This window comes from Cydia amplana, chromosome 10 (assembly GCF_948474715.1).
Source record: "Cydia amplana chromosome 10, ilCydAmpl1.1, whole genome shotgun sequence".
NCBI lineage: Eukaryota > Metazoa > Arthropoda > Insecta > Lepidoptera > Tortricidae > Cydia > Cydia amplana.
In genome coordinates, this window is record NC_086078.1 from 10,150,014 (window position 1) to 10,294,192 (window position 144,179).

Here is a 144,179-nt window from a genome sequence, read left to right on the forward strand (position 1 = left end):
TAAGCTTTTTAGCCCTGAACTTTCGGTAGGTATTTCTACAGGAAAGAGGTAGATTTTAAGTGCAAAACAAGTTCATAGTAACTGTGTTGTATGTACATCCTTTTCTTTAAGCAATATGCAATAAAAGAGCAATGCTGGTAAAATAACTTTTTCACACCTGCTATTCAGAAAAGAGCTTTTTCTTCCCTGCTAGGAGGGATCAAAGTGGCACTTTTCCTCCCTGCTAGGAGGGATCAAAGTAACATTTTTCTGTTCTCTCTTCTGTTCTTAACACTATTTTTAAAAAATTTTGCACATTATTTTTTTAGCTTAAATAATCTGTTTAAGCATCAGATTGTGTCAACACTAAGATTTTTTTATTTTCCTCGTAGTTGATGTGAAAAGCAGTATGTGTCACACGTTATCAAAATTATTTCGTCTTGGGCGTTAACACTTGAATCCGCTCAGGATTCAATGTACACCCTTGACGGAAATATATCATTTTGATGCCTTATTGTAACACGAACTACTATTATATCAGGTAATATTAAACATATAACTACCATAGAATTTAAGTTATAACCATAACGTTTATATTTTAGGTACGAACAATTTTCAAGGATAAAAGTCCAAGTTTTCAAGGGTAATAATGCTGTAATAATTTTCTTGGAAGCCGCTTCAATCTGCCAAGAATGTTTCATTCGCGCATCTGAAAGTAAGCGTAAAGTACGAACCTGCCAGTCATTCTGCGTACTTTTCCATTACGCATCACTATTCTGGAAACAATAGTGCCGCCCTCGAGTTTCTTGTTTTTTGTCTACACGTTCCCCGCGATTTCTGTGAAAATATCAGCAGGCTAACGATAAGAATTGAATGGCTTCAATTATCAAGTAAGTTAATATGGGGCATTATCACTGAAAAGGGACCTTATTGTCGATGGCGCTTACGCCGCACAGCGTCGCGCGGCATTGTTGTATTTATATCGGCGCATCGTTAATAATGGCGTAAGCGCCATCGGCAATAAGGTCCCTTTTCATAGATAACGTCACATATATTGTGTCTTAAAAAAAACTTTAAAGTTTAGTGTATTGGAAATCAAAACAAGTTATTTTTAAGTCGATGAACAAATGTTGGTTAGTTTGAGAAGTACAGCCAACAGTTTAATTGAATTCTCCTGTTACAGGGCCCACCTGGGGCCCATTTCTCGAACGCTATTAGTTTAATATTATTGTGTGTTGTCATGACAATCCATCCGATTTGTCACTTCATGGACAAATAATATTAGTCTAATACCGTTCGAGAAATGCCCCCCTCCCCCCAACCTTGTGAACTTTTAAAAAATATATCATGGTCTAATATTATCACATCAATAAATAAGTTTCGAGAAATAGTAGGGGCAGTAGGGCCCTGATAAAAACCCACGTCATCTTTAAGCCGACAGGTAAAACATTGCATAAAGCAACTGCCGTATTCGAACTTCATGATATGCACAAGAGACGATACGTACTAGATCCATTCTAGATACGTTATAGTTTCGATTTCAACTAGTTCTCTTTTGCAGCTCAATTCGGGCAACCAATGTCACTTTTACGTTAGATAGAGTTAGATATCTATTAGATGTGAATTGGATCTCTATCTCTATCTGGAAGTCATATCTTGTGGAAATCGTTCAAGTGTATCTCCAGAATCGCGGAAATGTCATATTTGACAGGTTAGATCTTAATAATCGTTATCGTATCTTGGTGATATCTAACAGATATCTAATAGATGTCTATTTCAAAATCAGAATCGGGCCCCAAGTTTCGTGACTTATTTTTGCCGCAATCCTGACCTATTGTAGCCTAGTGTATCACAAAGAGGCGTCGTTCGACACGTTCCCGTTATGTCAGCGTCGAAACTTGTTGAGGCACGTTATTGCGGGCAGGCTTACAGGCTAGCCGGCGACGCTTCACTTCTCAAGAGTTTCGTCCTTTGTTAAAAGCTGAATTATTTTCAGAAATATGCTAGACATTGCTAGTATGTTTCGCAACAAATTATTTTGTTAAATATATTGTGTATATTTAAGTTTACAAAATAAATAAGTATAGTACTTATGAAAATTTGTATTCAAATGAAGAACTGCTTGTAGGATGTCTTCTTAAATAATGTTTAATGATTATGACTAGGCTTTACTCCCTTAGCTCGTATTTTATAATTCGCCACTCGTTGCGAATTTCTATTTTTCGCACTTGTATCATAAATAACTATTAAGATCTAAAAGTACTAATACTTATTAGTTTTAAACTATTATACCTATGACGGTTGAATAATATTCGGTGTTTGCGAGTTAAAAACATATTCTGACCTTGAAGATTCACAGCTCGGTAACTCGGTAACATATCCCTCCCTTTTTTTCCATTGGCATTATTACATGGCCATTCATCCGCACTTAGTACCGTCAGCAGCAAAAGTTGCTAAGCGGGCGAGGTGTTCAAAATAACCTTGACACGCTCTTATTCTTTTAACAATAAAGTCGTGTCGAGATAATTTTGAACACCTGGCCCGCTTAGCAACTTCTGCTGCTGACTGTACTCAGACTGCTCAACAATCTCTATTATGAGAAAAATGTTTGAGCTTTTAAAGAGCAATACATCCTATTAACGTGATAACGTGTTATGGACTAAGAAACACTTGTCTTCGTCACGTCTCAAGGCTTGGCACATCCAATTTGCCGTGAGATCCATGACAATAGCACCTCGAAGCATGAGCTCAGCGTCTAATGCCACATGATTTGTCCAGACAATATTAAATCTTATTACGATGGCAAAGAATCTACGCTGAACCCGAGTCTCACAGTGCAATGTAAAAGCAAAATTAATTTGGCCCATGTTCTTGATAGATGACCCTTAATGGTACGACCACAGAACATAGAGGTTAGAACGGCTATCGCGCGCAGTTAGTATCGGAACCGGTGTCGCCGCTCGTTCCTCTCCACATTTCCACATTTCTCGCGCAACGGTAGTAAAAACTTGTGTGCCTGGTGAATAGATACGCCTCCTTTAGACAGATTTGATGTCTGGCTTCTTAATCTGAACGTTATTGTGGCGCAAAAGGCATGTTTATGTTTTTCGGTCAGCGCGGGCGAGTACTAGCATGCGAGCGTTTGCTCATAACCGGCGGCGACACGTACCCTGCCCGCATCGCCATTCTACTTGTTCTGTGGGTACGACGTCGATTATTTCAGTCTGATTAGATTTTTGTACATTTGACGAGTAAATTTAGGGACGCTTAAATAGAGATACGAGTACCAGCCGTTTTTGCTTTATTAACAAAAAATACGACATGACTAGCACATTCCATATCGCTACTTTCCTGGGCGCGGTTCATGAGGTGAGCCTATCAGATACGTCATCTTACCTACATTAATTAAAATTGTATTCATTAACTTAAATAAGTAATCCAGGAACATCCATTAGATACCTCCAGCACAGAAAAAATAATAGTACTAAGTACAGAAGACTCACTCTCTAACAAAACGCGTCTGTTACGATCAGCACAGATATGGCCGCTAGGTGGGGACAGCGCCACGCGCGGCTTATTATGGCTTTCCCCAAAATTGGGGCCGAACGGATGTACTTTTAGCTACCTGTAGCAAAGCGACGAAATCGCGGAGTGAGACACGCCTGCCTCCAGGTGATTAATTATGCTATGAATGACTTCGTTTGGGACTTATTTAATTTGCTTGACCCCTGCCTACTAAAGTTGGGTTGGGATTTAGGATTTTGGTAGCATAAGTACTTGTATTACCGTTATCCTCGTAAGTCCCCGTGTACTTGTACAAGTACAAATTAAATTCGAGTTTTGAACTCATATACTTATGTAGAAATATAAGAAAGTTCAAAATTCAAAAGCGCCAAAATTGCCCTGGGTCTTACGAGGCTATTTGTATAGTAAGCGGCCGTGGATTCTATGATTGTGAGATGTGAAGATGAGAGAGTTGGTACTAAAATTGTTAAACGCAGTTTTTAAAGCAGTTTTGTAAACTATTTAACAATTTTGTCACTTCTGGCTTACGTTGGTACCTACTAACATCCTCATGGTGTAAAAAGCTCGCCACTAAACCTCTATTTCTAATTAATTCGACTCCACGACCACAACTAGTGACGTTACGTGTACGAATTCCGAAACTTGTATTTTACTCGAGGTGAAATCGGAAGCTACTTACTTTGGAATTACTATGCTGTAGGTACCCAAAATACGGGTAAATAATTATGTATTACCGTAAGCGATTTGCTGCCGAAGTGTAGAGACGTTTGCTAGTTCCCTGTTACCTTTTTTATACTACACAATATAAAACTTAATTCTGAAGATTTAACTGGAAAACTTAGATTTGATTTATAAAACTAGTTAGCTGCTCTTCTTCGAGAGAACGTAATGAGACTTTTAGCTGTTAGCTGTATTTCTTTTCTTGTTGCCACGCTATTCAAAAATTAGTCAGCATAGCTTTAAGGTTAAATTCTAAACATAATATTGAATATAACACTTTAATTTTTCGCGTTTTGTAAACATTAAAACTTTAACGGGTAGCTCGGTAGCTGCAATTTCTTTGTTTACCCCGAATATTTTTATAAACAAATTTCGGGTAGTTCAGTGTTGTTTTATTTATATCTCTATTGACATTTGCTGGGAAATCGTCTTCCCGTGACCAGTGACCACAGCTGTCAACTCAGCTCAAACTTCGGAATTTAGTCTAAAAAGAATCAAACTATATAATGTAATTTAATATGTGTAACATTGAAAAAAAAAATCTCTGGTAAAATAAGTTACAATATCAGTTAGAATCAAAATATGATAGTAATACACTATCTATAGGTATTTATTTTTATGTTTTTATTTCAATGATACCGAGAACAGAACATCACTAACTCTGGTACAAAGTGACTAAGTATGCGAGTTGTAATCGTACATACGGGCGCAGCTGTGGGGAAGCGAGTTACGATGACTCCGCAAAACGCCGCGCATCTCCAACTTTATCTGCAAGCCATGTTCCTCGAGTGAAACTTCCCGCATATCGATGTTTGCGGACTTTTTGTAGGTTGAGCCCCAACTTTACCTGCGTACAGATTTTAGGGGTAATTAGCAGAGATCGGCGGGGGTGAGCTATTTACCTTATAATTTGACATGTCTTACGTCATATTATAAGGAAAATAGCTCTCCCCCGCCGATCTCTGGTAATTAGGTTGGTAAATTTACTATACCCGGCTAACGGCCCAATTCGAACAATGCTTAAAAGATGTCACAGTAATACGATACCGATCCGTCAGTGTCAAAGGTGTGGTTTTTGGCTGAAAAAATATTACTTTTGACACTGACAGATCGGTAACGTATATCGCTGTGAAATATATCTTACTAGCGACCCGCCCCGGCTTCGCTCGGGTTAAAAAATTATACATAAACCTACCTCTTGAATCACTCTATCTATTTAAAAAAACCGCATCAAAATCCGTTGCGTAGTTTTAAAGATCTAAGCATACAGACAGACAGAGGGAAGCGACTTTGTTTTATACTATGTAGTGATGATAAATAAAAAACTGAAAAACAATAAGTACACTCTTTTTTTTGGGCAGTCGTGTAAAAAGAGCAAAAAGTTTATGCACACCTCCTGGGATGGAGAAAACTAGGATTACACGCATTTAGGACTAAATGAAGATAATAATACTATTACAACAATTTCCAGCTTAATTCTTCGAAAAAAATCTAATTTCATTGGTCTAGTCTACAAATTGTTAAAATAGAATCGGTCTCCTACACTCAGGCGAACTTAGTTCTCTAAATGGCATCTGTGCTCTGTTTTCGGACGTTTCCAGGTGGAAAATCAAAGTAAATATATTAATTTGGAGATAAATAGGTACTTATAGGTAAACAAATTACTTAATTTTCAACATGGAACTTGTTGAACCGCTTTTAGGCTCATAATCCGAAATATGAAGCACGCATGCTTTTTAGGGTTCCGTACCCAAAGGGTAAAAACGGGACCCTATTACTAAGACTCCGCTGTCCGTCCGTCCGTTTGTAACCAGGCTGTATCTCACGAACCGTGATAGCTAGACAGTTGAAATTTTCACAGATTATGTATTTCTGTTGCCGCTATAACAACAAATACTAAAAATAGAATAAAATAAAGATTTAAGTGGGGCTCCCATACAACAAACGTGATTTTTGACCGAAGGTAAGCAACGTCGGGCGGGGTCAGTACTTGGATGGGTGACCGTTTTTTTGCTTGTTTTTTTTTTGCTTGTTTTGCTCTATTTTTTGTTGATGGTGCGGAACCCTCCGTGCGCGAGTCCGACTGGCACTTGGCCGGTTTTTTCATTATAATTATCACACTTGTGTGTATGTAAATTCGATCGAGTTGTAACTAATTGCTAATACATAATAATATGTATGGAAACGGACAGACTTTATAAATTGGTCGAGTAGCTTTTACAACAAGGACTGGAGGGCGGAAAAAAATTACCGTGTCATGTCATGAATGATTAAAATCCTAACGTTTACAAAATCGTACAAAATCAATATACATGGTAAACAGTAAATTGGTTTTAAGCCATCGCTGAGCTTCTTAACTCGAGTATTTCAGCTTAAGCCACCATTGAAAAGGGTACTTAAAGCCAACCGTAATCCACGATGACAATAGTACCCATAAAGTGGTGAAGGGTTCTGATAACTAAATCAAATTTCCTCGACGGAGTCCTGAATAACATATCGTGGCCGCATACATTTATGTAAATGACGGTAAGATGGTGGCGAGTAATAGAACTATAACAGTTTGTCTTATATAACTTTATTCCTCGGCCACTTGAGCTTATTCGTTGTTGCGAGAATAATCAATTTCCCGAGCAAAATACTGTCCTGGGTATTATCGCCTATGGCTATCCATTACTCATATCCGCCTACCTTAACCGCAAAAAAATAATTTAGGAAAAGACTGCAATTAGTTATCGAAGGAATAGAATAAAATTAATGTAACATTGTTATCGGTTTTTCGGTAATGTATTTATTCATCAAGATTTCGTCAAGTACAAAGTATTTTACATCTAACATGTCTGCATCCCAAATGTTTATTCATCAAGATTTCGTCAAGTACAAAGTATTTTACATCTAACATGTCTGCATCCCAAATGTTTTGAAAGCTTTTTTTTAATTAATCGAGAAACAACTTTTCAAAACTTACATAATATTTACTTGCCTAACAGGTTTTCTCTTATATAAAAGGAAAATTTCAACACAAAAATGAGGGTTATTTTCTTTACCTGTCATGCAGTCATGGGTCATCTTGCAATCGTAATATGTCTTCGTCAAGCAAACTGTCACTTTTATAAAGAGATGTTGCTCACGCAGCTGGAATAAACATACAAAGCCATCCGGGACCTTTCGGCAGAAAATGTGGAAAGGTTATTTAAATTATTTTAGAAGTATTAAGCAATTTAATAATGTCAATTTAATAAAACCGCAATTTAATATGAACGCAAAAATATTTACGTGTAAAATATGAGACCAGTGCCCTGTTTATCAAAAGCTTGTAACTTATAATACAAGTGGAAGTCCCTTTCTGAGAAAGGCTGTCAAAAAGGGACTTCCACTGGTATTACAAGTTACAAGCTTTTGATAAATAGGGCACTGGATAAATTTTGAAACTTACAAAAAATGCTTATGTTACTATGGGCCTACTTTTCACGCTTGTCAGGTATGAACGAAACTGCCCCTGCATTGCTGACAAGGAAACTAATGGGCCCGATTCGGATTGAACTAGATATCTAATAGACATCACCAATATACGACAACGATATTTTTAAGATCTAGCTTGTCAAATTTGACATTTCCGCGATTCTGGAGATACTCTTGAACTATTTTCACAATGTCTAAAACGTCTCGTTATGTATTTTTAGATCTTGAAACGATTTTGAAACGATAATTTAACGTAAAAGTGACATTCGGCGCGATTCGGGAAATGAATTAGTGATTCACTAGATATGAAATAGTAAAGATATGTGACGTTCCACGGCAAAAGGTACCTTATCCACTCACATGATTCCGATTTTAACAAAAGGTGCCCTGAACTGCTCTGCCATTTCGCAGATACGACGGCACAGTGTCATGATATTTTCAAAAATCGATAACTTTACTTCTGCTAAAGCATTTGCAACGATTATTTTGGTTTTTTAATGATAAAGAAACAAAGAATTTATTTTACTACTATAACATTGTGCTGTTATAATAAAAATAATTATTAAAAATTCACAAAGTTGACCCAATGAAATAATGTCCGCGTTATAGTAGAAAACTATTTTTAATTAAAAATCTAAATCGATAACGTATCTTTTTTTTGTATTCAATTTAAAGAAGATTTAATAAGCTTTTAATTGGTACTAAACATCTTGATAGCTCACCTATGAAATTGCCGAGTAAAAAAGAAACTTTCGAATTGCTCAATCTGCTGTGAAACTATATATTATGTTCATGATTTTTTTGTGGCTAATTTAGACACTGAAGTACTAAAATATAGTAAAAAACAGTTTAAGACACTAATAATCTTGAAATAAAATGCATAACTTATGCAATTATAACGATGATAGTAGCTATATAACTTAAAATAACAAAAGAGTATCTACGTACCTACTAAATTTTGGTGTTTTTATAATTGCCGATCACCAACAACCGAACTAACTTATAACTACACTAACACGTTTAATACATCCACCATAACACACACTTCACAACATATTAAGCACAATAAACCAATAATAACTATTAACACATAAAATTATACTGATTACAAACGTAAATAAGCCGGTAAACTGACTTCTTCCATCTCAAAAATAAAGATGGCTACCCATTTAGGGTGGAGACACAACAGCGCGCGGTGCAGATGTTCAACAGAAATAGGAACTTTAAAATTGTAATACCTAATTAATTATTTATTTAATCGTATAATTATTTAGTTTATTCAATGTAAATAGCAAAGAAATATTAGTAAATACAAATTATAAGTAAGAGTAAAAAAAATCCCAAAACGCGTATGCAACGCGTCTAGTACACCACATGCCTTACGATATGCAGAAATGCTTTAAGCAACCACAGTTGCCGGGTTTGTACTTACAATTTACCGTCACATGTTTTGATCGCTAATCCTGTGTAATACACAGTGATTTAATACATTCTATGGTTTATTAATGTAACTTAATAATCGAACTATTTAATGTCTATTGGTTGCTCAAGATATATTTAGTAATCTTAGAAATGTAGGGCATTCAAATAAGAAACACGTCAAGAATCTACAGAACTATTGTTTTGAAGTGATATTATTTGGTCATCAATATTAAGTAGGTCTAAAATATAGTTTTAAACTAATAGACCAATAAACGCGGAGTAGTTTAATATACATTACTAATAGAAATATCTAAATTTGAATACTTGAGGCATTTTAAAACACGCAGCAACTTTTTACACATCGCACTTCCTGAACAACTTGCAAAGTAAAATAGATAAGAAATACTGTGGTTGTGTCTATATGGTTGAAACATTTTTTAAATATTGTCACGTTGGTAGTCTGTGTTTTAAAAATTGTTTATACCGTATCTGTGCAGCCCTTCACAGATAATAAATAAAAAACCGCATACACTCCTTTTGCAACTCGAGTTGCGACGATCATTTTAGAGGTGCGCAATCTTGAAACTCTAGTTGCTGGAATCATGTGAGTGGTTATGGCGGTTGGGGCTTACGCTATTATTAACGCCGCTCCAATATTCAGCCGGGGCAATGGTACCTTTTCCGTGGAACGTCGTATATCTTTACTACTTCATATCTAGTGAATATATTATTCATTTTCCGAATCGCGCCGATTGGTTGCCCGAATTGAGCTGCAAAAGATATCTAGTTGAAATCTAAACTAGTTGGTATCTAGTACATATCGTATCGTTCTCTTCTCTAGAACGGATCTTGTTTTCCGAATACCGCGGTATTTGGCGTCTTTTGATCTCCTGGTAGCCACTAACCGAAAGGGTCACAGGGTTTTCGCTTGAGGTAAAATTCTGAAATAAATCGTGATCTGTTAGATCTTCAATGGAGATACTATCTTCACGTAACGTTCTTTGAATGATGTTGTATAAGGGTGAATCCTAAAGCCGACAGCTTCTATGACACTTTCTATGAGTTGACTTTCGTAGAGTAGGTAATAATAATAACTTACAGTTTTAATTAGGTAGGTAAGTACATGTTAATTAAATTACGTTCCTTAATTACTCTCAGCCTTAAATAATACCATCACTAATTTATAAACTTATTCACTAGAATTGTTGATAATTTTATAATAGGTTTGTGTAGTAGTGTAGGTCCCATACAATTGCGTCCTAAAATATTCTTTAATTAAATTTAAAAAATCAGATTTCTTTGGTTTTCTTTGTTCAAATTAAATCTGTTCGTGACTAGGTACCTATATGTATAAACCCATAAAAAACATAAATAGGACACAAAATTTAATGTACGGTGACTGATGTGTGTTCTTAAACGGTTAGGTAGGTGACTATGCTACTAAAATATGTCAGACCTATTATCTACATCTATTACGCATAATGTTTTTGAATTGCTTAAAATGTGGGAATTGTCCCACGATGTAGGTTGCACCTATTAATGTATAAACCTATGTCCTATTTTTGTATTATCTGCCTATGTCTGTTTTTTTCCCCAATAAAGAAAATAAAATAAAATAAAATGACTTGTAATATAATTTTCTATTCAATATTGCGACTGAATGCCCAGTAAGTAGGTGAAGGTATAAAAATAATACTCGTATCCTTCGCGGAGGCCGTTCCCCTATCATAAAATAAAGTTCGGCACCTACTATACCCCACGTACGACCTATTTATCACCTACCTACCTCCCACGTAAAAGGCAAAGAGAGACAGCCGCTAGAAACGGAGAATAGATTTTTTATAGTGAATGCTCAGTGAGGAAAGTTCAGCACTTTCTAGGTCTTACTCTTAGTTCTAAAAGTTTAAAGTCTAGACATGAAACTGAGATGTGAAACAAAAGGACCCCTGTTGGGGTCAACAGGGGTCCTTTTGTTTCACATTACGTTTTAAGTCATAATGTATTGTTTGTCATATTATCGTTATTCATAAAACTGAAACCGTTAACTTTTCAGGATTTTCGTCAGGTTATCCTATATAGATGGGTTAGGTTAGGTTAGGTTTGTTTTATGGCAAACCTGAAAAGTGACGCGTTTCTGAACCAAATGAATTATGACTAATATGACTAATGAAAATGTGGGCAATAAAACTATTTGGAAAATAATAGAGACCCATCTCGACAACATACAATAGGTACTCGTAGGATATTAGGCAAATAATTCATGCTTGCAAATTGAGAAAACTTTTAGAAAGCTTTTCAATTGTTCCGTATGAGTTACTTATATGTAATGAGTACCTATAAAGAACCTAACGTAAGACGAAAAATAAATAAAGATAATATAATTTTATTAGCAGATATTCTGCTCTGAACAAGAATTAACGAAGAATTTATCTTTTCCAACTTTTAGACGCAATGTTAATATCATAACTCGAGAAACGTTTTCAAATTATTTTAGGTAAACAAAGTTAAGCCTTTTAAGACTTGACAAGTGACATGTGGCCATAAAAATCGCTGCGGGAATACCTTAACGCGAGTTCAATTTAAATTTAAAAGCAATATTAAATTCTAACATATGTATGTACCTATTTGAGTTAGGTTTTGCCACATGTTATATAAAAGTCGGCGCAATTCGGGAAATGATTTAGAGATTCACTAGACATGAAATAGAAAAGATATGTGATGTTCCACGGCAAAAGGTACCATTGCCCTGGCTGAATATTGGAGCTGCGTTAATAATAGCGTAAGCGCCAGTCGCCATAAGGTACCTTTTGCCGTGGAACGTCACATATCTTTACTATTTCATATCTAGTGAATCTCTAATTATTTTCCCGAATCGGGCCGAGTGACGTGATTATCAGTGGCGGAACGTCAAACTTTACTATTAGGCAAACTGGAGCTAGTTCAATTTATTAAGCTTATTAGAGTAAGTACGTACTTACTTACCTATAGCATAAGCAGCGCTCCTTCATTCGTACCAATACGCAATCATTACGAGCGAGAAGTGTTGTGCCTGTGCGTGAAACCAATTGGTAAAGTTTTAATAAGTAGTACTCTTGTACTGTCGTTTGGCGTCTTGACATCTAATCTAATAACTTACTCCTTGTTGAATTTCCGGGGTAAAGCTTGTTCTGGAAATACGAAAAACGTCTTAAGTGCACCATAAATTAATTAATATTGATGATGATGATGCTGATGATCATTTCGGCCATGGCGACCACTTCGACTCCTAATTTACTAATATGTATTACCAAAACTATGAAACTTTAATATGTTTGAAGCTCAATAAAACAAATTTAAAACATTTACCATCTTTATTTACAACGACTAATTTTATTTACAATAATCCGATCCGTATCTCTATAATCTTCCCTGTACAAATTTTCATTATCTAACTATGTATTCTGTGTAAAATAAATCGTGAAAAACAAGGTGTGATTTTAATTGATAATAGACCATAATGCGCTTAAATTAAGGATTATATTGATGAGCCCTGTGAAGTGGACGATCGCGGAAGAACGGGGGGCGCGTTCGTCAGACATGACGCTGGACGCGACGACGACGCGACGACCGCCGGCCGGTTCGCGGCTGTCTTCCCCGGCAATGCTGCTGACCTCGGGCAGTACACATTTGGGAGGCTGTACCTGGAACAAGATTATTACAATAATTATGTTTTTAAGACAGCAGTAGCAGTTGTTAACCAAAGACACAACAGTAACAGAACACAACCTAGATGCTAAACAGGATCCCCACTCAGCATAATGCCACGGCAAGCCATGACGCTAATAAACTAAATTATATCCAGATATTTAATATGAACTACCCTAAAGTATTGGTATTAGATTTAAATTATAAGCTGCCATAACTTTACCGAACAAACTTAACCAACAAATTTCCTTCCGGATCTCGAGAGTGTCATTAAGTCGATAAACTCAATCGGAAACGCCAATACTCTAGATGCGAATATTAATTATTTACCTACCCAAACTTCCCCTGGTGGCGTACCGTTCGTTTAATAAAAAATAAGGTTCTTAACTGTTCCGGGAACAAAGTTACGGAGGTGGAAATATAGGCTCGAAGGGGCAGGGATCGGAACCGGTTTTTTGCAAAAACTTAGAAATAACCATATTTTTCGAATTATTTTATACTCGAAATGTAGGACACAGTTGTGGTATTAGGTTACGACTTCGTATTATTAGATTGCTCAATTACAAATGAAGTAATTAGCAAAGAACGAAAAAATACCGTTTCCGTTCCCATACAAAAAATACCGGTATCCGATCCCTGCGAAGGGGTTCGTATTTTTACACAACATTGACTTACGGCTTGTTTCTTCAAAATTTGCCGGACACGCCTATTAACAATTATTATTCTGAGCCCACTGTGTACCACTGGTGGGCAAAAAGAAGGGGGAGGTTCTTTTTTTCACTCAATATAAAAAAAAATCTATAAATATTTGAATAAATGGCAATGACACTGCTCCGAAATAACTAAAGATGATGAATTTAAAATCCATTTTCTTTGTGTCGATAAAATACAATTCTGTCAATAATTCTGTAAATAAAAAGGGGGGATGGGGGGAAAGTGTTATTGAAATCTTCGCTAAGTGTGGCGTGATAAAACTGTCCCAATTAACCGATGACCTACACAGCTAACCGAGGCTTGTTTACGCAATAGAAAATGCAGAAAGCATTATTGATGAGGAAAGTTAATTAAATTAATTGTCTTTCGAAACCCAACTATCGGAAGGTTTAATAAAAACTCTTTACACTATCCTGCCCCTTTAACAGATTACATGTTTAATAATATACTTACCTACTTAAAGTTTTAAAATAGCATTGAATTTGCCTCGTTAGCAAAGCTAGCCTAAATTAATAATATTCATAAAGTTTTCTTGGACCTGTTTTAATATGATGGATAAACTATTAGCTGTTAAATATATTATTTAGACATCTCTGTGAACAGTAAAATTATGAATTAATTTTATTCTATGACTATTTTTATTTTGTGTTGTATGATATGAATATTAAGGTTTTATGGCACAAAAAGGAATATTCACAAAGTAAATAAGTGACAATATTGTATTAGGCAAACTTAGCCAGCACAGGTGGTCTCGTGGGAATCTGCAACCATACTCTTGTATTCGACACTCATGTATGTACGTATGTGTGTTTATATACTCATTGTATTCTTATACATGCCTCATGGAAGAACTTAAACCGACAAGGAAGTCACGTAAACAACTTTGTGAAAGCTAAACTGCGCGGGGCTTGCTTAATATTAATAGAAAGAGGAAAGCGATATTAAATGGCGGAAGAATTGGACGTAAAACGTGTTCGGTGAAGAGGGATAAAGAGAGGTTTAACTGATAAAAATCAACCTCGGTATTCGGGCTTCGTATTTTGTTTTCAGGCGTAATAAAATACGTTTTTATATTTTAATGTGGAGCAACAAAATCGAAATGTATAAAATATCCTCCGTATTAAACTTTGTTAACGGAACGCTTTTTATGAAAATTTCTGGCCCAAGTGAAAATATTGTGTACCTATTTTACTTTACATCATTCATTCTTTCATCAACGAAAGATACTGCACTAAAGGCAATATAATAGACATGGTTTCAAAAAGTAAAAAAGCTCGGTCATTGAGGCAATCGCTAAGTTCTACGACTAAAATTAATAGTAAATAAGTACCTTATTTAATTGTACAACGGGACTTAATCGCGTATTTAAGTTTTAAGATTTACCTCCGACGTGTCGAGGACGGCGTTGTCCCCGTGGTCTTGGAAAAGACTGGCTAAAGTTGAAATCAACATCTACCCTAAGTACCTTATTCTATTACAAATACCTGTGGCTGAGTAAAGTTAGTCTTTTCCTGACATCTCCGCGACTGGTGCGCGAGGCACGCCGCGTAGGCGATCGCGTGGGGGATGTAGCTCTGCTCCACCACGCCCGCGAATAACACCGTTGCCATGGGCCCTGCAGACAAGCACACATCAAATAGAAATAGTAGTCATTCTAGGACCGGTGTGTTCATACCGTTATTTGGTACCTAAAACTCAGCGCAGCACCGTTAGTTACAAAATAAATCAGTTATACCTAAATATAATATAAATAAATGAATGATAAAATAAATAAATATTATGTGACATTATAAGAAAGGCTTTAATAATAATAATAATGTGACATTATTACACAAATTGACTAAGTCCTACAGTCAGTTCAATAAGGCTTGTGTTGTGGGTTACGATTACGATATATATTATAATATATAAATATATAAAAATACTTAAATGCATGGAAAACACCCATGACTCAGGAACATATATTATGTTCGTGCTCATCACACAAATAGATGGCCTTACCAGGATTTGAACCCGCGACCATCGGCTTCATAGGCAGGGTCACTACCCACTTACCCACTGGGCCAGACAGGTCGTCAAATTATAAATTATGAAAATATTTTTTTTGATATAAATATTCATAGTGAATGTGATTTTATTCAGGCATAGATAATTTTGCGAGTTTTTCTGGCTTTGTCAATTTTTATTATTTGTACGAGTATGTACATTTAAATGAGCCATTTTTGTGAGTATTGGCAGAAAATAAGTATAATTTAGTTATTACACACACATTATTTACAAAAGAAAATATTGTCTGCAGCAACATACAAAATATATGAAAAGATTTCCATTAATCTACTAAAATACACTACTAGGAATTCCATGAATATTAGGGTTGAAAATAGCAACAGTATCCCTGCAGGTTCATGTTACGTAAACCACAAGCATTTACTCGCCAGCAACATCACAGACATCACAGTCGTTTACGCGACCCTCGATATTTTTGCCGCTAAGTACTCACAATTCTTCGCAAATAGTTATGAAAGAGCAACCTCATCACATAAAGGAAGCCACTTACACAACTCCAATCTAACTTACATAAACGAAACTGATTAAATTAAATATATAAACGTAGGCCGGTAAAATAAAATTTCCGAGCCTACTCGTACAATTTTATTTACCCACTCATTGTTAAACTTTACAATGTTTCCTAAGTAAACCTCAAACTTTTAATGGGCCTCCATCTCCGCATTGCGTGTACCCCAAACCTTCTCGCATATTACCTTTCAAAGAACAGGATATTGCCATTATAAAGCCTGATCGCGTTCAAGCTTACATTAATTTGTTATTAACGACGTAGTAAAATTAACATAAGATAATTATGTTCCTTAGTACTGTATTTTTACATATAAAAAAACAAGTTAAGTCATAACCGATGAGTATCTTAAAAAGTATGTATGTATATGTATTTACAAATATTGTTTCATATTTTCCAATCGCTTTTAAGTGTATAAAACAAAACATAGTGTGTGCCCTAGTTTCCTCTTTGGGTTGGCAGGTTTAATGGCAGCTTCTTTAAAAAAAACTAGTAATGCTCGGGATTAGGTTGCCACAACAGATCCCGGGGTCATTTCGGATGTAACTGAGAAAACGCTAGATGAGTAGTAAGGTATCGTTATACATAGTATGTATAAACAAATGTAGGTAGGTATAAACAACAAACACGTATATGAAAAATACAGTACCTAAATGTTCATCTTCACTTTACTTCGGCCGACATGTACCCAACCGTATTTTTAACAACGTTTCACAGAAAAAACCTTTTTAATTACGTTGGTAAGTAATCTCGTTATAAAAATATCCTTGGCCTCGCTGAACTTGATAACACGTGTAAATAAAAAATTGACTTTTCTGTTTATTTACCTTATTCCAGAAATAGAGATCATTTTAATTTCGTGCCTCAATATTATTTATTAGCTTTTATTTTCACAATGATATTAAGCCAATGAGACTCTTGGATAGGGGAGGGGAGCCTAAAACGGTACCCCGCCTAAATCTGGTAGGCGCCGTTTTATTGAGAAATTAATTACGAATGTCTGAAAATGAATTTTTGTAAGTCCCGATCGAGCATCAGACTAATGATCTTATGATATGTATGACGTAACTATATGTAAAATAAAGAAATTGATGAGCTTGTTAACACTACGAAATAAAAGTGTCATCGGATAATTCGTAATCTAGTACATCTACCATAATAGCATACCGGTACGAGTACTATTTTACTCCGAATGATAGAAGTTTGAGCGTTGTTCTTCACGTTTTTGAAGTAAAAACTTCTTTAGCGGCGCTGGGCACTTTTTGAGGTGGGGAAAAAATGATAAACTCGAGACAGCGTAAGGCGATCACGTGACCGTAAGGTTCAGATGGCCACTCATTTAGATGGCATTTAAATCAATAAAGAAAAACTCAATGACATAATTCTTGATGAAATCGCTAATAAAAGTGAACTGTAGTACTGGTGAATATAACTCAAATATCATGTCCAAATATATTTAGATGCGAGGTCTGCAAGGTAACTTTATAATTTCTATTCAAATTTTAAACAATTAACGCTACAAAATTGAATTTCGAATTTTAAACAAGCTCACTGACCAGCAATTTCGGAACTAAATTTTTTCAATAGAAAAAAGGATGGGTCAATTATACATTGTGCTGCAGACATTTTGGACTAGTCATTGAGTTTTCACTTCTATCGGCACTCCCGGAGTGCAACCCGTTGTTTTTTTTATTTTATTATCGAATAGCGACCCGCCCCGGCTTCGCACGGGTTAACAAATTATACATAAACCTTCCTCTTGAATCACTCTATCTATTAAAAAAACAACATCAAAATCCGTTGCGTTGTTTTAAAGATCTAAGCATACAGACAGACAGACAGCGGGAAGTGACTTTGTTTTATACTATGTAGTGATAAACTCAAAAACGTGCTGTAGTGCAAAGCAGGTAGGGCAAAATGAGTAAAAAATAAAATTATATAAGTACCTACTTATTTAATTTATTCAATCTTATGGAATAATGAACAAAATTTCTTATAATTAAGTAATATAATAAAAAGCCGCACAAGTGCGAATCAGACTATTTAAGTAATTGAGACGACGTTCTGCTTTTTGGTGAGTTATCTTGGAATTTATCTGTGAAAATCGTTCTTTCTTTCTTTCTGTTGGCCCAGCCAACCTGTATAGGGCTACAGACACAAGGCAAACTATTGGGTGGACCAATTATTTCTTGTTGTTTTTCTGTCCGGTCAGCCAAGAGACAATAGTAGCATAGTTTGTTAGAAGAAATTGTACACCACCTTCCTCTGACGCGCTTGGTAAACAACCCTCAATGGAAAGGGTTTATAGGTATCACAAAAAAGTGTGTTTGGTGAATTTAAATGCCTAAAAATCAGGTTTTAAAGAGTTACCCAGGAGAACGTAACCATGGCAACGAGGGACAAAAAAAAGTTGATTCACCCTGTTACATCTTACGTACCTAAGGCATAAACAGGCACGTCTTCTCCTCCATGGGTGGCCCATTGTCGCGGCGCAGCGGCAGCGTGCACTGAGTCCGGTGACGTGACAGTTCCGTTGGCCGGAATGGCCCGAGGTTCCGCGTGGCCCGGTCCCGTGCCATACAGCAACGTTGTGTAGCGTAGGCCGTCGATATCGGATACCATGGTATCCGCACCTGTGCCCATTAATATTATGTTTTATGGCTCCTCTACACGATGGGCCAGCGCCGGCCACTCCAAGGGACGCATTTATGCGTTAGAGGGAGCAAGTGATATTGCTATCTCATTCTACGGCATGGCTGCGTCCCTTGGAGTGGCCGGCGTTGGCCCATCGTGTAGAGGAGCCAATAGGTACATAGCGGTCAACATGTTTTCTTTCATCACGCTTGCTCGTAAAAGATCTTATTTCATGCAGGTGTACTGAAGGACAAAGGTCTAAATTGTTCCCGCGTGAGTTATGGATTCTGAAAAAATTTTAATTATGTCACTAAATTATACGAACCAAGTAGTTTTAAATGGGTTTTACATTGAAAATACTGACGTTTATAATTTTTTTTGTGTATGTTTAAAACTATTTATTTTGATTAATTTAATAGCCGTTTCAATTTTTTTTACACAATTTTCAATTATGGCTGAATCCGGATGGGTCTGTGCCTTCAACCTGCCAAAACAATCGAATATGGCGAACGAATGTTTGAAATTACACCGTATTTAAAAATTATTTCGCTTAAAATTTAGTTTTTTCTTCGCAAGTGTGATGAAAAACATTGTGCGTAACTACGGGGGTAAAAATATTGTTACTCGAGTCTTTAATTCACTCCAGCCTGCGGCTGTCGTGAATATATATAGACTCTCGTACAATATTTCACTTCCCCCACGTTGCACAATGTACTATTGTTTTACGAGGGGGGCAAGGGGGGGGGTTTAACTTGTGGCATCTGGGTCACTGTCAACGTTGTGCCACAAGATTCTAACAGATGGCGTTACGTTATTATTTCCTACATGGCGCTTACAGAGTTCCAAATGTCAGTTACTATTTGGACTTTAAATTGGATTATGGTCATAATTTTTTCATGTAATATGACGTCACATGCAATTGAGCATGGCGTTATAGCCATACCAGCGGACAATCAAGACGATGCAAACCACACCTCACTGAAGTTATGGATATGGAGTAACGGATGAACATACATATACATACATATACATACATACAAGTCAAAATCATAAACCCTCTTTTGCTTTACCGTAAATAATCAGGTACAGAAAATGTTAGAAATTTTGCTATTACTGAATGATAAATGCCACTTGTTTTTTTAAAGAATACAAGTCATAAAACCTTCCAAATCATAAAACACTGCCTTCTTTCATTTTTAAGTTTTAATCCTTGTTTAACTTCTTCAGCTTTTCCTTCAGTCAAACGTAAAAAAGTTTTAAATTATGCACTGGTAAAAACTTTTCCGGTAAATTGATTTGGAACATCATAATTTTTCACTGTTTCCTTCAGCGTGCTTTCTGCTCTGTCACTGTCACTGTAATTGATACAGTTTCATTTTATCGTGAAATTCTAATGGCGTTTTTCTCAATTAGCTATTAATCGTTTGTCTTAGTCAGTCATTTTGACTTACGTATTTTTTGTAAGAAAGGGATAAAACACAAATTGACTAATTGTGGCTTCTAAAAAATTACGAATAAAAGGGTTAAGGTAAAGTCTGATTTTTTTTGCATGGAAAATGTATGGTGTAATACTTTATACGTAATTTTAAAAATAACAGACTATAGAACTTCAAATTCCAGCTTAGTGTTTAAGTTAGACCAAGCTCTAGCAGATGTTTCATTTGTAACTAATTTAAATTTAAACTATTGTACTCTCAAAGTTGGATTAAACTAGTTTGGCCTACAATTTAGGTGGAACGAAAAGTCTCCAGAGATGAGCCCTATCCGACTGATGTTTATTTAATTTGACGTAATCAAAACTGGAACTGAAGGGATACGTAATATTGTACAGACAGTTTGTATTTATGTCTTTAGTCCGTTAACTATAAAGATAAATTTCCAAGTGACATTGCCCATTATTTTATTACATTAATTCCTTGGTTTTACTTAAGATTGAAAGTGGCGTCTATTGGCACGGTGTCCATCACTGGTACATTTATGTTACACAATTTTATTGGGAATCTAACTAGTCCATGTGAGGTAGCTCTCGTTAAGCTTGAAAAGGAATGGGAATTCCGATTATGACGTGCGATTTTCAGCTACAAAAGACTGGTTGTTAATAATACTGCTCCACCACAAAAAAAACCGCTGTTGGAAGACCGATTAAGACGCGAGGATAAAGTATACAATTTAATGAATTTTCCAATGTTACGGTTTTTTGCGTTGTTCCCGGGCATTCTTCAATAAAGTATAACTGGGAATCTAGATTCATATATATTTTTAATGACTATGATGTTTTATTTCTCGTCTTAATCAAATGTAAGCCTTAATATTTTTTTCACTTTAGAACGCCAGGAATTTCAAAATTCACCGGCATTATCTATATACGGCTGCCCACACCCGGAATATGACACAGCAATTTTGCTTTGCATTTTCGCTGTTGGCACTTTTTACCGCATGAACGGTGCGTGTAATTAAAAAAAAGCTTACCCAAAACGGGATGGCCGCGAGGTGTGGCCTGGCCACCAAAGGTCATCACGTGTCCGTGATCTGCCGTGACCACGATGAGAGTCTCGGCTGGGTTGACTCGCTCCAGTGCTGCCAACAATGCCGTTTCCAACTCCAACGTCTCGTCCAACGCTCTGTATGGATTGTTGTAATGGTGTGCGTGATCTATCCGCCCACCTAGTAATGGAAATGACACATTAAGGAAGTAGTACTTCGAGAAAACTATAAAACCGGAGGCCTGGATCTATATTTAAACTTAGTCATGTATTAAATTAAAAACCACATCAGTTTTAAGTATATCGCATCTACTCGCCATGTTTACCCCCATTTCCCGCTGCCCACTCCGAAACAAAGTTTTAATAATTTTCATAACGGCTAGAAATTTTAATTAGATCGTCAGAACAAGGCTCAAAATTCAAATCAAAGAATCTCCTAGAGATAAAATTCTACTTAAAATAATAAAACTGCTCTCGGAGAAACATTGTTCTTATTTATATAACTAGTTAATAGCGGATTTAAACGTAACTTTTAAAAATACATCTTTGAAATTTCTACTGCAGGGAACGTGAACTCACTAAACTTCATTAATTGTATCAGTAAGTTTTTCTCGTTATTGTAGTTTCAATAATTGTTACCAGTGTTCGAAATTGTAGCTACGAGTACGCTAGCGATTTCGGACAATCTGAAGTAGAAAAATACTTAATATAGGTATTTATATTCGGACCTGACACATGACATAGCTACATTTTAAACTAGCGAAGTTGAAAAGCAGTTCTGCAGAAAATGTTTCCTTTTTAAAGTGATCAAAAAGTTGCTAACGAATAACGATATTAATTGCTGCCTTGTAAAAATTGATTCCACTCACGCTGTATGATAGATATTTGGAAAAAACAGAACTCGGATGATCTCATTCATCACCATAAATAAAACATTTTGACAAATTGAGAGAGTGAGAGAGTGGCTGATACCTAATGATTAATGCTTATCCACAGAAATAAATGAAAATCATATTTGATGGCTGAGTGAATTTAACTTTTTATTAATATTATCGTTGCGTACTTGTATTTTACGTGCATTAAGGCGGGATTCCACCAGTGTATGACGCTGCGCGACACAAGCATATTTAGTACAAAAATGCTTGTGCCGCACAGTGCCGCACACTGGTGGAATCCCGCCTTTACGTGTCAAAATGTTTCAAGTTACATTGTGTAAACGTCAGTTTTGTCGCCTACAGAGGCCTCTGTTTATTTACAAATTACAAGTGGACTTATTATTTTATACAAGTATGGAGCAGCACACACGGAAAACAGGCGGAGCCGCAATGCGCGAACTATTGTAATGTTTAAAAACCGCGCGAACATTTCTCTCGCATCAAACCGAGCGGATTGCTGCTGCAAAATGCTTTGAGCGATTAAAATATGTTGCGCGATTTTCCTGCAGAGTCAATCAATTCAAAGTTCTGCTTTGTTACCAAGAATTCGCCGCAGAGAATAATCACTTTCTGTCGTTTGCCAGTATTTGTTCCTTAGATAGGTATACTGACGTCACGTTACTTGTTTGAGTTGAAATTTTCCACCTTTACTGCAATTTCTTTTAAAATGTATTAAACAATAAACTTGACGCGCTCATTTATCCCACGTGCATGTATATTTTTATACAATCTGTAAGCTAAGTAAAAATACCCAGCACACGTGGCTATCAATATTTTGTAGCATACAAAATTAAATCCAAATGTAAGAGTTTAGCAATTTCTAAACGAACGAACTTTCATAACTTTCGAATGAACGGCTTCTAGAGTTTCTAGACGTCTAGAATATTAAGTAGGTAGGTATTTATGTTGAGCTTTGTGGCAAAGCTCTTGATTTTTTACGTACATATTTTACTTACACTTTTACAACTTCTATTTCAAATAGAATGATTAGACTTATTTTCAATCAAATAAAACGAATATAAAAAATATGGGACGCTAGTAAAATTTCTTATTCAAATATTCAAATTTCGTCAAATCGAATTCAGAGCAAATACTATTAAAATGTAATAAGCATATCGAATTTTGCTGGTATACCTCTATTTTATATTATAATTAAAAGTAGGTCTGAAGTGTTCTCACACATATCCATACATACAAATATAAAATTCCATTGTTATGCTAATTCCCTTTCTACAGTCGCTTTCAGTAACTCCAACTGAATTCCAGAAATAGATTTAATTTTCACATCACTTGGCAGTAATCCTTTCAATATTTCCAATAACGTACCCTCAATAAGCAAGAAGAATCCCTTGTCGTTCTTCAGCAATATAGATAGGGCCGCGCGGGTCATATCGGAGAGGGACGGGTCGTCAGCCTTCACTCCGGACCCGTCGGCAGAGCCCTCCTCCGCGTCCGTCACAGCGCCTCGTTCCGCGTTGAATTCCATGTGAGAATATTCAAATAAACCTGCAAAGAATGCAGCTTTAGCACAGGGAAAATTAAAAGGCGAATTTCCTGAGGGAAAGTGTGCGCTCTAAGTAATTTGTTCCACTAAAACGCGTTTAGGTATATAAACTAATATAAAGTAAACAACCCCGCGTGTGTGGTAAGTGAGCTTAAGACGAAACAGGAGCTGAGATTTAAATATTTTAGGTAAATATACCCGTCTCGCTAACGGAAGCGGCTCCTAAAACTAGTGCGATAAGGACAAGGCGAAAAATCCTGCGTAAAAATCTCAAAAATTGAGGTTTCGTACTCGACTGTTTCCTCCTCCAAAACTTAACCAATCGTAACCAAATTTGGAAATCTAAATGATTATGAAATTACCTATGTCGGACCGTTTTGCTTTTTTAGCTAATTGATATCAGTTTTGAATACCACGCCTCTCATTGCGGCATAGTCAATTAGGCCATTTTGGCCATTTTTGAAGGGCTATAGCGCCTTAAAAAACCAAAATATCAAAAAAATCAAAACGGTCCGACACAGATATTAACAAGATTAATCTGTGTTGAAAAAATCATTGCTCTAGCTTGAAAACCCACGGAGGAAACAGTCGAGTACGTTTGTATGGAGAAATGACCACTCCCGTTGGCTCTTAAATGACTCACGCTAGACCGGGCCGTGGGGGTTACCACCAAGCCCACTAGTTACCACCAAGTTGTCACCAGTGGTAACTACTGGGAATTTTTTTCCCACCTTTTACCACTGGTAACTACTGGGAATTTTTATTCCCAGTAGTTACCACCAAAATTTTGTTAGAGTTAAATACTAATAAAAACAGTATAAAAATAGTATAGTATAAATAAAGAGTGATTTAATATATAATTATAAGTCGATTAAAGTTTTAGTAAACTGCCTTAAAAGTGACCTAACCTATTGAAACAGTTTAACCAGTACTAGTACAAAAACTATAGTCACCGCTGACTGGCATCGCGTCTTCGTGCTGCAGAAACGAGCTGTAAGAATAATAGCCAACGCTCCTCCCGGCTCACCAGCTCGACAACTATTTATATCATTACGAATAATGACATTACCATCGCAGTACATTTTCAACATCGCGAAGTTCGTAAGAACCAACATGGACGCATTTCCCCTCAGGGCGGGTAACCTAAGAAGTTTAAGGTACAGGAACAGAGGTATACTTGAAACATCCAGATTCAGACTAACCAAATCTACCAAAACGACGTATGCTATAGGCCCAAAAATCTATAATGCTATTCCTGTAGAAATAGCCAGTATTTCAAATGACAATTCATTTTATAATAAGTTAAAAAAATGGCTAATCGACAATGCCTTTTACGACATTAATGAAATATTGTAAAACACATTAAAATAGAATAATTTTCATGAGTAATTTTATTACATACGTAATTCGCGTACATAATATACAATAATTAATTTTATTGAACTCATTTGTGTATAATTTTCATATCATTATTTTGATGTAATATTGCTTAGTTATTATTTCACCGATTGTATATTTGACGTGTAATGTATGTGTACATTATTAATAATAAATATGAATATGAATATGAATATAATATATGTAAGGAAAAATTTAATTATCCATTTAGATTATTTTTCAAGTGATTGTATTAGGTAATTCAAAATCACTCTATATTTATACTATACTATTTATACTGTTTTTATTAGTAACTCTTAACAAAATTTTGGTGGTAACTACTGGGAATAAAAATTCCCAGTAGTTACCAGTGGTAAAAGGTGGGAAAAAAATTCCCAGTAGTTACCACTGGTAACAACTTGGTGGTAACTAGTGTGAATAACCCGGCCGTGGCCGGGCTGAGGCGTCCAACATGTCATTTTCTATGACGGCTGATCGGTGATCACGTGGTGCTTTCTATAGAAATGAAGCTCCGAAAGCTCCGGCCTGGTCAAGCGTGAGTCATCCTTAAGGCTCACCTAGACGTAATTTAGACGGAAATGAGCAGATATCAGATTTTAGAGGGCATAGGTATCTAGGCTGCGTCATTGTGGACTTCGCCCGCCGGACAAATAATTGAGATCTATACGGGTGCCACGTGCTAATGCTAAAAAAAACGAACTATAGTTCGCTTGGGATGTAATTAATTAAAGTTCAGGATTTGACTTGGCTAGATTTTCTACCAACAAATAAAATTTTAGAAAAGTAATATAGGCAAATATAATTGTAAATAAGTGTACGTAAAAACTATCTTAGTCAAATCCTGAACTTTAATTAATCGAACGAAATTAAATTTGAGTAAGCGAACTAGAACTTGGCACCCGTATAGATCTCTTTTTCCGGCGAAGTCAACAACGACGCATACTGTTCTTAATACTGAACGGCTCTCATTTCACATTCATGTTTTTGGAGGGATCTAGGTTACCCTTCTCTGTAGGTTGTAAGCTTGACTACGCTCGACATGCTTACTTCATGTAAGCTTTTGAAAATGGAACGATGTTTTTAGTTTATTTTAGTACCACATGCAACCATCGTCCGCGCTCATTTTATGTCAGTCACAAGTGTCACAACGATCGGACAATGGAGTTTTTGACAACGCTGGGAAATGTGAAACGCAGTATGACGTTATCAAGATTGCAAAAGTTTTCATGTTTTTTTTTTCAAACTACGAGTAAACAAATACGTAGAGTTTACAAACGGTTACCCCCGAATTTAGAATATTAAACAAATTAGGGACTTTTATTTTATCTCTCTGTACTGGGTTTCTTTTCCGCACCGATTGTCAGTTTCTGTTTGACCCAATAGTTGACTGGTAGAAAATTTATTAGTTATTTTATTTTAATATTATTCAATTTTGTTACACAGCATTACAGTAGGTACTTTGGAACATAATAATTTCTTCATAATATGTGACGTGAAAAGCGGTAGGTATGTGTGAAATTGTAGTAAAATTATTTCCACCTTGGGCGTTAACACTTGGATCTCTCACTACGCTCACGATTCTATTTTAGAATCCCTCACTGCGCTCGGAATTCAATTGTAGAACCATTTGCTTCGTTCAGGATTAAATGTACACCCTCGCCGTAAATATGTCATTTTGCTCCCTTGTGACACAATTATCCATAATGCAACATAAATAAAGTCGACTGAAACATGACATTTAAATACGGGAAACCTTTATTTGCATTGAATATTCAGTTGATAGGTACCTATTAAAATCTCAACCAAAGCGAACACTGTTTTGCTTCAATTAAATTTCTATTAAGTTAGGATAACTGTTTGTTTAACTACTGCGTTTGCATTGCTACCGGAATGTTTATTGTTTTTGTTGATTTATTATTAAAAATATAATTTCTACTAGTAATATTCAATCTCATTTCTAACAGAGCTAACGGTCTTTATGTACCCACGCCACGTCGCCACTTGGCGTACAGTTGTGATATCTGAATATTGCTGTCTGAAAATATTATTTCTGCTAGGGGTTTCTTAGATTTCAATTGGATAAGTTTCATGATTGGAACGTAAAAATAACCGATAATAAAATTAAAATAAACTTAAAACTAGAAACCAGTAAAGTTCACATCTCTTACATCTTCTAAAAACGCGGCGAAGCTCGTGAAAACTAGAGCATCGGCAACAACCGTCCGTTTTAGTGGACAACACTAGTTCGAACTAGGTACTTAAGTATTTCTTTTTTGTTTATTTTTGGCACATTTGACTTTACAAACTACAACTAGGGAAAGATCCAATTATTTAAGTATGTAATATTTTTTTTAAATAGTCACACTTAGAATTTAACCAAAAATGTCAGAAAGGCGAGTTACATTTTTTGCAAGATATTCTACCTAAACAATGAAAGCACTTGCGCCGATTACCGATTTCAACATTAATTTAACTTACGAGCCCACCCATCTAACGAAAAAAACAACAACGGGTTGCACTCCGGGAGTGCTGGCAGAAGTGAAAACTCAATCACTATTGCAAAATGTCTGCAGCACTATGCACAATTGAGGTTAACGCCATCTAGCGTTATTTAGTCGCATTACTTGAAACCCCTAAGGACATCACTGTTAGTACTCGAGTTATATTAATACCAGTTAGAGCGAAACTCACTAGATGTCATTTAAATCAATAAAGAAAAACTCAATGACATTGAAGTAACAGTTTTTCGATCAGGTCACGTGTCCGTCTTACGTCTTACGGTCGCGTGACACCTCTCGCGAGTTTAACATTTTTTCCCCATCACATGAAGTGCACAGCGCCGCTAAAGAAGTTTTCACTTCAAAAACATGAAACAAAATCGTGAATATAATATTTAAAACTTTCGCGTTTTGAACACATAGGTAGGACATCAGTTAGCCGCGACCATGACCAGTGAAACCTGTGTCGAAACGTCGGTAAATAAAGGTATGTGAATAAATTTCGCGTTAGACCCGTCTATAAATGTGAGTTAAAATCGTGAATCCCTATAAACCCCTGTGTAGATAAAAAAAACTCAAACATGACGAAACAGATACGTTATTATACTTTGATTGCCGCAAGTTTCAACCTCGAATAAAGCCGGGGAAAGGGTTAGGTTTCTTTCACATTTTGAGTCCAACCTTTAAAGGCAAAGGGTAAAGTGAATTAATGAAAGTAATATAATGTAACGGTTCACAAACATGGTGTACGCAACGTTGTGTTTCTTTCCCATTAATGTTTGGTTAGGCCGCTTGAAACCAATTAAAATATGAATCCAGTTTATTATTTAAGCACACAAAAGGAAGCAAATAGATAAAGGGTAACTTTGGACACGGTCGGCTATCGCAAGCGATGTTTAGGTACAGTCACTATACCACATACATTTATGAACATTTGAGTCTACATCCACTTAGCAATATACAGTATATGGGCATTAGTTGCTTGAAAATAAATGATTGATTGAATATATACCTCTTAGCAATAATATATCTAAAACATTAGGTAAAAAAGTATAATTGTAGGTATACGAAGCGACGTCATTAAAACTGTTTTCACATGACACATTAAATACTTACTAAGGACAAAAACTAGGAAAATGATTTCTATGTTTAATATTTCTGTGTAACGTGTTTCGCTTTCAGGAGAGACTTAATAAGCTTAAGGATTTTCTAGGTAAGTACCTTAGATAAAACCACACATATGAAGGATAATAAGCGTAAACTACATCACAGTAGGTAGATTCGTAAGTCCAAAGCTCAAACTGGCAACTGAAAATGTACCTCTAGCCTCGAGTAGGGTTGTCCAAAAATATAAAGTTATGAATATTCCTTTTCCACAAGGTTCTTTATTATCCAAGATACACAGAAATTTGCCACACCAAAATATAAAGCAATAAAATTAAACATCATTTAGAGATCGCTATAAATGAATTGTTTCATTTAAAGCGACTGCCACACAAAATGTATGATTATAACCTAACCTATCAATAACTCTAATTTGGAGAAGTTGTAATGACTCTTAATACGTTTTTTTCCATTAGTTATAAGTATGACGTAAGTATGATGTAATATAATGACGTATATAATGTAGATTTTATGAATAAATAATTGAATTGAATTGAATATGTAAAAATATTCTGGTCTAAATTTTTACTCTTGGCTTAGTTTGTATTGTTTTGTTTGTATGAGATAATTGCAAAACAAAATCATAGCGACCACTAGTTACATCATTAGCAAATGAGTTCTTTGTCACATAGATAAAGGGAGCCTTGTGCAGCCAACATTTATCAGGTCTACTTTTTTTTTCTCCATACCACAGATCATTATAATACTAGTATCCATACAAAGTTGCACCACCCTAACCTCGAGGTCCGTAATACTGTGTAATCTGAGAGTGCACTTTATACTGGTTCGTGTGACCGGTCAACTCGATTTTGCTTGGATTACTCGTGGTGTTGAGCTGGCTTAATAATTGTGAGGCTTCACCCGGTCCTGTAAGAAGCTTATAATATGTTATAGTTGTTAAGTTAATCCGACCTTTTTGTTAAGGAACAGAACAGTATCTACCTACTTAACACAGTAGCTTTTTGGAGCGGCTTAGCGAAGAAAAGTGTCTGGTAATAAGTGGAATAAGAAATCCAACGATACCATCTAGCCTAGATCAGTTAAGAAGAGATTTTAATAATTCCATTTGATAGAAATGCTGATGTTAAAAGCTTCTAAAAACTTTTTTGCTATTTTTTTTGCTCCCATCTCTAGTAAAAATTAATATACATCTTATTATATAGAAATAGTTTCTATCACGTCAATACGCACAGAAGAAAATGATGACCGCCTTTGGTGTGGAGAAAATGTCGTCCCCATTCCTTTAAACGGAGGTTGTAGGTAACAAGAATGTTACTTCCTTTCAATAAAATAATGTCTTTCTATTCTTAATAAAATCCTAAAATATCAAATCTTTTGCTCTTAAGTAATAATATAATAGAATATTGTTATTACCGTTAGTCCATTACTCGAGACCGCAAAAACAATATTTTGCTGATCATTTATCTTTATTATCGCCTGTCAACGTCGTATCGATCCTGTTAAGGGTTTTAATAAATCATCGTTCTACTTACTATATATCCACTGTTTCTTATCGAATGAAGGAAAAAGTTACTGAACTTAATAGGTAATATGTGTTAAAAGTATATCTATGTACCTACGTAATAATAGCTTTTTGTTTTAGGGTTCGGCCTTATATTTACTTAAAAATATTGGTTTACAGACATAACAATATTAAGTCGCACCATAGAGAAAAAAATACATAGAGTGCTCACTCCATACATCAGTTTTAGTACCAAAAAGACTATTAGCATCTAGCATCGAGTAGCGGAACTATCAGTACTGCTACTTGACAATAGATGTAACACCGACCGGAAAGTCTTATGCTGTTGAGATAAGACTTTCCGGTCGGTGCTACATCTATTGTCAAGTAGCAGTACTGATAGTTCCGCTACTCGATGCTAGATGTAGACACTGAAATTAATAGTCTGAACTGATGTATGGAGTGAGCACTCTTGTCTTACTATATTTCTCTATGGTCGCACCTAGGTACACACAAGGCAACGGCATATCGCCTTATGCCAGATATACATCCGGTTATTTACATAATTGCAACATGAAGATTTGTGCAGCGTCATAATAGGGTATTTGACATTTTTTTATGAATCGTATCAGTCGATCAGGTTTGTTTTGAGGATCAAATGTATGTATGGGACCCATTGTCTTAATCGTAAAGCGATACAAAAGTCACAAATGATGGCCAAAGTATGGCACCCGCACGTTACTGACGAAACGCTTCATAGAAAATGGCAATTACATCGTGACGTCATCATGTAACGTTAGAAGCCGTTTCAATGTAATGGAAAACAAGGAAATTGCGATTTTGTCAGTGAAATATTGCGTTTATGTATATGGTTGCTATACAATATTTTTTAAATAAAATGTAAGGAATCGAATGGTATCATTATTATTTCCTTCTAGGAAGTAAAAAAAAAAAATTATTGAAACTTTAAGGCTTTGTATTTTTTTATTATTCCCATATATTTTTTAAATTTCCAATGTATTGTGATAAATTGCTCGTTTTCTCTCTATTTAACTAGATTCAGTTATAAAATTCAACATGTGTCAAATACACTATTGTTGATCAATTGGCTAGCAAATCTGAGTAGCTAATTTATTAGATTCCAAGTGTACCTTACTGTCTTAATTATTTTTATGTATTGTTAACAGTGACAGTGCGTGACACATAGGTAATTGACAACGCTCGACTCACCCTATGGCTTTTTCCGCATACTGTTTGTCCAGTTTACTCAACAACTTTAGGTACCTATTAAGCTTAGAATAAATTTAAAAGTGGAAAAAATACTGTCTTGGGTGAGACTTGAACTCACGGCCTCTGGATCTTCGGAAATTTATTCTAAGCTTAATAGCATCGTTCGCAGACATTTCTGCTTGTTAAAAAATAAAATTTACTTAATGTGAAATAATAAATGTACTTACCTAATAGATAATCTACGGATCTTGGATCGAGTTTCGCTAGTTGGTCCCTAGAGTGTATGTACTGGGCTCGCAACCGTCTTCGTTTCTTCTCCCTGGCCCAGTCTTCTGCCAGGTTCCTCCCGTCCAGTCTGCGACCCTCTCGACTCGGGTGTTCGGGATCCGGGGTTATGGTTGGCAGGAAATGTCTTCTTCCCCCTCCCATTATTACCTGTGATAAATACTGATTTAATATTTTATAAACTAATTGATTAAGATTACAAATTAAATAAATAAATAAATATTATAGGTCATTATTACACAAATTTACTAAGCCCCACGGTAAGCTCAAGAAAGCTTGTATTCGATATTAAACTTTGACAAAAACGTGAGACATATTATATTTTAAACTGTTTATACGACAACGACACGATCGCGTGGACATAGTGAGTGCAGTGTGCTGGACGTCAGTCGATACAGCCGCCCTACCAAACCTTCACGTGACAGCTCCGGATGCGGAGTGCACCGCGCCCCCCGCCCCCGCCCTTTCAGCGCGCGCGCAACGAGGCGGGCGGCGCGATCAGTGCACGAGTTGCAGTCGCCGCGAGCACTCGAGCCTGAGGATGGACCCCCGAACGGCCCGAAACATGTCGCCAATAGCGACTAAAAATTCAAGTGAGTGAAACCGTTGTCGTATAAACAGTTTAAAGCTTGTATCGTCGAATTAAAATTTAAAAAGACAAACCGCTTCATGCCGTTCCTGGTGCAAAGGTGTCCATGGTGCTCGCAGCATTGCCACGAAGGATCATCACGGACAGGCTTTGCACGAGGAACGACTCGGAAAATTTATTGTGATAAATGTAAATTATCTTACGAAAATGCAGATTTAGAGAGCTCTACCTCTTCTAGATCAGCTTCTTATAGCTCGTATATTTATGATAACACTGCGGTAAATGCGGCTTAGTACGAAGTTTGTAGTGCATGAAATTGGGTATCGATATTTGTTCCGAAGTCTCGGACATTTGGAAATTTACTCCAGTAGACGAGTTATTTCCTTGAGACGGGTTGGTATGTAGTTAAAATGATCCCCAGATATTTGTCAATCTAACGCAGATTTTTGAAAATTCACACACTGTCTAATAACCTTTACACTACAAGCTGAGTAAAGATCGTCATACATAAAAATACTTATTATAGACAACTACTACATGTATGTATATACATGTAGCGCAATATAGCATGCGTGTGTACCATTTCGTTTCTGAGAATGCGAAAATTTATCAGATTTCAAACAAAATTACCGGAATCAAAGACCCATCTATCACATGGCAAGCATATTTCACGTGTATTATACACATGTTTACCCTTTCACGTACCACCTAAGAAAAAAACAAAAAGCGTATATGTAGGTACTACGTGTTTCTAAACTCTCGTTAAAATAATATATTCCTTTGTAGTGACAAATAAGATTCACTACTACTCCAGTCCCAGGCGATTGCGAAATATTTGGCAGTGCCGTTTTATTAGGAATCTGTGTTGAAAGTAACAAAAGAGACAACTTAGGATCTCTATATAGTTACATTGTTACGAATATGAGGACATGGTATGTAAATTCCGTGAGTGCTCTAAGGGTAAATGTGGGGTTTGTTATTTTTATTGCAAATTGACTTTTATCTTTGTTTTATTACGTACTTATGTTTTGCGATTTGACTAAGCCTTAAACTTTTTATTTTTTCAGATAATGTAATATTATGCGCGTCTTGAAATAGATTATGCGAATAAAATATATTAAAACAAACTTCAGATGTTTTTTTACTAAATAAACAGCGCGCATATTTTTGACCTTAGAGTTGCAAACGTTTATAGGCAACGGTAGCCGCTTACCATTAGGTGAGATGTTTTTTGTTTGGTTGGGGTTTTGTATGATATAGGAGGCAAACGAGCAGACAAATCGCCTGACAGTAAGCAATTACTACCGCCCATGGACACCCGCAACAACAGAGGGGTCCCCAATGCTTAATAGAATTTCTATATTTAGATGTAAACTTCAAAACAACAAGCACAACACAATACATTTACAGCGAGACTTAGACGGCAAAGTAGCATCACAGTACACATACTTTATTTATCCTTGATTTACAAGCTTTAAGACGTTTGTTTTCGAGCAACACGCTACACGCCACAGAGACAACATACCTAGTATACAGCTGCTGTCACTATTACCTACTTGTACTATGTAAAGTCGACGGCTAAGTTTTGTTTACGTTTTACAAAGGCCGCCTCATTACAAAGGAGTTGGTGTAAATAAGCATATCTTTGATGTTGACAGTACTATGTAGAAAAAAATTCATCATGTAGGTACAATATATGTTAAATCTAAACTATTTATTTTTAGCTTTTTGGCTCGACTATAATGGGAGGCCGCAAGTTTGTGCCGTTCCATACGAGTAAACGAGCATGCTGCACATGTTGTACTCTAATAGATTAGTGTAAACAGGCACCAGAGGCGCCCATCTACATGAGCGTGAGGTTTTCGACTATATTATAACGTTAGGGTACCTACTGAACGCCCCAGAGCAAGCATATGCACCCGGCTTCACAAATGAAAAGTGAATGAAGTTGTCAGCGGTGTCATCGAGTTTTAAGTTTTTATTTGCGGCCAACTCTCTGACAATCACGTGAAGAGGTGGCTTCTTCAAGTGAAATAACGACAGTATCGCAATGTGAATATCTATTGCTTATAAAACTTTGTTTTAAATTATTTTTTTTCCTAAACAGACAATCTTAAATCATCGGGACCACTTGGTGGTAACTTTGAATACCTACTCCAAGGTATCTCTATTTTGATTTATTGCTCCTGTTAAAGGAAGCATCCTGTATATGATGCCTATGTCTCGGGCTAGGCATGTCGTATAATACAGATGGAACTTCACTTACAGGTAAGTTGGTTTAATCTTGTAATTATATAGCCATTTTCGAACTTTAAGATAAAATTAAAGATAGGTAGGTATAGAAACGAAAATTTTCAAACAAAAACGTCACTTTTGACACTTGTTTGACACTGACATATCCGATCTTTTCTATATCTTTTGATGTATCTTAAGGGTAACATTCCATTTCCATTCCGCAGCTGCACTACTGTTCATTTTACTATGGAAATTGACAGTAACAGCGACGCGTTCAGTGCCAGTAGTGCAGCTGTGATCAGAAATGGAATGTTACCCTTAAAGTTCTGGCTGTTAACCTATTCTACGCCGTGTCAAACACAAGAGCTGTCACTCAGACGCCACAATCATTGAAGTGTCAAAACTGAAGTTGAACTTTATGTATATGCACGTAGGTCGATGTTGCGCTGTGGTCTGTGACCGATTAATCGGTCTTTGGCGTTGAACCTACGGTGCGGATATATCGGTCATTGGCGTCCAAAAGGTTAATCCACTTACATTGATGTTTCTCCCCGGCTCATTCTCCACCAGCTGCATTGCTATGTCCTTGCAGTCCTTCCTCACGGTAGGGGGAACTCGACTGTCGTCCTCCCAATATCTGGACGGCGCGTGCGCGTACAACGCTGCCGGCGTTGCGTGAGTGATGCGCGCCGTCGTTACTATGCCGCTTGATTTTCCTGTGACACAAGCGTTTAAAGATTTATGTTACTAATTGATACCGACTTGGTACCAGTGAGTTTTTCGGAACTTATGTACTATAATATTTACTAGTCGCTTTTTGATAAAGGAAAACATCGTGAGGAACCCAGACTAATCCCAATAAGGCCTAGATTACCCTCTGGGTTGCAAGATCCGATGGCAGTCGCTTTCGTAAAAACTATTGCCTACGCCAATTCCTGGGATTAGTTGCTGTTAGATCTGCGCAGGGGGTGCTACGGGAGGGTGCACGACCATCAAACAAGCGAGCTAGTTTAACACTGGTTTATTCTAATGCATTACAGAACAGGTTAATACAAACACAGCGGCGCGCACTCACACATGCATAGTATACATATCTAACATCCCTCCACCTTATAGCTAGGAATATACCTAGGTACTATTACAATGACCTTAACCTAAAACTAGTAAATCACTCGGTATCGTAATTATTAGTGTCCTGCACTTGCGGGGGGGTGGCGAACTGAGGGCTTATCGCATATCTTCGTCTAGCGACGTAGTCAGCAGTTGGCGTTGATGGACCTCCGGCCTGAGCCGGGTCTGGGTCTACTGGTCTGGCAGTTACATCCAGTTCCTCTCCCTCTTCTGGCTGTGATGGTGGCTGCTCGCCAGCAGCAGGCGTCGCAGCGCAGCTAAGGCTCGTAGTCGCGGGCGCGGCAGTAGCGGCCTGCGCGTTGGCTTCCGACGACGATGACGACGGTATGTCCGGCACGACGTCGGGATCCCACTGCGAGATGTCGCTTTGTATGGGGGACGGATGCGCCCTCAATTGATCGATGTGTCTGGTTACCTCGCAGTCCAGTTCTGGTACATAAATTTGGTACATAACTTTTCCAATCTGTTTTTTTACGATACCTTCGATCCAAGTGATTTTCTTATTATTATTTGTGTATTTAGTTAGCCACACGTTATCATTAATTTTAAAATTCGGTCTCTGAACTCCTCTATAATATTTAGCCTGTAAGGACTGACGTTGTTCCACATTTTCAATGAGGTCTGTGGACGAAGGAGACGGTGCGTACGGATTTATCAAATCTAGTCGCGATCGTAACTCTCGGCCGTATACTAACTCGGCGGGTGATTTACCTGTGGTACTGTTTTTAGAGTTCCTGTAGTCAAATAAAAATTTACATATTTTTCCCTGTAAAAATTTATTATTCTGACTGCTTAATATAATTCCCTTAAGGCCCTTTTTTACTATTTTGACAAAAGATTCCGCTTGGCCGTTACTCGATGGATGGTAAACGGGTGAGAACACATGTTTTATACCGTTAACATCGCAAAACAATTTAAAGTCGTAAGAAGTAAAAGAAGTGCCATTGTCGCTCACTAAGGTGTGAGGTACGCCAAATCGTGACATAAAATCACATAGCCGCTCAATAACCGCTTTTGACCCGTATGACGAACACATATTGTAACATTCAACCCATTTGCTATACGCGTCAACAACAATTAGGTAAACTTGATTATTGAACGGCCCCAAGAAATCAATGTGAAGTCGATAAAATGGGTGCGGCGGGACCGGCCAGCTGGCTAGCGGTGCGTGCGGCGGCGCTCCGCGCAGCTCAGCGCACACGGCGCACGCGCCCGCCAGCCGCTCCAGAGCGGCGTCTACGCCAGGGAACCATAATCGCTTACGCGCCTCGGCTTTCATTTTCACTATACCGAAGTGAGAGCTGTGTAATTCCTTACAAATACCATCCCTTAATGACGAAGGAATGACAACCTTGTGCCCTCGCATTAGACATCCATTTTCGTACGATAACTGTGATCGACAATAATAATATGGTTTTATTTCTGTATCATTAGTCTTCCTAGGCCACCCATTCATAACATAATGCTTGACCGTGCTAAGTACCTTATCGCGACCGGTTTCGCGCTGTAGGTCGGCCAACGTCACGGGCAAGCTACCCTCAACAACAAAATTGACGTAAGCGGTTCTTACCTCACATTCCTCAGCCTCGGCCTGCCCCGCCTCCCCTGCTTCCCCCGCCCCTGCCGCCGTCCGCGACGGGAGGCACGCTCGCGATAGAAAATCAGCACTATTTTGTTTACTACTTACATACTCAATAGTATAATTATAAGCTGATAAAAATATCGCATAGCGTTGGAGTCTGTTAGCGGATATTTCGGGGATGCCTTTATGCGGACCGAATATTGAGAGTAGTGGCTTGTGGTCCGTTCGTAACACAAATGGAATGGACCGACCATACAAGTACTGGTGGAACCGCCTAATTCCAAAAATAATGGCAGTGGCTTCCTTCTGAATTTGCGCATACTTTTTTTCTGCTGACGTAAGCGTTCGGGAAGCGTAAGATATGGGTCTTTCCACTCCGTCGGGACCCAATTGTGAAAGAATGGACCCCAAGCCCACTGGTGACGCGTCTACTGTCAAAATTAAAGTAGCATTAGGGTCAAAATGGGCTAAAGTACTATCAGAGGCAAGAATCGTTTTTACCTTATTAAACGCGTTATCGTGGATAGAAGTCCAGTCCCATTTTGTATTTTTTTTTAATAAATCGTACAATGGGCTTAAAATTGAAGATGCCGACGGTACAAAATTGCGGTAACAATTGGCTAGACCTAAGAAAGATTGTAGCTGAGCTACGTTTAAGGGTTTAGGCGCCTCTAAAATAGCCTTAACCTTATCCGGTGACTTCCTTACCCCGTGTTTATCTATGACGTGACCTAGATAAGCAACTTCGTCCTTGAAGAATTCGCACTTGCTCATTTGTACAGTTAACTGTGCGTCTTCTAAACGCTGCAACACCGCGGTTAACCTTTCTTTATGTTGAGTTTCATTTGTGCCCGTAATTAAAATATCATCTAATAAAAAAATGATTCCATCTATTCCTGCAAGTACACACTCCATAGCGCGCTGGAATATAGCAGGTGCACACGCTAACCCAAAAACTAACCTGGTATATTTAAATAACCCCCGGTGTGTGTTAATACATGTCAGATGTTGCGATTTTTCCCCAAGGACGAATTGATTGTACGCCATAGATAAGTCTATCTTACTAAATTGGACGCCTCCGTGTAATTTAGATAACAAATCGTTAACCGAAGGCAAAGGATATTGATCTATTAATAACTGTTTATTAATAGTGACGGAGTAGTCGGCACATAACCTTATGCTACCGTCTTTCTTCAAAGCTGGTACTATCGGTGATGCATAGTCTGAGTGTTGAACGGGTTCTAAAATACCTAACCCAATTAACCTATCTAACTCTTTATCTATCTTTTCCTTTAAAGCATAAGGCACCTGTCTAGCTTTGAAGAAGATGGGCTTTGCGCCTGGTTTTAGGTGCAAATCGACGGTATACTTATTAAATTTCCCTAAATTTCCCGAGAAGACCTGTGGAAATTTTGAAGACAGTTCTTTAATAATGTCTTGGTCACGTAGGTGCGCGGGCGGCGCGGTTACGGCGCTCACGGCGTGCACGGCGCGGTTCGCCCGCGCCAGCTCCAAGTCAAATGCGCGAATAAAATTCCTGCCAAGTATCGGAGGGCCCCCTTTCCTAACCACATATATGGATATCAAATGGGTTTCACCGTTATACGAAATAGGCACAGTAATGACACCTGTCGTTATAATATCATGACCAGAGTAATTAAATAATTTTTTGCTTGTGTTCGACAATGGCAATTCTTTAAAATGAGAATTATAAAAACTTTCTGTAATAACGCTTACTGCTGCCCCACTATCTATTTCGAACTCCAAAAACAGATCACCGACTTGTACCCGCTCCGTCATGGGCTTGCCCTTTACGCACCGAATGTTATAAAATTGCTTACCGTCGTCTCCTTCGTCCTCAAATCCTTCCTCCACGAATTTCACTGCGTCCTTGAACGTGCACATCTTACGTAAATGCCCTTTCCTATTACATTTTTTGCACTTATAGTTTTTGTAGCCGCATTGATTAGTCTTATGATTGGTAAACCCGCACACATTGCATTTCTCTTTTTTGGAGATGTTGAACACGGAGTCCGGGCCCGCTGCCGCCACGTCAGCGCCGGCGCCCGTTGCGCTCGCCCCCGGAGCCTGCGCGGCGGTGGCGCGGCGCGCGCACCGTACGCTCTCTGCCAAGTCGATAGCCTTGGCCAGGGTCAGATCCAGTTGATTCTGGGCGAACAGCTTATCCTTCTCGCGTCCCGCCGCCATGCCCATGATAAATTTATCCAGCAAGGCTTCTTCCAAATTCTTAAACCCACAATGTGCCGCCAATCCTCTAATCCTGGCTGCCCACTGAGTGTGACTTTCACCTGGCCGTTGCGTTGCCGAATAGAAGGTAGATTTCTCCGCGAACCCGAGTCGTTTTGGAGTGAAATGGTCGTCGAGGATTTTGATTATTTTTGCATACTCCAATTCTTCCACCTTACTTGGCAATGCCAGGTCACTAGCTAACTTAAACGACGATTCGCTTAATGCACTTAATAAGATTGCTCTTCGCTTGACCGCGGACTTATCGGTTTGCTCATTTATGTCGTTGGCAATAAACCATTGACTTAGCCGAGATTTGTAGCTGATCCAGTCCTGCGAAGTGTGGTCAAAGGTCGAAAGAACGCCAAACGTTGCTCCCGTGGCCATAATTATTTTTCAAACGCGAGTCCGAACGTCGCCACGTGTTAGATCTGCGCAGGGGGTGCTACGGGAGGGTGCACGACCATCAAACAAGCGAGCTAGTTTAACACTGGTTTATTCTAATGCATTACAGAACAGGTTAATACAAACACAGCGGCGCGCACTCACACATGCATAGTATACATATCTAACAGTTGCCAACCCCAGAAACCCCAAGCTGCAAGCAGAAAATGATGATGTACTTGATACCGATAGCACAAGTCCCATAAATCTTATTAGGTTTTAGGCTTAACCATAGTATACCGCCTATAAAAACCTAATATTGGTCATTTTGTTCGCGACGCAACTCACCAAACTGTGAGGTGCGGGAGGGGTACTCACGGCGTTGCGATTGGTCGTTTCAAATATGGCGCGATGTCACGTGTCAGCGTAGGGATGGGACACGTTCATTACGGACAGTGGTACAGTGGTACAGTAATTTATTGTGGTAAAATTGTTATCATATACGTAGTTTAGGTACTTAAAGTAAACTTATTTAAGAATATTATTGACTAATAATATTTTAGCAATGTAAAAATGTAGGTAAAACCTAAAAATTTTACTTAACATAATGGCATTTATATTTAAAGTTGTTCCCGCATCTTGCATTTTAAACTTTAGATCTTTATATTATTTCCACTTAAAATCGCGATCTCTTTCAATCCTAATACGAGCAAAATTTGTCACCGAAAGTTCATACAATTTACTTTCCGTTTTGTTACGGTCATTATAGAGTGTTCTATTAAAAACATAATGAAATAGGCCAAAGAAATTGGGTGCATTGTTTTTTTCTCAGTAAAAATGGAAATGGTTTGTTATTCTGAGTAGTGTCGCGGGTTCGAAACCCGGCTCGTACCAATGAGTTTTTTGGAACTTAGGTACGAAATATCATTAGATATTTACTAGTCACTTTTCGGTAAAGGAAACATCGTGAGGAAACCGGACTAATCCCAATAAGGTCTAGTGTACCCTCTGGGTTGGAAGGTCAGATAGCAGAAGCTTTCGTAAAAACTAGAGCCTACGCCAATTCTCGGGACTAGTTGCCAAGCGGACCCTAGGTACCCATGAGCCGTGGCAAAAGCCGAAACAACGCGGGGAAGATGATGACGTATGTCTATCACAAACCAAAACCGAGTTCCCTCGCACTTCTTTGAAGTTCATCATCGGGTCCATCTCGTGACATGAGACCTAACTTCTCTCCTAGAGGATTCTAAAAAAACCCACACAACATATGCCTATCACAAACCAACACCGAGTTCCCTCGCACTTCATTGAAGTTCATCATCAGGCCCATCTCGTGACATGAGACCTAACTGCTCCCCTAGAGGATTCTAAAAAATCCACACAAAATATGCCTATAACAACCCAACACCGAGTTCCCTCGCACTTCTTTGAAGTTCATCATCAGGCCCATCTCGTGACATGAGACCTAGCTGCTCCCCTAGAGGATTCTAAAACACCCACATAACATATACCTATCACAAACCAACACCGAGTTCCCTCGCACTTCTTTGAAGTTCATCATCAGGCCCATCTCGTGACATGAGACCTAACTGCTCCCCTAGAGGATTCTAAAAAACCCACACAACATATGCCTATCACAAACCAACACCTAGTTCCCTCGCACTTCTTTGAAGTTCATCATGAGGCCCATCTGGTGACATGAGACCTAACTGCGCACCTACGCGATTCTAAAAAAACTCACCCATTTCTTATTTTAAAACTAGAACTCTATAATGATTATACTACTAGCAAAAAACGAAAATACGTATACCTACTTAATATTTAAGATAAACTACCATTATATTAAAACTACAGATTAATTACATTATTATATTCAATTAAAAGTAAAAGAGAATCACAGTTTTGTTTTATATTTCTTAAAATGGTACAATACGGTACGAACGAAGGCACGAAGTTCGCGCAACTGACGAAACCATCATCGTCGCATCCCTAGTCGTAATGTGAAAGGGATAGCACATTGCATTTTCAAGTTGACGAAAAGGGACGGACATACTTCGCCCTGAGCTTATTGACCACTATAAAATGAACCCCGCGGACAAGAAACAATTTTCAACGAAATAATGAATTTGACTTTCCCGTCGAAGGTAATTCCATCTGTTTTGTAAGTAGAAGTCTAAGATGACTTGCCACACCATATTACGCTGCAATATCCCATGATTTCCTCAAGAATTCAATAGTTTACGATTTATTTTCTTAGACACGTGCACACTGCTAACAGGTCGTAAGCTTGGTCGCTACTGATCGGAGCGGCGCGCGTGCGATATTATATTTGACCTATGCACCATACGGGTGATGACCGCGAGTCGCGATGAAGCTCTGTCTATAGGGGTTGGTCTGTGGGCTTAACAAAACTGGTAGCCGGCCCAATTTGGGACGATTAACTGAATGCATTCGGAATTTGAACTATTGAGAGACTAACTGCGAGTATCTATGGCCTGAGCGCTCGATGCCGACGGACTGCGGCTAGTACTCTTCGAAAACGCTCCAAATCTTAAAAGATTTTTCAACGACGACACTTGCGCCGAAATATATTAAATTTTCCAAATATGTACATCCATCACTTGACATCAATTCTGCTGACATTGTAAGCATCTTGCCAAAATTTTAAGACATGATTTTCAGACATAGAGTTAGACCAAGATAAGTCTGCAACGATTTTGATAGCACATGCAGTGCAAGAGTTATTTTAAACGTCAAACTGCTATGAAATTATAAATAACACTTGCACCGCGTGTGCTATCAAAATCGTTACAGACTTATCATGGTCTAAGTTTACCTACTTATTTAAATTTTCAAAACATGACTGATTGGCATAGCTTTTAAGCAATAAGTCTACTAAACTTGGGCTCATTATATTATAAGCATATCAGTAGACGCAGTGTTTCGACATTCTCATAAAGTTAGGAACATAAAATATTCTATTTTGTAGTTTTAATCACATAATCAGGCATATGTACTTGATACCGCGTAAAGCTATAGAGTATGGTAACCTAAAGCTATTGCTTTAGGAAACCTTATATTCAAGGAAATTTAGAATAACCGTCATCTAGTTTTACAGAAACCTCACAACTGCTAATCCGATATCAAAACAGATGATGTTTCAAGCCAAATGACTTACAAGGAAATACCTCTAGTAGGTAGGTACGATACCTACTCGCAGTTGAGTAATGAACTTGCTATTATTATTATAGGTCTACCACTTATCTCAAGCGGCTGGAAAAGAAAATGCGTAGATTTTTTATAGTAGATGGTAGCTTAGGTTTGGGACTTACTAAGTTAAGTCTTTCCCTGCCGCGCCGGGCACAGTGACCGATGTTAGTATGAAAGCGCGACGTTCAATGTGTTAATTTATATATTACATTTTTACATACTTATTTAACATAAATACAAATCAACTTCATATAGCCAAGCCTTTAACCAGTCCGTACATGACCTGACCACTAAAATATCTTATCAACCGCCTCAGTTAAATAGTAGCCCTATAGCTAAGATAATGTTATTATTTAACCATTTGAATAACAACGTGGAAACTATGTTTACATAAACGATATTTGGATCATTAGGATCTTCCAAGCTTTTAAATGAGTAGGTAGGTTTGTTTCGTTTAGGCACTTCACATTATTAATTTATTACATTATACACGTTTATATTCAACCTTCTTACCACCATGTACTACATTATTATATCTTCATAACTTCTACCTTTAACATCAGCGTCTCGGAAAACTTATTTCTTATAATCTGCATAATATAAAATTGATTTTCCAACGTCTGTGTTAACTCAGACGTGAAGCGCTTAAGGGTGGAATCACATCTGTCAGCATCGAGCCGCATTTTGTATATGAGAAATCGCTCGTTAGTATGAAGATGCGTACGCATCGGAAAGCTGAAAGCATGCATACGCATCTTCATACTAACGAGCGATTTCTCATATATATAAAATGCGGCTCGATGCTGACAGATGTGATTCCACCCTAAAAGTGATTCGAAATGTTATGTAGGTACCTAAATCAATAACTCACAAAACTTTTTCAAATCATGAGCTGAGGCATGTCATTTTAATTAAAACTTAAATACAGTTTCTATTTGGTAAATAAGAATGAATTAATTATACTAGTACAATACAGAGTGTTGCCTGTAACACGAGCAAATAATTAAAACATATTTTTATACTCCTCAAACTATAAAACTTCTGTTAAACAACTTTTAAAAATTATGAATCCTTTAGACTTCCTCTTTTTCATACAAAATAAATATTGCCTTCAATGTACGCTGACATCAGTGTGTTTGACGTTGTTTGTCACGCTTTAAACGTAACAAAATTTGCAATACATTGCGTCTTAGAATAAACTTTAAAGTCTAATAAAAATCAAAACATAAGTTATTTTTAAAAGTTGCTGAACAAATTTTGGTCAGTTTGAGGAGTACAGCCTACAGTTTAATTTATTGCTCCTGTTACAGGAAACATCCTGTATACATATATTCATAAAGTAATATTAATCATTTTGTAATAAGAACAAAAGCGCCTAATGTCTAAGGAAGTATTGACACACACAAAGGAAGTATTGATACAAATAATCTGCCAGCTCTTATGAATACCGTTACGCAAACAATTCTCCAGTCCGGCCAATTTATCTTAATGTACCAACATGGTATAAATTACGTAGCATTGACAGGCTGTAAATCAATTAGCTTTGCCTTACATGCCAGGTCTAGGCATAGACGTGCTTTGCTTCCAAATACAAATGAATTGACAAATGACTTTGATTAAATAAAAGTGAAAGTACAGCCAGCCATATTCGAACTTTAAGATACGTCAACTATTAGGTATAGAAACGATATGGATCGGATATGTCAGTGTCAAACAAGTGTCAAAATAAGTGACGTTTCTTCAAACAAAAACTTCACTTTTGACACTTGTTTGACACTGACATATCCGATCCATATCATTTAGATATATAATAGTTGACGTATCTTAAAGTTCGAGTATGGCTAGTAGTTAGAATTACAAGAAAGCAATAGCTTAGCAATTTGTCTGAAACCTATGTATATATTTATTTTAGACATTTTGACCTATTATTTAAAGATAACTATGTAGAGGAGATAATGGTCTTGACATATATTCATAATCACTAACTAGCCCACAGTCTATCAATTCAACCAACCCTTTGGAATATATATTTAGCGAAAAACTGTCATTTTATATATTCAAAGCCGCGCACCGATTAATTATAATCTGATCAGCTTTATGCGTTAAGAATTAATCAGCCAGATGCGCTAGAGGGCATTATCATGGCACAGGTCATGGCAGAGGAGCAATTGTGGAAACTGCATACAAAACAAGGGTTTAGGTTCGTTCCGCGTCTTCACTATGCTTACAAAGGCGTAGCGCAAGCTTAAACGCGCTACTATTAAATGCTAGACACCAGCGTATCGCACCATACGTTCACTCCACATAGATGGGCATCACAAACTTTAGACTTACCAGCGTCATGAGCCCAGTCGATCAGCGAGGTGACCTTTGAGTTGATCGCGGAGGCACAGCTGTTGAACCTTCCACCAGCATCTAGGCCCAAGGTCTCGTACCGTGCCTTCACTCCACATAGAAGAGCCGTGGCGCAAGCAGAAGACTCTCCAGTTTGAGCATCCACGTTGTATGTCTGTTCAGAACGATAAACTTCATAAATTCACTGCCAGCGCGAGCTACGCGCTACGAGCGTAGCCGATAACACGCGTTTTCCACTTTCTGAAGAGCTTCGCCTATTAGCGAGTGGCTGGCAGTGAATGTGTAAATAAACGATACCAAAACATTACCGTAAAACGAGGTGACTTTGATTTCGATAATATTTTTTGATGCGGGTTTTTTTGTACTAGGTTGATATTTTTATGAACTTATAGTTATTTAACTAATAAAACGAATAGTTTGAATAAATAAGGAATATGTAAAATTTCTGGCCGTCTTTAAAACTTCCAAAGTAATCCCTTTTTTTAATGACCCCATTTTACGGTTGGTACTTCTAATTATGAATGAATGATTGAACAATGTTTTATTGAATACTTTTGATTACAAATTATTTAACAAGGACATATTTTGTTGTCACCTATTTTCAAGTACCTAAATCACTTGTGGTTAGGTAATCAAAACTGAATAATCAAATCCTAACAACTAAAAGGTAGTTCGTAGAACATAAGTTGTGTCAAAGATTCAACCTCGCAAAGTCATTTAACATCGTAATTGATTTCAGAGTTATATAAGTACTTCAGATCTAGCCAATAACTATAAAAACAAGTTTGTCGATAAAAGTGTTATTGAATCATAAACCCATTGCCGATATTGCTGGGAGGGTTAGGCTGTACCGAGGCGACCAGCATCGAAAATATTAAAAAGAGATGCCCCGAATAGTGGTTTTGGCCGAATACCGAATACCGAATATTCGGCCCCTCTCTCGGCCGAATACCGAATATTCGGCGACCGAATATTCGGCATGACATGCGAACATTTTGAGTCACAATTATTATGAAAACTGATCGCTAACAAAGCTCAACGTTAGATGACTTTAGCTAAGATATATTTTTGTTGAACAGAATTAATGAATAGAGTCACACAAAACAGACTCATGATAAAAATAAAATGTTTTTAATCAACAAATGCTCAAAAATAGGTCTTCGTATTTGAGCGTTTTCCAAAAAAAGTGTACATTTCATTCATGTCTTCAAAATATTGACTTCTTGGGCTCATTTTACTCAGAATCATTTGTACATTCACGCTTCATACATAAAAAAATGTGTCCAAAGATTTCCTTTCCAGATCGTCACATTCTTGTATGAATTTTTTTTTGTTTTGTATGAACGTGGAAATGTATAGTATGGAAAAAAAAATTTCATACAAAATTTTGGGACACATTTTTTCATGTATGAGGCGTGAATGTACAAATGATTCTGAGTAAAATGAGCCCAAGAAGTCAATATTTTGAAGACATGAATGAAATGTACACTTTTTTTGGAAAACGCTCATTTAACAACTTTCCAAGAACACATTCTAAATATACCTACATAGTTTTTGGTTATTTTTATTGTGCAATTTTTCTTTTTAAGTAGGTGCAACAGATATTCGGTATTCGGCCGAATAGTAGGCAACATTCGGCCGAATACCGAATATTCGGCAAAGTGGCCGAATAGGCCGAATACCGAATAGTTGCCGAATATTCGTGGCATCTCTATATTAAATGTTTACTTTTTGTCATCTGGAAATTGTCGGTTGAAGATACCTACTAAATGTTTTATCTACACACTAAACCCACTCAGACGCGTTCAAAAACCGCAAATTATGACCGAGCCAGCGGAGCTTTGATCTCTACTACGTCTTCTATTTTCACTCTGGTGACTTTGTATTGAAAGTAAGGTACGAAAGTTTTACGAAAATGGTTTCAGAAATGCGACCTGTAAGGGGTCATCCATTAATTACGTCACACGTTTAGGGGGAGGGAGGGGGTCAAGAAAATGTGACATGTTGTGGGGGAGGGGGGAGTCACAAACATTGTGATGTCACTTTAACTTCATCAGTAACCGAAAATTAATTTATATTTTTTTATTCGCTGTACAGTTAAATAATGAGATTTTGGATGTAACTTTCGTTGTGTTATAAAATTACTAATATTTATATATCAAAAATATTTTTTTAATTAAAAAAATAATGCCGAGTTAATATTGTCGATTTCGTTGAAAACAAAATGGCCTAAAATGTGACGTCACACCAGGGGGGGAGGGGTTTGCAAAATGTGACCAAGTGTGACAAGGAGGGGGGGAGGGGTAAAAAAACCTAGAAATTCGTGTGACGTAATTAATGGATGATCCCTAAAAGAGACGCTTTGCTGTCAATAAAAACGAGTTATATTATAATAATATAATATTGTGTGATAAATACATAATTATAGTGACAGGCAAACCTTGGCTAAAGCGACAGCTGGGAATGTGTCCCAGGCTAAGTCGGTATCCTCCCCGGTCTGGCCTCTCCGCTGGCCGCGCAGGATTCTGGCCGCGGTGGCCGTCGTCAGGCTCATGCCATCGCCGACCACCAGGATCACGTTCCTGTCACAAGTTATACGGTTAAAAATAAAATTGTTTTTTGTTCCTTTTTAGGGTTCCGTAGCCAAATGGCAAAAAACGGAACCCTTATAGATTCGTCATGTCTGTCTGTCTGTCCGTCTGTCTGTCCGTCTGTCTGTCCGTCCGTATGTCACAGCCACTTTTCTCCGAAACTATAAGAACTATACTGTTGAAACTTGGTAAGTAGATGTATTCTGTGAACCGCATTAAGATTTTCACACAAAAATAGAAAAAAAAACAATAAATTTTTGGGGTTCCCCATACTTCGAACTGAAACTCAAAAATTTTTTTTTCATCAAACCCATACGTGTGGGGTATCTATGGATAGGTCTTCAAAAATGATATTGAGATTTTTAATATCATTTTTTTCTAAACTGAATAGTTTGCGCGAGAGACACTTCCAAAGTGGTAAAATGTGTGTCCCCCCCCCGTAACTTCTAAAATAAGAGAATGATAAAACTAAAAAAAATATATGATGTACATTACCATGTAAACTTCCACCGAAAATTAGTTTGAACGAGATCTAGTAAGTAGTTTTTTTTTATACGTCATAAATCGCCTAAATACGGAACCCTTCATGGGCGAGTCCGACTCGCACTTGGCCGCTTTTTTAAATGTTGTGTACTTTCCATGCTTTACTCGTTTATGGCCCCGATGGAAGACCAGCGTTGGCCCATCCAGGCTACCACCATGCTGAGTCGGGACCATTTCGTGACTAACATTATGTGTCATGTAATGTAATGTTATGCGTTGTAATGTTATGAGTAACTTTGTTTTTTGTTCCTCTTTTTTATTTATCTGTATATTTTTGCCACGAATAAACTATTTCTATTTTTATAAAATATTATTTATTTTCAGACAACCAAGGCCTATATACTTATATGCCTTACAGACAACAGAAATACAATAACAATAATCATACAAAAAACAATGGAGATATAACAGTCAAGTACTCTGCTGCGTCACCTTCCGGTATAGGATTATGTGTCGAAGATGTTTTTATTGATGTCTTCATATGTACTATCTATCTAGTTCATAAATATAAAAAGGAGTAACGGCGTGAATCTATAGTATTTTACCAACTCAAACACTTTCAGAAAAAAAAAAAACAAAACACACACACACACACACACACACACACACACATTTTAATAAATATAACGACATTCTAAGCATTGACTTTCATTCATTTGGAAATAACACAAAACAAAAGAAGTTAAAAAAGATATTCGGGCCTCGATCTCATTGAAATAAACTCCCTTGACAAATATGGAAATAATGAAATTTATTTTCCTTTTCAACACATTGCACACTGTCAAAAGTGAATGGGCGAATGAATAAGTAACCTAAAATTAAACGGAATTATTTTTATTTTCCTCATTCAACCAAAGGTTGGTTCAATGATATTTTAGCAGACGTTGCCCTTCTAGCTGGGGTGCGGGTGTCGGAGCGAAATGACAAGAACACGCGCGTTCAGTCGAGGTTAGGGTTGCCAGATGGTCGGGATTTGGCGGGATTCTCCCGATTATTAGCATGTGTTCCCGATTCCCGACAAAGTGAAAACTGTCCCGAAAAACAGCTTCACGTTATAAAATAATAATTTCAAGTTCCTAACTGTCGTCGAGCGAGCGAGCGACCCGCGTCGACGTCAGCGCGACATGGCGAGATTGGGCAGAACAGCTGACGTAGTGCCAATAATGTAAAATATCGTTGTTTTTAATGCAATTTCTTTAATTTGAATGTTTTTTTTCCCGACAAGTCCCAAAATCCCGAAAAATTTATATTTTTTCCCGATAATAGCGCCTTTCAATCTGGCAACCCTAGTCGAGGTGGATCGGATGGGGCGTGCTTGATCGATTGTCTGGGCGATTAACGCACTTCAGAACACCGTGGCCAATTTAAATGTATATAAATAAATACTTATAGGAATAAAATTCCTTCTTTACTTTTATTTTAACAACTGTATTTTTAGCAAAGGAATATTTTTCAGACGCACACAGCTTTAGGTAGTAGATGCTCACGTCTTTTGAACAGAAATATGTGCATTTAGTTGAGATTCAAGCTTGCTATATTTTCCATTATGTACCTACCTATAGTACAGTAGGTATGATCTTTTTTTTTTGTAAACTGTAACTTGATGTTAAATAATAGCTACTCTTTTCGATGAAATCTAAATTAAAATCTATAAAAAGATAAACTAGTAAACACATTTCCTCTAAGATCTCCGACTTTACAAGTACTTAAATGTGAACCCCAAAAACAAAGCAAGGATTCATTTTAACATAATACCTATGTAATTTATAATAACTAATAAGCGTTAATTATACGCCTAAAAATTATATAAATTACTGTAATTTGATATCCAATTAGTGAAATGAGTAGAACAATATCAAAATAATTATGAATAATTAATGTGCTGAATAGATTGTATTCGTGGTTATAATTAGAAACGTTTACTGTCTGTTATTAGCATGGAAACCTGGACAGGTTTACGGACGTAAACATAGCAGTAAAACCCTAATTCCAGTAAACTAACTACTATTATGAATGTGTAACGCGAACTTTCCCAAATACATTAATACGCTATGTTTAGCTCATATGATCTCTTACTAGATGGCGCTAGTAGTCCTCGATTTCGACGTAAACATTAGCGATATTTTATCTTTCCCGTAGTTTTAAAAATCCAAAACCTTGCGTAACCTGTGTTAAGTGTTGCCTAGATTTTTTGAGTACACATAACGAATGTGCAAACTAAGATTACTGTAAATTAGTTAGCCTTCAGTTCCTATGTAAACCATAGTTCACTGTGCCTTCAAAAGATGGCGTTACTAATACCCAATGTTTGATCTTAAACCCAGTGTACCTGGAGACTTAAAATTACGACTACACGCATTCCGTAACACTTGTATTTTTACTAAAACGTAGCAAATGTATAGATATAGATTAATGTAATCTTGGCAACTCACACATATATAGTTCACCTATACACACAGAGATGGTGTTAGTAGGCCTATGATATTTCGTTTCTGAAACCTGTAAAAAACAGAACATCATGTAACATGTTCCTAAAAATATAGCGAATGTATCCAAATAGTTTAACATATAAAAACAATGCGCATGTTTGTACAACTTAACTGGTTGCCAAATCACTCACTAGATGTCACTGTACAGTGCGCATAGCCATCCTACATGGCGGTGTTAAGATTTTTCCTAGAATAAGGACCCGATGCACCTAATTTTGTAATTGTTGAGAATTAGTTAGGAGTCGAGACTGCGAACACTCTGCGTACCATTAGGACCTTAGTGGGCCATCTTGACTATTAGTAGTAAAACCTAATTAGAGTATCCCGCGTTTCCTTAGTGCTCGGCAGTTGTACTATTTGGACGCTGTTCGGCCTTAGGAGATACGTTAGTTTAGTCATTATCAGTGTAGTTGTAATTAGCGCCGACTGGAATAGACTCCTGCCATCGTAAAAACGCCTTTGATTTCGCCTTCATCCCGCACGCCCCACCTCTCGGAGAAAACTACTTTTACATCTGGCGCCCAACTCGAGGCCGTGCCGTGACGTCACAAGAGACATGGATGTATATACGACAGATAGTCAGATCCAGTTGTCAGGAGCTATGATGACGGCAGCGACTGTCAAGCGTTACGCCACAAGGAGGATGTGTGCCGCAAGAAGGAAGCAGCAGCACCGTGCAGCAACCCGAGGAACAGTGAAAGCTGAAGCGCTGCCACCAGCCACAGCCACTACCCCTACTGCAACGGAAACAAGAGCACCTTCACTGTCGCAGCCCACCTTCGCGTACTATGGTTGTGGGATACCTGGTCCCACGCTGCCCACACTCACTGAAGTGGTGCCTCACACGATAACGGCTTATGTACGCTACGTAGGAACTAAGCCCTACCGGAGTAGCAGCAGCCACACAAATTCGGAAACGTACGTGCAGTCTTACCGAAGAGGGGGAGGGTTCCCCAAAAGATTACCCCTGAACCAGCAATCACGAGTGGACGTGGACGTCCGCCCAACGGCCTCAACGCAACGAAGACTTTCCTGTCACCGCGCCGGGTCGTCTGCAGTTCCAGAGGGGGAGACTGTAACGCGAACTTTCCCAAATACATTAATACGCTATGTTTAGCTCATATGATCTCTTACTAGATGGCGCTAGTAGTCCTCGATTTCGACGTAAACATTAGCGATATTTTATCTTTCCCGTAGTTTTAAAAATCCAAAACCTTGCGTAACCTGTGTTAAGTGTTGCCTAGATTTTTTGAGTACACATAACGAATGTGCAAACTAAGATTACTGTAAATTAGTTAGCCTTCAGTTCCTATGTAAACCATAGTTCACTGTGCCTTCAAAAGATGGCGTTACTAATACCCAATGTTTGATCTTAAACCCAGTGTACCTGGAGACTTAAAATTACGACTACACGCATTCCGTAACACTTGTATTTTTACTAAAACGTAGCAAATGTATAGATATAGATTAATGTAATCTTGGCAACTCACACATATATAGTTCACCTATACACACAGAGATGGTGTTAGTAGGCCTATGATATTTCGTTTCTGAAACCTGTAAAAAACAGAACATCATGTAACATGTTCCTAAAAATATAGCGAATGTATCCAAATAGTTTAACATATAAAAACAATGCGCATGTTTGTACAACTTAACTGGTTGCCAAATCACTCACTAGATGTCACTGTACAGTGCGCATAGCCATCCTACATGGCGGTGTTAAGATTTTTCCTAGAATAAGGACCCGATGCACCTAATTTTGTAATTGTTGAGAATTAGTTAGGAGTCGAGACTGCGAACACTCTGCGTACCATTAGGACCTTAGTGGGCCATCTTGACTATTAGTAGTAAAACCTAATTAGAGTATCCCGCGTTTCCTTAGTGCTCGGCAGTTGTACTATTTGGACGCTGTTCGGCCTTAGGAGATACGTTAGTTTAGTCATTATCAGTGTAGTTGTAATTAGCGCCGACTGGAATAGACTCCTGCCATCGTAAAAACGCCTTTGATTTCGCCTTCATCCCGCACGCCCCACCTCTCGGAGAAAACTACTTTTACAAATGAAATTATATCCTGTGCGATCTTTAGTTATAAAAATTTGGTCGCTTTTTGAGGATTATAGCTTCCTCCTCCTATTAAAACAGTATGAAAAACAAACTAATCGGGTGCATTGATGTCGCATCTTGCGAAGTAAGTACAATAAATCAGGGATCAGATACCGGTATTTTTTGTATGGGAACGGAACCGGTATTTTTCGTTCTTTGCTAATTATTTTATTTCTAATTGGGCAATATAAATAACAATACGAAGTCACTAACGTAAAACGGGGTGAGTAGGTTTCGCGGGGAGAGGTGGGTTATGAATGGGGAGAGAAGGTTTGAGAGGGGGGTGAGAAGGGATTTTAAGGCTACTGCTACAAAAATAATGTATTCGAATTTAAAATGGAGCTATAGTAATACGCATAATAAAAAATAATCGATCCAACAATCTTCCAAAATCACCTTTGTATGAAAACCCCTCTCACCAGTCTCACCCCAAATACGAGGCACTACGGGGTGAGGTTGGTTTTCCTCTTTATCGTCAAAGTTATGAAATGGAACTACCCAAAATAAAATAAAAACTAAAATACAAACGTCCGGAACACTTATTATATACACCATTCAGTTTTCATATGTAAAAATAAAATGTTATCGAGGTTTGAATTTCAGTTTTGACCCTACTCACCCCATTTTACGGTACCTACAAAATTTGTTCTACGTTTCGAGTCTAAAATAATTCGAAAAATAGGGTTATTTCGAAGTTTTTGCAAAGAACCGGTTCCGATCCCTGCAATAAAGTATCTTTTCACAGAGAATTTATTTGTTGTTTAAACATAGAACATAGTTGTAAATATTTGCCTTTGGAACTAGTTTATGAATTTGTGTAGTTTATGAAGTTGAGGTTACAATGTGAGGATTAGCTAGTGAAATACACATTATGTCTATTTAACGTAATTCCACGTAACGTAATTCCATGAATCCGGTTAACATCCGTAGATATACATATATTTGATTTTAAATTTAATGTACTTATTTGCTTACTTATAATATTTATTTGTAGGGTACCGTAAACCGGGGTGACTTTCAAATGCAGGGGCGACTTCGATATTTCAGTTTTTCAGCCGTTACATATTTTTATTCGGATTTTTTAGTAGTAGGTAAACAAGTATGTATAATAATCTAACTTGTTACACGAACAGTTCGAGAAAATAATGAATAATGATAATTTAGTGGCAGTTTTAAAACTATCAAAGTATCCCCAAAATTTCCTAAAGTCACCTCGTTTTACGGCTATTGTAAATGTAAGTTTCAATTGAAAATGATTACAAAATGACATCATTTTGGTGTAAATTATTAGTGTAAAATTATTAAAAGTTTGAATAATTGGCCCCCTGGTGTTTGCCCCTATCCTCGATATTATTTCATCTGAGGATAAGAAATAGTTATCTGGTTTATTACAAGTTGTTATTTAATCCTCGTGTTAATACCCGATACATTGATTGCTACCCGAGCAAGCGAAAGCTTCCAAGTTTGCACCACGAGTGTAACGAGTTGTACGAAAAGTGGAATATTGAGAGTTGCGAGGGTTTAAAGGCACGGGTTAAACAAACTTTGTTCCCGAGTAAAGCACAATTTCACCGCGAGGAAAATGCTAACTGTAAAACATTAGAAATCAAAATCAAATGAACGTTATTAAATTAATATTTGTCATTCAAAATCATTACCAAAAAAGTCATTTCCACCAGGCAGCATGAGGTAACAACTCAAAATTCGCATCAAGTTACTTTGCCACTCTTGTGAATAAAATGCAAGTTTATCGTCAGTGTTTGAATAATAAAAAGAACCATTAGGAGCTGGTGTAGTGAAAATAATTTTAAAAGATATAACTATACTTACTTGGCTACAGGTTTCTTGTCAGAAGCGTACTGCAGCCTTTTCTGCAGCGTTTCTTGCGCCTGCGTGTACCAGTAATGGCGATCTGGAGCAAAGCAAATGATTAAAGAACGACGGCTAAACTATGTTTGATTTCAAGAAGGAACAAAGGCTTACTAACGACTTGCCGTGCATAGTTTAAATGGAAAAAGAACTTTGAATGAATGCGAGTTTTCATTTTAGTCAGTTTTAAACAAAATTGAAAATCTAAAATCATATTTTATATGAATATAGAATACATAATTAACTTGCTTATATGAACGATGATACTTTTTATACATTTAACATTAATTTTTACTTAATTTACTACACTAATTTAAGCTCTTTGTCAGCAGCAGAAGTTGCTAAGCGGGCGAGGTGTTCAAGTGTTCACAATTACCTAAATTACCTTGACACACTCTTATTCTCTTAACAATAAAGTAGCGTCAAGATCATTTTGAACACCTGTCGGCCTAGCCAAGGTGACGATCGCTTGCGCTTCGCTATCGAATCGCTTTGTGTCTCTCTATCACTTTTCCATGTTAGTGTGACAGTGACAGTTGCTACGGAGCGTTAGCGATTAGCACGTTGGCTACGCGGCCTGGTCCGCTTAGCAACTTCTGCTGGTGACTGTACCTATTCTATTTTCGCTTTATCTCCTGATGGGTTACCGTCTCCATTTTTATTTATTATTATTCTCGGTTAATATATATTTTAAAGTACGGGTTCTCATGTTATTGTCACATGTTATTGAGGGTTGAATTCTATCAAAAATCAATCAGAGAAAACATTTGTGGTTTCACAATCAAACCACGGCAATTCGTTTATAAACTTTATTCAAGTGACTGAATTAACGGATACGAGTAGTTTAACAAAACTAGAAAAATAATTGATAAAAAATTTAAGCATTTTATTAGGATGAACCCATGAATCTAGTGTCTTAACTGGTCGGGCATGAGGGGTGGGGGGAAATGACCGAACGGGATAGTCTTATGTATCTTTTAGTAGGAGTAGCAGCGAAAGCGCTATTATTGTTGTTTGTTGTATTGTCTTGAGTCAGACGACGCTACGGATCCACGCTGTTACGTCGTCGCCCAAATCTAATATTTAGTTAATTTCATTTTTATGTATATTGTTTTTCTTTGTATCTTTATATTTTGTAGTTTCACAGTGCCTTGGTTTTATACTGTAATGCTGTGTTACTTATTTGATCAATAAATAAATAATAAATAAATTGTTTGTCCTTGTCACAGTCTCAGTTTTTTTTTATTCCCCACCGTAAATTAGTATGGATTATGGTGGGCAACAAATAAATTCGACCAATCATAGTGTGGCATTGCGTAAGTATGTTTTGTCCCTCACGGAGGCACGCGTATACCACTTCAATAGGATCCTACCTTCTATGGATGAACCATAATCTGGGGGCACGGCAGTGCCCCCGCCAAGTCGAGCGCGAAGCAAACACTGCCGTACCATCCTTTACTGGAACCATTTCGCCGCATTTTCAGGCCCCTATTTGAGAACCTCTGGATAAGACCAGAACGCAGAAATTTTCGACATCCAGTAAGCTATAATCACATACTTAAAATCCAAAATTTCAAGGCTGTAGGTCATTTAGTTCCGAAGTTAAGCGAAAGCAAAGTTTCGCATTTATGACACTCATTCACTCACTCATGATCATCAGAATGGAACTAGTACTTTCCATAAACTCAGAGAGCTGAAATTTGGTACAGAGTTAGGGTTTAATGGCCACATAAAGGGAAAACCTAAAAATATTGCAATATCAGTCACGTTTTAAAGATCTAAGAACTGCATAAGTAAGTTTGTAATCCCATATAAATATATGATATTACAAAGTGACTGTTGCAGTTCCTACAAATAGTAGGTAAAGTAAAGGTACACTACGATGTACGATGTGAGTATGAATGAAGATATGTTTAGTTATGATAATGTGTATATATAATATGGGTATGAGTACCCGAAAAGAAGGACTGCCTACAAAAAGAGATGAGATCCCATCAAAAACATTACATGTAAAAAGGTGCAAGTCTCGCAACGCTTTTACTATAAAAAAGTTTTGAGATGTAATGTGAAACCAAGTCGGTTATTTTAATCAGTGCCAGGGGGTGTTAAAACCGTATCAATAAAATATCTTTAATTTGTAATACATATAATGACTTGGCAATCGCACATAATGCTTTACTCGTACCGTACTCGTAAATATGTGTAATGCTCAAACTGCAATTAGCGCTAGCATTATGTTCAATTAGAATTTTTTTTAATAGCTGACGATGATCCTTTTGTCATTATGCAGTGCGATAGCCAAGTCATTATACGTATTACAAATTAATGATATCTTATTGATACGGTTTTAACACCCCCTGGCACTGATTAAAATAACCGACTTGGTTTCACATTACATCTCAAAACTTAATGTTTTTGATGGGATTTGTTTTTCTAAATGTCAAAGTTATGCCCGTCTTTTATCGCAAATAAAAGGCCAGTGAGGCTTGGGACCTCTGTAGTTCCTAAACATTGTTTTTCGCTGACAATAAATCGATTTATTCAATTGTTTACCGTTTGACAGAATAGAAACAGATTAAACAAAAGAGTCGCCAGCCAGTGGCGTTCAGCTTAAAACCATGTTCGTTTAAACACATGTGCAGCATTTGACAGGTTGTTTAGGTGAAAAATAAATTGTCGTTACAATTTTACCAAAAACATATGTAACTAAGTAAGTAATACTATACCGTGGCCGATATACTCGTACCACGCCTATTGCTTGTTTGGGGCAACAAAGCCTAGCTAAAAACGTAATCAGGATTTAAATGCTTAGTTAATTTCTTTTTGTTTTTAGGGTTCCGTAAGGGTAAAAACGGGACCCTATTACTAAGCCTCCGCTGTCCGTCCGTCCGTCCGTCTGTCACCAGGCTGTATCTCACGAACCGTGATAGCTAGACAGTTGAAATTTTCACAGATGATGTATTTCTTTTGCCGCTATAACAACAAATACTAAAAACAGAATAAAATAAAGATTTAAGTGGGGCTCCCTAATCAACAAACGTGATTTTTGACCAACGTCGGGCGGGGTCAGTACTTGGATGGGTGACCGTTTTTTTGCTTGTTTTGCTCTATTCTTTGTTGATGGTGCGGAACCCTCCGTGCGCGAGTCCGACTCGCACTTGGCCGGTTTTATTTCTGTAATATTTTTTTTTAAGTGAAAACTTCTTTAGCGGCGCTGTGCACTTTTTGTGATGGGGAAAAAAGTTAAACTCGCGAGAGCGTAAGACGTAAGATGTCATTGAGTTTTCACTTCTGTCGGCATTCCCGGAGTGCAACCCGTTGTTTTTTTTTTAATAATGTTAAGTCATTGACGTTATTCTATTTTTTATATCTATTTGATTAGGTAGCTACTTAACTTTAGCATGTCACTTTTAAATGGATGGATACGCCATGACATGGTTTGAAATAAACGTAGAAAATGTAGAAATATTTAAAATCAATGAATCTAGTTCTTTAGTTAGTTTAGATCATATGTTTTTTTTAAGTTACTTTCATGTGTGATTCTGTAAATCTGACATTATTGTGAAATAAATAGATGGATTGAAAAAAAAAAAAAGTTCAGTATTATATTAAGTATTCATAGAATATTAGTAGAGCTCAGTGTCAGTGGAAGCTGGCGTGAATCCGCGCAGGACCGGGTAAAATGGCGTGCTCTTGTATTAGAGGGCAAGACTCGTTTTGGGTCATCACGCCAAACTAGAATACTAGTCGGTAACAGGTTGTAAAATTTAGTGCTAACCACCAATTGTTTGGTAACCTATTGCTCTATATTTGGCTATCTGTTACTTACATATACATGTACTTATAATTATTGTGCAATTGATAACTGTTGGGTTCTCCGAATACATAAAATTAAAATAAATGCATTTTTTGCAATTGTACCTAATCAAAACGATGAAAGTGAAATCGATATTTATTTATTGTTTCCTCTTTTGAAAGGATCAACTCATGGTATCGTAATGAATCGTCTTACACGTCAGATATATTCAGAGGGCCTACAGCAAACCACGTTAACGTGTTGCCTCTCTGTCGCACTTGTAAATTCGTACGTAAGTGTGACAGGGAGGCAACACGTCGAACATGGTTCGCGGTAGGCCCTCAGTTCCGCATTTAGGAAAGCGCGCGCAGTAATAGAAACTTATAAATGTATTTGGCTCTTGACACAATCCATTTGGGTATAAATCGAGGTCATGCATTTGTGAACATGCCAAATCTTTATGAAAACCGGCATCTGTTTCCTTACTCGAGAAGTGAAACTTCATAAAATGGGAATACACTCCTTTCTAATTTATGATCTTCTGGTATTACACCTGTAAGCTAGTTTTGTCTGGCTATTTTTAATACAAAATAGCGTTCTTCGCCTTTTACCATTTCATTTTATTTTTCGAAACTAAAAACTTACGTCAATTACAACTGACAGTTGTATTTCGACCAAACCTTCACAATTCCGATTTGAAGTACCTAAATCGGCTCGGGTTGGAACTCTAAATTTTCAAGTAACAAACTTTAAAATACGTCACATATTACGACTAGATACGATATGGATTAGGTATTTCAGTGTCAAAAATGGCGTTTTTGTTTGAAGAAACACATGCTTACCATAAGGCTCGTTTGCCTCCGTCTTGAGGGGTGCCGGTGACAGAATGCCGGTACTTATCGTGGACATCATAAACACGATGCAGTACCAAGTACTCATGATTCCGCAGCTGCATCGGTACTAGTCTAGACGACTTCTCGAATGAATCCCACAAACGCTCATCCTTCGCGCAGAGCAATCTTGTTCCAGTCACATCTCGTAATCTGCAACAAGAAATACTTAAGTTTATAACCTCCTTTAATGGGCCAGACTGTTTGTGCCGTAAAGTGTAAATTTACAGCAAAATATATAGTATACTTATAGAGTAAATAATGCAAGCACAATGGTGCACTTAGTTTTTGAAATATGAGAGTTTTGTAGCGTTAAAAGTAAAATATGCGTAGTGATAGTAAGTTTCAACGTAAGTCTGTTTTATTTGTACAAAAAACAGAGTAATTCTAATTTGCTTTATAATGTAACAATTTTAGTTAGCATAGGTTTAATTTACTTTCTTTTTTGTTTGTAATTTGACATGTAATATGAATTATTAAATAAAACTTATGGATGGTTAAAAAAAAAACAATTTTAGTCACACATTCCAAAAGATTATATTTTACACTCTTTGATAGAAAAATAAATAAACATGGACCTAAGTATGAAAACTTTTTTAGATGATGCATGATGGTATTTTTGAAAAGGTGTGATGTGATGTATAAAAATAATTAACATTAAATACATTTTGTGTAAACATTAAAAAGGAACGCACCTACAATCTACATGCCCAACTATTGCTTAAAGTAAACTTTTACATACGGTGGGCACCGTATTTAAAACTTTGAATGCGGATTTCGTTAAAATTATGTAGGTACTTCTTTCACATTATAATTTACATTTATACATGGAAAACGACTTGCTTTCTAAAATATAATTTTAATATTTCCATTACATAAAAATGCAAATTTATATTATTAGAAGCTCTTATTTTAAATTAGGATTTTCATTGTTCTGAGGGGTTGAAGCAAGCTGTGTTCCGTTCCAGAGGAGAGAGAGTTCATTAATGAATTGAAATGAAATTTGGACGAGGTCCCAACGTCCGTTTGAACTTAATTGAAGAGTATATTATGTTCATTGCGAGTAAAAACGTATATGCTTTTTAAATATTTTTTTCTGGTTGTTATTAGAAGATTTCCAAGTCTTCCTCAGGGATATTCACAATGGCTGATCGTACTAATAAAATACCTACTGTGGTATCGGAAACGCACACTGTTGGAGAAGGATTTTGAGTTGTGAGATAGGTACTTACCCATTGAATCATGATGTCTTAGCATGTTTCGAAAATTCCCGAAGTTACTATACGACTTAAGTTTTCGTATATGACGGGTTTCAAGATGTTTTCGAACAGCACTGTACATATTTGTTTCAGAACTTGGGTGTTTTCATGTGGTGTAACACTTTGGTAAGTTTGTTATGTTACTTGTAAGTTTAATAGGTAGGTAGTAACAGTAACAGTTGTTGAATTATGTTGTTGCGGTGTACTACATAAGATTGTCTGTTGAGTAATTTTCATCAATCACAATGTCTTTCGTGTCGATTATTCTAGTACCTATTCGGTTTTTGCAGTAGCCCCTCAGTATGTAGCCTTCATACTCGTAATTGAAAGTCATCTACATCTACAACTCCTGCAAAACATGCCATAAGATATTACTCGCCAATAAAAATCCAATACAAAAGTCAAAACAAGACCAGGAATCAAAAAGCAGGCCCAGAATGAAGTTAAGTATACACCAAGTTTCCAAAGTGCTGATTGCGGTCAAAGGAACTTGAAATTATTGTTTTATCGCTATATATTGAACAATTGTACACTTTGTGGCGCTCTATTATATCGACGCAAACGAGCTTACTTAATGTTTTCTTTTGAACTGCGAATTTAAATCTGTACTAGTTACAGAAATAATATAACTATATTTTTTCACAATAATGTTCGAGTAAAACGAGACCTCGTTAAAACGGACCCCCAATAGTAATCAATAAAGGGATGTATTCACTATTCAGGTAACAAATTACTACCTGAATACGTATATGTATTGAGTTTAATTTGTTCAACCATATCACTACATCATTTAAATAAGTCAATAATCATAAACAAAGGAAATTATATCACCAAATATTTTGTGTTTTCTTTTGTAGTAACACTAGTAAAGCGTTAGTCACCATAGATTAAATTTAGCGATAATTTATCAACATGCTAATTTAATGACATAATTACATGTGAGCAAATGTGTATAAAATTGCAATTTGTCTCCATTACTTCAAGCCCAGTGGCACATTATTAGCGATTAAGGTTATTTCCACTTTTCAAACTTCGCAGAGAATATTAAAATAAAGAAAAAACAAATAGGACTGGATTGCTTGTTCTCACGCGACGTCATGTAACGGTCGGAGTAAATGGGTCAAAATTGAACAATCATGATAAAACAAAACTGGTTAAGGTGCCGTTAGAGCCCATATTTATGATGATGATGATCCTTCCGGCCGATTTCGGCCATGGCGACCACTACGACTCCTAGTTTGCTCGGCGCTCGTGCGCCCGAAGATGGCTGACGTAGCCGATCTTCGAGGTGAACTCCCGCGCACATTGAGGGCACGTGAGGACACCAGCCACGTAGTGGTAGTTAATGGGAGCAGGCTGGCGCGTTTTCAGCTCGTCGCGCTTAGCGTCGAGGTCAACTTTACGTTGCTCCTCGAAATCGCGCACTTTGTCCTGCACCAGCCTGCGCCACTCAGGACGCTGTGCTGCCAAACCTTCCCACTGAGAGGGCTCGATGTTGCACCTTTTCATGTGTCGCTTCTGAACATCTTTGTATCGGAGGAGTTGTCCGCCAAGTTTCCGCCTACCCTCCTCTAGTTCAGAATAAAAGATGCGCTTCGCCACTCTCTCTTCCGCCATACGTGATACGTGACCGCACCACCGAAGCTGCCGACGCATTAGGTAAGCCTCTATTCCACCGACCTGGGCTCGTCGCAGAACTTTGGTATTAGCCCATATTTATATGTGTATCTTAATATATCTTTCTTATGGTTCACTAGAAAGTCGACAGAATTTCGAGAATGACAAAAAAACTAGGATAATATTTCTAATATAGGATTCTCACTTGCATATTTGTCAGGTTTTTATCTACAACTAAAACTAGATTTTGTCAGCCAAATCAAAGAGAAGGGTCGACGTGGTAGTAGTAATGACTCCACGGCCGATTCAGCCACGGCGACTGCTTCAACTCCGTTGCTGCCTCTGGTGTGCTCGCAAGTGGCTGACGTAGCCGATCTTGTTACAAAAAGTTCGCGAACATTGCGGGCATGCGAGCACACCATTTGTGTAATTATAATGTATTGCCGCAGGTGGTCTGGCTTTTATTTCATCGCGCTTGGCATCCAGCTCCAAGCACCGTCGCGATTCATATTCAGTTACTTTGGCATTTATTGCAGACCGCCATTCCGCTCGTGTGGCTGCCTGCTGCTCCCATCGCGCGGGCTCTATACGACACTTTTTCATGTGCCGCTTAAGCACATCTTTGTACCTGAGGAATTGGCCGCCCTGTTTCCGCCTGCCCTCCTCAAGCTCGGAATAAAAGATGCGCTTAGCCACACGCTGGTCGTTCATCCACGAAACGTGACCGCACCACCGAAGCTGACGTCGCATGAGGTATACCTCGATACCACCCACATTTGCTCTACGCAGCACTTCGGTATTCCGAACACGATCAGACCATCGGATCTTCAGTATCTTGCGTAGGCATCTGAGGTGGAATCGATCCAGCATGCGAATATGGCGGCGATAAACGGTCCACGTTTCAGCGGAGTATAGAAGGTTGGGCAGCACGACTGCCATATACACGGATATTTTAGTGGCCAGTTTTAAGTCGTGTGAGCTGAGGACCTTGTGGTCTAACTTGCCAAAAGCTGCAGCCGCAGCCCCGATCCGGCTGTTAATCTCTGCATCAAGGTCGCACTTGGATGTTATGGTGCTCCCCAGATAGCGGAACTTGTCAACCTGCTTCAGCTGGTCCTCGCCGAGTCTAACGACCAGTGCCTGTTGACTGACAATGTCCAGCGACATCACCTCAGTCTTCTTGACACTGACCTTGAGCCCAAATCTGCGACAGGACTCGTCGAAGCTGGACATGAGCTGCTGCATGCCCTCCGGGGACTCAGTCACAAAGCACAAGTCGTCTGCATACATGATCTCTGTGATCACTGCGTATGAGACTTTTGTGCGTGCTTTAAACCTGGCCAGGTTGAAAATGTTGCCGTTAGTGCGATAGCGGACGCGAACACCTTCAGAGCATGTGAGTAAGACTTCTTTGACTACGACCGAAAAATACAACGCGAACAGAGTGGGTGCTAGGACGCAACCTTGCTTCACCCCGCACGTAACGGGGAAGAAGTCCGATTGTTCGTCGTCGGTAGCAACGCAGCACTCCATGTCGTCGTGTAGGAGTCTCACTAGCCTTACAAACTTCTCCGTGCATCCAAGCTTGCTCAGAACTATCCAGAGGGCTTCACGAGGCACGCTATCAAATGCCTTCTCCAGGTCAACAAAGCAGAGAAACAGTTGACGACCTTGCTCTCTGCTTTTCTCTTCTAGTTGACGCACAGAGAATATAGCTTCACAGGTGCCTCGGTCAGGCCGGAAGCCGAACTGGGTCTCCGGAAGCAATTTTTCAGATATGCTCAATAGGCGGTTCAGCAAGACTCTGGCAAAGACTTTCCCGGGGACCGATAACAACGAAATACCACGGTAAGAATTGCAGTCAGAACGGTCACCTTTGTTCTTATACAACGCCCTTATGCGAGAGACCTTGAAGTCATGAGGGACTTGTTCCTTTTCCCATATAAGAACAAAAAGTTTCCACATAGCTGATTGCAACTCCTCGCCACCATATTTAATCAGTTCTCCTGGTATAAAGTCGATGCCGGCCGCACGCTTATTTTGCTGTTGTTTAATAGCAAGAGCAACCTCATCACCTGACAGTAACTCATCCAGTTCGAGTTGAGGCATTGACCGGATGTGTACCAGATCTGCTGCCCGATCAACATTCAACAGAGTGTTGAAGTGTTCTACCCATCTTGTCAATACCTCATCCTTACTCTTAAGAAGGCCTTCGCCATTACAAGGCTTAAGAGGCACTTTTACAGGTGGTGTGGTATTCGTAAGGTTCCTGATCTCCTTATAGAACTCCCCTAACTGATTAGTGTCCACGAGCAACTGCATATGGCGAGCCTTATCTTGCCACCATTTGTCTTTAATTTCCCTTGATAGTTTACGCAGACTTATGTTACTCTGCCGTAACTCCGCAACGTTTCCACCTTGGCTAGCACTACCGTGCTGCTGAAGAAGAAGACGGTGTTTGCCAATAGCTTCTGAAAGGGCTGTGTCATTTTCATCAAACCAGTCCTCATGCTTACGAACTCTTTTGCGCAATACTGACTTAGCTGAGTCTAATATATGAGATGACACAGTCCTCCAGATATCATCGACATCACCCGTATTCATGTCGACTGACCTGATGTTTGAATTTAAGGCTTCAACATATATCTCCCTGGCCTCGCGGTCATTGAGCCTGTCCACGTTTAGACACACCGGCTTCGATCTTTCACACCTACGAGGATGGCGGAGGCGAAGACGCAGCTTTGTAATTACAAGCCTGTGATCAGTCCAGCAGTGAGCGCCCCGCATTACGCGGGTGACTTGGACCTGGGAAATGTCTCTTTGCCGCACGATCGCGTAATCTATCAGATGCCAGTGCTTGGACCTAGGGTGCATCCACGTGTTCTTGTGCTTAGCTTGTGCTTGTGCATGCATAACAGCTTCTTGGAGCCACTAGCGAGAGTATGGGACGTAATCAGCTGAGAACCAGCGCCTTCAATAGGCCGGTTGCTGGCGCTACCGATTGACGGCCCACAACACCCCCGACGTGGTAGATATTGCGTCTATATATGATATCTGTCCCTAGTTCTCTGCGTACAGTCGAAGTATTTCGTCAAGAATGTATCAACCTCACAATATGGACATACTTGCAATGAGTAATAAGTTAATAACGATTCAGGAGATAAAACCTCACACGCAACCAACGCATCGATGAAAATACCAAAGCTAAAAGTACGACTATTAAATGCAAATCTATCTGCCTAAATGTTTAAATGCAAATCCATTCACGGTGTCATCTTTTATCCATTAGAACTATCTGTTACGGAAACAACTGTAGTATCGCTAATACTTACCATAACATAAAATATAAACTGTCAGGATACAGAGATAGGCCATAGGAAGATCAGCGCTGGAAGCCACCAGCAACATGCTGAGATAAGGCCATTTCGTGGCACTTTAATCTTATCTTGTGTTTTTTTTTATATTATGTATTGTCTCGTTTATTTGTGCTTACGAATAATTATATTCTTTTCTATTTAATTATATTCTATTCTAAAAGGGGTTTCTATTAGATAGACAGTAACAGATATTAAACCTGATAATCTGAACCTCCTTCTTAGTTACCTACCTTTTGATTTATTACAATTAAAATATACCTACAAAATAAATACTAAATATGATCTAAGAATAAACACTCAAATCTAAAAAAAAAAAATATTTAAACATACTTTGGGAACATATTAAATTATTTTATCAAATATTTTGATTTGCGTTTTTAAGTAGTGAGATGTACTTACTGTATATAAATTATAAACTGTAATAGATGTTATACACTAAAGAAGAAGTGACTAAGTAATAAGCTCTCCAGTTGCGGAGGCCGGATTCGAACCAGCGGAGTCTTCAACTATCGCGGCATTCGCGGCTGACACCATGGACCTCTAGGCCACCCCACCCGTCACAGGAGGGCTTATTTAAGGTAAGGCCTGAGTGGACACTCGAGTTGGGCGTGCAGCGGGGCGGGGCGTGCGGCGTGCATGTTAAACAAATGCAAACGTATAGTAGCGGCCTTAGTGCACGCTGCTCAAATCACTTGTGAGCCCGACGCCACGCTGCACGCCCCGCCGAACGCTCCGCTTCGAGCGTCCACTCAGGCCTTACACTTAGACACTTTTTACTTACCACTTATGTGATATGACCAGAGCTCGGATTTTTCACGGCAAAACAAAACACTAGCGTAATCTAGCCAGTGCTTGAAATATTATTTTATCGATATCGAGTATTACTAGAGTATATGACAGGTATTGCCTCAATACATTTTTAGGGTTCCGTAGTCAACTAGGAACCCTTATAGTTTCGCCATGTCTGTCCGTCCGTCCGTCCGTCCGCGGATAATCTCAGTGACCGTTAGTGCTACAACGCTGAAATTTGGTATGAGTATGTATATTTTCCACGCCGAAAAAGTGGACAATAAAATCTAAAAAAAAAAGTTTTTTTGGGGTACCTCCCATACACATGAAGTGGGGGAAAATTTTTTTTTTTCACCCTAACCCTACTGTGTGGGGTGTCGTTGGATAGGTCTCTTAAAAAGAGTATGAGTCTTCTAAAACCATTTTTTGATCAAATTAGTTGTTTTGTAAATAAATGCTATTCACCCTTTAACAGAATTCATTTTACAGTATATATCTACCTAAAGGTGGCCAGTAACTAACAGTGGCTAGTAATTGCAATTTTACCCTATTTATTATATAGGTAAGTAATAAAATAACTTTTCATTTTAGCTTTGCCATAGTCGAGCAACAAAGAGGTAGGTCTGCATGTACAACTTAGAACGAAGTTAGAAATTGCGTCTGTTTCTAATATATAACTTCATACAAATGTTTTTATTACATATTTATTTTATTTGGTGACGTATTTTCTTCTAGTACTGAATTATCGATATCGATAAAATAATGTTTCTATCACTGGCTAGATTCCGATAGTGTTTTGTTTTGCCGTGAAAAATCCGAGCTCTATATCTATTTCATTGTTTAATTAATTTTAAGTTATTGTTTTTACGTTCAGTTGATTTTCACTTCAGATATTGTTCCGAACAATTTATATTTTAGCATTTCTTCATGATCAAGGTCAAGCAGACGAACTCAAAAGGTGAAAACTTATTTTCATTGAGTAGAGTTAGAACTGAGCAGAACTTTGAAGGTACGGCTTCAGTATACTGTGCTGAAACTGTAAACTAAATTTAAGTTTCGGACGGCCAATCAAAATTGAATATTCAAAGATCAAATCAACGTGCCGGCTTATACCTTAACCTTTCCTTAGACCGTGAACCTGTTTGAGTTAATGTAGTACTATTAATTTAATTTAATACATGAACTATATACCTTGCTAATCGACGCGTATAATTATATTATCCGAACAGTGGTTTAACGTGAGTATAATAATATACATATTCTGTACTTCTGCCTGTGGAAATAATATCAAAACAAACAGGGAATCTATTGAGAATAATCAGATACCGTAAATTCGAAATTATTTGACTGACTACACGGTTTTACTGATATTTAAATATAGGTACTCGGGAGTCTCAGGACTAAACGGAAACAAAGCCCTTACCTGTATAAAATATTCGAAATTTGTAAATAATGAACCGAACGAGACAATTATATTTTATTAAATTAATAAGCTCTCCACAAGCTCATATTTCATATTATATATTTTAACTTATTGAATGTCATAATTTTGTCGGGATTACCAAAATCTGAAATATTCTAACCCTAACCAAGCTAACACTTCTTATTCTCATTAGTTTTAATTACGAAACACACCAAGACCAACCACAAAAGCTTACATGTGACCATTACGAAACCGCTAAGTATGTTACCTGCATCCGACATAAGTCACCGCTTAATGTGAATCCTGCCTTGTCGGGTGCTCATGAAATTTATGCAGCGGATTTACTTAACTTACCTAAAACTTACCACACATTTTAGTAAGCTCAAACGCTAGGTGGTTAAATTTCAGCCCGTTAAATGTTTGGGAACATAATCTCCGATGTACTTACCTGCCTCCTCAAAGCCCTCCTCCTCCTCATGTCTACCTAAATATTAGAGCGATTAACTCATTATAGTAACAAAATCAATTGTTAAGTCTGAGTACATTGTGAAATATTTAAATAATATAAAAAGGAAAACAGAAACAGGACTTAAAACGGAAGCCCAGTTTATTAGTACCTATCTAATACAGGAACTTTCTTAAATTCAAATGGCAAGAAAATGTTTTTATTCAAGACTGTAACACAAAAACCTGTTTCAAGACAAAAAATTATTAATGTAACATTTCTAGCTTCTAAAGTTATTTTATTTGTAACAAAAACCTTCGTTCCGTACTTACAGTACATTTCTTCAGAGTAATTGACATTCAAATAAAGCTCTAAGATTTTTTTTCCTCAAAATCTTTTGGGACAAGTACTACAGAAAGAAAAGGCTTTTCGAGTTATAAATAGGTAATGTAATCCGCTCGAGAGGGTACTTGGCGCGAATAAGTACCTAACAGAAATATCAGTGTTACATGTAACATTAATAATGTCACTGAGCGAAAACAGAGGATATTCAATTTTGTTTTATTTTAGGTTCACGATATATAACGCCCGTTGATAGCATACAGGCCCATTCGAACGTATGTGTACTCACATCAGAAAGATATTTGAATAATGTTATTAATTTATCGTGCAACCAATATTTTTCGCTAATCATCTAGAAAAATTCTGGACAAGCAACAAACCAATCAATCTTTTTTTTGAGTTCGTGTTGGAGAACGTGACTCGTAATTAATTGTTTATTGTTTTTAAGTCAAGTTGCGAATCGCAATTCGAGGAATCGTTGGGTAAAATAACCTACAGAAAAAACATTTTATGAAGATAATTTCAATAAACATTTTTATGGGATAGCAAACGTGTACGTTCGATATTAATTTAAATTGAGTACCCACAAGCATTTTTGAGGAAAAAGGGTGTTGCCAGACAAAGGAGAAAGAAAGACAATGAAGTGATCCTATTCATGTTTTTTATGTAGGTTCTTAAAACACATGATAAAGGAGCGGAGTAAATACTGAATGTTTCTTTCAGCTTTACATATACGAAACTTCAAGTAAGTAGGTACCTATCTGGTTTATGAACTAAAAGTTACACATAACTGACTAATAACAGTTACTTAAACATCGCAAAATCATGTGATTTGTTATAATGTAATATTTTAAGGGAATTGATAGATTTTCCTAAAGTACTTTCCTAAGATACTGAACAATGATTTGTTAGCAAATATTTCACTATCAGCTAGAGCAAAAAGTCCTTTGAACTGTAAATGTTTAAGGGAGGGTTAATACGTTTTACTCATAACACAACAAATACCTCGTGTAAATAAAAAGAGTAACAACTTCTTTCCTGTACAAAAACAAGTGAAAGTTTGAGCATGCGAAACAAGAAAATTGTCTATTCTCGCATCGCTACCTACTTCGCAATCTTATCTGGGCCCGATTCGGATTTTGTAATAGACATCTATTAGATATCTTTTAGTCATCGCCAATCGCCTGTCAAATTTGACATTTCCGCGATTCTGGAGATACTCTTGAACGATTTCCACAAGATATTACTTAGAGATCTAATTCACATCTAACATGATCTATCGTAAAAGTGATATTGGTTGCCCGAATTGCGCTGTAAAAGAGAACTAGTTGAAATCTAAACTATAACGTATCTAGAATGGATCTAGTACGTGTCGTCTCTTGTGAATATCTTGAAGTTCGAATACGGCAGTCTATCTCTACATTGTATTTTCTTATACCTCAGAACGTATCTCACAAATTATATAGACGCAAAATAACAAACTGTAAATGTCAACGCGAAGCTTGTTTATGCGAATGTTAACCTTATTTGCATGCTCCTTTTTTGGGTACCGTAAATGCGTGGGATTTTTTAAAGATACCAATCCATAAACATATACTGAAACTGAATTTGGACTTCACTATCATTATGATCATTATTTGGATGTACGTATTTGCGATTTAATTCGTTACTTTTGCTGTCAATTTCTACCTATAAGATATAAGAAGATGCAAGGCTAAATCAATTAATGAAATAATAATGTATGTATGTATAAACTCTTTATTGTACAAAACACAAAACACAAATTTATGGCACAGGATAGGCAGTACAAAGGCGAACTTAACCCTTTAAGGAATTTCTTCCAGTTAACCTTTGAGTAGATGAGAATTGATGAAGAACGGTAGACAAATATAGCACTGAGTACAATAGACTAGAGGAAAGTCAATAAGATTATAAAAGAGGGCGAAAATAAATAATAGATAAAAATTAGAAGTAACAATATAACAAATATATAGAATACCTACTTTATATATAATAAATATAAAATATCTATAGTCACGAACAAGTTAATTCCGGTCCGATAGCCACAGCTTTTTTAACATAATATTAAGCTGACAAATATTAGAAGTACCTACTTATTCTATTGTACATAAATGTGGTAAAAATATTTTGAAAAAAATATAAGAATTTATAGAAATACCAAACTTTACAAATACCTATACATAATCATAATTAACGAAGCTGTATTTAAATAAATGAAACAGTTTAAAACTGTTAGATGCTAAGTAAAAAAAGTTACATTGATTGTTAATCCATTTATACACATTCTCTGTTCAGCACGGATATGATGGTCGTTCTTGTCTACGTGACAGCGTGATAAAACGGTGTCCGTCACTTTCTTTCCCACGGTGTTAAACAGTGACAGTTATTTTATCACGTGGATAAAGATGGATAAAGCTATCCATAATAGGCTGGCAGAACAAAAGCAAACTGAAGACCCTTTATTAACTGAGTTAAGGAACCCTCTTCATAATTGCGCGTCACACTTCACAGGTTTTCGGGAAACATGTGACGTACTCGTAACATAATGTGGAACAAAAGGGGACAGAGATTAGATAAAAATAAATGTATATGCTATATCTCCGTAATTTTATTATTTGCTTATTTCCTGCACCATATGTTAAGCTACTTCAGAGTTAAGAATATTCATCCATTTAAATCATTTATTACGACACGTTTTCCAAATCTTCAAAGGGCCCTTTGAAGTGCACCGTTCCTCAGTTATATGTCACATTTATATTAATGAAATAAAATTTTGCTAGAGAGCAGGTACCTATCTACTTAGGTGTATATATATTCTGAGTTGTAACCTTGTCACTACAAAGTAACTATGATAATATTAATTTTTTCTTACAATTTGCGCTGTCATGATAGTATCTTTTCTATCTTCAGTTATTTAGGTAGTTGGCTGGCCAGACTATACATATTTGTACCTAAATACTGAATCCACTTTTTTATATTTGTAGCCCTAGTGCCAATGCCGCTTATAATTATGCTGAAGGAAGTTTCTACATGGTCGGTCTTTTTCATTTGAGCTAAGGTTAACTTCAAACGTAATATACTTCGTTTAACAGCACAGAGATCGTTCAACCATGACGTACCTAACGTACCTAATAAAAAATTTATACCCATATCTAACGTATGAACCCTCTAATTAGTGGGCACTGCGGTCCTAAAGACTAAACGGGATTAATTTATGAGTAAAAGCTCCAAAGCTCTAGCTTTCGACTCGCCACTCCGTCCACATTTTCACGCGAGCCATGGAAATATAATGATTGTAGGATTTATATTTAATTAGTCCAACGCCCCCTTTTTATGAAAAGGGCATAGGTACATTAACATAACAAAATAATATACCAGTAAAAACCTTTTTTTTTTAATAAATGGCGGATGATATGAAAACATTGCCACCTCATAATTTTTTGTGTCATAGGTAGGTATTGCTTAGAATAACAAACTTTAGCTACCTAGCTTATTTTAGAGAATATATCTGACCACATTCTAAGAAGTGAAAAAGTATGTAGTTAGTGTTATTTACATACTAGATAAATAAAACTAAGATGGTTCGTAGGTTCATTACTAAAAAACTCGTAAAAACTATGTCATCCGCATTGTCAAATTACACTCGTCTCTTCTATAACACAGCTTAACCCCTCGTATGCTTAGACACGGATCCGTGCGTGGGAATTTTAATCTGTTGTTGTAAATGTCAAGGTCACTTTTTCAATGATCAAATTTGACAGGCAGTATACGAGGGATTATCATGTTTGTATCATTTATGTATCTAAGCTTAATACTAATACAGTGGACTGGTCACGCAGTCTAAATTAAAGTTTATGAAGTTCTAGTCACTAAAATATGCACCGAGTACTCAAAGTTTATAGAAAGGCCACTGTTGTGTTTGCTAAAATTTTAAAATTAACTGAGAGATTAGATTGGACCACATCTGTCACGTGTCTGTAGCAGAAGGAGGTGGAGCCGTGGCCACGCTGTTCCAGTGGCGTGCTGAGGATGCAGCCAAAATTCGCGGTGACACGCGACGAAACCGTCGGCGCGCGTCCAGTTGGCCAAACATGAGTACACATGAGTAGTCGACTTCAACATAGCCCCAAACTCCGATAGCTAACAATGGAGTCAATTAGTTGCTAGCTCGACTAGTATCAGCCTTATTAAGCAGCCTTCGATACTAACCTAGCATATTCCAAGAAACAACCAAAGGGTGGATTTTGGATGACTTATGCCATAGAAGGATTACTTTTGGATATTAACTAATGGAGTGGACTACTTTTGCAAGCCAAGACAGATTCCTTTCCTTTTTCGCATAAATCCGCAAGGTATTTAGGTACGAGTTAGACTCGCTTACTCACTAAAGGCTTCGTATAATATGTACCTATAAAAGATACTTTAAGTATTACAAGTCAAAATTAATAATACACGTAAGTAAATATATAAATAAGTACCTACATATACATTAAATATTTACATTAGTACCCACAAGAACAATGAACATGCGTCATATGTTACGATATTTCTTAATAAAGCTACCCATTTTTAGGGTTCCGTACCCAAAGGGTAAAAACGGGACCCTATTACTAAGACTCCGCTGTCCGTCCGCCCGTCCGTCCGTCCGTCCGTCCGTCCGTCCGTCCGTCCGTCCGTCCGTCCGTCTGTCACCAGGCTGTATCTCACGAACCGTGACAGCTAGACAGTTGAAATTTTCACAGATGATGTATTTCTGTTGCCGCTATAACAACAAATACTAAAAACAGAATAAAATAAAGATTTAAGTGGGGCTCCCATACAACAAACGTGATTTTTGACCGAAGTTAAGCAACGTCGGGCGGGGTCAGTACTTGGATGGGTGACCGTTTTTTTGCTTGATTTGCTCTATTTTTTGTTGATGGTGCGGAACCCTCCGTGCGCGAGTCCGACTCGCACTTGGCCGGTTTTTTTTGTGTATGTATGTATACCTACCTATGCCTTGTCGGCTTACGAAGTTTTGTAGTTCGACGGCGTTGTACGTCGAGTAAGTTCAGTAGGTAAACTGACGACAGGATCTATGGTGCAATAGTTATGCTTAAATCTGAACTTCATCTAGTCATAATAAAGTCCATAGTGCAATATCAGCGGAGCATATAAATTCAGTATACTTATTCGTATAGAAATACAAATAACAGACGAATAAGAATAAGTATCCCCTAGTCCTATTGTTTCCAAAGGAATTGTATGAGTCTACGACATTGTATTTGTACTTTATCTTAGCTTGGTTGGTTGGCTTCAATCAGCATTTCTGAGTAGGTAACAGCTATAGTCCGCGGGCCAGGTGCAAATTTTGTCGGTCATCGCATGAATCGCATCCCGAGCGATAACTCGCAGAGTGGTTAAGGAAGTGGTGGTAAACGTCAGCTGCCGATCCGTTGTTCGGTTGAGGAACGTCTGCCACCCAAATACGTAAAAAACTGTCATCGCGTGCCGATTAAAACTTTGCTAGGTGCTATTATAAATAAAAAAAAAAACCGCTAGTTAAGAATTAAGATTAAAAACACTTGCCTTACAAAAACAATATTTTTTGTATATAAAAGAAGTGTAATAGCATAATTATATTGAGTGAATTTAAACCTTGCTTGGGGACTTTAGCTACAATCCGGCAGTTTCCAAAAAATAATGGAGAAATGATAGAGTTAGACCAAGAAGCCTGCAACGATGTTGATAGCATACGCAGTGCAAGTGTTATTTATACGTCATCATTTCACATAATAAAACTTTCACTGCGTGTGCTATCAAAATTTTTGCAGACTAATTGTCTTGGTCTGACTCTAGTACCTCTCCATTTGAATATAGCCCTGGGTATTCAGGGTATTTCACCTAATAACAAGTAGTTTGTATTTGAAAATATGTAACGGGTTAAAAGAAACCTTTTTGGCATTGAACATTGCGTCATCAACTCCATTAAAGCAACTGTTTCATGTCGACTTAATCGACCACTATATAACGACTAAACCTTTCGTGTCCAACGAATTTGGGCAACAAAATTGAAAGAAAAATCCAGCGTGTGTATTGAAAAGGAGTTTATTGCGGACTAACACGCCATCGTTATTTTCTTTCGTGTTTTATTTGTGTTATGTACAAAATGTTATGTACACCAATCAAGAATTTTAATTACTAATATAAACTATGTCAAACTAAATGGAATTGCTAATTTTGGTAGGTAAGGTACGTCTGTTAAAGTAGGTACTTTAACAGACGTACCTTACCTACCAAAATTAGCAATTCCATTTAGTTTGACATAGTTTGTTAATGAAGGTTACCTACACTCCCGGCCAAAAGTATGGAAACAAGCTTGTATTACAGTAGAAAAATGTATTTTTTTAAGCGATGGATTGTATACTACACATTGACAATTTAATAAAAAAAACGGTTAAAATAATAATACAACATTACACAAGTAAAATACCCAAATGCTGGCTATGATAGTAGCCAGTTAACATTTTGTTAAAATGTATGTGGTAATTAAAAGGGTATTATAACATTTTCCTATTTACATATTTACTTTTTAATAATAGTTTAGGATGTTTTGATATTTATCCTGTATTCTTTTCATGAATATTAAGTGACAGCTCTTACTTATGCCAATCAAAAACCGTTTACCTCAAGTTTTAGTCCAACTCCAATTTGCACCTCGGCTTTCAAACTAGCTCAGACTAATTACAAAACCGCCGTGAAAATGTTGGCTTGATGCACGAGCGTCCATTTCACAGGCTGCTTTAGATATTTGTTCAAACTATGAGGGGACAAACAACAGAAATCTAGACGCACAGGCTAGAAAGCGACATTGAAAATGTATTGTTATAAATTCGCTATTCATTAAATACCTTTAATGTGAACTAGTATTTTAAATAGATTATATCGCTTCAAGTAAAAAGGGTCTGATTGTTGTTGGCAGGCAATATTAAGGGTAAATAGGTAAACCGTTTTATATTATTACGTTAATTGTAAATCAAACAAAAAAATCCATATCCTCGAATTTCTCGATGGAATTATTTAAGTAGATATAACGTAACGTGTATAGATTAATACAATGTTTGTCAATTATAACAACTGTTTTTCTGTGAGAAACTGGGATGGAAAATAAAATATATATTGATACACAGTTTTTAAATTATGCAGACGTACGCAGTCGCATAAAATACGACTCGAACGAAATGAAATACAAACTTTGAACATACTCGTATTGACATGTTTCAGAATTATCGAATTCGGTCGGCCGTGCAAATATACGAGTAGGTATATGTATATTGTACACAACTTTACAACGTGACACTTTCACAATTTCGTATCTCTATTTTGCACTTATAATATTAAGTATTCCGCATGCAAATCTCTATAGTACAGATTTACATGGCCAACTATATTTCAGACACGATTGAATTTGAAATAAATGTTAACCCCTCGTAGGCTGCCTGTCAAATATGATAATTGAAAAAAAGACCTTGACATTTAAAACAAAAGATTTAAATTCCCACGCACGGATCCGTGTCTAAGTATACGAGGGGGTTCATTAAGAGCTTATAAAATGTCTTACGTTATTTCTATTAACAAGATAGATTTCGATGTGTTAGTAATACGAGTAGGTAAACTTTTACTAAGATTGCGCCCACGCGCGCCTCTAGTTTTAATTTGAGACAATAATATAACTTTTAGTTACTAGAATGCATGGTTTAACTGTGAAGGAAGCCGATTCTGTTATAACAATTTGTTACGGGTTTGATATTATTTTAATACGACCTTGAAGATCGCTCACGCTAAGTGATGCATACGAAATCAAGTGCAGTAAGATCTACGCCAATCACCAACATGATCATGAATGATGGTCGTATCAGAACCAGTTCCAAACTATAACAAGTTCTTAAATTTTGAATCGACTTCCTAGTAAGTCCTCTTATTAATTCACAAAATTATTTTGAGCGGTGCGTACAACACACCGCAACACGATTTAAAATATATCGATCTGTTTTCGTGTTTTGGGTGTTCATTCGAAAAAGGAATTGACATTAATTTGCAAGTCGATTCAAATTGAGCAAAAAACAGGATTGAGATCTGGTCTCAATAATGGTTACTTAGTTATTCATTACAGTTAAATGATATGAATTTTATTATTTACAAAATCGTGGCCTTTGCAGTATTTTTAGGGTTCCGTACCCAAAGGGTAAAAACGGGACCCTATTACTAAGACTCCGCTGTTCGTCCGTCCGTCCGTCCGTCTGTCACCAGGCTGTATCTCACGAACCGTGATAGCTAGACAGTTGAAATTTTCACAGATGATGTATATTGATGTCTGTTGCCGCTATAACAACAAATACTAAAAACAGAATAAAATAAAGATTTAAGTGGGGCTCCCATACAACAAACGTGATTTTTGACCGAAATTAAGCAACCTCGGGCGGGGTCAGTACTTGGATGGGTGACCGTTTTTTTGCTTGTTTTGCTCTATTTTTTGTTGATGGTGCGGAACCCTCCGTGCGCGAGTACGACTCGCACTTGGCCGGTTTTTATTTTGCTTCATATTAAAATAACGAGCACATCCAGGTAACGTCTATAGGTAAGTACACGGTACTTACACGAGCCTCTCTAGCGCCTGCGGGCATAATATATTTATTTAGATCAAGAGTTATTACCAAATATTAAAGTATCGGATATGTCATATTAATTTGTACTTATTTATTTTTCCTTTTATCAAATATGATTAAAGACCCCCGAGAAAATAATTTTAATATCAATGTCCTCGCTACGCTATTTTTTTTATGGTGGCAAAATTTTCCTGTTATTTATTTATATAATCGTATGGCTACAAAATCTGGTCGCTTACTACCAAATATTCCTGTCATTAATTTGTATCGTAAACTGAGATGATTTCGTTTGTTTGAGAAAGCATCGAAACAAATGAATGCTACTCTGTTTTGTAAAAGGTTCTATTATATTGAAACAGAGTATACATTAAATTATTACGAGGCTATTATATACAGTGTGCCGGAACCCTGATTCTGCCTTCTATCTGTCAGATGATTAAGGCAATAAAATTATCAAAGCTGTAATTGACAGCGATTTGACCTAAATTAATTATTGGCAACCAATTCAATTGTCCCAATTAGTGACGACCCGACGACTCGCGGCTGTTTCACTTTGACTGCCAAACTTTTTGTACCAAACTCGATGTTATTATTGAGTCGGTTAAAACAGACAAACAATTTACAAAGACGAGAAATTAAATCCTTGTTTGCAGCAGGAAACAAAATGAAAATAGACCGTTGTTGTCGACTGTTGGTAGGCGCAGAATGGGATAGGCGAGACCTCAAAAATCTATTTCAACACGTACATGCTAATGAACAATGGATTTTTGTAGCCGACAGACAGAAAATCTAATGTGGGTTACCAGCTCTATACAAACTAATTGAATTCTGAAATAAATATTAGAAAAGTACCTAAGTAGATGGATTTGCTTTGAATTATAATGAATACAAAAAGCTCAGTTTATTGGACACATACATTTTTTGTGTTTGTTCTGTTTAAAACGGGTAGGAAATAATATCGTTATAGACAGTAATATTTAATAACCACGAGGATAATATACCGGGCGTAATTCCAAATTCTGTCTTCATATATCTTCATTAAAATTACATTGTTAATTAGCGAATACCGAACTTAGTATAATGCAAACAAAATTTGGGGCATAATTAAGAGTTAAAATAACAGAACTTGAACAGCAATCAAAAATTTGATATGATAATAAATCTGATTCGTTTTCATGAATATTTCGACGGTTTTCATATGTAGCTTTGATCTGACCGATTAAATATTTACCGATTACGACACAATATTACGAAAACAAAATATTTCAACATTTTCAACCCCACTACAGAAAAGAGAAAGTTTAGGTGTATATGTGTATATGTGGCTGGGCATACAATCTACGCGTCGTGCGATCCTCTATAGCGTCTAAACTACTTATAATATGTTGTACTTTTTTATGAACACTTTAAGAAAACTTTAAAACTGAATGCGCTTCATAGCATTACAATCCTTTTAATTCATTGACTAAAGAACGTCGCGACACATTTACGAATAAAATAAAACATAGAAAGCAAAAATAAATAGCACGGTCTTGACAACTATTTATTTACTAAAGCAACCAATACCTTAACTGCAACCTCGGGCCTCGGTCGTTTTATTAAACGCTCCTAAAAACGAAGTACACGTGTGCTTGTTTTGTACTATAATAAACATGAGAGCGTGCTCGTTTCCGTTTCCCGTTCCGGTTCTGTATTTGTCCGGCCCTATTCGCCGTATATTTTTCACCGAAGATAGTGGATTTTGAGGGTTCCTTTGAAACACTATTAGTTCTTCAGTGTTTATTTGCTGATGTGTTCCAGTCTCTTTATTTTTCTCCGATCACGTCCTGGAGACGTACGCTGATTTTTTAAATATTCCTCCCTTCCTTGTAGCTTGGTGCCTTATTCGCACCAACAAAATATTTGTAGATGAGATTGATATGATGTATTAACTTTACCTATGCCTCCTGCCCGTGTCAGTCACAAAACCACAACGTATGAGAAAAGTGTTATTCTTTCCTTATAATATTTTAATGTACCTAACATCCTAACAGGGTGCCTAGACAAATTGCCAATCGTTTGCGCTGCTACGTCATGGAAACACTATCTGTCTGTCTATCGCAATAATATGTAAGAGCGATAGAGAGCCAGAAATCGTTTCATTGTGCATTCGATTGGCATCTTTGCTAGGCCCTCAGATTATGTTGTGTTTTACCATCTCAGTCGGGAACTCAGTATTCTTTCTCCTTATTGCTACTGCTCTTCCTATTCAAGCAACTAACTAGGTGTATCGATAAATATTTATTACGTATCTACGATTACGATTTTTTACGGTACATTCGGTGGGTCTTAGAATGGAATTAGAAACAAAGAATAAATGAAATAACAAGTTAAAGTGAAATGTTAAGCACACGGCTGTGCGAGTACGTGAGCCCGGGACAAAACAGCGCATTGCATCACCTTGCCAGCATTAAAAAAAAGCCCCGCAACAGGCAGAAATTTGAATCATACGATCTTATCCGGTGTCCGATCTTAGTCGAACTCACCTTACTTAATTTAAATTTCTAAACCTCTCAACACATTTACTGCGCTGTTCAGAAAGGCTTGTTTAAGTTTATTAACATGAAATAATAAAGCCTGATGAAACGTTATTTGCAAGTCGACTCAAAACAAAGTGGCGTCGCCCACGATGTATTGGCGGGATAAAAAGGGTAGGTACTTACGCAATGCCGGCGAAAATATATGACGGGGATTTGACGTAATCCTAACAAATATATTCAATAGCACCTCTACACGGACCGACTGGCATTAGCTTCATTACAATAATTTTACAGTAATTTTTATTTTCTATTTAGGTACGTTTTAAGAATATCGTTAAAGAAAAATGGTTAGTAAAAAAATAATATACGTTCTGAAAACCGTGTTTTAGTGCAATTGTTAAATATTTAATTATATCAGGTGTATTCTTTCATTGACCAAAACTTTTGCGAAAGTCAACTATTAATTAAGTCATGTCAAGCGAACTTCATAAACTGAAAAGCGAAATCTGGACTTTTAACAACGCGGCAATTTCGAGAGAATTACTGCTCTTTGGAATCTTTGGGTGACGTTCCCCTTTCAGCAAAACTAATTTCGTTGAAGTAAACGCGCGTTTAAGAGGCTTTCTTTAGAAATATGAGTGACTTAAAATTTTGGCATGCTGAGGATAATACAAGAGGTAGTTTTATGTAGAAGCAAGAGTCTAGGCTATCGTTTACCACATTTAACAAAAGTAGAACTCAAGCAATTTCAGTAGGTAACAGTATCTACTTTCTTCGTCATATAATTTACTTTAACCGACATGAAAAGGAAACGTCATAATTTTTAATTGTTATTGAGTTCATTGTTATCCCTATTTTACATAGCGGTATAGATAGAGCATTTAAATTATTTTGTATGTTACGGTGAAAAAAAAAAAAACAATTTATGAATATTAACTGTCATTTGGTTCCCATAAATTTACTTAGCCAAACGCCGAAGTTAACGATTTAACAAAAACACGCATCTAGTTAGATGGCTGATAATATTTGACAAACGGAATACGTGATAGTATTGTACACACGTCGTGGCCGGATTGAAATATCGGTCTCACCAGTACTATCATTCATCGGCGCCGGCGTGGTAATGTAGGTACGTGGCACGTATTTGCATTCTCGTCACACCGTATCTGACGACTGTTCGCAAATACAATGCCACATCCCGCATGCCATGTGCCCTTTTCTCATGGTTGCAATTCTCTTCGTCTTATTTTTAATGTTCTTGATACATGCAGAGCTCCCTAGGAATAATAAAAAAAACACAAAAGAGAAAGAAGCGGAGCCTTATTCGCATTTATCACTAATGTATCTATTAAATAATATGACCGAGAATTGAATGTCGGTTAGTTGAAATAATATAAAAGTATTACGTAAAATAACGGCCTCTTGGCCTAGTGGCTCCTGGGTCTTGTTAAGGTCATTTATTTGTGTATTTATTACAAATATTTGCTCCTGAGATATGTATTGTATCTATGTATGTAATCCTCACCTTGTACCCATAGCTTGGTTTAGTTTGGGACTAGGTGAATCTACATAAAATTATACAATTGTTAAAACTCAAGAGAGATGTCACAAGCTGCCATTGCAATAACTGATGAGTGATGAATGAATGCTCATTCATGTCGATTTTTGATTGAATATTTACTAAGTATTTTATCTTCGAAAACACTGTTCGGTGTTGCTATTATCTCTGGGACACAATAATTACGACACGCCCCGGCATACCTGCGCAAAATATGCTTTTAAGCAGAAACTTGATTAATTATCTTGGGCCAGGTAGGTACTTACTTAACAGTCTTCGATTCACCCCGTCATCATCACGCTGCACTACCCTGATTTGCCAGCTACCTATGTAATTAGACAGTATTTTAAAAATGAATAATTACTGAATATTATACATTGATTGAATTATATAAACTTGAAATACCAAGGTGGTATCAGATAAGTGATAAATCAATATTCGTTAACGGCAAACTGGTTAGAAAGTAGCGGGCAGATTTTTGAATGACACATTTTCAACATAATTCATATACTACTCAGTTAAGTGCCCGTAACTAAATATTTCGATCTAGGCTTTAAGTTCCTTGGCAAGATAAGTATGACTTCAAAATCCATAACAGTGTAAGTGCCTATACCACAGAATAAATAATAGTACTAAGTACAGAAGACTCACTCTCTAACAAAACGCGTCTGTTACGATCAGCACAGATATGGCCGCTAGGTGGCGACAGCGCCACGCGCGGCTTATGGCTTTCCCCAAAATTGGGGCCGAACGGCCCGAACGGATGTACTTTTAGCTACCTGTAACAAATAAGCGACGAAATCGCGAAGTAAGACACGCCTGCCTATACTATGTTTCTTGTTGCGTTACGCTCGGTGAGCTTTACCAATGGCAAAGAGAATTTTAAATAGAGGCGGATTGTCAAAGTAAATTAATAATTTGTAGTCACAGTAAATTTACTGCTATTTTTTGGCATAAGATTAAAACTGTTAGATTGCCATTTGACTTTGATCCTTATTCTTTCACTGATATGTGTTAATTTGTTAAATATCAAAAATGAACGCCATCTAGTCGACAGTAGGTAATGGCCCCATCGCTCAAAAAGATTATTGGCGACACAAGGCTTATTTGGTAAGCGGATAATATAATATAATTTCTTTTTCGAATGTTTTACATAGATAAACCAACTAATTACGAATTTCAATTAAATATACGGCTGTTACTGAGCAGAGTGTTAATTGAACGGGTTTCGGAACGGGCTATTTGCATACAACCCGACGAATCTACGATATTTATGCATGAAAAATAACGCATGAGTTAAACGAACTTGACCGAAGGATTGTTTTCCATTTTTTTTTTGTCAACCAACGAATTTAAACTATTAACGGTCGGGAATTGGTAACGCACGGTAACATACAAAAATAATACACGAGATTTTTTTTAAAGCCTAGATTTTCGCTTATTGCAATTATGTGTTCGTATTGACTGACTTTAATGTTGATCTCTTACAGCCAAATAGGAACCATGGGTCCGAATTATTGACTTTCTTGGCACAACAGAACCTTAAACAACTGGTTCAAGAGCCGACGCGTGTAACGGAACATTCTGCTACGCTTTTAGACTTAATCCTGACAGATGCTCCTGAATTATGTAAACAAACCAATGTGTATCACAATCCGTCCTTAAGCGACCATGCGATGGTTATTTCAGAATTTCTCATCAAGAAGCCAAAAGAGGCACCGCGGTTAATAACTTGTAGATCTTTAAATAGGATAAACGAGGCGGAATTTCAAAGTGACCTGCATGCCGTACCTTGGTCAGACGTTTTGCTGGCGGGCGATGTTAATGAAATGGTAAAACGTTTTGAAAGTTTGTTGACAATATTGTTTGATAAGCATGCACCAGCTAAACGAGTTTGTGTACAAGAGAGACCGCATCCTTGGCTGACTGATAACATTAGGCTTATGATAAGTTTACGTAATAAAGCACTTGTAAAAGCAAACTCAACCAGAACCGAATCACATATAAAATACTATAAAGAAATGCGTAACTATGTAAACAGTTCTATTAAACGAGAAAAAAAAGCTTATTTTAATTTTTATGTTAACAATAATATCAAGACGCCTATTAAAATGTGGCAGCATTTAAAACGCTCTTCAGCGTTAGGTAGCGAAAATGTTATGATAATACCTGACCATCTGAACAATCCCGATGACATTAATGATTACTTTTTGGATGTGCCAGGTAATGGTCACCTTGATCTAAACACTTATAGTTATTTCATTAAGAACAGGTTTGGAGACAATACTTTTGATATTCTAAAATGTTCCGAGGATCAAATTTTAAAAATAATTACTAGTATTAAAACGAATGCCTGCGGTAGTGATTCAATTACTATTCAGATGATTCGTATGACCCTGCCGCTCACGCTGCCAATAATTACGGCTATAATAAATATGTCAATTTCTGAAAAGGTATTTCCGGAGGCATGGAAGCTCGCCAGAGTTAAATGTCTGCCCAAAAGTACTTCTGTAGAATCTCACAAAGACTTACGACCAATAAGCATCCTGCCGGTCATGTCAAAGGTTCTTGAGAGAGCGGTTTGCATGCAGCTGACTAACTACGTGGAACAAAATAATATGCTACCGAGCGTACAGTCCGGGTTCCGTAGCGGCCACAGTACGGCCACCGCGTTAGCCCAAGTTACGGATAACATAATATCAGCTACTGACGATGGCAAATGCACTATATTAGTATTACTTGATTTTTCACGAGCATTTGACTGCATCAATAAGGAATTGTTAATAGCAAAAATGGCTTACTACGGATTGTCAGTATCAGCACGGAAATGGTTTATGTCGTATTTGACAGATCGTAAGCAGTATGTTCTTACAGAGGATGGTCAGGGACAGGAGATACGGTCGACAGTAAAACTAGTCAAAAGAGGCACACCACAGGGCTCGATTCTCAGTCCGTTGCTTTTTATTCTGTTTACTGCTGACCTTGGCAAACTACTCAAGCATTGTAGTGTTCATTTGTATGCCGACGATACGCAGGTATATTTTTCATTTGACCCAAAAGACACAAAATGTGCTATAGAGCAAATAAATGAGGATCTGGATGCAATATACAAATGGGCGTATAACAATAACCTAGTTTTAAACCCCTCAAAAACTAAGTACCTTATATTTGGATCTAAGTTACAGCGGAGTCGGATAATTAATTCTGATCCTAGATTAGTGATTAATGGTAAAAGGATTGAGAGAGTGGATACAGCCAAAAACTTGGGATTGATTATAGATAGTGACATGCGCTACATTGATCATATCAATACAAAAATAAGAAACGCATTTTACAGGCTAAAAATTTTGTATGGTATTCGAAATTACCTAACGGAAGAGGTGAGGCTGGTTCTGGTTGAGGCGCTAGTGTTGTCGCAGTTTAATTATTGCGATATCGTTTATGGACCACGTCTGCTGGCTAAAACCGCGCATGCAATTCAAAGAGTCCAAAATGCTTGTACTAGGTTTTGTTTCTCGGTGCCAAAGCGAGCCTATATCACACCGTTTCTTAACGAGAGGAAAATTCTAAAGATGGCAGCACGTAGAACCTTGCATATGTCTAGTATGGTTAAAAATGTAGTTTCTAGTCAAAAACCAGAATATCTTTATAATAAGTTTCAATGGATGAAAGACATTCACGGTCGAAATACTCGCAGTAAGTTTCTAAATAAAATGTGTGCTCCGAAACATAGAACAGCTGGTTATCGTGGCAGTTTCAAATACTCTGCGTCTAAGATCTGGAACGACCTACCACCGCCATTACGAGCTAAAATGTCCCTTCCAACTTTTAAACGCAAACTGAGCCTACTTTTATTAAATCACCAAATTTCGACAGAGGATATAATTACTTAAAATGGTGTTGTGCTATACTTATATAGGGCACTTTCTTTTCCTATTGTTTATAATTTTGTTTTTTTTTTTGTTTATTATTATTTATAAGTATTCTCTCATACAAAAAAGTACTTATTATGTTTACTTACCTATTTAGTAATAAACTTAAGCACTTATAAATTTAACCAGTAGTTAATGTCAAGCTAATTCGTAATTTAATACATTGTAATATTCATTTGTAGTAAAAATAGTCCTGCAAAACGATTTTTAACATACTTCTAATAATAATGTCGGTTTTTTGTTAACTGTTAAAAAAGTACTTATTTCTGATAAATTGCAAACTGTAAAATTAAGATAAGACTTATCCAATAACAAGACTTAAACTATTATTACCTACTTTAACTAGAGATCTTTGTAGTGGTTTTTTGTTTAGAATTTTTTTTTTTTTTAACCCGCATAAATGTCAATGTGGTTCAGTGAAGGGGACGGACTGAAAATCAGCGCTGCGCAGGCAATTTGTAATGAAATGACTGACGCAGCGTATGCTGAGCCCGTTCCTTTTGCCGCACAATTATTCTTATTTTTTCAATCCTTATGTTTTGTAACCTGTATGCTTTTTGTGTTGCAATAAATGGTTTCTTATTCTTATTCTTATTCTTATTCTTATTAGTATCGTCAGGTTAGGCTTTATACAATTGTCCTGTCAATCAAAAGAAAAACGTGGTACCTATACAGGGTGCCATTTGAGTCGTGATCAGTAATATGTTTTTCTAACTCCATAAACAACGAGCAATTTAATGCCCCTACTCTTACTAAAATCAGACAAGATTTATTTTTATTTTTTGTTTATTTTTTGTCATTTATTTTACTTTTATAAGTGGATTTAGGATATTACAAATTACAACGGCTTATTAAGATATTTAAATTAGTAAATTGAATCGCCTCTTTGAATCGGAACTGTCATTGACATCAATTTTGTCATTTGTCCCAGTTAGAAATAAAATTTACATAATTTTTCATTTGAAATATCTTACAAAGCTGTTTAAATACCACATTGCCACTTGTAAAAGTAAAATAAATGACAAAAAATAAACAAAAAAATTAAAAAAATCTTGTCTGATTTTAGTAAGAGTAGGGGCATTAAATTGCTCGTTGTTTATGGAGTTAGAAAAACATATTACTGATCACGACTCAAATGGCACCCTGTATAATATGTGATGCATATACTCGTAGAGTTACTGCCTTTCAACTTTGAGTAGTACCTAGTGTGAGATACGAGATTTTTTAAAAGTAGAGACGATTTATTACATTTATTATAAATAGGTATTAGACAGAGATAGAGATCTTTCATTACATTACGCACATCACTAAATCGGCCAACAATGTCTACTAAGAGACCAAGTCCTAGTTCCAAACAGCTATTCACAAGCAACATTTCGTGGTATGGTTAGTTAGGGACAGTACCAGGCTCACATAAGGAGCCATATATCATTTACATATAGCACTGGCTATCCGGAAATCACAGAGCAAGAGCTCAGATACAACATATCAAGCGATTACATTAATGGTTTAGCACAAATATGGGTTTCCATATTTTCTATTAAAGTACTACCACTCAGTTCTGTTGAGCTAGGTAAAAAGAAATGACCAAATCTAACAATTTCTAGCGACAACCATACGGCCTTATTATGAAATGGTAATTCATGTAAGTACGAAAGTATCATAGCAAAGGTCGTGAGTACCTAATTCACAATTTGCTAACTAATCTCAACACGGCCTAGTTTGTCCTATGAGTTGGGGGGTGAGATGGAAGTAGCTTTTATAAAAATTAGTGACCAAGCTATATCTTAAGACTAATCTGCCAAGTGCAGCACAGTTTCAAAAGCGATCAAACCAGTATTTTAAATACGCTGACGTGATAACAGGAGTGCAGTTGAATAGTGTAGCTTGCTGCATAACATTTCAGCACCTTTTTCTGCGCCTTCCTATCTATAATTAACAATTACTTAGGTAAGTTGGGTATATTTGAGGTGGATGTGCAAAGTTCAATTTTCATTCCTGCAGCTTAGCGAACTGGTTCGTGAATTTGTATTACTCGTACTCTCAGTTTGGTTAATAGCGGTATTTCTTTTGCACGAAAACATGTCCATTTTTGTTAAAATTTTAAGTATATTTTCCAATTGTGTTTATTTCAAAAATGTATGTACCTACGCTAATACTATTGCCCAAACATAAGGTATTAGCAAACAACAATAATATACAGTAAAAATAAAAAGCTGCTGACACCTTTCTGATGACCCGCGCACAAATTCCTTAAAGTTACGGAATCTACGGGAGGTAATCAAGAAGAAAATTCACATACGGGTCATGTGCATTGCACTGCACGGGTTCGGAACTGAAAGGTCATATGTGGTTGTAATTAATCGGTCGTCTTGGTGCGGTCGGGATGACAGTAAGCAAATGAACACTTGAGAACTTTCTCGAATATATCTCGAGAATTGCATGCATTTGTACCGTTTGTTGTAACGTTTATTGTAGGTATCTTCAACTGCGGTCGTATTTTTAGGGTTCCGTACCCAAAGGGTAAAAACGGGACCCTATTACTAAGACTCCGCTGTCCGTCCGTCCGTCCGTCCGTCCGTCCGTCTGTCACCAGGCTGTATCTCACGAACCGTGATAGCTAGACAATTTAAATTTTCACAGATGATGTATTTCTGTTGCCGCTATAACAACAAATACTAAAAATAGAATAAAAAAAAGATTTAAGTGGGGCTCCCATACAACAAACGTGATTTTTACACGACTGCCCAAACAAAAAGAGTGTATTGTTTTCAGCGTATTTATGTATTTATGTGAGTTTCTTTATTCCACGATAACTTCAAAATGCCTTAACCGATTTAGATGTATGATATATCATTAGAATCCTTACGTCATCCCGGGTGACATAGGCTATGTGACGTCATTACAAAATCAATATGGCGGACTTAATACGCCATATTACGCAACCTTAAGAAAAATATATCTTGCAAACCTATCGAGTAGGGTATCAAAATGTAGAGCTTCTAAAGACGAGTAATAATATACATATATGCAACATGTTGGTTTAAGTCTAATTTTGAGAAAGTAAGAATTTTCAAAATATGTTAAGAAAAACAAATCCCATTAAACCATTTATTATCATTTCGAATAATAAAAGGAAGGTTTTGACCGCCGATCATAAAAAAAAACATAATATATTACATTATACTACTTAAAGTTTTCAACACATGTTTTAAAAGCAGCCAAATACCTATGTTCCAAATTGCGCTAATGGAATCGAAATGTGTACATAAAACTTATATTTATTAATGGATACGATTTTAGAGTCCGTCTAAGCTAACTCTGCACCGACTTTGACAGAGAAAAGTGTGAAAGTGTCATTAATAACTTTTTTTTTGTAAAAATCTACATTTCTTCAAAGGCCAAAGGCCGAGCTGCATACCCTACACGAAGGCCCGGGGCGTAAGACAGACCCGGTGCGCGCTTTATACAACATCCCCAAGTATTCTAATTGCAAAGGCCGAAGCTCCTCGCAGGGCCGAAGGACTGGAGCGTAAGGCAGGTGCGTGCTTTTTGTAACTTCCCCAAGTTTCTTAATTGCGAAGGCCGAAGGCCGAGCTCCGCGTAGGGCCGAAGGCCCTTAGCCAGGCTCAGTGCGCACTTCCAACTTCCCCAAGCATCTCAATTCCGTAGGCCGAGCTCCACGTAGGGCCGTAAGGCCCGGAGCGTAAGCCAGGTGCGTGCTTTTTGTAAGTTACCCAAGTTTCTTAATTGCGAAGGCCGAAGGCCGAGCTCCGCGTAGGGCCGAAGGCCCGGAGCCAGGCTCGGTGCGCGCTTCCAACTTCCCCAAGCATCTTAACACCGAAGGCCGAGCTCCGTGTAGGGCCGTAACGTAAGGCCCGGAGCGTAAGCCAGGTGCGTGCTTTTTGTAAGATCCCCAAGTTTCTTAATTGCGAAGGCCGAAGGCCGAGCTCCGCGTAGGGCCGTAAGGCCCAGAGCGTAAGCCAAGTGCGTGCTTTTTGTATCTTCCCCAAGTTTCTTAATTGCGAAAGCCGAAGGCCGAGCTCCGAGTAGGGCCGAAGGCCCGGAGCCAGGCTCGGTGCGCGCTTATAACTTCCCCAAGCACATTAATTCCGAAGGCCGAGCTCCGCGTAGGGCCGTAAGGCCCGGAGCGTAAGCCACGTGCGTGCTTTTTGTAAGTTCCCCAAGTTTCTTAATAGCGAAGGCGAAGGCCAAAGCTCCAATTAGGGGCCGACGGCTCAAAGCGACCGAGAGAGGATCGTTTCCACGCAAGCTCGCGTCCATGCTTACTAGTTCTTCAAACACAGAAAAATATTACAAGTATCTAAATGATAAAGGCCGAAGGCGGAGCTCCACAAAAGGTCGAAGGCACTTTTACAGGTCGCTATAAGCCCACATATTTTATGCTGGTACTATTAACCTAAATCGCAGTTATATTTATCAGATGCCACATTTTTCGCTCAAATCCGTTGATTAACTGATGAGGAGGTAATCACGTAAATAAACCTCCTCGAGTGTTACTTTAGATCCGAATAAATCAGCGTCATCTGTATTAGCATTAGGTACATGCAATTCTGAGTAATGGCTACCATGTACATATATTATTATCTAAATATCTGTATTATAATTATGTGGTATTAAATATATTATAGGAAATATATTATGTAGTTGCAGAGATAGTAAGCTCTAGCACTTTTCAATACGTCTGGTTTTTGGGTCCGACCTATTTAGGTTTTCAAGCACGTTTCATGGTAACATATCATCGGTATACTTCCAAAACATGATAACTGACAAAATAGTCAAAAATGAGTTATATATACAGTTTTGTTAAAATTTTGTTGTTTTAAATATATATGTGGCATTTTTAAATTTATTGTTATTATTTAGAAAACTATAGAGCGTAAAAACGTAATAACATACAAGAAATTAAATATAACGTGCACGTAAAAAATAATAAGGGTACTTAAAACTACATATTTCATAAAACTGGTCACGTAAAATATATAAAGTAACCTTTACATTTTTTGCCTGAATGTAAATAATTAAGAACCTAGTTACAGCATCTGGTAAAACACTATAACATTATTTATTACTATTTACTTGTACACATTTCTTTCAAAACATTATGTAGTTAAACAAATAGATAATATTAAGTTCACTTAAAACTGATTAAAATATGCTCGTTAATTGCAAAAAAAAAACCAGTAATATACATTTTTTACAGTTATTTAATTAATAAGGAGTGTATTGTCACCCATATTTCTTCACTAAAGGAGGGAAAAGTCAAAAATTGCAAGAATAATTCACTTATAACTCTTTACCTGTAAATAGTAACACGTTGCATGTCACTTATTACTTTTTATTGCTACGTTAGTTTTTATAATTTGCTTATAATCCAGGGTAAAAGGATATTTATTATCTTTCTCATTATTTTCAATTATATAAATATACATTTTTATATATTTTTAACGTAATACATTAATGTTAGTCTATTTTGTATACAGGCAAAACATGATAACTAACACATCCCATTTTTTTATCGGCCAAAATTTTACATTTTTCAAATTGAAAATATCAATTTTACCAATTTAAGGCAATTTTAACATCTCAAAAATTTCATGTCTAGAATTAAATTAGTAAAAACGCGTTTCTGAATTCACACATTTAAGGGTCAAAGTTTCAACTCGCGTTTTCTTGAAAGTATGTTTCAGTTAGTTATCATGTTTTAGAAGTATACCGACGATATCAAAAATCAGCATGATGAAATCTTCGTTTGTATGATCACTAAAATGTATAAAAAAAATAATTAATTAAAAATTAAAAAACACGACTGCAGTTTAAAAACGAACTGAAAACCTAAAAATAAATTTAGTTATGTTAGTTACTCAACTTAATGAATGTAAATTAGAATATAAGTGTTTGTCGAGGACCTTGATGTATTAAAATTTTCCCATTTAAAAGGTCCCCGACTGCAATCAAAATAAAATATACAGGTACAGTCACGATCCTAAATGAGCCTAAACTTTTGCATTTGCTGTTTATGACCCTGACTGAACACTTATATTCTAATTTACATTCATTAAGTTGAGTAACTAACATAACTAAATTTATCTTTAGCTTTTCAGTTCGCTTTTAAACTGCAGTCGTGTTTTTCAATTTTTAATTAATTATTTTTGACCGAATTTAAGCAACGTCGGGCGGGGTCAGTACTTGGATGGGTGACCGTTTTTTTTGCTTGTTTAGCTCTATTTTTTGTTGATGGTGCGGAACCCTCCGTGCGCGAGTCCGACTCGCACTTGGCCGGTTTTTTTTATTCATTTATCTTTTCAATACATGATTACATGCATCCAATTAAATGATCCGAGGTTATTTCATTTAATTTCAGGAGGAAAACATGTGTAGAAGTACCATGCTGATGAAAATAGTACGAGAATGCTCTCAATTTGTTAAAAATCGAATTGATTACGTTTATTGGCGAATTCCTACTTTTAGATACATGTTGAATTTTGTACCAGGCCGATATTCTGTTCCCTTTACGCATTGCTGCTAGTTGTATAAGGTTGAACAAACGATTACACGAACGTAGAATCATTTTCGGAGAAACATGGCCATACTTAGCATATTTCTCATATTTTTTGTTCATGTTTATTGACTTACCTTGTTACCTACTTTTACTGAATAGTACCTATCCATATGAAACTATGCATCTTTATGTAATACTTAATCGAACTCTTCGCTACTAGTAAATTCCTCGTGCTCTTAGGATTAATTTTGTCGAGTTTAACAATTTAGAGGCGTAAAGTACAGTCGGCAATAGAATTCATAAATATTATTTATTATTTTATGGACATTGATTATATAATTATTTTAAGAATTCATTTTGTGGGTACTAATATTGTTAATATTTTTTCTTTAAATTAGTTCACGTGTGTGTAGTTTAGGTTTAATTAGTTTTAGATGTGTGCGTGTGTGTGTTTTTTATTTTTGTATGTTATTGACATGTACGTTTACACCGTATTAAACGAATTGAATTGAATTGAATTTATCATTAAGTCAATTGCGCGCCTGCAGCGCGAATATATTTTTATGAATAACTTTTCAGTTTGGAGAAATTTAGTAGAAATACAGACTCGACGCGTCCACGCAAAAAAAAATAGCCTTTTTTAAATATATCTGAAACCGACAGATTTCCCAAGAGTACCTTGTTAATTTAACTTAACCCAGTGGCCTCGTTTTATTTCAGGCAATAATGCTATATGTGACGGAATAAACACTGGAACTAACACTAGGTATAATATAAACAAGTTCAACAATAGACCGTTATAATAACTTTTTGGGCCCGGGATACTTTCGAATAACAATCCACAATATCGTTGTTTACCTTTACATTCGTACATCTCTCAAGTAGGCATTCAAATATCAACTTTATTAGGGACACGTAAGTTTTTAGTTTCAAAGTATAGTCAAGAGAGATATTGCTTAGGTCCTAAAATAGGGCATTTCCTGTAATATTCTAAGTTGGAAAAGCGGCTTTAGGTTAATGCAATGTCACTTAAATGGCATGGGAAGTAAAAAGGTGTATTAAATTCTCACAATTTAGTTTAGTTCGGGTGAGGTAAGAAATTATGAACCCTCAGGCAAGAGAAAGACTAGTCATCTTTAGCCCCGAACAAAATAAGCTAAAGCGATCTTACCTGATCTGAATACTTTATAATATTATTTGATGTTTAAAAAAAATAGAAGCTTTTAATGTGAAAACTCACCGAGCCGCTTCAATTTGGACCAGAAAACCGGGAAAAAGTATATGTCGAGTCACAGATATTTGTGTGTAGTGTCTTATTAGCCTAGAATTCTTTAGCTGCTGACTCTTTCAGTAAGTAGGTATTATAAATTTACGTAGGTAGGTATAAAATAATATTCATGAATTATTCAATTTTCCGTAGTTTTCCAATGTCCATCGAAATTGAAAAATGGTACCTAGTACAAATAGGTATATTTGGCAAATTTGGTCAAGTGTTTTTTTATCAACAAAGGGATTTTTCGAACGCGTAAATAAAGGCAGACATAAAAATAAATCCCCCTACCGCTGAAACCGATTGTAAAATAATGGGTCCACATAAATCTAGGTCTCTCAAACAGACCGAATATTTTATAGGTATTGGTTCTAAAAGCCGCTAACTCGTCAACGAAAATCCTTACAAATAGACCATCCGTATGTGTCTTAATGTTTTCAGCCGTGTATAGAAACGTAAAAATAGGCTTGTTGGTGAAGAAAAGTATGGAGGAATCGCAACATTACCAAAGCCACTAAGGTCAGGCACGTGCGAACACTTGAATTTCCCATATTTCTTTAATATTTACAATTAAACAACAAATAAAGATGCTTGGGATATAGTGGACGAATTTTCGCACCATACTCCAGTAGCTCGGCATCACACAGCGTTTATCGACCATAGTTACAGTCGCGCATACTGCAGTACTTTGAACATGACTGTCTCTAAGCGAGATAGCGACTCCATAGCGGCTGGACGGCTGGTCGTACAAGGAAGAGTGGAGGGAACCAGATCGCGCGGCAGATCACCTATGCGCTGGACTGACCAAATAAAATCCGCAGTTAGAAACTGCGTATCTGACTGTGCCAGACAGTCTACTAACAGGAAGATATGCCTCCGCCTATACTACCGATACGGACGCCTCAGCGTGACCACGACCGCTCAGTTAAAAGCGAAACGAAAGAAGAAGAAACTTTGTAAGTAGGGGCAGTTTGGCACCATTCGTACACGGGGAACCTACGTACAGTCACTACTACAGCGTACTAGGACAACCGTATCTGTGCGGCTTTGTGTGTGTGAGTAGGTGCCGGTAGCGACCTGTATCACACGAAGTTAGCCGTCAGTGCGGCCACCGCGAGCGACACGAGAGGACGTTATGTGTTTTCACGCACCCAAAGTAATTTATTTATCGATGTTCTCGGATGTTCCGTGCTTAAGTGAAGTGTCAAATTCCATAAGTTTATTATCCAACGGTAAGTAATTACTATCATATTCATAATAAAGTACACATTTTGCGTATTTATCTGCATGCTTTCTGTATAGGTAAAAATATTTTATTTTTGACCTTCGGGGAAGGTTCGTACGCCTACATCTGGGGCACGTTCATACGCGTACGAATGTACCCTCACTCGTAATCATGACTGTACGAATGTACCCCTAGTAACAAGTTTTTTTTTATTTCAGAAAATTTGCAAAAATGGTGCGGAATTATAAGAAAAAAAACACAAGATGTACAACAGTAAATGAAAATGATATGGTACAGGCAATAAAAGATGTTTTAGAAGGAAAATTGTCGTATAGAAAGGCAGCGGATAAACACAATGTTAAAGCTTCAACTTTGGAAAGTCGAGTAAAGAAAATAAAGAACAAAAGTGATGAGGTTGGCCCGAACCATACATATCAGTCTAAATTCACAAGTTACCAAGTTTTTTCTAACGATGAAGAGTCAGAGTTGATTGAATACATTGAAGAAAGTTCGAAAATGCATTTCGGGCTCACACTACTCCAAGTCAGAGCACTGGCATATCAGTATGCCAAAGCATTGAAACGAAAATATCCACCTAAATGGGATGAAACTGGATTGGCAGGTATTGACTGGATCCATGGATTTCGAAAGAGAAATAATCGTTTAAGTTTAAGAAAACCGGAAAACACAAGTGCTGCCAGAGCTTTTGGTTTCAACAAAACAGTTGTAAATGAGTTGATTCAGAGTCTGAAAAATCGGAAGTTAGTCTGCAGGAAAGTTCGACATCTGTATTAGATAGTTCTTCAGATGAAAATATAGGAGAAGATTATGATGCTGCTGTATTGCCTGAAACGATTAAGGATAATTGTTTTATATTGGTGAAATTTGCAAAAAAGAAGTCGATTGTCTATTACGTAGCAAAAGTCATCAACCATTATTCTGAAAGGGAGTTAAAGGTCTCGTACTTGAGAAAAAAACCAGGATTGTCCTGGTCGTTTGTGTTTCCAAATATTGCAGACGAACACAGCGTGGACATTTCTGATGTCGCATTAATTCTTCCTGACCCGAAATCTCCAGGAGCCTCTACGGCCAGAACCTCGAGATTATACACATTTCCTATTGATATGACTCGATTTAATGTCCAGTAATTAGATAATAAGATTTCCTAGCATTTATATCTAATGCACCAAATAGCTAGATGCCTAATGCATACAAATAACTATTCCTAAGATTGATTTCTTGTTGACTGATTAGATTACCTAATGATAAATAATTAGTACTTAGGGTAGGTACCCACACAATAATTATATAAAAATATTTGTACTAGATTACTAGATGCTTAATGCATCAAATAACTGAAGGTTCCTAAGATTGATCTCTTGTTGACTGATTATAATTACATTAAAAATGATAAATAATTAGTATAGTTTACACTGTGTTGTGTTTTTTCTCTACATGGTTTTTTACCTAGAAGAGGTATTTGTTTTTATTGATAGAAGATTTTGTCACTTAGTTAATTACAATATTAATGTTAAAACGGCAATTAAAATATTTTTGATATTTATTTTGCTGTTTTATTTAACATGTACTAAGCTACCCCGCACTGTCTGAATGTTCCCCGACCTATGTACGAACCTGCCCCTTTTGAGGGGTAGATTCGGGCATTTGACAACTTCTACTAAAATTGAATTTGCTCTTTTGTTGTAAAATTTACTCACTTCTAATTTTTTTAATAAGTAGCGAAAGGTATCTGCTATGTCATAATGGCCGAAGGAATAGTCTCCCTTTAAAACCAACATTTTTAAAAATCTTAATCTAAAAAGTGTACGAATGGTGCCAAACTGCCCCTATGTTTACTATCCTACCCCTATTGCTTGATTTAACTTTGATCGTTGTTTTGATATTGTATGTAAACGTGTGTTTGTGTAACAGAGCAATCAAACGAAGCAGTCGCCCGCATCAATTCATTTTGTTCACGGCATTCATTGCGTACGCAAATATGGAGTCAATACCTGTCCAAAGGCTATGCTGGACAGTCGTTACCATTTATATTGAATACCGAAGAAGACATAGCATATCTATTAGTCTAGTTTTTTTTTGTAACACAGATCGGCATGTTACTTACAATTCCATACCCAATCATTCTAATTTTGTACCTATACCACCTCATTGTTGAATTATGCCAGATACTAAAATACCTAACAGTTCGATGTCCCAATTTGTGTAGCAGATTTGTCATTTTATTTTGCATAGGTACCATAAAGTTATAAATTATTTATATCATATGCGAAGTTAGCACTATGTTCTTTTTTTACTAAACCAAGCCATAAGAAAGTACTGATTTTATCATTTGATGTGTCAGATATGTGATGATGATGAATGATAATTTTCCTTGATAGTTTTTCTTACATCCAACATTTGACTGTCGCTATATCACGTCACATTATTTCGTTAGACGCCAACCTTTCTCACCCAAGACCTAGTACAACGAGGCACATAGTTCACGACCTTTCGCAATAAAAATAACGTCCCAGTTTTCGTATGACGGATCGAGATCATGTAACATATAGTTCCCGCGTATAAAAGGCTACACAATATTCCTCCTGAGGATACCTACACATAATATAGGTCACGCTCTGAATACCTCAAATAGAAATCTTATGATGCGAGACTATTTCAACGGGGTATTTCACAAATAAGAATGGGGTTAAAGAAGTATTTTTTTGTAAATATTATGTTTCTTTACAACCGACAAAGGTACACTAGTAGCTGTAAACCTCGCGTATCTCGCGATAAGCTTAATAAGAAATAAGTCTAAAAACTAAAACCACAGCGAACCCACAATCGTCTTAAGAGTCATAAGCCTTGCCAATTTCCGCTTTTATGAAAAAAAAAATTGGCAAAAAAACGACACGACAAAAAAGTTATGTAGATATTTAACTAACTATCGTACCTTCTTACAAAATTTCATTAGAATCGGTTAAGAAACGCGTCTTGTAGAGGAGGATATCCGGACATACGTAAGCATTCTTGCCCAAGCTGAAATAGACACCTTCGCTAACCCTTGATCATTTATGTTTTTTACACCCGTAAGCCTGCGGACTGTCAGTGGCCTAATAAAAAATGTTTGATAAGTAGGTATTGGTATACAAATGTTTTTATAGTAGATACTAAAACACTAAATACGAAATGCAAAAAGTTGAAAATATAAGTTGTTAAATTCATGATTTTTAAATTCGATCTCAGCTCTCTAGAGGTTCAAAGGCTTTCCACGTTCATGCTTTCTTATCTTACACTACCGTATTCGAGCTATCAATGAATGAACGCCACATTATTATTATTAACTGTATGTAAAACGATTTTTTAAGCTTATTAATATCCTAAGCACATACACACGTTAAAGAAATATATATAAAAAACAATCCGTGTGTATAATAAGCATGTCTTTTCCCAATTATAATTATAGCCTATTGAACGATGCCAAATTTATTTTCAGTTTTCATATTTTGGTAGCAAATACAAAGCCTCCTATTAAAATAACCTTCTCTAAATAACGCTGTATATTACCTAATTAGAAGTCGATTCTGTTTAAACAATTTTTTATAGATTTTTCTGAGCTTGATAGTGAGCACGAGTGAAAGATCTAATGATACGACTCGAGCTCACATCAAAATAAGACCCTTACCAAATTATTAAAACGAGTCGATATCTAGATTACAGTGTTCATTATGAAAATAATATAGGTACACAGTAAGCACATTTTTGTTTTACCTTGATATTAAACAGTCACGAACTTACGAATAATGGTTTCTTCAGCTTAATTAAGTATTATATTTTTTCCCTTACTATTATTGTGACAAACGGTCCCTATTATACATAATAATAATAACATTCCGAGAAGGACAAGTCCAGCAAGTACCTAGACTTGGCTCACGAGATAACCGCCATGTGGGATGTTGATTCGACGATCATTGTCCCGATAGTCGTTTCAGTGAACGGTCTAATAGCGAAGAGTCTCGACCAACATCTTGAGAGACTCTCGCTAGGTGGTTGGATCAAGGGTCAGATGCAGAAGGCGGTGATCTTGGACACGGCGCGGATAGTCCGCCGGTTCCTCTCTCTGCAGCCCTGACCACCGGCAGCTTGGGCCTTGCCCCGCTGCTGGCGGCACCCTAGGTTAGGTTTTTTATAATATGTTTATAAGTATTTTGTATTGTTTTTGTAAGTGTTTTTGTATTTTATTTTTATATCCATATTATAAAATAACCTAACTTAAGACCAAAAATAAATAAAGAGAATAACATTCTGAATAATATATTACCTATTTGAGAATGTAGGTACAGTAGGTATATGCTTTTGGGATCAGATGATAATTATCATGATATTATTATTGTTTGAGTTAATTGCCTAATTCTGTGTCACTAAAAATAGATAAAACTTATTCACCTAAGTACCGATAAAACCTAATAGGTAAGCGGCTTAAAACTTACAGTTTTTTTAAATACTTATTACTTTAAATTGTCTTAAATATGTGGCGGAGAGTACGTGATACCGAGTAGAAATATGTATAAATATATCGTCGGGTGACAATTAAAAGTCACTAACTAACACCATTGAAATTATTGGACAATAAACCGTGTTACAAGTGTAATAAAATGCATTGTCACTTTATTTTTTTGATAGTAACTTAGTTACTTAGTGACTTTTGCTTGTCATCCGACGATATATTCTTTCAATAAAAATGGTGTGTACAATTTTGTCCGAAACTACGCACTTGCATGTTTTTCTTTTGCAATTTTGCCCACGATCATGAAGACTACCGCGAATGCAAGGGTATCTTATGCGATCATATTGCGTTAGTCCGCTGTTCCAGGACATGTTCATTTATTATTGCTCCACACTAGGGAATGCTCCCGGTACTGAATTATATATATGGTGAGAACCGGAAATTTGTACATAACTTTGCACAGATAACCTGATGATATCTAATGTAACTTACGATCCTACTTATTGACTCGCTCATGATCGACCGAATACTCATGTTTCGGTCGTAATTGGACATTATTAGCAGTGTCTAAGTCCACATTGCTTCTAATCATCCCAATTAATACCGAAATGTCAATGTGCGTGTCTAATTTACTAATCCAGGAGGGCTATGATGCTTTGTCACCAAATCATTAATCATTTATTGCGTGATATGTGAAATACCTGATAAGTGATTAAATTGGGTAAAAAGACGCGAGGATAAAGTACAAGTGACTAATGATAGCGTGACATGATTTGAGCTTTTGAAAAATCAATTTTAATCTCGATGACTTAAGGCCTATTTTAAAGAATAGATTACTTAATCACATTCCACCACTTATCTACTTTTGCCATTGACTGATAAAAATCATCCGTGGTTTGAGCTTTTGAAAAATCAATTCTAAACAAGTTTACTTAAAGCGTATTTTAATGAATGACATCCTATCACCACTTATCCACATGTGACGTTGATAGTTAAAAGTTATCCACGGTTAAAGCTTTTGAAGCTTTATTTCTAAGTACTTAGAGTTTATAGTCTTTGAAATAAGCTACCTTATCGAATTAAGGTAGAACCGGCTGCAATACTTAATTAACGAAGGCTCATATTTGCTTGTAAATTCATACAAAATTTTAAGGACAGTAGACCTTATTAACCTCAAATACGGTGAATTTTATACGTCAAATCATCTGTCAAAATCAACTAAATTGTAGGCCCTCCCCAAACTTAGCCACCTTACTAAGACAACTGCTCGATGCGTGTGGCTGTTGCTCTCCGCCTAATAGTATGCCAACCCCACCAATGCATCTACGGTTCCACTGTGGGGAGCAACGGCCACCATGTCTTGAGCTGCTGCCGTTGCGCTGGGAGGTTCCCACGGCACCATGTTCTTAATGACATCGTTAGGAGAGCCTTATTGTCAGAGTTACCTAATATCCCATGTATGCTTCAGCCGCCAGGCTTTAGCCGATCGGACGGCATAAGGCCTGACGGCTAGACCCTGGTGCCGTGGGAAAGAAGTAAGTGCTTCCTGTGGGACGCCACGTGCGTCAGTACTTTTGCCGCCCCGCACCTTAGTCGTACAATGCGGTCGGCAGGAGCGGCTGCTGAGCATGCGGCGTCTCTTAAAAACCGGCCAAGTGCGAGTCGGACTCGCGCACGAAGGGTTCCGTACCATTAGGTACGCAAAAAACGGCAACAAAATCACGTTTGTTGTATGGGAGCTCCACTTAAATATTTATTTTATTTTGTTGTTAGTACTTATTATTTGTTGTTGGCAACAGAAATATATCATCTAAATAGACAGACAGACCGACGGACAGCGGAGTCTTAGTAATAGGGTCCCGTTTTTCCTGAAACCCTAAAAAGATAAATACTCGGCGCTGAGCGGGTATTTATTCGTCTCCCTCGGTGTCGAGACTTCGGGATGCTCCGGGAGCTGGGACCTCGCCTGTTTGAAAGGGGCCTTGACCCCCGCTCCGGATTTTTCCTGATGCAAAGACTGTCCATCGCAATCTAAGGCGGTCCTAGGTCCTTGCTACTCGTAAAGTATGCAGCGATATTGATAGCCCACGCAGTGCAAGTGTTATACTTGGTCAACCAGATCTTGACAGTAGAAAAAGGCGGCAAATTTGAAAAATGTAGGCGTGAAGGGATATCGTTCCATAGAAACTTTGAATTTCGCGCCTTTTTTTACTGACAAGATTTGGTTGACCAGCTATATTTACCCGTCATAAATTCATAGAAGTTTGACGTTTAAAATGACGCTTGCACTGCGTGGGCTATCAAAATCGCTGCAGACTTTTCTCGATCTGACTCTATTAACTACTCTATACAGGGTGGTACAAACCTCGATGTCCAAGATTTTATTTTTATTTTATCACTACGTGGGCTACTACCAATATTTTTTTATATTAAGGCTAGATTTTAGGAAATAAAGTTGTGTATGAAAGAAGTAAAAAATAAAATTCGGCACCGAAGTCAGGCACCGAACGTCATCTCTGAGAATCGCCTAATAGCCCACGATATGAGGAAACTAAAAAAAAAAATTTGAACGTTGTGGTATAGACCATCCTGTATAATTTGAGTGTTGGATTCATAGAATTAGAATAGACAAGAACAACTGTCAATCTTCAAAAGTGCGACCAAAAATGAAATGCAAGTGTGTGCGTAAATTGTCTATGTGAGATCAAAAATAGTGATGTCATGTTACAACATATTCATAATCTGTCGGTGTTTGATTGCTTTATCGACTACTTTTTCAAATGTGTTATTTTAAACGTTAAAATTCTACGACATTATGATGTATAAAATAACACCTGCACTGCGTGTGCTATCAAAATCGTTACAGCCTTATCTTAGTCTAACTCTTACTGTGTTAGAAAGTGAAGTTTAGATTTACTGCTAATCATCTGCACCTTCAAAAAGGGTATAACAATCGTTATTATTTGAAGTCGGTTATAAAGGTTAATATCTTAATTATGTCTTGTGAAGAAATGATTACATAGTTATTAATATACCGACAAGTCATCGATACTGTCATCTGAACATTTTGTCAAGCCCTAGCATAAAGTAACAGTTTATTATGTTTTTACACAAAATATTTTAAATTATTGAGTAATATGATAAAATATTAGCACACAAAGGAAGAAAAACTTATAATGAACTGTATAAACCGGCTTCTTACACTTTTTATGCTGTTAATTTGACAAAATATCGTTAAGAAAATTTCGCTCGGAATATCATTATTCCTCTGAAATGAGTATTTGCTAGGTTTATTTGGCCCCGTGACACTGAAATCCGGTACACTACAAGACACTATCTTCATTGTATTACTTTATCAAATAGTTTTCTTCCGAATTTGTGTATATTTTTCAAATTGAAAATTACGGTGATACGCTCTTGGCCGTCCGCGGCCGTCGTCAAACTCAAAAAAAGCGGCCAAGTGCGAGTCGGACTCGCCCATGAAGGGTTCCGTATTTAGGCGATTTATGACGTATAAAAAAAACCACTTACTATACTCGGTCAACCAGATCTTGACTACTATCTTGTCTTTCTACTGAAAAAGGCGGCAAATTTGAAAAATGTAGGCGCAAAGGGATATCGTCCCATAGAAAATTTGAATTTCGCGCCTTTTTTTACTGACAAGATTTGGTTGACCAGCTATAGATCTCGTTCAAACCAATTTTCGGTGGAAGTTTACATGGTAATGTACATCATATATTTTTTTTAGTTTTATCATTCTCTTATTTTAGAAGTTACAGGCGGGGGGGACACACATTTTACCACTTTGGAAGTGTCTCTCGCGCAAACTATTCAGTTTAGAAAAAAATGATATTAGGAACCTCAATATCATTTTTGAAGACCTATCCATAGATACCCCACACGTATGGGTTTGATGAAAAAAAATTTTTTGAGTTTCAGTTCGAAGTATGGGGAACCCCAAAAAATTATTGTTTTTTTTTCTATTTTTGTGTGAAAATCTTAATGCGGTTTACAGAATACATCTACTTACCAAGTTTCATCAGTATTGTTCTTATAGTTTCGGAGAAAAGTGGCTGTGACATACGGACGGACAGACAGACGGACAGACGGACAGACAGAGAGACAGACATGACGAATCTATAAGGGTTCCGTTTTTTGCCATTTGGCTACGGAACCCTAAAAATGGTCACGTTTTCTCATTTGTAGTCTGACTCTTTCGCACTCATGCGATGTTCATATACGTGATGGCTTCCCTTTCGCACACTTCAGCTGTCTGTCAAGCGCGAGCGCGAGAATGACAAGTCTGTGGTTGGATTGCAACTAAATTAGTACGACGCTGTCATTTTCTATTACGCGATTACGTCGGATTTTACCAGAAAAACGAAGTGCATAGTTGGTCAAACCAATTTGTCATTAATTAAATAAGAACAATACAAACTATACTCATCCTTTTCTTTTGGGTGCTAGTACTAGTGTAAGACAAAGATAGTATGACGTATGACTCTCTCTGTCTATGTTTGAAATGAGACAGTGTTTTGACAAACGATATAACCTATTTGTAGTTTCGCATTTTAAATATACTTGGTTAATCAGATCTTGTCAGAGGAAAAAGGCGGCAAATTTGAAAAATGTAGGCGCGAAGGGATATCGTCCCATAGAAAATTTGAATTTCGCGCCTTTTTCTACTGACAAGGTTTGGTTGACCATCTATAGAAAAAAAATCAGCGATGTCAAATCGGCGACATGATAGATTTTCATTGTCAGTCAGGCTAAAAGTACAATGTAATATTAATTTAAAAATTCATTGCGTAACCTATACCTATAGGAAGAAAACAAACAAATAAATTGCATTAAATATATGCAGAACATGAGAACTATGAGAGTATGGATCACTCCAAACGCAGAAGTGATTGATGCTGGCTGAACATATATTCTGAAATTCGGCAACGCTATGAAGAAAAAATCCTTGGACGCCTATATATTCTCCACAGGTGACACGAGAGGAAATATTGTCTGAAAAAAAAACTGCAAGAGCTGATTTTATACGCAGATAAAAAAGACGTTAGAGTTTATGGAGACATGACAGAAGACGCGGTATGCTGAAGAATATGTTGTCACAAAAGGGGCGACAGTCCGTTTAATTAAATGTAAATATGTTGGAATGACCTTCAACTGGTGTCAGCGAGCTTGCTGTGATACCTTCACGAGCTAATCACAGCGGCGTATGATAAAATCATGGTTCCTACTGTGCGAAACATTTAGGGCGCGTGTACACGGTGCCGCCTCCGCGCCGCCGCCGCGCCGCCGCCGCACCTTCGCGCTATGTACACGAGACAAGTATAGTCATACTGCCGCGCCGCCGCCGCGGGTTTTACGCGTCTCGTGTACATAGCGCGAAGGAGCGGCGGCGGCGCGGAGGCAGCACCGTGTACACGCGCCCTTATGTGTATGGAATCGAAGCTGTTTCCGGCCTAACTCCAATCTGTGGCTAAATGTTTTGGTGCTTGTAGTTTTTAAGTATTCTGAATTAAATACTCTGATTTAAACATAATTAGATTGTTTTTTTATTATTATTAATCTCTCTATTTTCACTTTATTGGACGAAACATAGGACGTTTTGCCAAATGGAATTCTCTACCAGTCAGGCGTAAGGCAAACAGAGATTGGTGTTGGTATGTATGTAGGATATAAAAGCGACCGTATGTCGAACAGGTAATCTGGTTGCTGGCATTACATACATCTTTCGTGCTGGTATTTTATACTGTTAAATCGTACCTATGCTAAAAAAGTGACGAACTCCAAATGTGACGTCCTCAGAAAGTGGCGTTCTCAGAAAGTGACGTCCTCAGTGCTACATTATATCTTTAATTAAGTACTTTAAGATGTGCCGGCAATCCGTCGCCATGTTGAGTTTGAGGTCGGCGTCTAGGTCGGCACACAAATAGAGTGCCAAGTCTTTGAGCACTCTATATATGTGCCGAAACTCCTCGTGGGGCATATCAAAAGGGTTCCATGTATCCCTTATGGCACGTCGTTGAATTTTTCTTTGTTGATGCTTTTCTTACATGGCAGCAGCTGCCAAGAAGAAATGATATCTTTGCCATCCCTACAAATAATGTAATGATATTCTTATATGAATTACAAATGGAGTTCAAATAGTATATATTATATTTGAAAAAAAAAAACTATACCGGCCAAGTGCGAGTCCAAAATTTTAGACCCAGTAATTTCGGAGATAAAGGTGGGGGGGAGGGGGTAATTTATTGGCTATTTTCTTAAATAACTTCTAACCTATTTATTGTACTTAAAAAAATCGCTGGTAGCCTAGCGGTAAGAGCGTGCGGTGCGACTTGTAATCCAGAGGTCGCGGGTTCAAACCCCGGCTCGTACCAATGAGTTTTTCGGAACTTATGTACGAAATATCATTTGATATTTACCAGTCCCTTTTCGGAGAAGGAAAACATCGTGAGGAAACCGGACTAATCCCACAATACGGGCCTAGTTTACCCTCTGGGTTGGAAGGTCAGATGGCAGTCGCTCTCGTAAAAACTAGTGCCCACGCCAGTTCCTGGGATTAGCTGCCAAGCTGCCCAGGCTCCCATGAGCTGTGGCAAAATTCCGGGACAACGCGAGGAAGCCATGTCCGTCTTTGGGTGAGGGGACACTAATTTACATATGTGTACTAAATTTCAACTTAATTGGTCTAGTCGTTTCCGTGAAAATAGGCTGTGACAGACGGACAGACAGACGCACGAGTGAGCCCTAAAAATTGTATTTTTCACCACTTCTATACCATGAGAGCACCTTATCGTCCTTATCGTGCCCAGAGAGCACCACGATAAATTAATCAAAGGCTAGCCGTCAAAAATCGACTATATGTCTAACTATCCAACAAACGTAGCCATTTACCATCTATCGCTGTCAAAGTGGACAAAACGGTATGAATGTTATAAAAATGTATAAATCTAGACAAGTGACTTTTATATCATTTAACTTATCCACTTATCAACTAAGTTTAAGTTGGAAAAGTAGACAAGTGACATATTATCCAACGAGCATGTTATGCAGTTAATCGTTTAACGACTATCGCTGTCAAAAGTGGAAAAGACGACAAATCAATAAGAACTGGATAAAATGTCAGTTTTATCATCATTTATACAACTATATCATTTATACAGTCGACCATCATAGCCCTACAGGTCTAGTGCATGCCTAATTAATATTACTAATCTAAGCTGTATTTTATTGGGGCGTTTGCAACCCGTCCCGACCCGACTTGCGACGAAGTTTTAAATTGGGAGCCAATAACTAAGGCCGACATTGTCCACGTTCAGTTGGACAGACTTTTAAATACCTAACTAAAGAAATTCCTAGGTTCTGATGATAAAATATGCAACGTATTTAAACAGCGCTGTTCGCAGTCTTGGCACAAGTTAAATACATCGTAATAGATACTGCATATTTTATTTAGGGCATATATCTAATACGTAATTATTCCCATATTTTGGGTAGGTTGACCTCCAAAGTTAAAACTGTCAGCAACAAACTTTTCGCTTTCATGTACAAATATGTAGGTATGCATGCATGTCGCATATTTGTGCATTACAGCGAAGCCTGAAGCTTGATATTTCATGTAGGTATGAGTTCGAGTTGCAGAGTTGTTTTTTTTATTATTTATGCAGCGCAGGCGAATTATAAAAGCTAGAACAATTTTAATGGACTTCAGAATTGGATTGACATTTATATTGATGCTGTTAGTAGTTTGGTATCTACGATCATTAATACATGTGTTGGCGGCGCGCCGCGGATTGCAGTATGTGAGAAGCTAGATTTCCACTGAAAAATCAAGCACGCTGCCCACGCTCTGGTACTACCCAACACGTACATTTCAACCTTTAAAATTTATGCCAAAACAGAAAAAAAATCAAATTGAAGGCTAAATTATTCTGTTAATTATTTTTTTTACCAAAATGTATCTTTCCTGCATTGGTTGTCCGCGCATCAGAAACCGAACCGAAAGTAGTATTTTGTGGTTATTTATTTTATTTTATTTTGACTGTATTTCATTTTTTTTATCTTTTAAGTTTATTGTATATTATATTTTAAAATTATGTGATGGGTCTATTGCTTGAATAAAGAAAACATTCCTTCATTCATTTTTATTTCTGTAACACCAACATCAACCTATTGAACAAGGTACATAAAAAGCAAAAAAAATCTCTCTTTCGAAGTCATAAAACAAATAAATGAGTCATAAGTAAAATTTAACCGTGTCCATAAAACATAACACCGCAACGGCAGAGCTCACTTATTCAGGGTTGGGCCTAAACGTGCAAAAACGTATAAGGTAATATTACTCATATTTAACTTCAAGGGTGTTATTACTGTCGCTTATCGAGCGCGGGCAAATTATCTGTTCGGAATAACCAATACAAGTGCGCTCTCCCATTATTAAGAATTGTTAAATAGAATGTGAAATCAAGTTACTCAGGTTGGACCAGAACAGATTTCGGCCGAGGCCACGTAAGCAAGCAGAATATGGCCAGCTTTCAACGGCGCTAATAACAGTGGCCATTAGATGGGGAAAGTAATTCTTTCCTTGAACGTGAGGGTGAAGGCAAACGATTGTTTACAATCATAACCTGCGGGCATTAGAAGCAATAACGACGTGTCTGATTTCTCTTTCCTCCAAGCCTCCACCGTGAAGTAAACGCTGGACTTTTTCCGTCTGGAAAACTTTTTCCATACTTATAACGTTTATTAATCTCTTATTTACTATTAACTTAGAAATATTTCATGTGTTTCAATTGTCTGAACTAAACACAATTGTGCCCATATTGTTTATTGGATATCTTTGAAACTTTTTGATTACACATGGTAATTACCTACACACAGGCATTATCTCTTACCACAATTAAGAACCTGCGTAAAATAGTCCATTACAGCACGAGTTGCGAATTACCTATTCGCACGTGTATCGTACAATGTTTTACAGTATATGGCCCTTTAAATTTTCGACATTGGCACGTAAAGTGCTAATTACCGCACTAGTAATAACTTTAAAATATTCAAATTTTATGTTTGTTAATTAATTATTAAACACGTCCAATAACACCAAAATGATGCAATAAATGTAAAATCCGTAATAATTGTGTTACATTTTTAAATGATATTAGAGTTTAAAAACGTAATATTAAAACATATTTTTACTGCCTAAATGTTTGTTTTACAACTTATTCGATTCCTATGTTATAATGAGAAAAAAAATCTTCCTTACAATCTGACGCATCCCGCCTGGCGAGCTGGCCTGTGATTTCACGCGATTTTTGTAGGGGCCGCTTTTACCAGCATTGCACGCGCCACTGTTATTTTTGTACATTGGGTTATTTTTGTAGTTTCTGGGATATAATATTTATATGAACACGTTTATATGAACATTTCAATTTCAGGGGAAGTAAAGTCGATTGACATATATTTCAAAAAATCATGCATGTTGCTAGTAGTAATTGACATTGCGACTCCAGAAAGAATGCAATATTTTTCTAATCTGTAGGTACTATGCCAATAAGATCGACAATAATGTCTCGCGCGACTTACCTATTAGGTAATTCTGCTAGCCGCACTAAGCGATGAAATCGACAATACCTTACTCATTTGTAAAATGTCTACTTTTACTGGCGGGCTACACAAAAAGGTTTTCATTCATTTTATTTATGAAAATTAACAACTATAAAAACTCTGCACTATACAGGACGTAACATAAAAATTTTCAATGTGATGATCATCATGATATATTATCAGATTAACTACAGCCTCTACCCTAATATTACCCTCGTTCTCTCCATCTTTGGCCTACTTATTGATATTCCTAAGACACAAGATTATGGACTACCGTCATTTGAAACTTCGACCCAACTCAAACTTCAATCGAGGTTTAGTAAGGGACTCAAATAAAGTAGCTTATTGGAGCAAAATAAGTAGATTCACCATCAAAAGCCATCAATTTGTAACTATACCTTATATTGTGAGTCAATTTGTGACAATAAGAATACGTTAACAGTACATTATGGCCAAGGACTAGAACGAAAAGCTTGTTCCGAGCCAATATTTACTTCCGCTTTAGGGTGAAATCACATCTGTCAGCATCGAGCCGCATTTATGAGAAATCGCTCGTTAGTATGAAGATGCGTACGCATCGGAAAGCTGAAAGCATGCGTACGCATCTTCATACTAACGAGCAATTTCTCATATATAAAATGCGGCTCGATGCTGGCAGATGTGATTCCACCCATAATGTTTTAGTGATTCAGTGTAATATTTAAGTGACGTTGTTTACAAGGGAAAAAAATGATATATACAAATTCACTACTATTTAATAAACAAATAAGATACTTTATCCAATAGCAGAAATTTAGTCCTCATGTCCTAAATAGCAGCAGGACCTAACAAAAACACCTACCTACTCGGACTTAGTCCCATATGGCACCTGGTCCCAAAAAGATGCAATATACCTTGAGGTGTCAGCCCTTCAGACCGGAAATATTTACGATACCATATTACCTGCTTACCTACTGCTGAAGTCCTATGAACTACATGCACCGCTCCCATCGACAAGGTATTCCGTACTGCCCATCAATTACCGCAATAAGTTGTTGTTGTTGTTGTTGTTTGTTGCTTATCGTAAAACCAGGAAATTGGAAGGAAACAAAAGGTATGGCGCACTGCGTGAAACTTGCGACGGAAGATTGGGCCACCGCGCGGATTTTTATTTTTTTACACAACTGCACAATTTTTCTATGTGTTATTAGTATTACTCTGAAAATATAAATACTATTGTTAAAAAAAATTCTTGTCAGATCCCTTGGCTATAACACTAGCTATTTTAAGTATAAAATAGGGTAAAGATATACAAATACATACAATGGAAAATAAATGAAAATTTGACGTTTTTGTGTTTTTTGTCTGCCAACGTCAATAAAGACTAGTATGTGTGTGAATTTCGTCATTTGTCCTGATTAAAACGTGTATAAATGTAAAAACTACAATTTTACGTTAGCCCCCTCTTAAAGCTTTCGTTGCAGTACAGAAGCAAACGAGGCAATTAGTATGACTGAATGGATAATGCGCTTTGTCCAAACTGCGGGATGAGCCATGTGTTTGTACTTTGGGCTCTAATTGGTGTTTCCCTGAACTTGACAGTTAAAGCGAATTACGCTCAATCTCATGGTTAAGTTATGTAATTTTTATTTTGTTTTTCTTTTGAGCAGCAAACTTCAAGCTGTTTTTTGTAAAGCTGACATATTTTAACTAAAATGTAATTTAAGTTCTCATTTTAACTGAATTATATAAATTATTAGGAGAATAAATAATCTTTAAACCGAGGTATCGTTTTCTTGCATTGTTTCAATATTTTATATAACGTTTTTCCAGTTGCTTGCCTGACGAAAATACAAAGCATTTTCACAAGCTTTCTGCAATCGGTTCTGAGAAAAGAGAGCTGTCGTAACTACAATCAGGTTTCATTCGTCTAACTTAATAAAAGGTACTTGATACAATATTGGAAAAGTTTATTGAAGCTACCTAACTAAGGTAAGTTTTCACAATCAATACCGACGCATCGTAATAACGTTATTTCCCATGTTTATACAAAACTAGAAACTTTATGTCGCTGCAAAGGAGGTGAATACTCGTCGTTACTATAGAGAATTGTTTCGTAATTTTGGACCAACGTGACAAACAAGAAACATCTCACAAGCCGACACCCATGTCACACCTCACATGGAAACTACGGTGAGAGCACACTTCACAAACGCTACGTGATTTGAACAATAAAACAATGGAAATGTTACATTTTGTGTACGAACACATAACTACACATAATAATTTGTTTGCCAATAAATTTATGAGCGTTAAATGTGTGAGACGTGATGGGAATTTTAGTATGTATAAATAAAATGAATTGAGTTGTATTCGCGACAAATGTGGGTGTATACATTGTTAACGCGATTTGTAGCTAACTTTTTTTATCTTATTTTCACAAGCTTATAACATAAACTTATAAGTGTTATTATGAAAATAACCTATTAATTTGTGAAGTTTATTTGACTCGTGAATGTTATAGATGATGTGATTTCATAAAAATGTTGCCTTTTTGAATAAAATTGGACCAGTAGCCATAGAATGTAAAATGTCCAAGTAGGTTCAATCCATGAGATTATCACATTTAAAGTTACATGCCGTTTACAAACGCATTACTTCGCACCATTGTAGCATGCAGCATGCTACAGGTAACAGGTGCCACAGTCGATTTCATTGATTAATTGAGTTGCCGTCGTTTCCACATTGCTGTGGTGAGTGGAACGTTCAAATCCGTCACTCAATTGACAGTTACATCACCCGTTTCCCGTTCCATATATGTCGAGTCCTGGAAACGCTGTGTAATAGAACGTATGTTGTTCCAGACTAAAATCAGTTTTATATACTAGCTTAAATCTAAAATAGGCCCTTGAGGCATTCTACCAAGGATGCTGGCGACATTTCCTCGCTGTATCGCAATGCTGATACGTCGTGCGAGGTAGCCGCCAGCTCTTCGGTCACCAGTTACGTCAACCAGACGCTTCGCGATTTCTGCGAACAACTTATGCGCGCTGGGACCCCATGGACCTAGAGTTTCAACTCCAAATGGTACAAAATGGTACTCTCTACCGAGGCTCTTATATTTTAGATTTAAGCTAGTTTTTAATTTATTTTAGTAATACGACTGTATATATCTTGTTTGTCAATAAATGATTATAGTCATAAACGTTTTATATACTGCCTTTTCCACTTTGGAAAACAAATTATGAATGTAATTAAACCTTATAAACGTAAACAAAATAGGAATCACGATATAAAAAAAAACAGTAAATACATATATTCCAGGAAATTAATTTCTTGTAAAATGAATTAGAATAAAGAGCGATTTTGCGAAATTATTCGGCTTCTGATCGCTCCGTCTATCGAAATGTACGTCTCCTTTAATTGGACAGCTCAGAGTAAATCTTACTGAACGATCCGGGACAAAAGGGGTGGCCATAATCCACCATTTTCAGCTCTTGCTTTATTCGCGTCTTTGTTTCTTAGGGATTAAACAGTCCCCGAGTTGAAATAGAGGCGTGACCTTTGAATAAATTCCAAATATCTCGTAAAAATGTGGTAACCTAACCTCTTTTTATTTAATTCTGTTCCTTATTGTACGTAAATTAGTCAGTCTTTATTTTAATAATTGGTTTTAAATATGTATTTTATAAATATTGGCTGTTATATTATCAGTAGAAATAGCTTCAAAATAGCGTTCTCAAGGCTCAGTCTCGAACCGGTACATTTTCTTCTAAACTGCGTAACAAAGCTAACAACAGTCTCAAAATCACCGACTACAGTGTAACTGTCAGCAGCCTGTTCCACATAACTCGAGCAGCAAACTAATATCAAAGTACCTATCGCACCTAGTAGCTACGCGGACGGAGAAATACCTTACCTCTTACCTTATACCTTCAATGCCTTTCCACCAGTAAACTTAAAACCAGTATAAGAAGACCGAACAACACGTATATTATAGTTATGAACCTCGAGTTCACGTTACATGAGATCGTCCAATAACTCCACTAGTCCATAATTCTATTAGGTACCTACATATCATTTGTATTGGGCCATTATTTCCCGTGAGCTAAGCGTGGTTGGAGCTCAAACATGCAATTTCCAAAATTCCACGAAATGTAAGGGGTTCCAACTTCCAATCAAACAACCAACCGGAATCTTCTCTTGTCTTGGCATGCATAAAGAGCTATAGTATCCGTTTGGGTTTAAAGACTAATGTAAGCTATCGGAATCTAAAAATTACTAGGCTACGAGTATTGAGAAAGAAAAACCCACTGAAGACTGGGTTATTGGATAAAAACCAGAAGCCTGGCTAATAAAATGGTAGGTAAGTATCCAATTTTATTTCCGGTAGAGTATGATGTTTCCTCATAAGAGTCATAAGACGAATGATCCTCGTATATAACATTACTGTAATAATGGGTCACTATGTCAATACGAACGTCAATAAAATAATTCGTTATTACTGACCTTTTGATAAGAATATTTTAATAGGGTCAGAAAAGTACGTCGGAAATCGTACCATAAAAAAGGAATGGCTAATTCACCAGTTCTGGTTAGGTATCTTTGTTACATTTTATCTACTGAGTGACCGTATCGGAAGAACAATTAACATTTTATTTGTATTCTGTGTCTACAGAACTTTTCTTACCGGAGGCAAAAACAAAGAGAACAAGGACTCGCACATCCTTAAATGTCATCAAACTACATTAAACTTTAATTACAAATCTCGGCAAAACTTTCACATCTTGCGCGTCTTTTGAAAACCGTAACACAAGAGACATGAGAAAGTTTATGAAGTTCTGGATACTCGGAATTTGTGGACAATTCTCTCCACACTCGGCTTTTGTGTTCTCGTCCGTTCTTGCGGACGTAGTATAAGAAAGTCGGAAATTTGCGGACCTTGTCCGTACGGAAAACTTTTGCCCCCAATTCGGGCATAATGTAAACTCTAACCGCATTGCCTGTTTGGACGAATTTGTTTAGCATTGAGTTTTCAAGTTTGTATTGAGACGGTATCCGCTTTTTCTCCTTTTCACTGTATGCATTACACACTACTACTCATACTGACACTACGGCTACCAGTACCACCATTTTGACAGTGACATAATATTCGCTAGCATGTGTCTACTAATATGCGAGTTTAGCGAATATATCAGTTTGACACTGCTACGGCATTCGTGGCAAGGCTACTTATAGTTTGCGGTCGATGCGCGCCACTCCGCGCCGTGGATTAAACTCGGCTGATTCCCATAGCACAAATTTTGGATACTTCGTCAAAGAAAGTGACTTCAACAGTGGACATCACCGGTGTTTTTAGAGCCAGCGCCCTAATTGCGATACAACAATAGGTAGATACAGCTACGGCACAGAATAAGTAATAGTATTATCATACAGAACGGACACGCACCGCCCCGCCCCGACTCGGATTACCTCGCGCCGCAACATGAATTTGTGCGTAAGTCGCTCTACTGAGAGCATGCCAGAAGTCCGTGAGATACACAATGACGCGTGTACAGACGTGCCGCGCACACATATAAACGCAAATCATTTTTGATGTATGGCGTGTCCGCCCTGTGGCTACGGTATGATTTCGCGCGTGTAAGTTAATTTGTAGTTTTTGTTGTTTTATATTATAGGGATCATTTAAGTTTTATAGTATGCTTTACTCGTTCACGTCTTTTCTGTAGACATCGCAATGTTATAGAAATCTAAACAAAAAGGCAGCGCGCCATATTTTTTGTGTTCTTCTAATTTCCTGGCTTTACGCGCCATCTAAAGGGTTTTAGCAAAAAATGAAATGTGCCTTTGAGTCGGATTACTAAATATTTAATTAAACACGTTTTTCAGTCTTAAAGTGCCTTTAACGTTTAAGATTCAATTGAAACGATTTGCTGTAGTTATAAAAGGCTCTTAAGATAATTAAACATTGAGAGAGGACTAAGAACCTTTATTGCAACACTCGACTAAACAGGTAAAATCGAGCCGGTCGAAATAATTACGGCACTCAACAAAATGGTTTATCTGTTAATAAATGTAAAACTTAGGTTTTATTTTGTTTAGAATATTTCCTTTATGTTCAAGTACATAGGTATCTCTTATGTCCGTCCACCTTCAGTCTGCTGACATGAATTGCTTTCTTATATCGGTCATGTTTTTCTAAAAGGTTATAATTATAAAGACTAAATAAATAAGTTTCGTGGTGACTAACCACATCAAGCGGTAAGGACAGGGTCGGATCGAGAGACGAGAAGAAGGGCTGGTGGTTACGCTCCTGAAGAATGACGGAGTCATAAAAAAGGCAAGTTATTATTACTTATATAAGTGTTCAGTTAAAAAGACAAAGGCTGTCACCTTTGTGTGTTAATGCCATCTTTTAATAACGAAGCTTTTTCTATTGAAAGTGTGGTTTGCATTCAAGTTTACTTTTCACACTAAGTAGTGACGTAATACAGAGGACTATTAAAATAAATAAGTACGGTGAAAACTACGGCGATTTGAAAGAACGTTCTCGTCAAGCGTTACTGGTACGTATGAGTACGTATAAGGCTAAAGTGTGACGAGGTGATATTGAAAATGAGATGAGTTTTTAAAAGGAAAAATTAAAATTAAAATTGTTACAAAGTTAGTCTATTAAATAATTAAGATAAAGTTTTGAGTGTCTATATTGTGAATCAAATATTGTGATAGCAATTCTCATTGCGTAATATAAAAATGTTGTAACACTAAACTTTGTAGTTCAAAAAGCGCTGGTGGCCTAGCGGTAAGAGCGTGCGACTTGCAATCTGGAGGTCGCGGGTTCGAACCCCGGCTCGTACCAATGAGTTTTTCGGAACTTATATACGAATTATCATTTGATATTTATCAGTCGCTTTTCGGTGAAGGAAAACATGGTGAGGAAACCGGACTAATCCCAATACGGGCCTAGTTTACCCTCTGGGTTGGAAGGTCAGATGGCAGTCGCTTTCGTAAAAACTAGTGCCCACGCCAATTACTGGGATTAGTTGCCAAGCGGACTCCAGGCTCCTATGAGCCGTGGCAAAATGCCGGGACAACGCGAGGAAGAAACTTTGTAGTTCGTTTTGAAACAGCGACATCCAATGAAACAAGCACTGCAGTGAAAAAATTTATGTCGAACGGACATATACATATGTAGAGGCCATCAGTGGCCATCAGTTTGTAGCGGGATTAGGTCTAAAAGGGCACGTCAAAACTGTGACAGTACAAAGGCTATGACATGTCATTGAGCCCTCAACAAAGGTCTATGTTTCGGCAAAGACCACAATAGTCTATCTGAACCTGATTGAAGACTGTACAGATGAATTGGATAGGTACAATCCAACTATAATGAAAGACGTTGTTCAATTGTTTGCTTTGACAGTAATTATCAACAATTCTAGTAAATAACGAACGCTGCTGTACTGTCCTAATTTCTTCAGAGTTCCGTACCACACAAATGGAACACTAACAAACCTCCATTTTTATATTTCATCAACCACAGCACTTGATATTTTCACAATAATATGTAAAGGTGTTTTTTTGGCGCTTTTATAACAAAAAATAATGTATTATGTACGTAATTATCTTACAAGATGCGATTTTTTTTCGACATGTTTGTAGTATTATAGTACGGCCCTTCTGAGGTGAACATTTCGCTTCAAACCTTAATCTTTCAAACAAAGGCCATTGTCTCTATTATCGCAAAACCGCTAGCTCCAGACTTAGCACGTGCCAGTACAACATTCATATAGAAAAACAACCAGTATCGTCATAGTATTAAGGTTCAAATTTAATGTCACTGATATTCTAGACTTATACTTTGTAACATAAAGCGTGTTGATATTTTATATTTAAGAAAATGTAATACACTGCAAATTATTAAAATATTAAAAATCGGCTAATCGTGAGTCAGTCAGTATAAAAAAAACCGGCCAAGTGCGAGTCGGACTCGCGCACGGAGGGTTCCGCACCGTCAACAAAAAATAGAGCAAAACAAGCAAAAAACACAAGCAAAAAAACGGTCACCCATCCAAGTACTGACCCCGCCCGACGTCGCTAACTTCGGTCAAAAATCACGTTTGTTGTATGGGAGCCCCACTTAAATCTTTATTTTATTCTGTTTTTATTATTTGTTGTTATAGCGGCAACAGAAATACATCATCTGTGAAAATTTCAACTGTCTAGCTATCACGGTTCGTGAGATACAGCCTGGTGACAGACGGACGGACGGACAGACGGACAGCGGAGTCTTAGTAATAGGTTCCCGTTTTTACCCTTTGGGTACGGAACCCTAAAAAAGTTAAACCACAATTCAAGCTGTAAGACGCTACTGCTAGTCGCGTTGCAAGTCACCAGCTCACAAACTTTTTTAACTCGCAAGGATCCGACCTAAGAATATTCATTGAACTGACTGCAGCCACAGCAAAAGTTGGTAATGAAATGAGATTAATTTCAGAGTTGTGAGATTTTAATTTGTGCACTTTGGAACTGTGTATTTCAACTATTTTTCTTTGTTCCTTTTAAACCATGATGGCGGTTGCGAAGTGCGGACATTAAAGTCCGAAGAGAAAAATATAGGTACCTACCTGAGCTACGTACTTACATACGACTTTATTTGACGTTTATAAGCGCATTGTAATATGCCTACTTGAATAAACTAACTTTTATCTTTATGTAAGCTAGAAACACATTAATAAATAGTTAAACCTCTGTTAAACCTCCCTTCGGTCATGTCGTGTGTTAATTTACCGCCACTCGTTGCGAATTTCCTACTTTTTGCACATGTATCGTAATGTACTATTCTTAAATTAAGATTTTTACGTCAACAAAGTAGGAAAGTCAGAATTTGGTAATTTTGTAATTTTAACTAATAGTAAATAATAATACTTAATATAATTCGTAAACCACCATAATATCGATACCTAAATTCTATATAATTGTCAATCGCAACACTATATTTTGTGTATTTACTTACGTTTAAATTCGTAGAACTCTGAGCTCAGTGAAAAACGCTCGAATCTGGAAAGATAAAGTTTTTTTGTGTCAGTAAGCGTAATGGAAAAAGACATCGTCTATTTCACATTAACCCACAAACAAAAGCAGTACAGCGGGCATAATGGACGTCGAGGAAGCGTGATTTTTTTATTCGGAATAAATCAACCGTTATGCTTACTTAAGACGATAGTAGATAAACGACCGCTTTTCCATATAAACGTAGTCACAATCCTAGCGTCCTAGCATTATAGAAAATATTTTTACACAATTAAATGTATATTGACCATAGCTATTAGCTATTATTATTTGATTTTTGTTTGATTTTATTAAGTATTATAAGAATAGGAGTTTTATAACTATACTTTATTTACACAATTTATAATAAAAATATTTTCCATAGTGTCAATATCCTGAATAGAAAATGGTGACTACATTTTGTATGGAGAACCGGTCGCCCATTTTCCTCTTAAGTACTTACAGCAGCATTTAATTTACGAAGATAACTTAGTTAGCCATAGTTGAGCTGTACTTACACCAAACTAATGGAACCCCAGGCCACAGTAATACGTTTCTTACGGTTTGATTTATAATATCGACATAGTTAGGTACGTAGTAGTAATGCCGGGTTTTTATTTAGTCAGAGAAGTATGTGAAATTTAGTATAATAAATGAATGAAGCAAAAATGTATTACATACTTTAGGTTTAGTAGGTAATAACACATGAAACATTATAAAATAATAATTTCACGCTTTACATACCTAAACATTTATCTGTCAAAATAATACCTACAATAATTAATTGGCTCCGCAGGCAATTATCCAATTTTCTAAAATAGAATAATTAATGAATCGACTTTATCTAAGAGATGAAATATCGTTGACATCGTCGTCAGTTTAAGGGGAGAAATTATTAATTACATCCAATTAATAATTTACATATAAATTTTGCTATAGTCTGCAAAGCAACAAATTATAATTAGAAAAGTTTGATTCATTTAGTTAGCAGCTTTCAGTCATCGTATTGTAACAAATAACTAAATATCAATCAATCTAAATATCAGACAATCTGCAATCAAAGTTAATTAATATCATTCGTCATACGCTCCTACACATTACGCATTAATTATTAAATTTGACTGATTTCTGCTCCAAGTTTTTTCTATCCATACAATAAAATTATTCTTGCAAGAAACGGAGTCGCGATAGGCATTAAAAAAAGATCGTTTTTATTAAATTTTATGCACTTGACCAAAAATGTAACTGTGCCAAAATTGTTTCCGTAAAAAAGGAGGTAACACAGTTCTGATCTTCAAACGTTTCGGATTTCCCCATACTGTCCCATTAGAAATAAATTAGAATTGAAGCAAAGTAACTGTTCTCTTTACTTCAATTCTTGAAAGTACTATAGGTATGTACATTTATAGGCATAGCTATTATATGTACCTATCATGAAATACTGCAAAGTTGTTCTTTGCCGCAAGTTCTCATATTTTATACCGCGGGAAAGCGTAATAATTCATCCGATAAAAGTAAAGTTAAAAGGAGAATTCGACATCACTGTATACCCGAAACATGTTTATCAAATAAATAATTTTGTTTTGTTTTTTTTTTCATTTCGAATATTCCAATGCCAAGTCTGCTTTATTTGATAGTGGACATTTGCAGGGAGATTAAAAGCAAGAAATGGACTACGAGCAGTTATTCTCGTGAAAACAAAAGTTGTTAGTATGTACATATAAATATTAAAATAGCGTCAAAAGTTAATTAATTAGCGTTCACCTGTATTTAATTAATAATTATTTTAATGAAGTAGGTACAAACGCAAATATAGCATAAAAATTACTATTGAATTAATATTTTGACTAAAGAAGTTCTTGGAAGCGCCAGTTTTTTTGTCAACTTTTGATTTAATATTTGTTTTGTGCAATTGTGTTCCTTATAAACTTAAATAGATGTCCTATACTAGAGAACAAGTGAAAAAGTACCTAATACACGGGCATTAGATACCCTTTCACTTTTTCTAGTCAGTTACCTACTTGAACTGTGTTTGTCACCATAATTATAGGTATTAAAAGCTATAATATATTTATACTCAATGCATAAGAAAAGAAAACAAGTATTAAGCGATCCAACTTCTGATCGAGCGAGCAATTGGCTGTTTACGATGAGTGATTTCCGAATACTAGTGTAGGGACCTACTATTACTACTATTACTACTAGTTAAATATTGTAATTTTTGTTAGTTTAGTTTTTGAGTAGTGTTAATATAGAGTAATTATTTTTCCGGAGTCTACACTTTTATTTACAATAATCCCAACACCATATCATACACTAAAGAAAAAGTGACCAAGTCCACCGTTGGCCGAGGCGGGAACGGTTACGGTTCAAACGGTTTTCTAAAATTGTTGGTATGTGCATGAATGCTGTTTTACACACGTAAACTACAGTCGGATAGAGAACTCACTCTCTGAAATTTGGTTAAAACTTTGTTGGCTATTACCAAGAGTTTGCTTTGTGCATGAAAAGAGAAAACGACAAATTGAACGCATTTAAGCCTACGTGTAAACCGCGCAATGGAAACAATTCGGAACAAAAATGCCTGTGGTTTGGTAAAACTGTGTACCGTTTATTTTATTCATGGCCGCTTCACAACCGAGTCCAAACAGTGATGTGACGTAACAAAATTATTTAAAAACACGACAAGGAGTTTTACAGAAATTGTAATGATTAAGCATTGTATTTTTTCTATCTATAACAAAGAATTTGTTCGTATATAAAAAGTACATTAATCAATAATCATCATCTTATGTAGTGTTAAGGTGACATTCGGATGGTGACTCTCCAGGCGTGGCTCACTCCGCGATTTCGTCGCTTTGCTACAGGTAGCTAAAAGTACATCCGTTCCATACCAATTTTGGTGGCTAGCCATAAGCCGCGCGTGGCGCTGTCGTGCCATCCATATCTGTGCTGATCGTAACAGACGCGTTTTATTAGAGAGTGAGTCTTCTGTACTTAGTACTATTATTTATTCTGTGCTACAGCTGCATTACTGCTGTGGCGTTGACGAGGCCGCTGTTACTATCAATTTCCTCAAAAAACTCAGTGACGAAATGAACTGTCAGGTCAAATCACGGCAGTGATGTAGTAACTAACTTCACTCATTTCACGAAGCAATTCAAAGTGACAGCGCCCGTGGTTAAGCCACAGCATTAATACCGCAATAGTACTTAATGCAGCTTCAGTTGCTATCCGAATATCACATTCTCCCGACAATTTGCCATGCCTTACTGTATAATGTGCGTGTTGTGTGTATAATTATTATATGATTGATCTATACAAAAAAAAACATTTTTTTACCCCATGACCTCATAATGACGTGTACCAATTTACAGTCAATTTAATGTGTACCTAGGCTAATTGCAACATCCAACAAACGAATCTGTTTTTAGGTAAATTCACATTTTTTTATAATTTTTGTTGAAGAATGTTTTTGGCTCAGCACTAAGCCCATCTGCGTAAAAAGTTGTTAATCTGTCCTGTGACACTGACACCTACGCAGCTTTTTTGTAGCAAATGTGTTTTCTGCCACACTCGTTCCCTTATGACAGATAGAGATTGATAATGATTATTACGATCACGTTGAAATAATTTCAAATCTCATGTCAGTATATTTGCGGTTAAAACCACGATAGAAATATATTTAAAGCATTTTTCTTATAACATGCAGCAATTTTTTGCATAAAAAATATTAGTTTCCGGCGGTTTTAACGTTTTAATTTGAGTTTTTCTCACGTTTTAATATTTTGTTATTTTCAACGAATTAATAAAAAAGTCTGGTTGCTTACGTTATATTTTATCAATTTCATGACGGTGTTTGCATTTCCCCTTTTAATGTTTTACCTAAATATGTGAAACTACGGTAATCACACAATCTATATCCATTCGGATAGCCAGGCGGCACTCTTAGCCCTAACCTCTGATGTCACCACATCGAGGCTGGTTGAGAACTGCAGGCAACTATTGAACAACCTTGGAGCCAGGAACAAAGTTATTCTACGTTGGGTCCCAGGGCATGCGGGTATCGTAGGAAATGAAAAGGCCGACGAGCTCGCGCGAGCAGGGGCTAAAGGGAAAAACTACAGTCCTGAGCCGTTTTGTGGTATCCCCAAAAGCCTAACGCGGCTCACCCTAAATACCTACTGTCAATACACAACAATTCAACTCTGGAGGGAAACAACAGGTTTGAACCATTCCAAAGCGCTTATCAAGGCCTTCAGCAAAAAGGCGTCCTCGAACGCCTTAGCGCTGTCTAGGAACCAACTGCGCAACTTGGTAAGGGTGCTTACTGGGCACTGTTGCCTAAATAAGCACATGCACACCATGGGGAAACGTGACATGGGGCGGTGCAGACTCTGTATGGAGGCAGAGGAGACGCCCTTGCACATCCTCACATAGTGCCCTTGCCTAATGCGTACTCGTGACTTAATCCTGGGCGGGCACATATTGCGCCCGGAGGAGGTAAAGTCTCTCGAGTTCAAAAAGATCCTGCAGCTGTTTGAAGTTGCAGGTTTGGATCGAGAGTTGTAGTAGGTGGCGATCACAATAGATCAGCGATGGTCGCAGTGATACATAGGCTTTGGAGCCTTATATAGCCCCTAACAAGAGGAAGAAGAAGAAGAAGAAATATGTGAAGTGCAAACTAAATTACCTTATGGAGGGAAGAAAGAAAGATCGGCTTCTTTCTAATTCCCTCTTATCACGATGGTGTCTTACCCAAGGTATCATTCCAATCGCCGGGCAAGCTTAGGGGTCCGATTCGGATTTTGAAATAGACATCTAATAGATATATTTTAGCCATCACCAAGATGCGATAACGATATTTTTAAGATCTAACCTGTCAAATTTGACATTTCCGCGATTTTGGAGATACTCTTGAACGATTTCCACAAGATATGACTTAGAGATCCAATTCACATCTAATAGATATCTAACACTATCTAACGAAAAAGTGACATTGATTGTCCGAATTGCGCTGCAAAAGAGAACTAGTTAAAATCTAAACTATAACGTATCTAGAATGGATCTAGTACGTGTCGTCTCTTGTGAATATCTTGAAGTTCGAATACGGCAGTATGTCAGTTAAAGACGGGAGAACTAGTATAAGTGTGCTCTTCGAATATCCATAGTGGTTACGGATCTAGAGGCAATGCTACAAAGTTAATGTTTAAAAAGAAGAATTACCAGCGCTCGCGCAAACAATTTAATACACTGTTAGGTTAGCGCTGGAATTCGGTTGCTGACACTAAGAGATTAATGCCTGTGCCCTCAAGATTGGGTCTGGATTACCGGCTAAGAAAGTTCATTTAAGTTAGCTGAGGTGAGGAATCAGGCAACGAGCTTCGGAAACTAAATCTTTAGCGCCACTGAGATAAGTTGCGGTTGAAAATTTTCCCAAGTTTCATTCTTAAAGAGATCTCCTGTTTGATTTTATTATTGTTAGCTTAAGACAAACTTATCAAAAAGGAGTTTGTTAGAACAGTTTACTTAAGTTACCTTTTTTTTAATAAATAAGTTCATATAAAACAAAATCGTTATACCGAATGTACTTAATATCAATTTTACTGAGCAATGTAGCACAAAAAGCTTGCGCAAAACATGAAGGAGATATTAATAGCTGAGGATAAAAATTAAATTAGTCCGCTTATGCGGCAATTTCGTATACGGGTGTTTTTAATGGGCTTAGTTACAGGAAAGTTCGTACCTAATGACAGTGGGGTATTACGAACGGTTGTTGTGAAAACCGTTTAAAAGCGATACATTCGTTTTAATTTGATAAGTCAAGTAAGTATAAGAAGTTGAACTGACGATTTAAGTAGACGTGCTGCTAGCAACACGTTAGCCGGAAGTAATAAAAAAATAAAATAAAAATAAAATGCATTTATTTCAGACTAATAAGGGTCCATAGTTAGTGCAATGTACAACCGATAGCATTGAAATCCTTAATGTAGATATTTAATTAATAGTTAGATGGATGGACAGATCAATGGAATGATCTTCTGCCGTTATTGACACTTCAAGATCACTATTTTCCGTTAGCAATACCAACATACGACTTCCGCTTCTACTTTATTATGACAACAATATAACAATTATCCCTCTAAACCAACAACGTGGACCGATGAATTGTCAAGATTTGCTTTAAGTTTTTTTCTCAAACTATCTGTATAAAAAAAAGTGGCTGTGACATACGGACGGACAGACAGACAGACATGACGAATCCATAAGGGTTCCGTTTTTTGCCATTTGGCTACGGAACCCTAAAAATACCTACTTAATACGGAATAAATATTCCACACTACTCCCTTAGTGTTCAATATTCTCGGTTCCCGGATAAGTAGAAAAGCAAATACTACATAAAACTAGTTTAGCGGGAAGCCAAGATCCATTAAACTCAACAACTCGGTATTGAGATAAAGTAAACCATATCAGCTCTCCGTCTGTTGACCCTATCAGCCTGCAAATTGAAACTCGCTTCGCCGTTGACATTTAATCTTAAAACTGCAGTCTACTTGGAATAATCTGCGCGAGCTATTCTGATCACGAATACAGCGCCAACATTATATAACAATAATAACAAATATCCTCCAACAAACAAGTCCAATGAGCCCCGCGTCATCGGAGCAGTCAAAAGGTCATCAAAAGGGTTTTCCTCGTCGAAAATGTAACTAGCATTCACCGCACGCACTCTTACCAAACAAGGATGAAATCGTTTTCTCCGCCCGAAGGTCCTACTTGCCAATTATATTTATTTGTCCCAAGACTGCGGTAGGCCTTAGCCCCTTTTTACGACGCCCTTCTGTTTATCTTTTTGACGGAATTTCAGTTCGGATTACTTTTGTCAATAGTTTTGTTGCCACTGTGGGCGGTCGGCTCCCTAATAGACATCGAATGAGGCCAAAGATACAAGTTTTATATTGAGAAACAATTTACAAAATCAATTTTTTAACAAGCAGATACGTCGGTGAGCGATAGTCCAAATTTTATATTAAAGGAAAAAATTGAAAAAGTTACGCTTCCGGCAGGACTTGAACTCGCATACTCTACAATCCGTGTATTGCTCTTAACCAATTGAGCTACGGAAGCCTACCAGGACATCTCAAATCTTTCCATTCCTTCCTTTATGCATACACGCCTTTGGGGTGGCTTCCGTAGCTCAATTGGTTATCAAGCAACACACGGATTGTGGAAGATGCGGGTTCAAGTCCTGCCGGAAGGGTAACGTTTTAATTTTTTTCCTTTAATATAAAATTTACAAAATGTACACAATATTCATCAAACTGAGAGACCTCTTAGAAACTTATGCTAAATTTTGTCTCTTTGTAACAAGCAGAAATATAAAAATTAAGGATAGGAACAATACGTAATTCAACGGTTTGTTAGATTTGGCAGACGAATATGAATAACGCCATAAAACTACATATATTATTAAAGTAGAGAAGGGATATCTGTTCTACTTTGTGCCTTCACACTGATTTTAACTGTGATGAAGTACGAAGTGGCACATAATTCAAATTCACTGACTGAATTTAAATATCTCATGCGTCTATAAAATTCTAACTGTGACTTATTGCTTTCAGTATTAAAAAAACTTGCAAACAGTCTTATTAAGCTTTCACAACTAGCGACACGCTGAACCCAAACGAGATTGGCTGAAACTTAGGCCAGATTCGGCCTCAGCGGTCACTAGCAAGTAAGTAAGGGTAAGGATTGTAAAGGGTTGAGTAGGATTACGATACCGCAGAACAATGACGTCCCGTCTTGAGTACCGTAAGACCTTGTCTTGAAAGGCTGTCTGGCCTTTCCTAAGGTACAGTCATGAGTCAACCAATTTAAATTCTAGGCCACTTTGTATGTTTATGAAAATTTCAAAAGTTTAGTCCAGTTGGGAAGGAAGCATGAAAGTGGGCATGAATGTAGCTTATGTAGGTAAAAAAAATAGAATTACCAATGACCAAGTACTTATTAAAAAAATATATTGCTCGGTATATGTAATAAATTTTACCTTTCAGTACAAAGTGAGTTTGATACATCTAACATACCATTAAACACAATACCTACATAATATACTTAACTAAGTGGTTCAGAATTTCGGTCTCTATACCAGACCACTTAGTATTGTACAGATGATTAAAGACGTAGATAAGCGTGTCGAAATAGACGGAAGTGAAGCCATTACACGAATGAATTCCTGTGACCTTGAAGAATCTTTATGTACCTTACAAGTAAAGATTATTGTAAAGAGAGAAGATTATTGTAAAGACTCTAGCTTACGCCCTATTTTCTAGATTGTTTTTCCGGGTTTTACTTAGTAAGTAAGTAATATTTATTAGCACAAAAATTAACAAAATATAATAACAAAGCTTCATTAGGACGAACAGAACATTGTGCTAAAAGGTCCTCACTCATTGTCAACTTGATGTCCCGAAGTGAGCCTTAGGACACACAATGAGACGCTGATATTCAGTGAGGCCTGATAAAAATTAAAACTAAAACTAAATCTAACTCAAATATATCCAACAAAACATAACAACAAAATAAGAATATAATGAATAATAACATGTATTTTATGTAATTAACTGGTTTGGTTTGACGTAAATAAATGCACTTTCTTTCTTTCTAAAATAAGTGGTCACAGCAAATCCAAGGTATGGATAGGTATGTTACTTAGGCATTTTTTATCGTTGTACTCGTAAGTTTATATTCATTACGGGCACAATTTATTCAGCTAGGAGAAAAATACTGGTTGTGAGGAAAATGATTTTTTTGCTTCACAACTTTATATAATTTTTCCGTGATTGAAAACTTCCAAAAGTAATTGAGCACGAGTTGTGATGACCCCTAACCACCAAAGTGGATATTGCAAATATATTACGTTTCATTTTTATGATATCTAAATTATTTTTAGAACAAAATATATTTTTAAGCAATTAAGCCAAAAAAACAAGTGGCTTATAACCAAATAACCATACAAAAATTAACAAAGAAAGAATGTGTGCCGCTTATCGAATTGTTTCAACTTTGCCTAAAGGATGACTCACGTTCAACCGGGCCGTGTCTGGGCCGGAGCTTCCGGCGCTTACTTTTCTATGACAGATGACAGGTGATTACGTGACGTTTTCCATAGAAAACGAAGCGCCGAAAGCTACGGCCCGGTCTAACGTGAGTCATCCTTAATAGTCATCATCATCACATATTCTTAAGGTTATCAAGAAAGAGTAGTAAAGTATTAAAAAATATATTTATTCCCTAATCTTAAAACTTAAACTAAGTGCTAACAAGTCATACTTAACGTACTCGCATTATTTAATCTTTGTATAAAGTACCAGTTAATGTTGTATTTTTATCAAAAATAAAACTCACAACTTATGCCAAGCTTTCGAAACGTAAACATGGAATGTTTTTCATGGGAAAATTTCCTACCCCGTAGCGTAACTGGGTACTTAGTCAATATTGACTTTTGTTTTTACTTAACATAATTAGAAATCAATGAACATTAAAGAAGCTTAGGATACATACTTATGGAGTTAATATTAAAATGACGTATACGTATATCTACTAAACTTACTATCGGTATTCCTATACAGTGATATAAAGCTTAGAAATAAAGCTTTAAAAAAAAGTGGAAAAATTCACTGCTTTGTGTACAGTGTATACGACAAAAACCCATATGGTTTTTCATATATAAAAACTGACTTTGTTTCATCAGAATATGACTGTATGTGACCTCTGATTTTACGCTCTGTATAATAAGCAATAAAAAATACATCTTATATAACATTTTCGCTTCGGAATTATTGAACACTAGACAAGGATCAAAGAGAAATTCTTGATAGATTAAATCAGCATTTGATACCCTAATACTTGAAATGTAATAATAATAAGGCATAGGTTAGGTTTTTTATAATATGTTTAGGTATACGTATTTTGTATTGTTTTTGTAAGTGTTTTTGTATTTTATTTTTATATCCATATTATAAAATAACCTAGCCTAAGAGTTCAAATAAATAAAGAGAATAATAAGGCATTTTACAGACGACAATTTAATTCACAGGTCTAGAATTATAGATTACCTCCTACATGATCCGCATGATACCAGCCACATAATTGAATCTTACACAATTTTATATCTCACCTCAATCGCTTCTCTCATGATCCATACGATTAAGCTACATAAACCCAAAGTTTTCTCCACCGAGCGTCACTAAATATATCCTCGGATTGAAATTTAAAAACACCCTATAAAGACAGAGAGCACGGGTACAAATAGTATGATCAACTTGGGAACCAGTGATTCAAATGTTGAAACCAAGGGATCTTCGGACCAGCGTTCTAATACGAGGTCGGTTTTTCAAGGTAGGAGAATAACTAGACTTCGGATAAATATAATATATTATACCGACATTTTATTTTTAAGATCCAAAATATTTACTGTCGAATCTGTGGTTTTCCAATTACGAGTAGGATGCTCATCCAAACTATCATTAATTAAGCCTATTTATTAATTGAGTAAATTAAATTAACATGAAACCAACGCGCGAAACAAGCAGTGTCACCATAATGTAAACAATTAAGCAAAATACTTGGAAGCTCAATTTTCAATTCGTGTTCAATAATGATAAACCGATTACGAAAACGGTTGAGCTCCACTCAAAGGCAAAACCAGAATTTTTAACGTGTTACAAGAAAACGTGTGAAATTATTACACATGAGTGTGAAATCTGGAATGAGATAGAATTAAGGAAACTAAGCGTAACTAAAATACTTTAACAGAAACAAAACATTACAAAAGGTTGAATTATTTACGAATATATTACCTACATTTCATAACAATCACAATTAGACCAAAAACTTGTCGTTGAAGTTGAGGAGTTCCTTTCTCATCATCATTAATCAAAAAGTACTTTTGAAATGTAATGCTTGATTTGTAGATGAAAGTACAAAAATATATACTGAGGATCCTGAGCATAATGTTTTAATAATTTGTTTCAACGTGGCTTAGTATTTTAAATACCTAATGGTAATTAATGGCAGTATACTTAAAATTTACTTTAATGGAAAATTTGAGCAACCATATTTAACGCCCGCCCTAAGTTTAACCAAGGTTACGACATGCAAATCTGTTAGCGTTAGCGATCTGAACAATTTAATTACAGTCCATAACCGATGCCTGAACAGCTAAATGTCAAACAGTCTGGTTCCCACAATATGGGCTGTAAACCTAGGCAATAATTCTAGAAAATTTAAGTACATAAGGTAAACGTACAAGTCAAGTGCTTGTCGCGGTCCCAGTAAATGCCATCTTTAAACTTAGTCATTGTCAATAGAGGGTACAGAAGGGTGCAGGGTGTCATCTATTGCGCATTAGCATGTCGAGCACTAGTACGTTTACCTTATTTAGTTACCGTAATTGTATAACTTATAATATAACTATAAGCAATAATAGCACCAAACCAAACAAAACTTTGAATAAGGTAAGCAGTTATAAATTAAAAGTAATTAATTATGATTTAAATAATATGTTAATGTAAGCCCTTGAGACAGTTGTTAATAAATCTCCCTTTGTAACTTTCCGTATAGGTATAGGTTGAAAATTATAGGCCAAACTCTCTTGTACAATGAAATAAAACAAGGCTGTGCCCAGCGGTGGGACTCATAGACTGGTGATTTAAATTACCATGAAAGCATTATCGTGTTTTTCTTCCCATCGTTTTACTTACACATAATATAATATTATGGTTTGGTGGATTTTCAAAGTATCTTTTGTCATTCTCTCGAGAATAACTTTCAAACTTTTTTGAAAGTTTTCTGTCGTCAGACATTCTGGCGGTCGTAATTTGAAGATCTCTGGGCTTAAAATAGAAACGTATTTCTATTAAATGTAGTACCTATACACTAACTCGTATCGGAAAAGTAAGACAGCAAAAACTTGTTCATTGTGCTCTCTTATACAACTACTGCTAACGGAATCGACAGAGACGGATAAAACTTCCCTCATACTTAACTACTACTGTCATTGATTAAAACCTAACATGATTAATAATAATATATAAAACCATCAATCACGGAGGATTTCAATATCTTAATTCAATTAAAAACTTTTGGAGTATGCCCCAATGCCAAGGTGACGATCGCTATTATATTAATTTAAGCCAATAAACAATAAAAATGTATTTCCGAGTTTATTTAAATTTAAAATTGATGTCAGAATGATGCGTTAAAAATTGATGTTAAAACACCTACAAACCTAAGCAATTTAAAGCTGATAGAGACGCTGCCTGCTCAGAGGAAATCCATGAATCCAATTTTCTTGCCGCCTTTGCCAGAGCTTAGTCTCGTATGTCCGGACGTTGTAGATTTTTAGATTCCATTTGAGTATTCCAAACTCAAACTTTATAGGCTTTGATCAGGTTTTTGGCCTTCAAACTGTTTGTTTGATATTATGTCAATAAGCTGAAATTATTGGTAGATAAAATCAATAACATTTCGCCCTAAATGCGTCATACCTACTATACTATCTCCGTTTAGTCGAGGATTGCGAGACTATCATTTCATTACGTGCTTCAATCATCAAAACTTCAAAATGTGATTGACAAGAATTTGCTCTAACGTAACATAGGTACTGTAAGCTTAGAAGCAAAGTAATAAAGCGTAGTCTATGTAGTTGTAGGTATATTTAATAAGGCTAGAGCGTGCATACGTAGTAGTGTTGATACAAAGGAGTGGGGATATCATACATTTTATTGTGGAGTTTACAATATACATATTTACCAGTAAAAGAAAATTATTATTTTGTACAATATGACTCGATTCCATATAAATATAAAACTACCTACACATATATTTTGTCGTTTGTTTGTTTGTAAATTTCGTTTTACAATCTTAGCCCTTCAAAATTGCTAAGTTTAAGTATTTTTAAAAGTAAATGAGAACAAAGAATAACCTCATACCACGAACACACGTCTTTTTGTTGTCACTAATCCAATTGTTTTCGCCTAATGACGCTCTTAAGTGGAATCGGAGTACACTGGCAGGGACGAACTATACACATATAAGTACATATTTATGTACGGCAAATAAAATAAGTTTTATCACGACTGGAGATACATGTATTACCCGTGGGTAATGATGTTGTTTCATTTCAAAGAAATTTTTCCCTGTTGTTACCAACCTACATCAAAATCATTAAGCCTACGATACATATACACACGCATTACTCACACTACTAAATATTACACGCACATCTCACACGCAAAAAAATGGCATCGTAGTTTTCCAACTGTATAATAATTTTGTAGTATTAGGATATATAGCCTGGCAAATGGATCAGTCTGAAAATCAACGCTGGGCATCACCAGCTGACCTAGCATATGTTGAGACTGGTATCTTTTTACCAAACACTAAAAGTGTACCATACTTTAGTTTTAAGTTACCATACTGTTCTGTTCCTTCCACTACTGTAGGTACTGTTTTTGTGTTCTGGTAATAAACGTATTTTTATTTAATTTTTTATTTTATTCTTTGATTACTCGTATTTTCTGTACTTCATAATCAGTTCCACTTTCCCTCGAGCACTCTTACGAGTATGCATGCATGTATGAGTTACTTAGTAAACTTAACAAAGAAAACGAAATTGTATTGTTGAGAAATTGCGCTCATCTTCAGGAGCAGTGCACCAAATTTTATTTTATATTTATTCGCTATACGCGGGTCCATACAATTTCAGGAGGTCCCTCAATTTATCATGATCCCATTGTCAGTAATTAGATTTTGACAAAAATGTGTACAATCTCTACGTTTATGATGGTCATTAATGAACATTAAATTCACTTGCAAATGTTGTATTCAGTAAAGTACATATACCTACTTACCTAAATATTTCAAGTATTCCTAAAATTATGGTTCATAAGGAGTGACCTATTTATAGTATTTCCTTTCCATAGTCAGGTTAATAAAACTGAATATATAACAATTATTTTTAGGAAAGGCTCTATGATAGCTAATTGTTCGAAGTATCATAATGTTGCTAGTTTTTCCTATTTTTTTATACTGATTATTGCTTTTAAAATGATTGTTTTAATTTATATATGACTGATGAGGTAGCCAAATATTTCTTAAAAAGTCCGTATAGGTAGTTGGTTTATTATAACGAATAAGAGCAAAATGTACTCACCTTGTACAATCTATATATTATTAACTCGTAATTTTCTAAACGTACCAAGAAATTTCTTAAGCACTACACAATAAACTCTAAAGACACTAACACTAATAAGTTTTCTAAAACGACCCAAACAAGTTAAGGTAAGTTTTAAAAAGTTTTCTATTCAACCAGAATATTCTTAAATGCGTCCACTGTCCGACCACTGCGCGAACGATACGCGATCTTATAGTTTCGTACCGATTTAGTGGGTGTCCCTGTCCGTACCGAACCGCGCCAACGGAGGCTTACGAGTCCACTGAATCTTAACCGATGTTAGTCCCCACAGCGCAGGCGTGAGTACCGCTTCAAAATGCTGCATATGCTTAAAAATATTTTTAAGTATTCAAATCAAATGATCAGAGTTTTTAATGGAGGTTGCCTATGTATGGTAAAACTTCAGCTGCAGTTTTGATGAGCATTAAAAGAGTCTTTTTTACTGTGGTTTGAGAGATTTGAATAGATTTTATTTATTGTAGGTAGATGCAATGTTTTTGTCCCCCGGTGTTTTAATATTTTAGTCATATTTAATTTTATAGATTTAAGCGCTGGTGGCCTAGCGGTAAGAGCGTGCGACTTGCACTCCGGAGGTCGCGGGTTCGAACCCCAGCTCGTACCAATGAGTTTTTCGGAACTTATTTACGAAATATCGTTTGATAATCCAGTCGCTTTCCGGTGAAGGAAAACATCGTGAGGAAATCGGACTAATCCCAATACGGGCCTAGTTTACCCTCTGGGTTGAAAGGTCAGATGGCAGTCGCTTTCGTAAAAACTAGTGCCCACGCCAATTACTGGGATTATTTGCCAAGCGGACCCCAGGCTCCCATGAGCCGTGGCAAAAATGCCGGGACAACGCGAGGAAGATGATGATTTAATTTTATAGATTTAGAATTTGGCAGGAAAGAAACAACAAAACATATACACAAACAAAACATACACATATTTCGAGCTCCTTGGCGTATAAAACGTATTTAAGCAAAACAAAATTAAATAAAGCCCTCGTCAATCTGATTATAATATGATTGGAGGCATTTGTCGATCGGATAACATAAACCGAATGGCCTCAAAAAGTAGTCGAAATAACTACTGAAACTTTTGCCGTATGCGTCAAAAGTTTTCATAAATTCTCAATTCCGTATGTTGACGTTCGAACCCTTTGAACACATTCAGTGGTATTCATCTCAATTGCACGTTTCACAGATTTTATTTCATGAACGTTTCCCAATTTTTCTTTTTTATGATATAATATACACCGTACCAATCATATGTAGGAGTGCGAGAAATTTAAACCAATGGATTTGTTGGCAGTTCCTTTATGTCAGATTTTGTAGGCAAATTCAATTTTCTACTTACTCCGATCATACATTGTTTGGTTTTGGATGCCTACTTTTAATGATCAAACTTGGTGTTTACTGTAAAGTGCTCGGTTTGGGCGCAGGTATTACCTTGATATAATTAATATTCGATTAATCATATTAATTTATTTAAATAAATATTATAAGTAATACTTTGGTCATTATGGGTTGTGAATCATGTCCTGATCATACTACCTAGTACCAGTTTTTTTTGACGTCTAGGACTGTCTATTAATTTATAGTATTTTATGCAGTTCCGTTGTTTAAGATAGGTCAAAAAAGGCGAGTGGCGTGGCGTGAGTAACAATTTGAGGCGAAGCCGAAAATTGTTAATAAAGACGCCACGAGTATATTTGACTCAAGTAAACAACGTTGCATACAATACTTTTTCTACGACCAAGCACTTACTTTTAAATAAAATTGTAAATTTAATAAATATTTTTAATTCTAGAAGTAGCAAAAAGAATGCGGGAAAAGAATGTGTGAAATTAAAAAAAAAACATGTCTATGGTTCACTTATTTGTCAGAGATAACATTTAAAATAAGGTTGGCAACACTGTATTTCATTCAATATTTTTTAAGTGGTCATTACACGAAGTATCGTAAAATCGCCAAAAAGATACTGCGTGTAGGTATGTGTCGGCGGCCGATCGTAAGATCAGGCAGATCGTAATGTTCCTGTGTAATGTTTTGACGATAGTGACATTAAACCAATATATAGGTAGGATAGGTTCGTTAGGTTGTTTTATATGCCCGAAGGGCAAACTGCCCAGAAATAGGAGCCCCACGTAGCGGGGCTCCGTCGACTCAGGGAACGGTTCAGAGATTTTCACGTTTCACGATATGCCTAGGAATTCCACGATATGCCTGATCATACGATCGGCCGCCGACATTCTTTTTTTGGGGAATAGACTAAAGACTTGTCTTGACAACTATAAGGTAAGGTTTTAAAGGTGTGTGCACGACCCTTTAAATGACAAATAAAAGTACGGGAGTAGAAAAATATCTTATCACCAGGAAGCATTTTGCTAATTTACAATGCATATGGGTAAAAGAGAACAGAAAGAATGGTAAGACTGGTTATTACATGATCATCTAGTAAAAGGGATTTAAACGAATCATAATAAAAAAAAACAAACAATTTATTTAAATAAACCAGAAAGATTAAGAAAAAAAATGCTGAGTATGAAGACAAAAATTGACTTTAGATGATAGAGAAGCAAGAAATATTTTAACTTACGCAAATGAAGAAGTGAATGTAGAAATAATGTTTTAACAATTCAAAATAAAAACATTTTTCTACAAAGTTTGTCATCAGTTCAATTTCCGTTACAACTTCAAAGCGTGGATGAGGGCTCTGGAAGCACTGATTATTAAACACATTATTTGGATTATAATATATATACTCGTAGCATTCATCAAATCATTAGCACCAAATTGTGTGTAATTAGCTGCTGTTAGTAAAAAAGTTCCCTTTTCACCGGTAGATACAGGTAAGGACCATGCATAAGGTACAGATTAGGGTAAAAGCAAAGCAATACTCATCTTACCTCATTGAAATTACACACTGTCCAGGTAATGACAATATGTGACATTCCACGGGTAATGGTACCTACCTTATGGCGATTGGCGCTTACGCTATTATAAACGACGTTCCAATACTAATGCGGTGCCACGCAACGTAAGCACCGATACCATAAGGTACCTTTATCCGCAGGACCTCACATATTTTATATCCCACATAGGTACTTAGTTTTCATCGAGATTTTAGGTTTCATTCGTTATTCATTCCCTGGATATCACCAATAGGTAGGTACCTACTTGTAAGTGACCGTTATACCCACGAGTAATTTCTTATGTATCTGATTTAAACGTACGAATTGTTTTGCTTTATATCAGGACTAGTATATATTTAAAAAAACAACGGGTTGCACTCCGGGAGTGCTGGCTGAAGTGAAAACTCAATCACTATTGCAAAATGTCTGCAGTACTATGTATAATTGAGGTTAACGCCATCTAGCATTATTTAGTCGCATTACTTGAAACCCCTAAGCACATCACTGTTAGTACTCGAGTTATATTAATACCAGTTAGAGCGAAACTCACTAGATGGCATTTAAATCAATAAAGAAAAACTTAATGACATTGAAGTAACAGTTTTTCGATCACACGTGTCCGTCTTACGTCTTACGGTCACGTGACACCTCTCGCGAGTTTAACATTTTTTTCCCCATCAACAAAAGTGCATAGCGTCGCTAAAGAAGTTTTCACTTCAAAAATGTAGCATAAAACAGTTGGCTCGTGCTTTTACCTACCGCTCACTATAGCTGCCGCCTATTAATTACCTTTAGGAAGCATTTGGATTCAATAAAATTTAAATTACTTTATGCCGTGCATGAATTGATTGAGCCAACCGAGAGAGCGCGGTGGGTTTACATTTAGATTATAATGATAATGAATTTTATTCTTGGAATCAAATTACAAGAGGGAATGTAAATTTAATCTATATGTACATAATATAATTTCAGGATATTCTTTATTTGGTACAATTAATCACAAGTGGATAGAAACATATTTAATAAGTCGTTATCGCTTGACAATCCTGCTGCTATAATGCTAGCTGTTCCGCTGAGCAAAATATTGGACCGCCTTCTAGTCACCTGAAGCCTCTCTATGTTGTAAAATCACGGCTAGCTAGCTTTCTTCTTCCATATTACTTGTAAGCCAAAATGCATTTTTTTAATGTATAATACATTTTCATTACATATTTAATAAAATGTATTTACTTTGACAGCTATATGGTATACCTCAAGCGGTAACAATGTACATACTTGCTATTAGGTACCTACTTGAGGCTTTCAGTCGAGGATGAAACGGCACCAGTGTCAATTTTGGTGCTTGGATGGAATATGGGACGGCGCCAGGGTGTCTACTCAAGTAGCTCCCCAGACAAGAGGCCGGCACATACTCTAAGGCGCCAACGTCATTCTGTCAGGCCTCTTACCATCGACCCTAGCCAGACCATTGAGCCCGAGGGGTTATTCCCACTAGTTACCACCAAGTTGTTACCAGTGGTAACTACTGGGAATTTTTTTCCCACCTTTTACCACTGGTAACTACTGGTAAAAATTATTCCCAGTAGTTACCACCAAAATTTTGTTAGAGTTAAATACTAATAAAAACAGTAAAGAAAACTACACCTACGTAGTATTCCATATTCTGTCTCCGTATTTCATTAAAATAATGAGACCTGTATACGTGACAAAATTAATGTATAACTTCTTAATTAAATAACGCACATATCGTATTACTTACTCAATTTGGAAGTTTCATCCAAATTAACGCGAAAGGCATACCTTGATATCTTTGTTCCTAAGTTCTTTATCACGTCGCAAAGAAATACAGTGCGAACGGCGAAGATGTTGTCAGAATACTTAATTAATTTTAACCAGACACGATCTTAAGTTGACTTTCATTCGGAAAGTCTATTTTGTTTATTCAATTAAACACCCTTTTTTCACAGCTCCGCGTAAAGGATTTTTATTCTTTTATGACAAATAAGTCGCACTTTTTCGAATTTGAAATTTAGTCTGCGTAAGGGTAACATTCCATTTCTGACCGCAACTGCACTACTGGTACTGAACGCGTCGCTGTTACTGTCAATTTACATAGTAAAATGAACAGTAGTGCAGCTGCGGTTGGAAATGGACTGTCACCTTAAGACTTCTATTTAATCGTGAAATTTTGAAGTGAAAATAGTAGGTACTTTATGACAAGACTTTTTTTTTTATTTTACTACTTTATGAAACGCTTTAAGCGTCGCTTAAGTCCCCATTATGTGACATTCAAATGATAAAGGCATTAACAAAAATACAAATTGCATAAACTTAAAAATCTTTTTTGTCTCGACTTGAAATACATTTTCGAACAAATAGTCAAAAACAAGTTTTCACCAACGCCATTTGTGAAAACTAGTTTAACTTAATAATCCCATTTAAAACTAGTTTTCACCGAGGCGATACGGAAAACTAGTTCTAACTTGAGAAAACGCGTTTTCACATAAAACGTTTTTACGGTAACATAATATACATTTATTTATTTATTTATTTATTTATTCACCGCAGAGGGGATGAAGCCGGGAAGAAGTCCCTTGAGGATATAATGAAAATCCTGAGGGAAAATAAAGACCGGATTCCGGAGTTTGTGGCGACGGGTACTTCTATCCTGCCGTCGTGTGATCCGGATCAGGTTGACGTTCGGTCAAAGGAAATCGTGGCCCTAAAAACAAGATTAGCGGAAATTATCACTAAGTTTGAAGCCAGCCTTGTCACTATTGCCGAATTACGCAACGAAATCACAAGTTTGCGGAATGCTCCAACTCGGTCGGCGGCTTCAAATTTCAAGAACGATCATCGACCTGACGCTCATGTTGAGTCGGTTAGTTTGCGTGTTGCTGACACGGTAAAATGTGCCGCACGCGTCGCTGCACCGCCCGCGCGCCCCCCGCGCGAGCGACCGCCCCCTGTCACCTCGAAGTCACGTCAGCGTGCATATGCTGACGTCGCCGGTCAGCCTGTCGCAGCTAACCGGGTCAACCCGCCTGTCAAGGCGAATGAAGCACGGGCTCCACTTAAGGAGAAGTCCTCCCGCACCGATGTGGATAAGGAGGGATTCACACTGGTGGAAAGGAAACGCAAAGCGCGCAGGGCGCCTCGTAAGACTCTGTGTGGCACTGCGGAGCCGGTTAATTCTGGCCTACGAGTTGCGACACCGAGTAAGGCGCTTTACGTGTCACGCCTACATTACTCCGCCGTGTCCGAAGAGGTGGTGGAGTACGTTCGCCGGAAGACTGGCTACACGCTGAGGGTGCACCAGCTACAGTCGCGTCACTATGTGCACTTCAGTTCATTTGTGGTGCGCGTGCCGCGGCCGCTGCAGGACACCATCGCAAGCGCGGACTTCTGGCCGAAGGGTGTGGTGTTTCGACGGTTCCGGGGCAACCTGCCGAACCCCACGCCGAGTCAGACGATGCTACGGAGCCACGCTGTTACGTCGTCGCCGAAATCTAATATTTAGTTAATTTAATTTTTATGTATATTGTTTTTCCTTGTATCTTTTCTTTTATACTTGTAGTTTCACAGTTTTATACTGTAATGCTGTGTTACTTATTTGATCAATAAATAAAATAAAATAAATAATTAAAAAAACACCTTAAGGTGAGGAGTGTCTTAAAGTAACATTACCAAATACCTAAATAGCTGTTGATGTTTCTTAGCAAACATAATAACATGAACATGTTGACGCCGTAACCGCGTTCCTTTGCCCTAAATCCCTTTAAGCATATCCTTTCGCTTCCATGAGTTGAGAAATCAAATAATAATCTGTAGGTAAATATCGCGTTCCCTATTTCTTTTCTTTGAACTTTACAATCTTTTGCCTGGAATCAATCAAAACGTTTCCGGAGAAACCGTATATTATAGCGAAATTAAAGGTGACATTAGACACTGTGAGTAATTACATATCAAAAATCGTGTTCGTTTGCTGCTACAGTTTTGAGCGAACTTAGTCATAATTTTTTTTTTAATACAGTAATACATCACACGATCACTAAAAACACACATCAATATTTAAGTATTAAGTACCACATCACACGATGCTCAATGGAATCTTAAATGACAATAAACAGAAATCATTAGGGGAACCCGGGGCATTATAGTCAATTAGGCACCCTGGGCCCTGGATAATAATTATAAGCACCATTTCTCCTGTCTCTTCTAGCTCGCATACGCCATTGGCAGTAGCCTAGACCTAGACGGACGCCTATCGGTCCTGCGACTGTGCGGGGAGTAGCAATGGTAGCGTAAAGCTGGAAACAAATTATCGGACGCGGCTGACGGACGCGGCTGACGCGCGCGACATAAAAGTGTGCACAGTCAGGAACATCCAGCGCGCCAGATTTCTGTCGGATGTCCAAAGACTCAAGGTTACGTCCACGGCTTACCTCCGATAGTTTGCACAGTTCAGTGTATATTAATTATCTAGATACCTATAAGTCGCGGCTGTGAGCCGCGTCCGTCAGCCGCGTCCGATAATTTGTTTCCAGCTTTAGCGCACGTTTCCCGGAGCCAGAAACGAATGTACGATATTTGATCCAATGTTTCTATATTTTGGTGTTGTCAGTAACTTCTACATATGTGTGTTAAAGTTAATAATTTTATTACCAATACAGTGGCCTTTTTCTAAAAGAAATATATACCTACTAATAATAATTTTCGTTAAATAAAATTTCACGGTCTCGGGGTTAGTTTGTCGCCGCAACGCCAAATCTCGCAAAATTGTATTGAAATAACCTGTCAGCGTACCCATCGAGTTTGAAAAATATTATTAATATTACACTTTAGTAAAGTAAAAAGAATTCTATTGCGACTCATGGTAGTGGTATATATTGACCTTTCAAATTTAAAAACCTTTGCCGACCTAAATAAAACACTGTCGTAAGTAAGGGAATCGTAAAACCCGCCTTTATATATATATTTTTAACATAATAAATAAAATCAATTCCACCCGAGTTCTACCCGTAAAAAGCTATTGGAAAATAATTTTAAAATACAGAACACCTCGAAAAGATTGGCTTTTACTTGAAGAGTGAAATTATTACGCAATAATCTATCTAATACCTTTAAACGAGCAATTCTTGTTTATTTAAGGCAGTAAGGGTGTATAATAAATTAGATAAAGATATAAAGGAATGCCAGGATCTAAAAACATTTGAAAGAAAACTGAAACAATATTTTATGAGTAAGCCCTATTATTCCATTAAAGAATACTTTGCTAGAGCTTTAGATTAAATTCAAATTAGACATTTTAATACCTATTGTTAATTGTATTGGATTCTTATTTTTTTGATTTGTGTGTTTAATTTTGACATTACCGGTGGTGTAATGTTTTATATAATTGTATTTGCATGCATTGTACTATGTTTTATCTGCAAATAAACGATTGATTGATTGATTGATTTATATATTTATTTATTTATATATACATTATATATTTCGGGGATCTCGGAAACGGCTCTAACGATTTCGATGAAATTTACTATATGGGGGTTTTCGGGGGCGAGAAATCGATCTAGCTAGGTCTTATCTCTGGGAAAACGCGCATTTTCGAGTTTTCATATGTTTTCCGAGCGAAGCTCGGTCACCCAGATATTATTTTTTAACAAAATAAGTACGTACTAGTGGTGGAATGGACTTAAATAACAAATTGGATCTGAGGTTAAGTATCACTTCAATATCATGATTGCAAAAACTTTTGTACTTGACATAATGTTTTGGGGTTCCTTTAAACATAATTATTATTCTGAATATTTAATAAAGTAAGTAACGGTAACATTTTAATATTGGTAATTAGATAGGTACAGAAATTTACAAACATATAACTAGGTAAATATAAAAATTTAGGGTATTATATGTTATTAGGCCATAGGTACCCGGCTAAATGTACCTAGAACGCTGCTGGCGTTTCCCCTTATATATAATAAATTCCTTTAATAGTAAATAATAAATTACCCAACTATATTTATTATAGAAAGGTAGGTAAGATCATCAACTTATTTAACCACTCACATGATTCCGATTTTAACAAAAGGTGCCCTGAACTGCTCTGCCATTTCGCAGATACGACGGCACAGTGTCATGATATTTTCAAAAATCGATAACTTTACTTTTGCTAAAGCATTTGCAACGATTCTTTTGATTTTTTAATGTTAAAGAAACAAAGAATTTATTTTACTACTATAGCATTGTGCTGTTATACTAAAAATAATTATTAAAAATTCACAAAGTTTACCCAATGAAATAATGTCCGCGTTATAGTAGAAAACTATTTTTAATTAAAAATATAAATCGATAACGTATCTTTTTTTTGTATTCAATTTAAAGAAGACTTAATAAGCTTTTAATTGGTACTAAACACCTTGATAGCTCACCTATGAAATTGCAGAGTAAAACTAATTCAAATTCCGATAAGAAACTTTCGAATTGCTCAATCTGCTGTGAAACTATATATTATGTTCATGATTTTTTTGTGGCTAATTTAGACACTGAAGTACTAAAATATAGTAAAAAACAGTTTAAGACACTAATAATCTTGAAATAAAATGCATACCTTATGCAATTATAACGATGATAGTAGCTATATAACTTAAAATAACAAAAGAGTATCTACGTACCTACTAAATTTTGGTGTTTTTATAATTGTCGATCACCAACAACCGAACTAACGTATAACTACACTAACACGTTTAGTACATCCACCATAACACACACTTCACAACATATTAAGCACAATAAACCAATAATAACTATTAACACATAAAATTATACTGATTACAAACGTAAATAAGCCGGTAAACTGACCTCTTACATCTCAAAAATAAAGATGGCTACCCATTTAGGGTGGAGACACAACAGCGCGCGGTGCAGATGTTCAACAGAAATAGGAACTTTAAAACTCTAATACCTAATTAATTATTTATTTAATCGTATAATTATTTAGTTTATTCAATGTAAATAGCAAAGAAATATTAGTAAATACAAATTATAAGTAAGTAGTAAAAAAAATCCCAAAACGCGTATGCAACGCGTCTAGTACACCACATGCCTTACGATATGCAGAAATGCTTTAAGCAACCACAGTTGCCGGGTTTGTACTTACAATTTACCGTCACATGTTTTGATCGCTAATCCTGTGTAATACACAGTGATTTAATACATTCTATGGTTTATTAATGTAACTTAATAATCGAACTATTTAATGGCTATTGGTTGCTCAAGATATATTTAGTAATCTTAGAAATGTAGGGCATTCAAATAAGAAACACGTCAAAAATCTACACAACTATTGTTTTGAAGTGATATTATTTGGTCATCAATATTAAGTAGGTCTAAAATATAGTTTTAAACTAATAGACCAATAAACGCTTAGTAGTTTAATATACATTACTAATAGAAATATCTAAATTTGAATACTTGAGGCATTTTAAAACACGCAGCAACTTTTTACACATCGCACTTCCTGAACAACTTGCAAAGTAAAATAGATAAGAAATACTGTGGTTATGTCTATATGGTTGAAACATTTTTTAAATATTGTCACGTTAGTAGTCTGTGTTTTAAAAATTGTTTATACCGTATCTGTGCAGCCCTTCACAGATAATAAATAAATAACCGCATACACTCCGTTTTGCAACTCGAGTTGCGACGATCATTTTAGAGGTGTGCAATCTTGAAACTCTAGTTGCTGGAATCATGTGAGTGGTTAACTACTTAATTGACAAATCAACTAGTTATTCAACTTTTGACCCACCACCACTAATCAAAGGTTTATAGACAACAAAAAAGTTTTGGATATTAGTTAGCAGACTGACGGAATTGAATAAAATCGGTCGGTCTTAAACCAAAGCACGTACCAAATTTACCCTCTTTACAAAATATTTGTAGATACATAGTTGAATCTGAATCCCAGAAAGTCGATTTTGAAATTATTATCTTCACTATCTTTATTAAATCAAACGAATTAATTAAGATTACAAATAAAAACAAAAATTATAAATTTAAAAAAGACAAAACGCTTCATGTCGTTCCTGGTGCAAAGGTGCCCATGATGCTGGCAGCATTGCCTCGCTGGATCACCACGGACAGCCTTTGCGCGAGGAACGACTCGTAGCCGGGGCCTTAATTCGCTTAACTTTAGCTCTTGATTTCAGCAAATGAAATCAAGAGCTTCAGATTTGCGTAGATGTTATTAAAGGTACCTATTCCTTACACCAGTAGTTACTCGTATACGTGTGCGGAACCACTTTTTTTATGCTGCGGCTTATCCGATTTTTCTAATCCATGTCCGAGGTTTACCTTTTCGAAAATTCCCGTCGAATGTTGACGTCCGGACTTTTAACGAGCCTGCCTCCCGACGTGACTCAATTTTCACATCAGGTCCCTCTCATTCAATATGTACAATTTTGAATCCACGCTACCCTGCTGACGGCGATATAGCCCGTAAATGATACTGGAAAATTAATTTAGTAGAAAATTGAAAAACCCTGTCGCAATTTTTCAGCTAACTTATTATTATAGGGTGGAATCACATCTGTCAGCATCGAGCCGCATTTTATATATGAGAAATCGCTCGTTAGTATGAAGATGCGTACGCATCGGAAAACTGAAAGCATGCGTACGCATCTTCATACTAACGAGCAATTTCTCATATATAAAATGCGGCTCGATGCTGACAGATGTGATTCCACTCATATTCATATTGAGTGTTTTGGAAGCTGGCGATACGGTGAAGTTTTGTCAAGGATGTGGCTTTAGGTACAAAAAATTTTTCAAGTAGGAAAATAAGCTAATAATAGCAGAGGAGTCGGGTTAGCTTAAATTAAAGCACATTTTAATTTACCTATTTAAATGTATGTATTGTTGCGTCTGTTATATTTTTCTATTAATCCCTCTGTCTACTTGAGGTTTTTTAAGAATATTTTTTGAATGTTTCTTAGAATAAAACCCAGGCTTTTTATTATAATAATATAATATAATAATTTAAGCCTATATACGTCCCACTGCTGGGCACAGGCCTCCTCTCATACTCGAGAGGGTTTGGGCTATAGTCCCCACCCTAGCCCAATGCGGATTGGGGACTTCACATACACCTTTGAATTTCTTCGCAGATGTATGCAGGTTTCCTCACGATGTTTTCCTTCACCGAAAAGCTAGTGGTAAATATCAAATGATTATATATTCCGAA

At 36.8% G+C, this 144,179-nt stretch overlaps 2 protein-coding genes across 2 annotated transcripts; both read right to left on the reverse strand.

Annotated features, from left to right (window-relative positions):
* Positions 1 to 12,442: 12,442 nt before the first annotated feature.
* LOC134651337 (alkaline phosphatase-like) lies at positions 12,443 to 117,826 on the reverse strand. Its single transcript, XM_063506411.1, has 12 exons — positions 117,751 to 117,826; positions 59,641 to 59,841; positions 54,964 to 55,045; positions 47,845 to 47,986; positions 45,384 to 45,558; positions 35,033 to 35,211; positions 31,614 to 31,821; positions 23,457 to 23,636; positions 21,182 to 21,376; positions 18,517 to 18,711; positions 14,988 to 15,118; positions 12,443 to 12,785 (listed from the first exon to the last, which is right to left on the reverse strand). The coding sequence occupies exons 2-12, from the start codon at positions 59,735 to 59,737 to the stop codon at positions 12,582 to 12,584; spliced, it is 1,788 nt and encodes a 595-aa protein (XP_063362481.1). The 5' UTR covers positions 59,738 to 59,841; positions 117,751 to 117,826; the 3' UTR covers positions 12,443 to 12,581.
* On the reverse strand, positions 35,707 to 40,007 carry LOC134651415 (uncharacterized). Its single transcript, XM_063506519.1, has 2 exons — positions 39,050 to 40,007; positions 35,707 to 36,218 (listed from the first exon to the last, which is right to left on the reverse strand). The coding sequence occupies exons 1-2, from the start codon at positions 39,840 to 39,842 to the stop codon at positions 36,205 to 36,207; spliced, it is 807 nt and encodes a 268-aa protein (XP_063362589.1). The 5' UTR covers positions 39,843 to 40,007; the 3' UTR covers positions 35,707 to 36,204.
* Positions 117,827 to 144,179: the final 26,353 nt, after the last annotated feature.

Coding starts and splice junctions, on each gene's coding strand:
- LOC134651415 (XM_063506519.1), bottom strand. CDS start 39,842: ATGGCCACGGGAGCAACGTTTGGCGTTCTTTCGACCTTTGACCACACT.
- LOC134651337 (XM_063506411.1), bottom strand. CDS start 59,737: ATGAGTACTTGGTACTGCATCGTGTTTATGATGTCCACGATAAGTACC. Junction 55,046..59,640: donor GGAGGCAAACGAGCCTTATG/GTAAGCATGTGT, acceptor GCTTTGCTCCAG/ATCGCCATTACTGGTACACG. Junction 18,712..21,181: donor TCGCGGCCATCCCGTTTTGG/GTAAGCTTTTTT, acceptor TAATGGGCACAG/GTGCGGATACCATGGTATCC.